The sequence below is a fragment of the Peromyscus maniculatus genome, chromosome 10, assembly GCF_049852395.1.
Source record: "Peromyscus maniculatus bairdii isolate BWxNUB_F1_BW_parent chromosome 10, HU_Pman_BW_mat_3.1, whole genome shotgun sequence".
Classification (NCBI taxonomy): Eukaryota; Metazoa; Chordata; class Mammalia; order Rodentia; family Cricetidae; genus Peromyscus; species Peromyscus maniculatus.
The window spans coordinates 7,304,515-7,411,452 of record NC_134861.1 but is presented as its reverse complement, the minus strand read 5'-3'; the positions used below and the strand labels follow the sequence as shown (position 1 = coordinate 7,411,452).

At 49.7% G+C, this 106,938-nt stretch overlaps 4 protein-coding genes and 1 long non-coding RNA gene across 7 annotated transcripts; 3 read left to right on the top strand and 2 right to left on the bottom strand.

The window, feature by feature from the left end:
* The first annotated feature begins 10,253 nt into the window (after positions 1-10,253).
* On the top strand, positions 10,254-31,892 carry Sec14l2 (SEC14 like lipid binding 2). 3 transcript variants are annotated; one of them, XM_076545820.1, is made up of 12 exons: positions 10,254-10,475; positions 12,947-13,022; positions 17,704-17,747; positions 18,105-18,164; positions 18,410-18,598; positions 20,748-20,843; positions 20,960-21,020; positions 21,406-21,489; positions 25,037-25,143; positions 25,225-25,364; positions 25,482-25,651; positions 30,467-31,892. In XM_076545820.1, exons 1-12 carry the CDS (start codon positions 10,461-10,463, stop codon positions 30,595-30,597), a joined length of 1,173 nt encoding a protein of 390 aa, XP_076401935.1. In that variant the 5' UTR covers positions 10,254-10,460; the 3' UTR covers positions 30,598-31,892. The 3 variants fall into 3 exon arrangements, with proteins under 3 accessions (XP_076401935.1, XP_015847202.1, XP_076401937.1); XM_015991716.3 differs by having other exon boundaries at positions 10,344-11,075; XM_076545822.1 differs by lacking the exon at positions 10,254-10,475 and adding an exon at positions 12,194-12,527.
* A 1,801-nt stretch (positions 31,893-33,693) lies between these two features.
* Positions 33,694-37,770, top strand: Mtfp1 (mitochondrial fission process 1). Its single transcript, XM_006972938.4, has 4 exons — positions 33,694-33,893; positions 34,540-34,667; positions 35,003-35,235; positions 36,959-37,770. The coding sequence occupies exons 1-4, from the start codon at positions 33,827-33,829 to the stop codon at positions 37,029-37,031; spliced, it is 501 nt and encodes a 166-aa protein (XP_006973000.1). The 5' UTR covers positions 33,694-33,826; the 3' UTR covers positions 37,032-37,770.
* A 7,401-nt stretch (positions 37,771-45,171) lies between these two features.
* On the bottom strand, positions 45,172-58,389 carry Sec14l3 (SEC14 like lipid binding 3). Its single transcript, XM_006972937.4, has 12 exons — positions 57,450-58,389; positions 56,403-56,478; positions 56,113-56,156; positions 55,922-55,981; positions 54,574-54,762; positions 53,462-53,557; positions 52,757-52,817; positions 51,303-51,386; positions 48,626-48,732; positions 48,139-48,278; positions 47,883-48,052; positions 45,172-47,148 (listed from the first exon to the last, which is right to left on the bottom strand). The coding sequence occupies exons 1-12, from the start codon at positions 57,501-57,503 to the stop codon at positions 47,027-47,029; spliced, it is 1,203 nt and encodes a 400-aa protein (XP_006972999.1). The 5' UTR covers positions 57,504-58,389; the 3' UTR covers positions 45,172-47,026.
* Positions 58,390-68,639: 10,250 nt separating this feature from the next.
* Positions 68,640-84,033, bottom strand: LOC102918940 (SEC14-like protein 4). The gene is made up of 12 exons (XM_006973047.4): positions 83,878-84,033; positions 80,880-80,955; positions 77,288-77,331; positions 76,984-77,043; positions 76,690-76,878; positions 75,024-75,119; positions 74,682-74,742; positions 73,766-73,849; positions 73,378-73,484; positions 73,162-73,301; positions 72,909-73,078; positions 68,640-71,864 (listed from the first exon to the last, which is right to left on the bottom strand). The coding sequence occupies exons 1-12, from the start codon at positions 83,929-83,931 to the stop codon at positions 71,707-71,709; spliced, it is 1,239 nt and encodes a 412-aa protein (XP_006973109.1). The 5' UTR covers positions 83,932-84,033; the 3' UTR covers positions 68,640-71,706.
* A 269-nt stretch (positions 84,034-84,302) lies between these two features.
* LOC143267549 (uncharacterized) lies at positions 84,303-86,235 on the top strand. The gene is made up of 2 exons (XR_013042735.1): positions 84,303-84,439; positions 86,045-86,235. It is a non-coding gene; the product is annotated as an uncharacterized LOC143267549 (long non-coding RNA).
* The last annotated feature ends 20,703 nt before the right edge of the window (positions 86,236-106,938 follow it).

The window sequence follows — 106,938 nt, the reverse complement described above, 5'->3', positions numbered from 1 at the left end:
TAGAGATCTGGACAGATCTCTGCCGCCCGAGTGCTAGGATTAAAGGTGTGTGCCACCCCTGCCTGGCCTCTATGTTTAATCTAGTGGCTTGTTCTGTCCTCTGATCATCAAAGTTTATTAGGGTGCACCATATATCACCACATTAGATGGCTCAGCCGGTGAAGCCTGATGACCTGGTGGCCTGAGTCTGATCCCTGGGACTCACATCATAGATGGAGAGAACCAACCCCTGCAATGTCCTTTGATCTCCATATGTCTCGTCATTCCCACACCCACAACCACATTTTCACACCCATTTCCACACCTGTGCCATGACACAGTGCTCCCCTTACACACAAAATAAACGTCAAAGTGTGCTGGATAGTTTTATGTCAACTTGACACAAGCTGGAGTCATCTAAGAGGAGGGGACCTCAATTAAGAGAATGCCTCCATGAGATCGGGCTGTAAGCAAGCCTATAGGATATTTCCTTTTTCTTAATTAGTGATTTATGAGGGAGGGCCCAGTCTGTTGTTGAGCAGTGCTATCCCAGGAGTGCTGGTCCTGGGTTCTATAAGAAAGCAGGCTGAGCAAGCCACAGGGAATAAGTCGGTAAGCGGAACTTCTCCATAGCCTCTGCATCAGCTCCTGCCCTGACTTCCTTCAGTGATGGACTGTGATGTGGATGGAAGTGTAAGCCAAATAAACACTTTCCTCCTCAAGTTGCTTTTGGTCATAGTGGGGTTTGTTTTGGTTTTGTTTGTTTGTTTTGGTTTTTCGAGACAGGGTTTCTCAGTATAGTTTTGGTGCCTGTCCTGGCTTGCTTTGTAGACCAGGCTGGCCTCCACTCACAGAGATCCACCTGACTCTGCCTCCCAAGTGCTGGGATTAAGGTCGTGCACCATCACTGCCCAGCCTGGTCATGGTGTTTATCACAGCAGCAGTAAACCTAACTAGGCAAAAAGTATTAATAAAATAAGTTATATTTTATTTAAGTTTATATGTCTATATAAAGAGACAATGTATCCATGACAAAATGAAAATACCAAACTAAAGTGAGAAAAGAGCTGAGGAGATACAGTGCAGGCATAAGGACTCATGCAAATGTCAGGTGGCCAACTGGAACTTGCCTACAATCCCAGCCCGTGGGAGGCAAAGTCAGAGAACCCCTTGAGCTAGCTAGCTATGATTCAAGTGAAAGACCTACCTCAATATATAAGCAGAGATCCAGCTAGGAAGACATCAACTTCAGCCTATGGCCTCTACACATGCATGCAAATATGTTCCCCCAACACTCTCATGTACCTACATACATGAACAAGAAAACCCCTCCATGAGTATGCATGTAAATAAAGTGATAGAAACATGAGCTCCAAACTGGAAGAAGATATTTGTAACTAAATGACTCATCCTAGAATATGTAATGCACACATAAGAGAACAAGATACCAGTAAGGACTGGACAGACGAGGAAACAAGAATGGTCAATGTGGAAGAGTGTGTGTTTGGGAGAGTGTGTGTTTAACATGCATGAGGCCATGCATTCAGTTCTCAGCTCTGGGAGGGATGTTAAACATTAAACTGAATTATTTGGAGGCGGATTCAAGACAGGGTTTCTCTGTGTCACCCTGGCTGTCCTCGAACTCTGTAGACCAGGCTGGCCTCAAACTCAGAGATCCCCTGCCTCTGCCACTGGAGCGCTGGGATTAAAGATGTGTGCCACCACCACCCAGCAAAATTAATTATTGAGCAGGAAAATACAAATTTAAAATCCTGTGAAAGATAAACTGGAGTCTGACAATGTCAGGTGCTGCTAGGGATGTGGCATCTCCACACAGCTGGAGGGCAGGGTGTGTGTGTGTGTGTGTGTGTGTGTGTGTGTGTGTGTGTGTGCGCGTGTGCAGCTTTGCTGTACTAGCAAGGTGCAGTCACACTAGAAAACTATCAAAGAAAACTGGAAGTAAACATTTTTAGGTATTCTAGTACTAAGTATATAGTCTAGAATAATGATTCTCCACACAGACAGAATATTAGTGGTGTTTTTTTTTTTGTTTTTTTTTTTTTTTGTCTTAAAAATAAGTCTAACAAAGCCCAAGATAGATGGGGGCTGGAGAGATGCCTCAGCAGTTAGGAGCACAGTTTGCTTTTCCAGAGGACTCTGGTTCAATTCCCAGCACCCACATGGCAGGCAGCTCACAGCTGTCTGGAGCTCCAGCTCCAGGGGATCTGACACCCTCACACAGACATACATGCAGGCAAAACACCAATGCACAGGAAAAAAAAAAAAAAGCTCTCGATGGTGGCACACACCTGTACACTCAACATTTGGGAGGTAGAAGCAAGCAGATAGTGGGTTCAAGGCCAGCCTGAGCCACAAAGTGAGACCCCTGTTGACAAACAAACAAATAAAACAGGATGCTGTGGCAAGTAATCCAGATACTTAGACTGTGGCAGAGGGGTCAGGTGAGCCAGGAGTTGAAGCCAGCCTTGAAAACACAGTGAGACCTGTCTCCAATAAATAACCCACTCCCCCAAAGCCCTGACCTCAGACTTTAAATCAGCACCAGCACCCCTGGAGGTAGGTTTGTTTTTGTTAGTTGAAAAGGTTTCCCAGAGAGATAATTCCTATGTACAGTCTCAGCAGAGAACCAGCCCACTGTGATATACAAAACGACAAGGTTGCATTGGGAAAGACTAAAAATAGCTCAGCTCTCCATCACTAGGACAAGAGAAATAATGGATTCTTCATATGTAGACAATCATACAACAGAAATAAATGTTTTGCAGCATGAATGATTCTTACAGGATGCTGAATGCAAAAAGCAACTTAACGCCTTTAATTCCAGCATGGGGTGGGGGAAGGTGGGGGAAAAGGCAGGTAGATCTCTGAGTTTGAAGCCAGCCTGGTCTCCAGAGTGAGTTCCAGGACAGCCAGGGCTACATAGAGAAACCCTGTCTCGGAAAACAAAACAAAACAAAACAAAACAAAACAAAAAAAAAAGCCAACAATAAGCTCATTGGGCTATCTAAGATCAACTCACATAGGTCAGTCTGCAATGTCTTTTCATAAACCAGCAAGGAACAATTTAAAAAAGAAACGAAAGCAATAACCTCACTTACAATAATAATAGCATACAAAATAATGAAATACTTTTGGATAAATACAAACAAGGAAGTAAAAGACACATGCATGAAACTACAGAAATGCACAAGAAGACCTTAACAAACAAAACCAGAAAGGCACCAGTGGTTAGCGGAATTAATATTGTTAAGGTACCAGTGCTGCCCAGAGCAACTGAAAGATCCAGTGCAATCCCAGCACAACAGTGATGGTCTTCAGTGAAGGAAGAACCCAGCCCCCTAACAGCCAGAACATATTGAAACAGAAGGATCAAGTCGGAAGATCCATGCTCACTTAAAAGTCCAGGGCTACACAGAGGTGGGGGTGAGGGGTGGGGGTGGGAGGTGGGAAGGATGAACCTTGAAAACATGATGCTAAGAAGCCAGACTTAAATTTCACACTTATATGAAATATCCAGAAAAATGAACCCCATAGATACAGAAAGTTTACTGGTGGCTGGAGGATGAAAAATGACTGCTAAATGGATAACGAACATTTCAGAACTAGAAACAGGTGATGATTGGACAACACTATGAATTACTAAATGTCACTGAATTTCCCATTTTAAATAGGCTAGTCTTATGTTCTGTGAATTTAATTTCTCAATTAAAAAGAAAACAATCCACCACACCAGCTGAACTATACTTTATAGGGATGTGGTCATTATAGTAAAGCTATGAAGAAAATCAGGGAGACATTTGGTCATCAGAATGGGGTACAGTGGTGCTGGGATCCAGCCGAGGGCCTAATGCATGCCAAGTAAGCACTTAGCCCTAACCACACTCTGCTTTTAAATAATATGAGTACTCTTATGTAATTTATTATTATTATTATTATTACTACTACTGCTACTTTTGAAACAGAGTGTTGCTGTGTGGGCCAGGTTAGACTTGAACCTGTGATCCTCTTGCTTTAGGCTCACTAGTGCCCAGCTAGTCTATTCTTTGTATATGTCATTAACATGCATGTGTAAAATAACGCATCCTAAGTTGTAAGATATACTCTAAAGGATCTCCGTGCTCTTTGAGACAGGCTCTCACTCTAGTACAGGCTGCAGCCCCCTAAGAGCTCCCTGCTGATCACTCACTTTACTGTGTTCCTCCACCGGCTCTTAGGCTGTGTAAAAGCCACTCGGGTGGGTGAGGCCTGCAACTCACTGTGTGGCCCAGGGTGGCTTTGAACTCTTGATAATCCTTCTGCCTCTGCCTCCAAGTGCTGGGTTACACGCATGAGCCACCACACCCAGCTTCCACTAAGAGTCTTTCTTCTTTCGTTTTGTGACTGTTTCAGCCCATTTGTATGCCCCAGTGACAGGGCTGCAGAGATCCACTCTGCCATCAACAGAGCTGCTGGCTCTCCCTGTTTCTGTTTCTTGCTCTCTGCCCTACCCTGAGGCCTGAGCAGAGCATCTTCATTGGCTTCCCCCTCTCCCCAAACAAACGACCCAGAAAGACATAGAGCCTTGTTCATCCTTGACCCCTGGGGGCACATTTTGCATCCCAGTAAATATCCACATCCCAGCCTTCCATCAGTGGCAGCCAGAGCTCCCTGAGAAAGCACAGTGGGTGATTAAAGGCACCCTGCGCTCTGTCTTCCCCTGGAGTGGCCCCTCTTATCATAGTGGCAAAGATTAAGAGCATCATTGTAATGTGGGTCAGACCCCCTGCTGCTGTGGGTGTGGTGTGGTGTGGTGTGGGTATATAAAAGAGCAGTGTTTCAGAGGACAGCGAGCCCAGGGAATGGGGCAGCTAAGTCTAGGACACTGGCTGCAAAGAGCCTAGGACATTGGCCCAGCCTGGAGTAGACTGGAGTGGACTGGAGTGAGGCAGACCACCTGGCCCCAGGAATGGATAGACAGGATGCTCAACTCTTTCAACCTCTTTGAAGAAGTCAGGCCTGCAGCCCCCAGCTTGCTTGACTTCTAGGACAGGATGGGGAGCAAGTGGGGACAGGACAGCCATGCTCTTAGCATGTGCCTCCAAGCAGGCCATCCCCCCCTTTGCCAGCTCTTATGGATCTTTGATGAAAAGATTTGGGCCTTTTCACCACACATGCTCCAATTCCAACTGCCTTGTTTCCGGTCATACCAGGTTTCCTAGCCCTGGCCTGAGCTGACTTGCACAGAGAGGCTCCCAGCTCCTGTCTTATCTTAAGCCCTAAAGCTGTAGGAAGATCCAGGGTGAGGCGAGAGATGCCCCCAATGGCAGATGGAAGGATGGGTACCAGTAATGGGGAGCACAGTGAGGCCGGTGAGGTCCCTAAGAGCTCCCTTCTGATCGCTCACTTTACTGTGAAGTGAATTCCTCCACTGGCTGTTAGGCTGTGTAAATGCCACTGGGGTGGGGAAGGCCGGCCATGGACCGTGGTGCTGGCCAGGGAGGAAGAGTAAGGAGTGCAAATCCACTTGGAGGTTATGCACTCTTAGGATCAGGAAGGGCCACTGCCAGCACGCTGCCACCAGGTGGCATCCCGGTCCCAGGGGAAAGCTTACCACCTTGGAATGCATGGTTTGGTGTGCTGTTTAACACAAAAAGGGCCTGGAGGGAAGAAATGCCCAGCTCACAGGATCAAATCCCCGGCCAGGGGGCCTGAGATTCAGTGCCAGCAAGAGACAGCTGGGGTGGGGTGGAGGATGGGGAGGTAATTTTAGAATTCAGAAGTCTCTTCACCTTGCAGACATGAGACCCAAAACAAAACAGGTGTCATCACACAGCTCCCTCGACTCACCTGGATGCCCAGAGAGGATCTCAGAGGTCAGGTGGAGGGTAGCAGCAGCCACTTGTCACACGGTGGGAGAAGAGACCCCCTCCTCCCTTTGTCAGTCCACCTGAGGTCCAGACACTGGGCACACAGTGGTGGCCCTGCCCCACAGCGGCTCCTGCCCTTGCGAGCAGAGAGCAAGCCAGCCACATACACTGTAACATCATTTCAGACCACAGTTAAGTGCCACGAGGAGGAGAATAAACAGAATGAGACAGGCGTGAGGATCAGGGGTCACTTCAGTCTCAAGACAGGGGCAGGAAAGGCACTCCAGGAGTGTGGGTGGACGCCTACAGAGTGTCTGGGGCAGGAAACAGGAAGTGCGAGCAGACAGAAACTGCTCCAGGTTCTAGGCACTTTTCAGAAACTGGTTCACTTACTTCATCCCAGCCGACGAGGTAGTAAGATTGTCAGGCCGTTTTCTCAATAGGACACTGAGGATGGGGACCGCTAACTTTGTTCTTTATTAGATGACACAACCAGGTGGTCTGGTTCCAGAGTTGACAGGCCACCATTCTGTTTCCGAAGTCTCTGGTGTAGAGCGAACAGGCCTGGGGGTGTGGGGTGATCTGGCCTCCATCTTGGATGCAGGGTCGGGGCAGAAGGGGTGGCCCACCTCCCCTCAGGGAAGTCTCTGGCCTCGTGCCAGCTAGTGCCAGAACTGAAGTCAGGCCCTTGAGACCCTTCCCATCCTCCAGTCTCCTCTGAGGTAGTACAGAGGTCCCAGCTCCCTGCCCCCAGCCTCTCCCTTGGCAGCTAACTGGGCCACCTCATTCTAAAGGGATTTGACTCTCCCCGAGACTACTGGAGACTGGTGAGAAAGGACTTAGGGATTAAACAGTGATACCCCGGGAAGGTGAAGGACTTAATCAGGGGAGTTCAGGTGCAGGAAGTGAGGCTGGGAGAGGATTTGTACCTCTCGACAAAGCCAGGGTGGACTGCGGAAGCAAGAAGGAAGTGGGGCCCAGGGGAGGCGAGGGATGGATCCGGGTTCTCATTTTCTCTTGTGACTTCACAAATAACCCAGGGAGGCACTAATAACAACAAGCTGCACCCTGTGCACCCACAGCGTTCCCAGCAGGCACTTGGAATCATCGCGGTGCCCCCTGGGAGAAAGGCAAGGGATTAGATTTCACTCCAGGCTACTGGCATTCAGAGAGCAGAGGTAGCCCGAGGCACCTGCAGCCCCACAAGGCAGGGTGAAGAGGAGGGAACCTTCCTAGGGGGCTGCCCTCTGGGTTCAAGGGCTTTTAGAATGGCCCTGGCGTTGTAGAAGTAGAGTGTTCCACAAATATTTGTCCCAAGTCACCGTGCCAATCTTAGTGGCACTTTACCTGCCACGGGCATCAGGAGATCTGAGGTCAGGGCACCAGGGGAGGGACTCTGATTCTGAGGTCAATGTTCTCCGTTTGACGAGGAAGCCACGGAGGCCCTGGAGGTCCGAGCCAGCAGCCATGAAGGGAACACGGTGCCTCCGCTCTCACTCCCACCCCTGTGCGTGATGGTGTGGACAGTCCCTGCAGCACATTAGTTCTGGGACACAGAGCAAGCCTGCCGCTCGGGACTCCCAGTCCAGAGCTCTCCCTGGGCCAGCGTTGCCCCCTGGAAGAGTCTAAACTCCAGGGCCCTGACTTCCAAAACTAAGACTCCCAAGTTCCTCTTCTGCTAGTCCCCACTTCCTCCGTTCCCAGCATGGTGCCCTTGGAGCCAGGCACACTCATGTTCCCAAAGCTTACCTCCAGGCTGTCTGACCCTGGAGGCCAGGTCCTTCCTGTCAGTCCAGGTGACAGTCACAATGCAGAAGAGTCCTTATTAAGGTCAGGGGGAAAGGGCTTCTGGTTGGCAGAGGTCCCATTTCAGTGGCAGATAAGAGAGAAGTTTCTGGAAACAGCTTTGGGTCAGGGCTTTGAGGGCCAAGGAGGCATTGGCTGGAAGAAATAAGAGAGGATAACTCTGACAGAGGCAGGAGGTGGAAGTGTGTTTAGGGAACAGCAGGGACATCTCTGACCGATAAGAAAGTGTATGGAAAGGGGGACTCTGGCAGTTGAAGCCACAGGGGATGCTGGGAAGAGCTGGAGTAGGTCTTGAAGCCAGTCAATGGGACTGGGGTGACTTCTGAAGGAACTAGGGAGCCAGTGATGGTTCTTGAGCAGAGGGAAGCAATATACCTTGCAGGGAGGGAGAAGTGTGGGATAGGGGGTGGGAAGTAGAGGAAAGGTAAGTGTAGGAAGGAGCATCGCAGGAACCAGGTTGGAGGAGTTTACCGGACTATTTAGCCAGGATTATATTATCAGATTAACCAGTGGCTTCCCGGTGGACGGGACACAGTAAATCTCAGTGGAAGCAGTGAGTAGCCAGGGAACTGGAAAGGGACAGACAAGAGGGAGAATTCTTTGCGTAGACAGCTATAGACTCGGGCTTGGGGGGCGACTCCAGGAACTTCATCCTTTGGGATGAACATGTCCCTTGCGGTTTTCTGAGCGGGCCCTGCAGCAGAGGGTACAGCCAGGTTTGTCCTGACTGAAAGCGCTCTTCTGTAACCTCCCCCTCCTCAGGTGCCTCCATACAGCAAGTGACTTGCCACTTTGGAGGACTGGCCAGCCCTTCTAAGAGAAGCCATCTTGAAGGGCGTTATAAACTGTGAGGGGCTCCATAAGCTCTGTCCTGGGCTAAGTCAGAAGCCAAGAAGCCATAGCCAGGGCAGGGACCCCCCGCCCCCCGCCCCGCACTGCCTGGAAACCCTGCTGAGGTCAGGCTGGGGGGGTCTCTTCATCACCCTTCATCAGGTCTCTTAGGAGGAGGCCACACCAGGGGCACAGCACCGTCCTTTCTTATGCCATGGACAGGCCTGTTGCCGCCTGCCTTGACTCTGGGTGAGGAGAGACATGAAGGACACTCTGCTCCCTACAGTCCTGGAGACCTGCATTTGAGGTAGCCGAGGGTTACTTCTGCATTAATTCCAGGCAAGAGGGAGTGGGTCCAACCGGTACTCCCCGTTGACCAGCCACTGGGCACCCTACATCTGTTGTGTTCCTAATGACTTTGGGCAAGCCATGGCCTCTCTGAGCCTCAGTTTCCCCCACTGTTAAGTGAGGCCACACGAACTCTGGGAAGCTGTTTGTTTCACCTTCCTTCCAGGCCATTCCCAGCACTGAGCTCTGGTTTGAAGCTCACCACATCCTCTTCTTCCTCCCCCCACACCCCGCCCCCTGCTTTCCCCTCCAGTTTTTTGGAGGCCAGGCGGGCCTTAAATTTGTGATTTCCTGCCTCAGCCCTGAGTGCTGTATTGCATATACATGCCACCACACTCCACCCCTGTCTACAGGAGCCTAGGCTGGGGGATACAGGATTTGTGGGGACTCTGGTAATTGAAGCAAGGAAGTGTGGTCTAGAAGGTAGATGTTCCTAAGCAAGGTCACACCAAGGCTTTAAGCCCCTCCCCCCCATGCTGCCTCTGCATCCCTGGTTGTAGCCACACTTTGCACCCACCACCAGAACTTTGCTCATGCTACTGTGCTGATATAGGCTGAGAGGACCTTCTTCCATGTCCCCCACATCTTAAGGTGCAGGGTCAGAGTCTCTTCTCTCCACGGAGCCTTCTAGGGTCCCTTCATCCAAAGCAAACGGTGTCCTTTCCAATCTCTGGCTGTTTGATCCTCTCCTTGGCCACCTGCCTGGCTTTTGTGTTCTCTTTAGGATGTTTGGGACCAAAGGGTGGTGTGCGAACATGGCTGGATTCCAGAACAGTGCCTGCTGCTTGGCATACAGCAGGAAGAAAAAGTGGCCCTGGACTTGTGACCAGGTGCCAGATGCCTGGAAATAAGATCAGAGTAGCAGGGGGTTCCAGCAGAAGGAGGGGGCCGCTGGACTCTGAGAAGAGGAAGTTGTTTTACTGTGTAAGGCAGAGGCAGTAACTGGGGTTGAGGGGGGCAGTCTGGCGGCACAGGCTAGACGTGAAGCTGCTAGGCTGTGGCTTTCAGAGTCCACCCACAAGTCACATCTGTCACCAGTGGGGAGCCCACAGGCCCTTGGCCAGTGCTGGGAAGCAGATAAGGCACAGTAGGGCTGCTGTGGTTCTCCTCTTTGTCTAGCCTATGGCTGAGCTCTGACCAGGGAGCCAGCAGAGCATGACTGTGCAGGGCCAGCTAGGAAGTGGCCACCAGAAGTCAAGCCTAAGAATTATGCCTATTAACTCTTTCTAGCCTCCTGCTGACTTATAGGCCCCAAATCACCCCCGATGAGTGAAGGAGCAACAATGTAGAGGCAAAGGGACTTGTAGAAAGTTGTGGAACGTGGGCACTCAGACTCAAGCCTCCAGATTTCCAGAGAGGAAGCAGCGCATGCTGAGACGTGCGAACTTTGGGAGTAGGCGGCTCCCAGAATGCAGGGCAGGTGAGACACAGAGAACTGGGTCCTAGGTGGGGAGGCTGTTCTTTCTTGCCCCTCACCCAGATACCATGTTCTCCACCATGCCTGTTCTGCAGGGAGAGGCAAAAGGATACCAGTTCTGGTTTGTTTGTTCGTAGTCCAGGCTAGCCTCAAACTCAATAAGTAACTAAGGGTGATCGTGAACTTGTGATTCTTCAGCCTCCACCTCCCCAATGCTGGGATCACAGGTAAGTGTAGAAATGTACCATCCTGACCACGCAGTGCTGGGGATCCAACTCAAGACTGTGCATGCTAGGCCACCAACTGAGTTACATCGGAACCCTGAGTGTCAACTCTGAATGTCCCCCAAGCGGAGCTGGTAGTAGTGATCATAAGCGGATGGCAATCAGCACCACAGTTTCTAGAAGCAAAACGACGCCGCATAGGGGCAGACCATCCCCGTGCGCACGAGGAGAGCTGTCAACATTTTGGGGTAAGGAAAGCCAGCCCTGTGGAGTCGCTCCTTAGAAGAGGTCATTAGCCAGCTCTTTTCAGCCTCCTTTTGGATCGGATGAGGAGTACGCCCAAGTCGCTCAGGTGTGGCATCCTGGCTCGCCTCCAGGGCCTCTGCGCGTCTGGCCCCGCCTCTCGGGCTCCTTTAAGAGGCGGGTCTTGGCCGCCAGCCCCGGGGCCTCCGCCAAAGACTGGGACTTTACTCCAGCGGCTGCGGCGGCGGCAAACCAGTTAGAGCTCCATCAGCTGCCGCAGGCGCCGCGCCCCGAGGCTGAGACGCGATGAGCGGCAGAGTGGGTGACCTGAGTCCCAAACAGGAGGAGGCATTGGCCAAGGTGAGCCTGATCCTGGCGCAGCTGTGGCCCTCGCCCTCCTGCTGGAAGCGGCTGCGAGGGACGGTCCCCGCGGGCGAGCGACCGAGGGAGAGCCGGCCGGTCGCCCCCCTGCTTGGACAGTGCCCAGAGGGCCGCTTCTCGCTCAGTGTGAGGACCTCGGGAAGTTTGGTCGTCGCCGTCTCCAGCACGGGCAGCCCTGGCGGTGCCCCGTGGGAAGAAGTGGTTGCTTGGAAGCCCTCAGAAGCAGCTGAGGGCACAAAGGCAACATTCATCCTCGGGGCTGGCAGGGACTGGCAGCAGGGCCGTGGGACAGGGGCAGGGCCCCAGGTTTCCTCCCATTTCCGGGAGGTTTTCCTCTTGCGTGGGCAGTGGCATATGGAAGGGTCCTGGACAGCTCCCTGGCAAACTCCCCATAGCCTTTGCGAGGCACCAAGTTACTGTGCGACCTTGGGCCAAGCCCTGTCCTGTGTGCTCTTTGATGAAATTAGAAGGGGCTGGCCGCGGGGCACCTCTGTGCGTGAAGTCGAAGATGCCGGCACTAACTAGTTTGGCTTACTTTCCGAGAAAAGAGCCCCCCTCCCTCTGGCAACCCAGACCCTTGCCACTCAGAAGGAAAGGGCATGACCAGGCTTTGCCTTGGCACCCGGGCAGGGAGGGACCTATCTACTCCATTCGAGTTCAGGGGCTGGCCCTTCTGCCCCAAAGACTTAATCTCCTCAGTTGCGCTGGATCAGAACTGGTTGAGGTCCAGCCCCAATGTTCGGAGACTCCACAGCCAGGCAGTTTCTTATGTATTCTCGAGTGTAGCAGCAGATGTGGCTGCTGTGGGTGTTTTTTTTTTTTTTTTTCCCATGTCAAGTGTACTGCTGACCTGCAGGAGAAGTCTGGTGGACATGGGTTTGGTGGTGCTTAAGGCAGGGGCTAGGTTAGGTGACCTCCCTTGCTGTTTAGATGACCATTGCCCCAACGCTGGGAGCTGCTTTTGGGGGATGGGAGGGTCTGGCCAGACCTACCTGACCTAAGGCAAAGGGCAGAGGTGGCCAGTCCTCATTGGTCCCCTCTGGGGGTGTCCTACAGTTCAGTGACCAGATAAAGGTCACTGCTGGCGCAGGAGGCTTGGGGAGAGCCGCAGGGGGCCCTGACCACTCCTGGGTAGTGAGCGGTTGGAGTTAGGTGTGGCTGCCCCTTGGGGTCACTTGTCCACCTCACAGGGTGGCTCTCGTAGTACAGTTTCCTTCTGTGGCTACCTGCTGGAGCTGTTCCCTCCATCTGGGTTGTCCGTCTCCCTCCTCCCTCCGCCTGCTGCTTTTGTGGTCTTTCAGACTCAGCTCAGTCATTTGAGACGACCCCCTTCCCTCCCTCTGCTCCCCACTCCGTTATTACCGAGGGGGCGGGAAGACTGCCCAGGGAAGAGCCCGGGATCTGGACTCTGATTCGTATCCCAGCTGTTGGGTGTGTTGCCGAGCCTCCGTGCTTTCATGTCTTGTCTGTAAAATGGGACAGCGACGCCTCTAGGGCCTCTGGGTGACATGGAAGAGACAGAGTCCAGATGAGTGCCGTGCACAGAGCAGGTGCTAGGTATACAGACGGCACACTGTGGCTTGGCCAGAGCGCCTGCCGGTCTATCACTGTTAGCTGGGGACACACCCACTTGCCCACCAGAGGAGTGTGGAGACATGCTCAGAAGTGAGGCGTGGCAGGGTCCTAGTCACTTTCTGTGCCCCCTCTCCTCCCCAGCACTCATGGCCACACAGCCCGCGACCTCACTCAGCCAGCGGCTACATCAGTATGTAAAGGAGGGCTCTGGCAAAGGCCCCCAATGGAGGGCCACTCCGGGGAGCTCCTACTCATCCAGCTGTCTCTCCCTGTAGTTTCGTGAAAATGTCCAGGACGTGCTGCCCACCCTGCCCAATCCAGATGACTACTTTCTCCTTCGATGGCTCCGAGGTGAGGGAAGAGGGGCTGTGGGGGGCTGGGGCAGGGGCATGTTCATGTCCTCTGGAAACCCTGGCAAGCTGAGACAAAAAAAAAGGGGGGGGGGGGCTCCTCTTCCAGCCCTTCTACAGGATATGGAAGCTCAGAGAGGTGAAGGGCCTTGCTGGGTGAGCTGCAGTCAGAAAGAAGACTCAAACCTCAGGTTATGGACTGTTGGCGTCCTTTTCATCTACCTGTCAATCTGCTCTGCAGACAGATGAAGGAAAATCCAGGCCCAGAAAGGCCACACTATGTAGGAAGTTGGAGGCAGAGCTGAGATTAGAACCAGGGTCCTAGTCCTGTCAGCTTAAATGAAGGGCACTGTGCATGGGGACTGAGGAGGGTGCCCCCTCCCCTCCACAGGCCAGGGTCTGGAGTTCTAGTCCCAGCCATGTGCTAGCTTGGCTGTGACACCTGGGCTAAGGTCACAGTTATCTAGGCTCCTCCTATGAGATGTGGATTAGATACGGTGCCCAGATTTTTTGCAAGCTATGGCAAGACAAGGTCTGTTTGTGTTATAATGGGAACATGTTGCTGCTAGTGTCAAGATCAGACTCAACCTCCACTCCTTGTACCTTTTTGTCCTCTTCCCTCTCCTTACCGTCATCCAAGGCTTGTGCCATCTTCTGGGCTCTTCTGACGCATGTTCATTTTTCTCTGTAGAATCTTTATTACCAGAGAGAGAGAGAGAGAGAGAGAGAGAGAGAGAGAGAGAGAGAGAGAGAGAGTCAGGAGGTGGTGGCGCATGCCTTTGATCCCAGCACTTGGGAGGCAGACCCAGGCAGATCTCTGTGAGTTCGAGGACAGCCTGGTCTACAGAGTGAGATCCAGAACACAGGACAAGCACCAAAACTACACAGAGAAACCCTGTCTTGAAAAACCAGAGAGAGAGAGAGAGAGCGCTTGACTAGCTGTGCTCCAGTTGTGATGTAGAATTCTGTTGTAATCTTAGAGTACAGGGCCTGCCTTGAGACTTCTCTGCTCTCTGCAGACACACTCACACATCTCCCAGCTCGGGAAGACTTGCAATAGATAAAAAGATGTAATTTTTGCTTTCCAGAAATGTAATGAAGCTGGCATATCCTTGAAGGCCCGCTAGCAACACCGCAGGACAGGTGTACCCAGGAGAGCCATGTGGGGCTCGTGGTCCCCTGGAAGTATCACCTGCTCACCCTTACCCCACCTCCCTGTAATCTGACCCTCTCCCAGCCCACCTGGAGAGGGGAGAGGGTAGTGTGGGGGTGGCAATGAAGTCTGTCTCTGCTGGAGGAAATTTTGGCCTAACATTTGCTGAAAGGCTACAGCTAGAAGCAGGTGGGTGGAGAGAGTGGGAAGTAGTAGCCTCCTTAAAGGGCCAGCTGCAAGATGATCCAACCAACTCTGGAGCTGCTGCTAGAAGGAAGGGACGCGTGAGCGGCCCATTGAACAGCTCCACAGCTCTACTTTATTTAGGCACGGGCCAATGTGAGGTCTTGGCGGCTGGTCTCCCAGACACTAAACTTTTATCATCAGAGTTCTGGGATGGGAGAAACCATTTGCTTGATAGTTTAGTCAGGGCCCACATCGGGCACCAGCCCCACCCTCATAGGATGGTAATTCTCATTTTCCAGAGGAGAAAACTTAGGCTCCTATAGGGCGAGGGACTTACTGAAGGCACGAGGAAACGGAAAGCCCAATTAGAGTGGAGCCCAGGGCTCTGGTTTCCTAGCCAGCACCTTTTCCAGTAAGCCGCGGACTCCTTCCCAGTGAACTGCTCCTGAGGCCAAGCATTGCTTCGTAATTGGTTTTGAGCTGCTGAGGATCGAACCCGGAGTCTGGGGCATGCCAGGCAAGCATTTTACCGCTGAGTTACACTCCCAGTTTCAAACTCTGCTTCTGAGAGCAGAGAAGTTTCCCTCTGCAGTTCATTTGTGCCTCACATTTTCTGGGCAGGAGCTCTGGCCTGCTCACACCCTATTACGAATTTGAATTGGGGTTTTGTTGCCTTAAGAAAAAAAAGCATTCCCCCATCCCATTGATTCTAAAGGAGTCCTTTGCAGTAGAATGTGGTGTGAGTTTGGGGTTCAGTTCTCTGCTGACCCTCCCCAGCAGGCACACAAGTGCCCACTGCCTCTCTCTGGCTGAAAGTGAGATCTGGGTACCCCAGCGAGGAAGGCCAGTGAGCAAGACAGAGTAGAGGTGGGAGGGGCCCTGGGAGAGAGGTGAGCATAAATGAGAGGTGAGCTGCAGTTTATAGGGCTATGGTATGAGTAAACCAGAGCCCACCCTGGCTGTTCCTGGGCCAGGTTATTGTGCAATGCTCCATGCCAGGCTTTCAGCTGCTTCTGAGCAGGGCGTCAGGAGCCTAGAAAGACCTGACTCAACAGACATGGGGGGGGGGGACCCTGAATGTTGGACCTTGGCAGTTAGGGTTAACTGGAGAGGTTGTCCCAGATAAGGGCACTCAGTTTACTACTCCTGGATCCCTGTTATTATGGAGATAAGGGCTCTCCTCTCTAGAGGGTTGTCCTTTCTGTGAGAAACTCTCATTTTCGTGGTCTGGCTCCTCTGTTCCAAAGGACATTCTCCTTCAGTGGTACGGTCGGGCACCGCAGTATCTTGTAAACACACAAGAAGGAAGAGCTAGGACGAAGACCCACATTAAATTCCCCTAACAGCTGCCCTGGGCTGCTGGTGGCACAGGAAGGGTGGCAGTGAGGGAACGCCTAAGCCCAACTTGCCAGAGTGGCTGTTCAGATCTGCCAGAAAGGATCTGGCATGCATAGTGGCGGCGGCCTGGCCAACCCTTTCTCTTGTTTTTAAGAAGTATTTTAAAATGTGTAGTGGTCGGGGGGAGGATGGGGGGGAGAGAGTGGGGTGGCCAGTGCATGCCACCATGCACACATGGGGTGAGAGGATGGCTGTGGGGTTATCTGCCTTTGCACAGGTTCTGGGGAGCAAACTCAAGTTGTCAGGCTGCCAGGCTGGCACAGCAACTCCTCTACCCGCTGAACCGTCTTTTTTAATGTATTTTTTTAGGTATGAGTGCTCTCGGCATATTTGCCTGCAGGCCAGAAGAGGCAAAGAGGGCATCAGATCACATTATAGATGGTTGTGAGCCAACATGTGGTTGCTGGGAATTGAACTCAGGACCTCTGGAAGAGCAGGCAGTGCTCTTAACCATTAAGCCATCTCTCCAGCCCACCGACTAAACCATCTTACTGACCATTTTGTTTTCTTTCTTAAGATAATATTTCAATATGTAGCCCAAGTTAGCATGAACTTCCTATGCGGCCCAGGCTGACTTCAAACTTGAGACCCTGGTGTCTCAGCCTACCAAGGAACCACAGCCAGGCCTGGTTACCCAGGCACCGCACCTAGGCTTGGTCAGACCTTTAGACAAACCATCCTGACTCAGATGGAGGACGGGACTTCATGAATGCAGAATCAGGGAGTATGCTCCCCTACTTCCAGAGAGCAATGATGAAGGGACAGCTGACAGACAGCCCAAAGGGCAGCCTGGATGTTCAGTTCCAGGGCTATCAGCAGATCTAGATGCCAATTAAATCCATGGAGGATGTACAATCAGGAGAGATATATGACCTATGAACATAGCTCAGAGGCCAAACCTATCAGAATCTCAGTAACTCTTTAAATGGTGGAAGTAAACTCCAGAGGTGAAATGTGAGAAGGATGCCGTGAAGGGCCTGCCTCTCTCTCTATGGGGGGATTGGAGGCTTAGCCAGAGCACAGGTGTGAGGGATTTGGGGTTTCAGTTGACTCTAAGTGCCACCTGAACCAAAGGTGTGACTGTTGCCAAGAGAGTTCTGAGGACTTATTGGAGAAGGGGCAAACAACACCCAGGCTTAGCTTAAAGTTCACCTAGGAGGGGCCCCGACCCGGGGAACAACATCCAAAGGGAAGTGATTAGGATGTGTTGTGGAGCTGAGTGTGAGAAACGGAGGCTCGAAGGACGGACAGCACAATGGGAGGGCAGGCCCAGGGGGGCAGCAGAGAATTCATGTTTGGGAGGACTGCTGTATGATGGGGGATAACCCTGTTCTTGGGGTGCCTCTGGAGTAGGCTGCTGCCTACAACAAATGAGTGCAGATGGCAGCTCTGGGGACAGTGAAATCTTGGGTCCAGATTTGAGCAGGACAACTTGATGGGGTGGGTCCAGGTAGACGGACTCAAGACCCCACTGTGCTTCTTTCAGGAATGTGTGGGTCTTTTCGGGAAATGTCAGGGTTGCCTAGAGGCGTACTGACTCTTCTACCTCTCCAGGATGTTTGGCCAGCTCTGCCCAGCTCCTGGGGCAGCTATGTTCATCTTTGAACTGTGGGTCAGTTTCTCAGGGATGGATGCTATACTGTGGAGGAGATATATTTTGTCCTTGTGGGAAATGGCTGATTGATAAGAGGATCCAGGGTTCATTTTCTCTGAGATAAGACCCTTCACCTGATTATCTATCAGAATACTCTGACCCCAGGGTTGCAATACTGCCTACTCCCAACTCCTTTGAACTTGACCTGTCTACCCCACAAACCCAGGGCTATGGTGTTTTACGAATCTGACTGTTGGATGGGGGAACCCACGAGGGGACTTGGCCCCAGCCTGGGAACAGGTCCTTAGACATGCAGTCTGATGGCCAACCCCGGTCATGCTTTTGTTACAGCCCGAAACTTTGACCTGCAGAAGTCAGAGGCCATGCTCCGGAAGGTGAGTTTCTGCCGCTACGGTTCCTCCTGTCAGAGCCACTTTTTGCCTGGACTTCTGCCTACCCGTCACCCACCCCATCATAGGTTTTGGTTTGTGTTACGTAGCTATTAGCCAACAATTGTTGCTTTATCCCTGAGGGACAAAGTGCATTTCCTTCCCTGGAAACATTGGGCTTTCCTACGTCCTGACCAGCCGGGAATGATATTTTGCTGAGATACCGGAAGAAACTGGGGCCTCCTTTTCCACTTCTGTGGGGGTCATCTGTGGCGATCACCTATTCATTCCTATCCAATAACCCCCTACCACCACATACCTGTTCTTGCACCTTGTGCTTCCTACATCTTTGTGTATTTGCAGCATGTGGAATTCCGGAAACAAAAGGACATTGACAACATCATCAGCTGGCAGCCACCAGAGGTGAGGACAAATTATCCCACTCCATCCCTGTGTAAGGATGCTTATTAGACTCACAGTCTGTACCCTGGTCCACTGGACTGGGAGCCTCAGAGGACAGGTCTGACAATGCCAGAGGAGTCACTATAATTCCAAAACAGGTATCTCTTGGCACCCAGGGGAGGATGTGAGGGAGAGACTTGTGAACCAGAGGAAGGGATGGATGTCTTAGGCCTGTCCACGAGGTGCTTTTACTATGTCTTGGCCAGGTGATCCAACAGTATCTGGCAGGCGGCAGGTGTGGCTACGACCTGGATGGCTGCCCAGTCTGGTACGACATCATTGGGCCTCTGGATGCCAAGGGTCTGCTATTCTCCGCCTCCAAGCAGGACCTGCTCAGGACCAAGATGAGAGACTGTGAGCTGCTTCTGCAGGAGTGTGCCAACCAGACCACAAAGGTGGGTGGTCTGTCTGCCATAGAGAGCGATTTGATCATGGTGGAGACATTCAAGGAGAAGCAGGAATGTCACGCAGGGAGAGAAACACCAGTTTACCAGTCTCGGGGGTTGGGTTCCATAGACCTGAAATCTCCAGGTTTTAGATGAACATCATGTCACCAATCCATCTGTTTTCCTCTTCTCTTCTTCCCTCTCTCCTTCTCTCCTTTCCTCCCTCTCTCCATTCCTTGGACTGGAGTTTGATCCCAGGGCCTTGTGCATGTAGGCAAGTGATCTCTACTCTACCACTCAACTCTATCCCCACCTTGTCACACTTTCATTTTGCTGAGTAAAAACTTAAAATAGCCATCTATTATTGCCATGATGAATCCCCCAAACTACAGGAATGGTATATATAGGAAAGATCTGAGAATCAAAAGCAGTTCTTTACACCGAAGACGCTTGGCTTAATAAAAACTTCACCAGGGCGAGGGCCGGAGCTCAGTGGGTACAACACTCACCCTGCACACCCAGGGCCCCCACCCGATGCGGTGGAGTTGGGTGGTATACACCTGTAATCCCACGATTCACAAGGCTGAGGCAGGAGGGCCTTGAATTTGAAACTAACCTGGGCTATACAGTGAGACCTTAAAAACAAACAAAAGAAAGCAAAGAACTAGCTGGGCGGTGGTGGCGCACACCTTCAATCCCGGCAGAGGCAGAGGCAGGCAGATCTCTGTGAGTTGGAGGCCAGCTTGGTCTACAGAGTGAGTTCCAGGACAGCCGGGGCTGTTACACAAAGAAACCCTGCCTTGAAAAAGCAAGACAGGGCTGGAGAGATGGCTCAGAGGTTAAGAGCACTGTCTGCTCTTCCAGAGGTCCTGAGTTCAATTCCCAGCAACCACATGTTGGCTCACGACCATCTATAATGAGATATGATGCCCCCTTCTGGCATATGGCAAACTTGCAGAAAGAACACTGTTTACATAATAAATAAAATAAATCTTTAAAAAAGAAAAACAAAAAACTATAAATGACTACAGCTGGAGATGTCACTCAGTGACATGCAGTCACCTATCACAGGCAAAGTGCCTAGGTTTTAATTCTCAGTACCACAAAAACCCAGAAAGACTAAGAAAACCGCCTCACTACATTGTTGCTACTTCTCTTGTTTCTGTGGGGACCAGTGAGATCTTGTCTTGCACTAAACTACCCTTGGGCAGCTATGGGGGACCGGGGGTAGTCCTGGTGTAGATGAACCCAGAATCCCTGCTCCTCCAAGTTTATTTCAAGACAATTCCCTGCTAAGAAAGAGACTGAGGGGCTGGAGGGATGGCTCAGCAGGTAAATGGACTTGCCAGCAAGCCTGAGAACCTACATGGTGGAAGGTGAGAAGCAACTTCCCCAAGTTATCTTTGGAGCTACACACTCCCACTGTGCCATGTGTACACACACACACACACACACACACACACACACACACACACACACACACACACACACGAGAGAGAGAGAGAGAGAGAGAGAGAGAGAGAGAGAGAGAGAGAGAGAGAGAGAGATGTATTTTTTAAAAAAGAGAAGAAGGACTGAGGACCAAGCTGGAGCCATCCCTTGCCCTGCACACACACACACACACACACACACACACACACACACACACACACACACACACACGCAGTTGATGTGTTAAAGCATGGGACATCTCAGTACTGTTATCTGCAAAAGTTCACAATAGAGCCCACTCAGTACAGAACCTCTGAGAGGCTGGGGACACAAAAGGGGTTCAACCTGATGCTTCCTTAGAGCTTAGGTAGAATGGGGCATCTATGTCTGCGGGAGGGGTGGTTTAGACTCAGGCGCCCGCCACATGAAGGCTGTCCAGGAAGCCCACCATGATTGACAGCAAGACAGAGACCATCGGGAGAACCCGCAGGACAGTGAGGACCTCAGATGTGATCTTGAGCCACCCCGGTGATTTGCCAAATGAGAACAGTTTGTCTAGGTCACAATTCCACCCTAGATGACATCTGCATCTGAAAAGCTGCATCTGGGCCCAGCCTGGCCCTCTGCTGCGTGCTCTGTTTGTAAGAGGTGTAGTCAGCACTGGCCCCGAATTCAGTGAGTTCTACAGCAGGCCAGTGATCCGTCTTCCGCTGTCTGTTCCCTGTAGCTGGGGAAGAAGATCGAGACCATCACCATGATTTACGACTGTGAGGGACTGGGCCTCAAGCACCTCTGGAAGCCAGCAGTGGAGGCCTATGGAGAGGTAAGAGGCAGGAAGTGGAGGCGGGAGGGACCGCTCAGCTGGGCTGACTCAGGAAACAAGGGCGCCGTGGCCTGGAGGCCTGAGCTACTGAAACGAGACCCGTTTTGCTTCCACAGTTTCTCTCCATGTTCGAAGAAAATTATCCGGAAACACTAAAGCGTCTGTTTGTGGTTAAAGGTAAGCTGGGAATTTCTGGTGATGAACCAAATGAGAGCAAGAGGCCCAAACCATTGCCTGGGGGCAGACTGAGTGAACAGTGAGCCAAAGGAGAGACCCAAGGACCTGTCCAGGAGCCTGACCTTGACCTTAACCTTGACCTGTACAGATGCTTTACAGTTCCCAGAGCATTTGAGCCACCTGGCCCAATAGCATTCAGGTTGGTGATGTCACAGGAGGAGACTGGTTGGCCACAGCCCTTGTACAGATTGGGGGCTACACTTCAGACCTGCCTGGCTGAGCCCCAGGCTCAGCTGCCCCGTGTGCAGAGGCGGGTGGTGGATGATGCTATCGGCACCTGAGTTACCCTCACTCTCTGCTTCACGTGGCCTTGTCTCTCTTCCAGCCCCCAAGCTGTTTCCTGTGGCCTATAACCTCATCAAGCCCTTCCTAAGTGAGGACACTCGTAAGAAGATTATGGTCTTGGGGGGTAAGTGGCCCAAATGCTCCACCTTGGTGTGTGGTTCAAATTGGGTCTGGCTCTGGTGGTATGGTCACGCCTGCAGGGCAAAGGCCTGTCTTCTACTTTGGGAGTGGTTGGGACACAGGGGCAAGTGGAGACAGGTCTGTGTCTTCTTGTGTTTCCATCAAGACACCTTTTCTCACATACTCTGGAAGCAAGCACTGGGCTCCCCATGCAAATTCCAAGATGAATGGAATTCCAGCGCTTATCCTTAAGGGGCTTACAGTGTTACAGGGAGACACCCGTGCAGAGAGAAGGCTATGGTAGGAACCAGAAGGCACTAGAAAGGGCGTCAAGAGGGTGCGTGGAGATCATCTGGGGGCGAGCAGGAGCAGATCCACTTTTACAAATACCTTTTCTGTGCCAGATCCAGGACTAGGTGCCAGGCTGCCAGGATTATTAAAACAGTCCTTAGGCTAGCTCTCGGGGGAGGGAGGCACAAACATGCTCATCATCGTGATGAGATACAAGGAAGAAAGGTAAACCACAGTGTACAGTCACACCTAGCAGCAACATTCATCCCCACCAGAGTTGAGGGGAGAGCCGCGGCTACCTAAGCCACATGGAACAAAGCAGAAAGAGGAGAACTGAGCGGTGAAGACCTCCCTTAGGATGATGCAGGCAGTCGTCATGGAATGTGAGGCAGAGGGCATCAAGAGATGAGGCTGCAGAAGGAGCCAGGAGCCAGGTCACACAGACACCAGGACACCATGTTGAGAGGCTGGGGCATGACTCTTCAGGCCCCTAGGAAGCAGAGAAGTGCTTGGCGGGGAGAGCCATGGTCAGATTTTCAATGGACTTGTACTTAGCAGCGAGGGTCAACAGAAGCCAGATACCAGTCTGCACGCCATGCTCTTGCCCATGCAAGGGCTGGTGTAAGCCGAGGCAGCGGCGTCAGGGGAAAGGAGGAAAGGCTGGACTTAAAACCTGCCTAGGAAGCCGAGCAGCAGAGTTCAACTGGCTGCAGAGAGGAGGTTAAAATGCGAGACCTCTCTATGTTGAGGATCCAAGTTCAAATACAGGCAGAATAAGAGGAGCCCCTGAAGACAGTGAGGAGTGATTAGTGAGGCTGGCAGAGAGGTGGGGAGAGGGCCAGGGCACAGGGAACGCACGACCCCATACCAGCCAGACACGCAGGAACCAGTCCTACCCCATACCAGCCGGACATGCAGAAACCAGGCCCACCCCAGACCAGCCGGACACGCAGGAACCAGGCCTACCCCAGACCAGCCAGGGCATAGGGAATTCATGACCCTAGACTAGCCAGACACTCAGGAACCAGCCTACTGGAGACAGGGAGTGGATTGACGGGCTACAGAGGTGGACCAGGACAGGCTCTGGAGTTGAACTGGCAGTCATAATAGTGATTCCAACGGTGTCTGCGGGGCTGCCTTTACGTAACACATTGCATGGGGCAATTTTGGTTTGCTTCTTTACCTTTGGGCTAAGACAAAGTGAGAGTGGCAACTTTGGACTGGGAAGGTGGTGAATGTCTATTTCCCCAGCACTTTGGAGGGGGAGGATCTCCAGTTCCAGGTCTGTATGGGCTACATTCTAAGTTCAAGGCCAACCCAGGTTACATAGTGAGACCCTGTCTCAAAACGAGTGTGGGCTGGCTCCACAGGTGAAACATACTTGTTATACAAGGCTGATGACCTGAGTTTGATCCCTGATCCCACAGTGGAAGGAGAGAAACAATCTCCAAAAGTTGTTCTTTAGCTTCCACAAATGCATCACCCAACACACATACATCATACACACACACACACACACACACACACACACACACACACACACACACACACAAATCATACACACATGTAATAGCTATAAAAATTTTAAAAGACCAAAAATGCATTTTAAGACACCTCAGGACTAGGGAGGCAGAAGAAGGTTGAAACTACACAGTGAATTCCAGGCCAGCCTGGGTTGCACAGTGAGACCCTATTTCAAACAAAAGGATGTCCGGACTTCTGTACTGAAGCCCAGCTTTGGCTGTGGCCAATGCTGCTCTGTGCAGGATGGGAAGACCTCTCTTGATTTTCTCCCAGCTCTCCGGCTCAGCTGGGAGAAGAAACAGCAAAATGAGAGCAGTAGGTTTTTTTGGTTTTTGGTTTTTCTGCTGCTACCACCCACCAAGTGTGTGAGGCAGGTTTGGTTCCCTGGCAGCAGAGCTATGTAGGAGGTTCGGTCTGTTCTCCTTCCCACACTCAAAATTCTTTCAACCAAATGTGCCTTGGGCAGACTGGGTAGGAACAAGATCTCCAACAGAGGAGGGATCAAAGTTACTCCAGGGTGGTCACTGGAGTTCAGCAGTGCCGATGAAATCACCCCAAGGCTCAGGCACTGTGTTCTCAAGAGTCACATGGTTTGGGAATCCTTAACCACCTGAGGGTTGGCAGACACAGGACAGTCAGTGTCCCAGGCTTCTATGCAGAGGATACTCGGCTAGTCCCTGGCCTGGAGCTGCTGGGTATAGACGGTCTATACAGTCAGCGTGGTTTCCGGTACTAAAGCATTGCACTAGGTTGGTATTTCTTGGGGAAATGGTTCTTGGCACCAGACACTCAAGAGTTAGTTGCTCCAACCAGGAGAAGATTTGGTTAGAAAACAAACAAACAAGCTGATTGGCGGCACACACCTTTAATCCCAGCACTGGGGGAGCAGAGCCAGGCAGATCTCTGTGAGTTCAAAGTCAGCCTGGGCTACAGAGAGAGTTCCAGGACAGGCACGAAAGCTACACAGAGAAACCCTGTTTCAGAAAAACCAACCAACTAACCAACCAAACAACAACAATAAAAAACAGTCAGCCAGCCCAAAACAACAAGAACAGAAGTGAGGTTGGCTGGGTCAAGCCATGCCAGCCCATTTGAGGGGTCACTCTCCAGCGGGGTACTCATTCAGCCAGTGTAGGAGAAGACAGGAGTTCAGTGTAACTGGATAAGAACATGTGATTTAAGACTTCTCTGGCCCTGCAGCATGCTCCTCTCCATGACCCCTCCATCCCCCATCCCCATCCGGCTTTTATTTGAATGTTTGTATCGTTTCCTGGGTGTGGTAATATAGTAATTTACAAAGTCCTCCCGTGCATCCTCAGTTCATTTAGCTGCCTTCACAGTTGCACGCAGTAGGCAGCTCAGGATGAAGCGGGTCCCTAAGGTTGCTGAGCTGGTGGTCGGTCACCATGACAGCAGCCCAGGATTCTGAATCCTGGACCAGGTAGCGTTGTTCTCTGGGTAATGGCTCTTTCTAACTCTGTGTAGTGCTGTGTATGCACCACGTGCTCATGAAGTACTCCATTTTCCTCCGAGACACAGTCTCACTATGGAGCCAAGGCTGGCCTCAAACTAACGGTTCTCCTGCCTGCAGCCCCTTGAGCGCCCAACTGTACACCATGACCAACCCATGATGCTTCCTTTGAAGGCAGGGCCAGCCTTTTCTGCCTCTTCAGGGCTGACCACCGGGTATGAAGTCCTGCCTAGTGACACCTTTCTGTCCTTCCCTCTCCTGCCAGCGAACTGGAAGGAGGTTTTACTCAAACATGTCAGCCCTGAACAGTTGCCCGTGGAGTATGGAGGCACTATGACCGACCCTGATGGAAACCCCAAGTGTAAATCCAAGGTATGGGCCACCAGCTGGAGGTCAACGGGGAGAGTCTTTGCTCAGGTGGGCACCCCAACTCACCCTGTGCTCTGCTTCTAGATCAACTATGGGGGTGACATCCCCAAGCAGTATTACGTGCGGGACCAGGTGAACCAGCAGTATGAGCACAGCGTGCAGATCTCCCGAGGCTCCTCCCACCAGGTGGAGTACGAGATCCTTTTCCCGGGCTGTGTGCTCAGGTAAGGCTGGGTGCTTCCAGGGACCTGAGCTTTTGTCAGTGCCAGTGGCTGGTCTGGGATGCAAGAAACCCAGTCGCCATGGGCACGGACACACACACAGGTGGATGTCCTCTGCAGGTGGCAGTTTATGTCGGAGGGATCAGACGTGGGTTTTGGGATTTTCCTGAAGACCAAGATGGGGGAACGGCAGCGGGCAGGGGAGATGACAGAGGTGCTGCCCAGCCAGAGGTACAATTCCCACATGGTTCCTGAGGACGGGACCCTCACCTGCAGTGAGCCAGGCATCTGTAAGTATCCGGGTCCTGGCAACACGTGAACGCCATCACCTTTCTGCTTACACCACACCTCTTCCTCAGCGCACGGGTCACCTCAGTGTCAGAACAGGAAGGGGCACTCTATGAGGTCACCTCTCCTGACACAGAGGAGGAAAACTAGATCTGGAGAGATGCAGTGACTTCCTTAAGGGGGGCCAGATAGTTCACAGCAGGGCGGGACTCTCCTCTGATATTCCCAAGTAGAGGTGATTGCCATAACAGGTAAGTACCGGGCTCAGAACTCCTGCTTTTGGAAGCTGGGCATGGTGGAGCACACTTGTAATCCCAACACTTAGGAGGCTGAAGCAGGCCTGAAGTTGAGGCCAGCCTGGGCCGCACAGGCTTTGTCCAAGGCTAACTAGGCCTGAGACAGCAGACAGACATTTTTAAGGGATGCTTGTCCCCTAGAAGCCCGAGAGGCAGAACTGACTGTGGGGGTGTAAGGATCTCACAAGGCACAGCATGCCCCCCCCCCCCCCCGCAAATGCCAGCCTTGAACACCCTGAGAACCACCCACCTCCAGGTTGACTAAAGAGCAGGTACAGGACACAAGACGGCAGCTTACACACAACGAAAGCACTTAGAGGAGCTCATTTGGCATTGGTTAAAACCCCTTTAGACCCAGAATCCTACTTCTGAAATGTGTCCTACAGAAACCATTACAAACACATAAAGCCAGGGGTACCAAGAAGCTCCTAGCAGCCCAGAAAGCCAGCCACACAGCACATGGCCATAGGAAGGTCCATCCATACAACAGAACACCATGTAGTCATTAAAGAGAACACACTGACAGTTAAGAGGTTAATTCATGTTAAGCAGGTAAACACGAAACACAGCATGTGTGGCACATATTCACTGAGGTTGAGGGGGACAGTGCATAAACAGAAAGGAATTCTGGGAAATCCACACTAATGAGGGTACGAGGGCTTACAGAGGGATTTCATTTGCCTCTGTTTCTGCAAATATGTTTTACAGTGTTATGTAGTACAGTGAAAAAAGCACCAACACACTAGCTACACACAAGCCAGGCAATTTCTAGTTTTCTTCCTGACAGAGCCAGGAGACCATGGGCAGAAAAGCGACAAGCAAGGGAATTACGCTCAGATCTGAGCTGGACTTGACCATGGGCTAGTGCGTGAACTTGGGCAAAGGACTCAGCCTTCCTAAGTGTGTCTCCCGATTGCTGCAACTGGGATCTTACAGAGGTGCCAGCTCACACCTGATGAGATCTGTGAGGCGAGGGGTATGATGCCAGAGACAGAGCATGTAACTCGGCACCGGCCACCATCATTATTGCTATTGTTAGGGCAACTAGGAGAGCAGGACTGTCCCCAGGGACCATGGGGCAAGACGGGAGACTCCTTGGGCTCCGCTGCTGAGGGGTCAGCACTAACTCCCCAGTTATCTGCTTCTTCCCTCCCATCCAGCACCCTGCAGTGCTGGTACTCCCTCCCCACGGCTACAATGGGCGCAATCCGGCTCCCTGAGGAGCAGGATCACCCGTGATAGTGAGCAGCCAAGTCGCAGGGGCGAGCATACTCTGTGCTGCACCCAGAACAAGGGTTGGCACAGCCCAGGCACTGTCATCCACAAAGGAGAAAGCACTTTACACTCACACGGTAGATTTTTCTTTAGCAGCTGAGGCACAGATAAGAGATGTTTTCTCTCCTATCAAGTAGTTAGCATGGATGCCAAGAGAAGGTACTAGAGGCTCCTAGTCACAGAGTGTCTGAGAGAAAAGGCATTTATCCTTGCTGTGACAAAGGTCAAGGAAGTACTTCCTCAAAGGCCAGGGAGGTAGCAGGAGGGCCCCAGCACTGTTTATCTGAAGGATAAACAGCCTTTTAACATAACCAGGATGGGAACTAAGTCTTCAATTTATTTTAATGCTTCCTGGATCTGTTCCCCACAAGAACCCTTACCTGCCTGGGATCTGCTTATTCGATGGAGGAGCAGAGTCAGGCCACAGGATGAAATTCCCCTCCCCAGATGGAAAGGCAGTGAGGTAGGGTCAGAAGTCATTAGGAGGCAGGGTTGTTGAGACCAGGGCCTGGAGATCTGAGGATTAGGTAAAAGCTCACCTGTGGGAGGGCAATGCCTCTGAGGACCAGGTAACCCCTGCAAGGAGCATGACCACTGCTAGAGAATTAAACCTTGGGGTACATCCACTTCCAATGGTAGGAACACAGCCTTGCCTGGGCTTCTCTGCCCCTTGTTCAGGTGTACTGAGGGGAGGCCAACATTTTGGTGGGGTTCACCTTCTCCCAATTACTTTCTGAGCGCCTACTGTGTGGAACGCTCACCGAAGGATGGAAAGAAGGGAGAAAAGAATGAAATGGACTTTGAGCAGGATACAATGTGGACAGGAAGATCTGAGACACTGTAGGAAGGGGCCAGACGGTGCTGGGAGAAGAGACCCGCTGGGCACCGCTGCCTGCTAGCTGAGAATGTCTAGCTTTCCACAACCTCTCCCAGAGTGTTCCCAGCAAGTAGCTCTAAAGAATAGACTTGGCTTTCCCTCGCTGTGAAATGAGGGAGTAGGCTAGTGCGGATTTCCTTCTGGGGCCTAGGAACTCCCCAGAGAAGTGCTTCTGAATCCTTCTTATAAATAATGTCTATTGTTCCCATGACTCACAGATAATGTAACCCACCTACACATATAATTTTAAAACCAATGTACTCTATCTGTAATATAAAAGAGAAACAAAAGGAAGTCAATTTGAATATAATAATTATGAGGCACCAAGGATTCAACCCAGGGCTTCCTGCATGCTAGGCAAGTGCTCTAACCCCAAGCCCCAGACCTAGAATTTATATTCACTAACACATGGGAGGGCAAGATGACACCCATCCCCCTGCTTCCCTAAAGAACAGCATCTTTCCCTTTGGGACACGGCCCTTGATACCTGAAGGTTCTCAAAGGGGCCAATTACCCAACACGTGTTGAGAAGCCCTTGACTGGAGGGCCCCCACGGACTCCATGAGCCTGTGAATACATGACTAATGTCACACTGAGCCGTGCGTGCGGGCCCTGGAGCCTCAGTGATTGCACTTCCCCTGTGCCTGTGCCTCCTACAAAGCCCTTCCTTGTGTCCGAGGGCAGATATTTTGCTGAGCAAAGCATCTCAATCCTGGTCTAAGGAGATCAATGTACGGTGAACTCTGGATGCCCAGAGGAAGGGAGTGTGTGATCTGCAGGTTCTCTGGTAGAGGTGGGAAACAGAAAACTGACACTTGACACCAGGAGAAAGGAGTAGGCGCGTTGCTGACTGCTGGCCCAAAGCAGTTCATCCCGGGGTGAGGGAAGGGACAGGCCCCGAGAAAGCGAGAGAAGAGCAGCGCAGAAGGGCAATGCTGGAGCTTCCGTGTTCATGCTTAGCTGTCTTGAAGGGGCATTTGAGCGGGACAGAACAAGCTTGCAAAGAAACCGGGTGAGGGTGAAAGCAAGCCTGTTCAGTTGCCAAGGCCGAGAAGCTGTCCCTGCCAACTGTGCCCTTGCCCCCGCCTAGAGGAAACTGTCCTTGCCAACAGCATTCTCACCTGCCAGCCTACCAAACGCTGTGCTGTCCGTCCCTTTAGAGGCGCACTTCTGCAACAAGCCTGGCAAGGACCTGCACAGTCCCACTCGCAAGGACCATGCCTCTTATTCGGTGACTGTTTGCAGAAAGTCTGGCAGTGTGAAGCTCACCCCAGGGTGTGAGAAAACCTTCCCTTTAGAACAGTGTCGCTCCCAGGTGCTAGCACAGAGAACCTCAAAGTGGAGACAAATAAAAAAGCTTTCCCCCCAAAAGATTATTTTTACACATAAATTAACAAAAATGTTACAAACTGTTCTGCAGTTTTTTTTTGTCTTCTGCATGTATCTTAGACACTCTCCCCTACGCCCCCTCCGTTGTCGACGTAGCTGGACTCAAACAGTACATAGCCAAGGCTGGTCTCAAACCTCCTTACCTTCCTAAGTGTTGGATTACAGGTGTGTGCCCCCATGTCCAGCTAAGCTCTTTCTTTTTATATCAGAACAGTGTTCCAGTATATGGATCACAACACTTTATATCAGAACAGTGTTCCAGTCTATGGATCACAACACTTTATATCAGAACAGTGTTCCAGTACATGGATTACAGCACAGATTGCTTGGGCAACTCTCCTTTGGTGAACAGCCCATCCTTTTATCATTATGGGCAGGCATGCAGGGAGCACCCTTTCCTTACCCCAGTACTCTTCCTAGAGGGTAAGCACCTGGTTCATACATTCTGCAGAGAAATGGAATGGGCCGGGCTTCCCTGGGTTGAAATCAGGCAGGACTATGGGCAGGGATGCAAACCAGAGGGAAAGTCCAACCCCGCCATTGCCTCACTGTGTGACATCAAACCCTTTTAGCGGATGCCAAGCGGGACTACTGCTGAATTCAGAGTTGTTGTGAGGAAGAGTGTGATCACACATATAGACTACAAAGCCTGTGCCTTCACACATAGACAGCATCATCACAAACACTGTGGCTCCTAACATTATTCTGCTGGTCTGAAGAAGCCATGACTTTGGGTCTTGAAGGCCTTTTTCTTCCAAGCTGTTACAGATGTGAGTCTCTCTGTGACTCATCTCACTAGGCCTGTGCTGTGTCACACATTTTTTTTTTCTACTTTATGAACACATTGTCAACCCAGTGAGACTGAGTTCCAGAAGGCCGAGGACTATTATTCTACCTTCACCTCCATCTCCCACCACACGGTCTTGCTCGGTCACCTCCCGGTGGGAACTGCCTGAATGTTTCTTTTTCTGCTCCCTCAGATGTCCTGCGGTTTGACAACACCTACAGCTTCATCCATGCCAAGAAAGTCAGTTTCACTGTGGAGGTCCTGCTTCCAGACAAAGCAGCAGAGGAGAAGATGAACCAGCAGGGGGCGCCCGCCCCCAAATAACAGCTCCTCCGGCAGCGGCAGGCCTGCCCCGCTCAGTTTCTTGTAGTAGTCACTTTTCCTACAATCTAGTAGCCCGAAGAAACTGGGCTGGAGGGAAGACTTCAGACCGCACAGGAGACTCCCAAAGAGGACGAACAGCTAGAGTGGGTCCTTGTCACCAGACTGCTAAGGGGTCTCCAGAGACTGTCTGAAATGTCTACCCTTGGAGACTTGCCAACTTCACCCGTCCAGCGACAGCTGAGACAGGGAGGGGAAGGGTACCCAGGATGGCAGCAGGGAAGAAATTAGAAAGAAGGGAAGAGATTGGCATGTCACACTCAGGGAAGCCAGCTGCTGGGGCGACACTTGCTCCGAAATGAACATGGAACAAACCTCCATGATCGTAATGATGGCTGCAAGGGAGCCGGCTGCTAAACACGTGATGGGAATCCAGAGCTCTTCCAAACTTTTTGTAAAAGGCTTGAGTATCTTCTCCCGCCCCCCAAGTCTCAGGGGTGACCCAAATCAGCACTGGAAGGCAAATGGAGAGCTTCTCTCTTCCCTTGAGAACCTCACCGACTCCTGGGCCCCACTGGCTGCCAGGGGCCCGGAGTTTTGTGGGACTCGGGTACCTAGCCACTGTTGTCCAGTGGAAAAGTGAAACCTTCCAAAAGCACAAGGGTAATTACCCTCAGGGATCACAGATCTGAAAGGGCCAAGGAGGCTGTGGGTGGGTCCTAAGCCTCTCACGAAGGAAGCCACTACCTGAGCAGCCCTACCCAAGAATGAGAAGTGGGCACTTCCCAGTCTGAGGCTCCCACAGTGCCTGAGAACCAGTCTCCTGCCTGACCTGAGCGAGGGCTTGGCAGGCCCTTCTCTGGGGCGGCGTGTAAGGGCAGCAGTGGGTTCCTCTTGCCTGTGAACACAAGCACCCAGGGAGGGAGGCTGCCCGGGAAGGTGGCCACACGTCAGGCAAGCATGTGAGCCAGGGGCGCGGGGCGGCCACAAGCGACCTTGCAATAGCAGCTCTTGACCCTACACAACTTGCGAGCGAACGCCAGGTTACAGACCGCCCAGAATGCCTGGAACGCGGCCCCAGGCCCTTGCGGGGACCCCCCTTCTCCTCGGAACGAGGCCCCGGCCCAGCCTGAGGACTCATTCACTAAGCAGAGGGAGCACTGAGCAGGTGCAGCGCTCGCGACCGGAGAGCCGACGCTACCCAGGATCTAGGCACATATCTCAGGCGCATTTCCTGGCCTTGGTTTACAATGCTGTTAGGTACATTAACCAATGAATAAAACAATTTTCAAAGCGAAGGCTGCAGAATTCACTGCCCGTCGCCGGCTTCCGAGCGGTCTCTTGACACTAGATGCAAACTTCCCCATCTCAGAAGCCAAGCAGCGGACTCGGGCTGAGATGACGCGCGTGCGCACACAGAGGCGGTCTGTTCCTCTCCTCTCGCGTGAACTTTCCCCGAAGTCCCCTACCAGGTTGTCTTCTGATTGGTTCAGCTAGTGAGGTTCGTCCGCCATCTTTGTTCATGGCATGAAGATGCTCCCGACAGCCTTCACGGTGAGGGCGGAGGCTCCGCCCCATTCGGTGGTTCCAGACGTGCTGGGTGGTTCGTCCGCGCGGACCGGCTGCGGCTAGCGTGTGCTGCGTCTGCAACGGGTACTAAGTGGGAGGGAGGCAGGGGATTAGCGTCACGTGGTTTTAGGGACCGTCTCCTAATTCCACTCCAGCACTGCCGGTGTTTCAGGGCCTGCAGACTGATCCACCTTCCCCACCCGCGCTGGGCCCTGTTCCCCCTGACCCTCAAGATCCGATGAGGACGCAGGCTGAAAACGGTGACCTCCAAAGGGAGTCGGTATCAACCTTTCGGATCTTTAGTCACTGGGCAAAAAAAAAAAAAAAAAAAAGAAATGCTAAAAGAGCTGTACAGAAGAAACTCTGTTCTTAACCACCTGGAATTGTTGCAAAGATTTAAAAAAAAAACAACAAACAAACTATGTAGCCCTGGCCAGGCCTGGAACTCCCTATGTAGACAATCTGGTCTCGAACTCATGTAATGCCGCCTGTTTCTGCCTCCTAAATTTTGGGATTAAAAGCATTCACCACCGTGTCTGACTTTTGAAAAGCTGTAAGACAATTTGTATTTATGTGTGTGTGTGTCTCTATGTGAGTGTATATCACGCGTGTGGATGCCTGTGGAGGCCAGACGTGTCAGATCCCCTGAAGGTGGAGTTACAGGTGACTGTGAGTCACCTGTGTAGTTCTGGGAAGCGCTGTTAGCCACTGAGCGATCTCTCCAGCCTCATACGTTTTGTTTTACTAACATGGACCCTGGGATTTGGAGAGGGGGAGCCTAACATCTCCAAGGTGACACACTAGAATTTGTCTCCAGGGAACACACCATTGCCTCTCTGCTATCCCAGAGTGCTTTTCCCTAACTCCCTCCTTTTTATTCTGCTCATTTCCCTGGAGTTCTGTTTGCCAAACCTTGACTTCTTGCCTGATTAATTTGGTCATTCATTTGATGACTGGCCCCAAGAAGATCCAGTTAGCTCAGAGCGTATCAACGATAAGCATGCACTGCAGGGGAGGGCCTGAGGTCTTGGCCCCCACCTCTCTAGAGCATTCACCATTGACTCTGCCTGCCTCGGTTGCTGAATCCGCTTTCAGAGCATGGGACCTGAAAACACCTAGTCTAGATCCATATCCCAGTGTGAGTCAGGAGAGTGACCTTCCTCTCTGGGCCTCTATTTTCCCTCTGTAAAATGGGACCCGATGCTAGTGCAAGAGCTTAAGGAAGCAAACCCGAGTTGGCTGAATACATGATGCCTGTCACAATTAGTCCTTGTGACTGTCTAAAGTAGCGAATACTGGCGTGCCTCGCGTTTATACACCAGGTGAGGCTTAGAGAAATACACCTTTGCAACAACTCCCACGCCTAAGATACCATCCTCAGATTGGAACCCCGACCTGTTTCGCTCCAAAAACTAATCACGCCTGGGGGAGTTTTGCATTAACTGCTCGGAGAAAACACGACTATCTGCAAGATCCAAGCCTCGGAGAGGGGCTTGGGTGTACAAGGCAATTTTCAGACACTCCCTGCAGTGGCGATAGACCGACCTGTCCTTCAGCGTCGGACTTCTGGCGGGTCCTTGACTGGTGTTAGCGCAGTGCTGGTGGGGACGGAGGTGGTGGCGAGGCTCTACCTTGCAGTGACTCGGACCGTGCTGGGGAAGTCATGTCGGAGCAGCAGCGGCAGGGCGCCGAGCGCGACCTCTACCGGGACACGTGGGTGCGCTACCTGGGTGAGCGTGGGAGTGAGGGTCGCGGCGACCCCACCAACTCTGGGAAACACTGGTCATGGGATGCGGAGCTGGGGTCTGAAGGAAAGGGTTTAGTTCTTATTCGGCTTGGGCAGGAGACTGGGCTCAGGAGAGGGCTAGGGACTTGTCCAAAGTCACACAACACTGTGGGGGGGGGGGCTGCTGGGGGCACAAGCCAAGTGCATGGTTAGCCGTCTGCCATGACGGCGGCGCACTAGCCACGGGGTCAGAGGATCTGGACTCCTACAGCCTGCCATTCCCTGGCTCTTCCGGAGCCTCAGTTTCCTCTTCTGCAAAAAGGGTTGAACACAGGCACTCTTGTCGGGTGCTGATAATAAGGGTGGACTGAGGCCTTGACACGTAAGCGTCAGTGGAGACCAAGGTCAGTCATTCGCTGGCCGCCCGTCGCTTCATTGGTGCAGATCCCCAGAACCACAGCTAGGGACTGATCAATGAGCCATGGACTTCATTGTCGGCGTCAGTCCACAGCCCAGAAACCAAAAGTCACTTGACTTAGGTCACCTGCCCCACTGTCGTTTAGCAGACTAGGATTAGAAGCAGCTCTCGGTGTGGCGCCCCCTTGTGGAACAGCCCGCGGGCCCGAGAATTAAATGCCTTTTCCCTCCAGGCTACGCTAATGAGGTGGGGGAGGCTTTCCGCTCCCTGGTGCCTACAGCGGTGGTGTGGCTGAGCTATGGCGTGTCCAGCTCCTACGTCCTGGCTGATGCGGTAGACAAAGGCAAGAAGGCAGGAGAGGTGAGTGTGAGTTTGCCCTTCCAACCCCATTCTGGTGTGGATCAGTGTGCAGCCTTGCATGTGGGACAGTCCTATCCGTATCAACATCGCGCAGTCCATAAGCTAATCCTGTTTGTAGGATAGTGCATCCCAGGTTGGAAGTGACAGTCATTCTTCTGGATGTAGGCAGGCCACCCCCAACCCTGACTGCAGTACAGCCCAGAGTCCGCCTCCGAGCTTCCTTCTGCCCTGCTACCCCCTCACCCTCCGTCCTCCCCCCTGCTTGGCCCTCATGCTTCTGTCTACAGGTTTCCTGCTTCTGCTCCAGCTGGGTTAAATGTCTTTGTACCTACCAGGTGCCAAGCCCTGAAGCAGGCCGCAGCACCAGAATGGCCCTGGCTGTGGTCGACACCTTTGTGTGGCAGTCTCTGGCCTCTGTAGCCATCCCAGGCTTCACTATCAACCGTCTGTGTGCTGCCTCTCTCTACGTCCTGGGTACTATGACCCGCTGGCCCCTGGCTGTCCGCAAATGGACCACCACCACACTTGGGCTCCTGGCCATCCCGGTCATCGTCCACCCCATTGACAGGTAGGTGCCCTTCTGGCCTCAGGGACCAGTCATTCTGCAGGTAGAGTGGGCTTTGAGAGCTGTGGGCACAGAACCATGGCAGCAGAGGCAGGACTGAAGTAGAGAGGGCATCTGTACCCTTGTCATATGATGTGGCAGATACTTTGGCAGAAAAGGAAGCAGAGAGCCTCGAGGGCACTGAACAAAAGAAAGATTGTTGTGAAACAGCCAGAGGCAGTCAGTAGCTGGTGCCCAGAATGGTGGCCTTCAGGGCTGTGATAGTGGTGTGAGCCAAACTCCGTTTGTTAAGTAAATGAAAAATCAAAGTCTTGGGAGGGATGTGTTCAGGCATGACTGGATCCAGGCATCCAAGTGATGCTGGCAGGGATCTCCCCATCCTCAAGCTTGTCTCCTCGTTGGTCTTATTCACTCTCCTGCTATGTTCCCCGGTGACTTACAGCATCTGTCTCTTCTAACGTCTTAAGCCCCATGAAAACTTCTCCATCGTGATAACAAAAATCCCAAGGAAGATTTTCATGATAACAAAAATCCCAAGGAATAGCCGGGCGTCGGTGGCGCACGCCTTTAATCCCAGCACTCGGGAGGCAGAGCCAGGCGGATCTCTGTGAGTTCGAGGCCAGCCTGGGCTACCAAGTGAGCTCCAGGAAAGGCGCAAAGCTACACAGAGAAACCCTGTCTCGAAAAACCAAAAAGGAAAAAAAAAAAATCCCAAGGAAGATTTTCATTGGTTCGTTCAGGCAGGGTACCTGTGTCTGAGCCATTGTCCTTCTGCTTAGTCAACCCTGGGTCATGTGCTTGCTCTTAGAACTAGAGGTAGGACTTGGCTGGAGAGATGGTTCAGTGGTTAAGAGCACTGGCTGCTCTTCCAGAGGTCCTGAGTTTCAGCAACCACATGGTGGCTCACAACCATCTGTAATGGGATCTAATGCCCTCTTTTGGCATGCAGGCATATATGCAAATAGAATACTTAAACATACATAAAAAATACAGAAATATATTTTTAAAAATCTTAAGCTGGGCAGTGATGCACACGCCTTTAATCCCAGTACCCGGGAGGCAGAGGCAGGCAGATCTCTGTGAGTTTGAGGCCAGCCTGGTCTACAGAGCGAGTTACAGGACAGGCTCCAAAGCTACACAGAAAAACTCTGTCTTGGGCTGGAGAGATGGCTCAGAGGTTAAGAGCACTGACTGCTGCTCTTCCAGAGGTCCTGAGTTCAATTCCCAGCAACCACATGGTGGTTCACAACCATCTGAAATGAGATCTGGTGCCCTCTTCTGGTCTGCAGTCATACATGCTGTATACATAAAAAATAAATCTTAAAAAAAAAAAGAAAAAGAAAAAAGAAAAACCCTGTCTTGAAAAACAAAAAGGAAAACAAAAAACAAACAAACAAAAAGAACCAGAGGGAGGTATCAATCCAAATTGACCAATGTGTAGCATGAGGAGGGGTCTGGAGGTGGGTGGGGCATAACTGGCCCTGAGTGTCACAGTGATCACTTTACCCCCTGGGCCTCGGCTTCCCCCAATTGTAGAAAGAGAAGGAAATGGTTGTTATTCTTGGGAGTTAAGTTTGACTTTCCTAAGTAGCTCAAGCAGGAGGAGAGTGATAAAATGGGTGCCACCCTGGTTGCTGTTGGTACCCCACATCTGGGAGTTCTTCCCCAAGTCCAGTGCGTTTCCTTACTCTTGGCTGCCTGCTCACCATGCCTTCTCTCCTTGTAGGTCAGTAGACTTCCTCCTGGATTCCAGCCTGCGCAAACTGTACCCATCAGTGGGGAAGCCCAGCTCCTCCTGACCCTCTCCTGTGCGCTGCCCATGGCTGGCCCACTCACACCAGAGAATGTGGATGCTTGGCTGTTTGGGGTCCATGGCACCCGAGTGGGTTCAAACTCATGGATGCTTAGAGACAAAGGCCTTGAGGAGTGGTGACTTCACTGAGTCCCAGAGGTGGGACCCGACCCTGTCTGCATTAGCGGCAGCAGTTGTACTGAGTGGGAGCGGACGCTGGCTGGGCATGTCTTTTGAAATATTTTCTTAGGTATTTTATGTGTATCAGTGTTTTACCTGCATGTGTGTATGTTTGTGTACCACCCTTGGAGGTTTAAAGAGGTCATTGGACCCCCTGAAACTGGAATTAGGGATGGTTGTGAGCCACCATGTGGGTGCTGAGAACTGAACCTGGTTTCTCTGCAAGGGCAGCCAGTGTTCCTAAGCACTGAAGTACCTCTCAGCCTCTGGGCCTATCTTCTGGTGGAAACGTTAAACCCTCCCATGGAGGAGAAGGACACTAAAGCCCAGAGAGGGCAAGGGATGCTCCTAAGGTCACGTGACAAGCCAAGGACCAGGCTGTCCAGCTGCTCTAAGTCACTGTGGTGTGGCTGAGTGACTTAGGGCAAAACGCAGAGGTGCCGCATTTGGGACACTCAGGACAGAGTCTCTGGCCAGCCATCCCTGCTGCAGCAGCTGTTGGGGCCTGGCTGGGAGGCAGGACAATCACACACCAAGTGCTAGCCCAATAAACCCTTAAAAAATGGTGTCTTCTTTTCTTCATGGGGAAAAGTAGGGATGCAGCCACACGAGCGACACTTCTGGAGCAGGTAAACTGAGGGAGAGGTGGGCTGCTTTCCTGCCTCTACAGGAAGAGGTGTAGGGAGAACAAGGCAGGAATGTCCCCAAGCCTAAAGAGAGGGAGGGAGGGAGGGAGGGAGGGAGGGAGGGAAGGAAGGGAGAGTTTGAAATGAAGGTTTAGGTGGGGAGAAATGGGAGGGTGTTTTGTGTTGAAAGGTGGTGTGGTATCGTCCAGGTGATTGGGGCGGCGGCAGCGGCGGGTGTGTGTGTGTGTGCGCGCACGAGCGCTCAAGAGTGGTGGCAGGGAATCGGGACTGTATTCTACACCTTGTAAGAAGTGGTTGGAAGCCCGGTGGCAGTGGCACACACCTGTAATCCTGGCACTGGGGAGGCAGAGGCAGGTGGATCTCTGTGAGTTGGAGACCAGCCTGGTCTACAGAGCGAGATCCAGGACAGGCACCAAAACTATACAGAGAAACCCTGTCTCCAAAAACAAAAACAAAACCAAACAAACAAAAAAAGGTGGTTGCAAGGCCCTGGGTTCGGTCCCCAGCTCCGGGGGGGGGGGGGGGGGGGGGGGAAGGTGGTTGGAAAATCCTGGAGAAGATGTGGAGGAAGAGGAACCCATATTTGTTGTTGGTGAAATAGAAACTAGTGTAGCCATTATGGAAGTCAGTATGGAGGCTCCTCAAAAAAATTAAAAATAGAATGATTATGTGACCCAGCCATACCACTCCTGGGTTTATGCCCAAAGAACTCTGTACTGGACAGAGACGCTTGCACATCCATGTTCATTGCCACTCCATTCACGATAGCTAGGAAATGGAACCAGCCCACCAACAGATGAATGGGTAATAAAAATGTAGTACACAATGGACTTTTATTTAGCCATAAAAATGAAATGAAAATGTAAGGGAAATGGATAGAAGAGCGTGTCTGAATCTTATAACTGTTTATGCTGTGAGACCTCTGCTAGGTTGCTTGCCTTCTCTGATCCTTAGAATTTAGATCTGGAAAGGAGAGTCCTGCCATCCTCCCTCCTCCTGGGTTGGTGGGAAGGCCAGAGCAATATGCTGCTAGTCTGTGTTTAACCACTGGCTTCTCTAGGATAGAAGGACTCTGTCATTCATTTCCATGGTGAAAATGCTCCCATCATGTCCCCTCGAAAGCCACCCGAGTGAAGCCCCTGAACCAAGCTGGGAGCATCACATTATATAGGTGGCTGCCAGAGCAATTCCTCTGAAGGATGCCTCAAACTACAGATGCCATCAGCCCCTCTGTACTGTGTCTTATCCGGCAATACACGTCTGTGATCAAGTTTAATTTATAAATTAGGACCAAGAAAGATTACCTATAACAGCTATGTCCTGGAAGCCACCCTCTAGTGGTGGGGGTGGGGGTGGCACTAGGCAACATCTACTCAGCTCATAAGATCCTGGTGACAAACCAAAGCTTGTTTCCACCGAGGTTCTCCCTGGGGAGCCAATGAGCTCCTTAGGCCGACTTACAGAGCATGTGTGAGGAGTTGCAAACAGGAGCATGGGTGACCCTCAAGCTGCCACACAGGAAGGCTCGCACCCAGCATGGGTGATGGCTTCCCATGGCTGTATAGATGAAGCCCCTCCCTACTCCTGCCCAACCTAGGTATCTCTAGCTCTTACCTGAGGACTCGTGCCCTTAGAACGGACTTGCATGCTGAGAGGAGGGGGGGACACTGCCCTATGAAAAAAGCCAACTGTCAACAAAGGCCAGCTGTGATGATCTGTAAGCAGCCACAGCTGAACTCATGAGCACGGTGGCAGTTTGGCTCTTAGGAGAGTCCTGTGCAACAAACTACAAGGACAATACTAAGCGAGAACAATTGTAAGCACATACTGTAGTGAGAGCTATTCAAAACTTACAAACTGATTGTTTCTGGAATTTTCCATTTAGTTCTCAGATTGCAGCGGACCGCAGGTAATGCTGCATAGAAATGAAAACATGAGGCTGATGACCGTAGATATAAATAATCTCGACGGGCCGACGAGGTGGCTCAGTGGGTAAAAGCATTTGGAACCTTGGAGGCGCTACTGAGATCCACCAGTGCCCAAATCTGAGATAATGGCTTCTGGAAGCTTGGCCTTAATGTACCACGGGAGACAGGAGTGTGTAATAAAGTGTAATAAAGTCAAGGGTAATGGCTTCACACTCTGGTGTAATGGAAAACGAAAGGGCAAATTGAGAAGAAAGGGGTCATAAGAAAGAATCCTCTAACCAGGCATGGTGATGTGGTGCATGCCTTTATCTGAGCACTTGGGAGACAGAGATAGGTGGATCTCTGAGTTCAAGATCACCTGATCTACACAGAATCCTGGCTAGCCAGGAGGTGCAAAGAATTACGTCTCAAACAAAACAAAAACAACCAACCAGCTTCTAGAATTCTGCTATCCTCAGGTCCTCCAGATTGGTACAACTGGTGGCAATCTCAGGACCACCTGCAATGGCATCCAAGTGTGATAGAGAAGGATGCCCATAGGATGGCATTGCTGGGCTTGAGGATTGTCTAACACTTCAGAGGAGCTTCGATCTGCTCGTGGCTGGTCTGCTTGGGCCCCTGTGTGAAGGCTGAGCTTTCACAGTGGCCCGAGCTCTTGCCCTGTCCTGTTCTATCTAACACACCACCATCGTGACTGATAACAGCTAATGAAAATGCGTATAGGAATCATAGCATTCACCTCCCCCACTTGCAGCCTAGGAACTCCGACCTCCAGTGACTTCTAGAAACCTCTGGATACAGCTGTCAATGAAGCAGGTCTGTCCCTCCCTGGCCTCTGGGCTGGAGAACATGGGTTTTCTGGTGCTCCAGAAGTCTGGGAAAGGCCACAGGGAGCCTGCTCCTGCATCAAGGAACGGCCAGTCTTTTTTATATTCTGTGTGATCAGTAATCACACGATGGAAAGTGCGTGGGTGTGCAGGCTGCACGATCCTGTCACACCTGGACTAGTTGCTTCTGCATTGGTGTGACCACAGCACCGGACAGAAACATAAGAAAGGTTCATGCTTCCAGACGGTTTTAGCCTATCATGGCAGAGGAGGCTGTGGGAACATGAGAGACTCCTCACACTACGGTGGATCAAAAAGCAGAGAGAACGTGGGACAAGAAGCAGGGCTCAGGTATAACTATCAAAGACGGGCCCAGGCAGGCCCCGCCTCCTAAAGGTACCAGTATAGGACTGGGGACCAAGTATTCAAATGTGAGCCTGTGGGGACACTTGAGATTCAAACCATCACAATGCCACTCTCTATAAGGGACTTGAGTGTCCTCTGATTTTAATATCATTGGGATGGTGTTGTCCTAAAGCCAATCCTCTGTGGATAACCAAGGGATGGCATTACTAGGTTTCAACCTATGTGACCTAAAGTCTCAATTTCTTCATCTCTGAAGTGGGTCTGCTTGTGGCTGCTGTGGAGGACCTTAGGAAAGGATTATTAGGAGGGTTAAACAATAGACAGGCAGGCAGTATTTAAGACAAGCATTTCTTAACAGCATAGTGGGCAGCAGTTGATTACTCTCCTTGAGTGTAAGGAGGTGCAAAGAATTACATGTCTTCCAAACTTTTGGGTTTAAAAACTTTAGCCAGGCCAGGCGGTGGTGGTGCACACCTTTGATCCCAGCACTTGGGAGGCAGAGCCAGGTGGATCTCTGTGAGTTCAAGGCCAGCCTGGTCTACACAGCAAGATCCAGGACAGGCACCAAAACTACACAGAAAAACCCTATCTAAAAAAACAAACAAACAAAACCCACCAAAAATAAAAACAAACAAAAAACCAAACCAAACCAAACCAAACAAAAAAAAAAACAAAAACCTTGAGCCAGGCATGGTAGCTCAAGCCTTTAATCCCAGCACATGGGAGGCAGAGACAGAGGCAGATGGATCTCTGAGTTTGAGGCTAGCCCAGTCTACAGAGCAAGAAGAAGAAGGAGAAAATAAATTTAAAATTTATAATTAGCTTGACCGGGCTTCCAGGGTTCCTCTCTAGCCTTACCAGTGGTCATGGGACCCCTAAAGGTCCCTGATAATCCAGACTTGGGTACAAGTTTCCCATAATGAGGTTGCATCCCTGGGAGAACTAGGCTGTGAGGGCCCAGGCCAGGGTCTTAGTGGCACCTGACTTGTGCTTCAGGCAGAGCCAAGGAGAGGAGATAACGTCTGCCTCAGATCTTTGCTCCCACCTCAGCACTTTTGAGGTGTTTTCTGCCAAAATGGGCTGGGAAGTCACCTAACAGTCCAGATGATGCCATATGGCAAACAAGCTGTTCCCTTATCTACTTGGTAAGAGCTTGGTAGTCACTATTTCTCTGCAAGACTGCAAATGGACATTGCCTATTTCAACTGCCTATTCCCAATACCTGGTAGCCACTTTCCAAATTATCACACAGAGGCTGAATATTACTCATAAATGCTTGGTCGATAGCTCAGACTTGTTACTAACTAGCTCTTACATTTTAAGTTAACCCATATTCCTTATTTATGCTCTGCCCCGTGGCAGTACCTTTATAAGCATGGCACATTCATCTCCTGCTCTCTCTGCATCTGGCTGGTGACCTCTGACTCTGCCCTTCTCCTTCCTATCATCCTTAGTTTGGTTGCCCTGCCTGGCTACTGGCCAATCAGCATTTTATTAAATCAATTTGAGTGACAAATCTTTACAGCATTCAAGAGGGTTATTCCACAGCACAAGCCTTTGTTTGTTTGTTTGTTTGTTTGTTTGTCTGTGTAGTCTTGGCTGTCCTGAAACTTGCTCCATTGGCCAGTGCAGCCTCGAACTCATAGACAGCTGCCTGCCTCTGCCTCTGCCTCTGCCTCTGCTAGGATTAAAGGTGGGCGCCACCATCGCCCAGCTCTCTCTGCAAGACTCTTAATTTCTTCTCATGGCAGGATCCTTGTTTGATTCAGGGCAGTCCACTGGGCTCCTTGAGGCTCACATGGAATATGCCCAGAAGGGTCCCCTCCCAAAGAAATTGGTACAACAGGAAGAGGGTAAGGTCTACCCCAAAGGAGGCTAGCAGGGCTTACGTTGGACACATGCATCTTCAGGGGAGAGTGATGGCAGGTGGCCATGGTGAGTTGGTATGGCTGTCAGCCCCCAGGCCTTATGGTTTTTGTCCTAGAACATCTTGGCCTGGGTCCCCAGGCAAGCCCTGGCTAGTTTGAGGGAACATTCAAAATGTCCACCAGGGGGCAGCATGCACCAACATGCCCTTATTGGTTGATCCAACTGGTCCCTGATAGCATCTCTTAGTGAACTGCTCCTCGTGGCCCCAGAGACACAGCACTTCATGTGGTAAGGCTCTTGATAGGATTTTGCCATGTAGTCCAGGATGGCCTGAGACTTATTTTGTAGCCCAGACTGGCTTCAGACCGGCTATCCTTGTGTCTCAGCCACACTGTGTTCTTTGGATGAACTTACTCCTTTTTTCCGCTCTCTCTACTCAATTCTTTTTATCCTTCTCACTTCTTTTAAAAAATATTTTTAATCTGTGCGAGCACATAGGTGCAGTGCTGACAGAGGCCAAAAGAGGGCACTGGATCCCCTGGAGTCGAAGTAAGAGGTGTTTGTGAGCTGGGAGCCAAGCTCCGGTTTCCTGGGAAATCAGGAAGTGCTCTTGACCTCTGAGCCATCTCTCCAGCCCCCCTTACACCTCTCTCCCTCATTCTTCATGATAGGCTTGCCAGATAAAATACAGGATGCTGTAGGGAGAGGGATGTTTGAAAAAGCAATATGAAAAAAAAGGAAAAGCTATATAAAAACTACTGTTTTACAAACTCCCTAAAAAATACATGTATTCAAAAAGTTTCATTAACATTTCCTTACACAGAATGTTCCTCCCAGAAGCTGTAGATAATTAAAAAGCCAGTGCCAGGTGTGGGACACCTTTTGTCATGGTTGGTGTGGGGTCCACTGACACCCTTCCCCCACCCCTCAGACCTTACTAGAATAGGTAAGCCTCAGCTGCTGAAGACACCACACACTTTGATCACAGGACATGGAGAGATCAAGCTGGCATTGGCCTGGAAACATCCTCCCTGATGGCTAGATTCCACAGTGCCAGGAGGTGCTGTGCAGGCTGACGGCATAGAAAAGTCATCAAGAATCTTATTACCCAGATGTGAATGGTGTGAGCTACAATAATGAGCAGCCTGGAAAGATATGGTGCAATAATGGCATGGATCTTATTGGGGTGACCAACAGCGTTCTAATTGGAATTAAGGCGTATTCTGCAGGAGTCAACTGTGCCTGGTACTGTAAACCCGACCAAGGATCCGTGGCTGGAGAGGTCATAGAATTGTTATTTTGCTAAAGGAGGAATATAGTATCACAATACCTTTTTTTTTTTTTTTTTTTTTTTTTTTTTTTTTTTTTTGGTTTTTTCAAGACAGGGTTTCTCTGTGTAGCTTTGCGCCTTTCCTGGAACTCACTTGGTAGCCCAGGCTGGCCTCGAACTCACAAAGATCCGCCTGCCTCTGCCTCCCGAGTGCTGGGATTAAAGGCGTGCGCCACCACCGCCCGGCCCACAATACCTTTTATACTTAACCTTTTCGCCATATGCAGCTCTCACCCTCCCCAGAGAAACTTCTTTACACGGCACATGGTGGTGAATACGGAGACTCACACTCATCAAAGTGCAGAGAGTAAGTGACTGTGGACATTTGTGTCACTCCCTCCTCTGCAAGGCACAGAAGAGGGCACAGGAAGTGTGTAAGAGCCAGAGGCTGGGCAAGCTTGCTGGGAAATGATGTCAGCGCACTCATAAACCCACAGTAGCGGTGGCTGCCAGCACACCATCAGACGACACTCCAGAATGTAAAGGGAGGGGCTCACGAGGCCCGCCTCTGGGCTGAAGAGCCATTGGTAGTTGACGGCCTCTGGAAGAAAGAGGTTATCTTCTTGGACGGTGTGACCCATGGCAGTCACCCATGCTGCAGTGGGTGAAGTCCTGTCCGCGAGCACTGGGCATATGGACGGCACTAATTGGACTCAGTGGGTTAGAGAAACAAAGGGAGACGTGAAGTTGAGAGGATGTGTATGTGGGGGGTTCTGGGCGGAGCTGGGATGGGAGAAGGAGGAGGGAATATGATCTAAACACACTGTATTTCTGTGTGAGATTACCAAGGAACAAGTCAAAAGTTTCGAAAAGGTATGGGATGTTCAGTTAGACTTTAATGTTAGGTAATGAATACATTCTAATCACCATCCGATATCACCCTTTTACTCTTTCAAAGTCTGACAGCTTTCTCTTCCTCCCCTTTCCTCCCCTCTTTTGTGATTCCAGTTACTTTGCCCTCCCCCTGCCTACTCAGGAGGGAGGAGTCGTATCCTGTTTGGAAAGTCACTCAGGAACCTAGAGGTCAAAGCACTTTGGCTCTGGTCCAATTCTACCATCCACAGGCTGAAGAAAGTGGGGCCAGTGCTGTTGGAAGCTCCGTTCCTGTCCTGGCTAGTCTTATGTCAGCATGACACAATCCAGAGTCATCTGAGAGGAGGGAGCCTCGATTGAGAAAATGCCGTCACAAGATCTGGCTGTAGGGCATTTTCTCAATTAGTGATCAATAGGGGAGGGTCCAGCCCATGGTGGGAGGTGCCAATCCTGGTATGGTGGTTCTGGGTTCTGTAAGAAAGCAGGCTGAGCAAGCCATGAGGAGCAAGCCAGTAAGCAGCACCCCTCCATGGCCTCTGCATCAGCTCCTGCCTCCAGGATCCTGCTCTGTGTGAGCTCCTGTCCTCACTGCTTTTGATGATGAACTGTTATGTGGAACTGTGAGTGAATTAAACCCTTTTTCCCCCAAGTTGCTTTTGGTCATGGTGTTTCATCACAGCAATGGAAACCCTAAGATGGTTCCCATCTAGAAGATGGGTGTAAGAGCCTGTGCCCTTAAGTGTGTGCACGACTCTGCTCCCCTCCACAGAATAACAATGGCTTGGTGAGAGTCAGGCTTCACACTCAGTGTTCAGCCAATTCCCACGGTGCATCTCCTGGTACCAGAAGGGCCCCTGGGTTCTGGCCCATTCTCATCCTCTGGACTGATCATTTCTTGGCAAGATTTGTGTCAGGAGCCAGGGATTCAAGCCAGTGTCTATGTATCATGCATGGGGCAGGAAGTCTATAAAAAAGGGACTGGAGGGCTGGGATACCCAGTACACTCTGCTGAAACATGCAGGACAATCAATCCATTCCTTATCTCCTTATTATCATGGTGCACTTTAGAGCAAAGTGCACCTTCTGACTAAATAAAGAAAAAAAACAAAAACAACAACAACAAAAAAAACCTCAGGTCCTAGATTTGCCGCTTAAGACTATGTGACATTGAATGCCTAGTTTAGCCTCTCTGAGCCCAGTTTCTTGATTCATAAAGCGGCTTTAATCAGGTATATTGGGGTGGTGTGAAGACGGTGTGAGCTAAACTTGTAAAGTGCTTGAAACAGAGACGATCCTCACCAAACAACAGCTGCTGTTATTGTTTTGCCCAGCAGCAGAGAGAGTAGGATGTGACTTCTTTTGCTTCGGGGAAAATTATTTTAATTGCTTAAAATGTGAGCTGTGAGCTCAAAAGGAAGGAGGTATCTAAGGGAATGATGGGTCAGACAAAGTCAGGAGCAGGTGCCTCCTGCCAGAGGTGTGGAGCCTGTGTGTCTGAAACTCCCAAAGGGACAAACCGCTGTCAGGTTGGAAGGCCTGGGTCTTCACCAAGTGTGGCTCTGTCCGGGGTGCTGAAATCTGCGGTCTGGTTTCTTCCTTACGGCTCCTGTGAGCCATGTGCTCCCTGCCTTCTGGTCCTCTGTTTAACTTACAGGAATACACTTATCATCTACTATATGGTGAGTGGAAGTAAAAGGGATTCATCTAATCTTCAGCTCAAGTTGCTCGCAGCTCACAGGGAGGGAGCCAAGCATAAATGTCTTAGGGTAGATGAGGTCAAGCAGAGTCATTTCCCTATTCTTGGGCCTCAGTGACACCCATATCTCATCCTCCTTCTTGCTTCGTTCTCTTTTGCAGCCTTTACACCCTCCAACCTTTCGTACTTTTAAAATTTGATTACAGCAGATAAATCTTCTCCTCACTATCTCTTTCTCTACTCACTGGTATCACATAGTCAGCCGGACTAATGATCGATTTTAGGAATGAAAGGGGGAGTAGAGAGGAAACTGAGGTTCGGGGTCTCCGAGAAGTGGAGGACCCGCCTAGACAGGGGTGAGCTCCTCGTCGTATTTCTGCATGCCCTCGTCTGGGAGAAGCACTTCAACTGTGAAGCTGACCTTCTTGGCGTGGACGAAGCTGTAGGTATTGTCAAAGCGCAGGACATCTAGGAGACAAATGGGAGATTAGTTCTCACTGGTTGTGCTTGCCAGCCTGGTGTAACTCCCCACTGTACCTTTTACCTCCCCGTGGGACCTGTCACCCTGAGCAGAGCCTGTGAACTGACATTACCTCCTCCTGGCATTCACCCAAGCCAGGCTTTAGTTGCATCAACAGACAGTGAGAACAATGGGTGTTAATTACATCCCATTGTTTTCACATCTGCGTGCCCACATGATGAGACAGACCTTGAGAGCAACAGAAGCTCCCTAGACCTCTTGGACAAAGTGGGGGCTGGGCAAAGCCTGAGGTAATGGTCTTCACCCTCAGACCACGGGTGACCCAGCAGACAGTCCTTCCCAGATAGGGCAGAATTCTGCCCTTGTGCAGCTGTACAGAGGCTGGCATGCAGCTGAGACAGCATGGCATTCAGCTTTGAAGCTGTGCATAAGTTGGCTTACTTCGCATGGCCTCACGGGGGAAAAAAACCTGCCCTATTATCCTTTGCTTATGTCCTGTGGCCCAAGCACTCTCAATCCTTCAGGGCTCGAGTGTTTCTGATCCGTGGCGCATACTAGGTGTTCTTGAATGTGGCTTGGGAGTGAATGAAAGCTCTAACCTGGACTGTAGGTCCTGGCATATGTCTGGGGAAAGGGGCCACTGCCCATGTTCATCCTTTAAACCACATGGAAGGTGGCTCCTGTCTTCAGAGCCCATGCACAGCAGGGGGTGTGGACTTACAGACACCAGCCTCTGCACAGGTGAGGCTCCCGTCCTCAGGTACCATGTGGGCATTGTAGCGCTGGCTGGTTAGCACCTCAGTCATCTCCCCGGCTTTCTGCCTCTCCCCCATCTTGGTCTTGAGGAAAATTCCGAAGCCAATGTCTGCACCATCAGATGAGAACTGCCACCTGGGAGAGGTCGGGTTGCTGCTCAGTGTGATTGGTCCCTGAGGGGTCAGAGCCCAGCCATGGGAGGAGCGATGGTCTGTCCCTACCTGAGGACACAGCCTGGAAACAGGATCTCATATTCCACCTGGTGTGAGGAGCCACGGCTGATCTGCACTGAGTGCTCATACTGAGTCTTCACCTGGTCCCGCACGTACATGGACTTGGGGATCTCCCCACCATAGTTGATCTATAACAGAATCTAGGGTCATTTTTCTTGCCAGAGACACTCTTATCATCACTGGGAAGATTTCTGCTCCCCCTCCCCGAATTCTTTCCTGGCTCTCTAGGCTGGGCCAGCACTTCCCCTGGAAGCTCCTTCTTCCGGCTTATTTCCAAATCAAAACTCCATTTCATCTTTCTCTGTGTATCTTCTCAGGAGCTCCCATAAGTCCCAATAAGCTGGACCCACCCAGCTCAATACCTGGTCTCTATACCCAGAGGTCTATCTGGATATGTTTGTGGAATGAATAGGTGGATGGGAAAGGAACCCATCTCTACTCCTCCAGCTCCTTCCTATCCTCAGGCTCTGTATACCTTGGTCACACATTTGGGGTTCCCATCTGGGTCAGTCAGAGTTCCCCCAAAATGAGCAGGCAGTTCCTCAGGACTGATGAGTTTCAGCAAACCTTCCTTCCAGCTGTCTGGGAGCAGGGAGATTGAACGGCGGTTATCACATGTGGAAAGGACCAAACATCCCCCACACCAGCCAGGATCCCCTGAACGTGTGTCTGCTAGCTCTCTGGGAGTTAGGCTGCCGGGGATAACTTCCAGGTCTCCTAGACCTCGGGCTATAGGAAATGGCTTTCATAGCATCCAGTTGCTATGGAAACGTGTATCCTTGGCTTTTGGGCTTGGACATTCTTGAAGGTCTCCCAGTCATGAGCAGTAAAGCTGAAAGTTGCTTCATTGTCTCAAGGGGACTGTAAAGCCCTGTGAGTTCAGGACCTTGTTGAGATTACCTAGTCAGTAAGTCAGATCTTGTGGTGAGAGCAGCTCTGTCTAGAGAGACCTCTGTCCCTTTCATCACCACAGCTGTCAGATATAAGGCTCACTACTGTTATTCATATGTGAACCTCTAGGGGTTCTGGGTCCTGGGGTTTTCTGTAATCCTAGCCCTGTGGCTAACCTAATTAACCCTTATAGCTGTGGGATATTTCTTCTCTCCAGTTGGAAATATCACAGTGTCTGGAATGCTGGGGCCAAATGTACTGAGCCTTGTGGGGCACCAAGGGGAGTAGAGGGCATAGACTTGGGTTCATACTGTGTTAGGATTTGGTGCCTCCCCACAATGAGGCTATCTTGTCATCCATCAAGCTCTCCTTCATAGTGAAACTGGGTAGAGGTAGGAGCTGGGGTATTGGGAAGAAGAGAAATTGAGGAATATAAGACTCCCACCCCATTTCTAGATCACATAATTAGATGATCTGAACATTCTGCATGGGAGATGGTTTTCCTCTAAGCTCAGGCTCCCTGATTTATACTTGAGAATGAGTTTTCTTCATTTTATCCTATCTATCTATCTATCTATCTATCTATCTATCTATCTATCTATCATCAATCTATCTATCAATCTATCTATCAATCTATCTATCTATCTATCAATCAATCAATCAATCTATCTATCTATCTATCTATCTATCTATCAATCAATCTATCTATCTATCTATCTACTTATTTAACCTTGCCATGGATAGAACCCAGGGCCTCCTATGTGCTGGGAAAGTGCTTGGCTGAGCTATACCCACAACCCACTTCTGCTACTATTAAAAGCAATTCTTGTCAGGGCAATGGAATACAATTGTAGTCTCGGCACTCGTGAGACTGCGGCAGGAAGATGGTGAGTTTGAGGCCACTCTGTCTCAAAAAACAAAACAAAAAATAAAAGTAAGTTGTTTTTCTTACTTATGGTAATATGCAAAATTGAGAAAACAGGAAAAGACAAACAATACCTTTAAAAACATCATCTATTCTGTTTGTATTTCCTTCTAAACACCTGTTTGTTTTGTACATATTTATTTTGTGTGTGGAGGGGTCACACATCACAGCACACATGTAGAAGTCAGAGGATAACTTGTGGGAGTCAGTTTTCTCCTTCTCCTGTGTGGGTTCCGGGTGGCACTCAGGTCACCAGCCTGCTGGCGGCTGAACCACTCTGACCCCGTACACTTAGTTTTAGAAAAACAAATCATTTTTTCTATGGCTGGTGTGTAGGTGCACATGTGTGTGCATATCAACATGCATGCACATATGTGCACCTTTATGGAGGTCAGAGGGCAATCTATAGCAGCATTCTTCAGGGCCTATCTACTTTGATTTTTTTTTTCCTCTGAGATGAGTCTCTCATTGGCCTGGGATCACCAATCAGGCCAGGCTTCTGGCCAGTGAGCCCTGGGGATCTTCCTATCTCCACATCCTCAGTGCTGGGATTACAAAGTGTGTGCTGGCACACTCAGGTTTTTCTTTTCACCATGAATTCTGAGGTGAGAACCGTGTCTGCCATGCTTCAAGGTAGGCCATCACTAACTGAACCTTCCCCGCGCACCATATGGCTTTCTGATCTACTTCCATTTTTTTCCCACTTGGCAACATTTCTTTTGCCATTATTCAGTTGTGAATTTCTGGGTAGGATGGTGCACTCTTGTAATCAGCTAGAGGAAGAGGGATCAGGAGTTCAAGGTTCTCTTTGGCTACTTAGTGAGTTTGAAGCCAGCATGAGCTCCATGATAGCCTGCCTCAAAGAACAAAACAAAACAGCAAAAAGCAACATCCAGCCACAGCACAGCTTCTGCAGCTGCCCAGAATTCACTGAGTGGATGCATCATTCTGCACTTATCCAGACCCTTTGTGTCCGACTGCCTTCTTTGAATCTTGGCTACTTCTCCTGCTTTTCCTCCTCAGCCTGAGTTGCCATTAGAAGCACTGGGTGTCCAAGTGCAGAAGGGAAGCCAGGGCACATAGAGAGCCAAGGCTGAGGAGCAACAGAGCAGAAACCTACAGGGGTAGGGAGCATGGATACCTTACTCCCAGCTCACCCAAGGACCAAGGCAGAGAATAAGGCTTAGGAGATGACTTGGCCCTACATGATGAGCCCCATCTTACTGTGGGAAGAAGGAGCCTGTGACTGCAAGTACATGCTGAGTGCTGGAAGGGACCAACATCACTCTAAAGCTGATGTGTGAGGCACAGAGCCAGGGCCACTGGAACAACTTACTTCCCAACACCACAATTTTCCTCCGTGTGTCCTCACTCAGGAATGGCTTCATGAGGTTGTAGCCCACAGGGAACAGTTTGGTGGCTGTAAGGACACAAGAAGAATAACAGGAAGAAGTCAAGCCACAGGCCACTTTTCTACAACAGACACAGCCCGTGATACAGAATCATGACGGACTCGGCCAGCCCAGACCCTGACCCAGTCACCCAAGAAATAGCCAATTAACCAGTCATCAGCCACCTACCCACCCCACAAATGAGCTGGTCACCAGCCTCCTCCTTATCCAGCCAGTAAGCTAACAAGCCTTCCAAACTGGTCAGCCTGCTAACAAATAATCTCCCAGTTCACCAACCCACCGAAGTCAAACTTACCAAGTCAGCCAAACAGAAGATCAATCAGCCCGCTGACCAACCAGCTAGACAGCTAATCAACTGCTCTCTCCAAACATTCACACAAAGAGCCAGTGATCTAGATAACCAGCTGACCATGCAAATTCAGCTGAAGAACAAATCAGACAGTCGACCAATATGCCAGGCAACCACCCAAACATCCATTACCAAAATGCTAGCCAGACACTCAATCAACCAAGTCCAACACCAGTCAACTAGTCAGCCAGCCCAGTCAACTCTCTAACACATCACTAGCTACTTGGCTAGTCAGACAACTAATTAGCTAATCATCTGGACAACTAGCCAAGCAATGAGTTAACCAACTATCAAACAAGCCGTTCTTCTATCTACCTACCTACCCAGGGAACCGCCACCTGAGTGGCTAGTGAGCACCCAGAATGGCGCCAGGCCTGGAATGTGCACCATGGGCATAGGCTTAGAGTCCTTCATAGAGCAAGCAGATAACTTGCTCAGAAAAACACAATGAGCTGGGTGGTGGTGGTACATGCCTTTAGTCTCAGCACTCAGGAGGCAGAGACAGGAGGATCACTGTGAGCTCAAGGTCAGCCTGGTCTACAGAATGAGTTCCAGGAAAGCAGAGCTACACAGTCAGACCCTCCCTCAACAAACAAACAAATAAACAAACACAAAATGACCCCCCCCCAAAAAAAAAAGAAAGAAAGAAAAACAGAATGAATAGTAGTATAGGCCTGGTGGTGCAGGACTGCAATCTCATACATTCTGAAGGCTGAGGCAGGAGGATTGCAAGTGCAAGGCCTATGTGGGCTATGGAGTGAGTTCACAGCCAGCCTGGGCAGCTTAGGGCCAGAGACAGTCCAAGAAGGAAATGTTGGTCATGGCTGGAAGAGGGGAAAGGCTTTTCTAGAGAAGCTAGGGAAGCTAGCTGTTAGCATTTCCTGGGCACTTCCTCTGTGCCAGAGCCAAGTGGTTTGCATGTAGTCAGCAAGCAAACCTCCCCACAACAGCCCTGGGAGAAGGCACTGAGCCCTGAGGGTGGATGATGAGGGCATGGAAACCCAGGCAGGGGAATCACTTCTCACTTACCTTTCACAATGAGCATGTACTTCAGGGTCTCTGGGTAGTTCGCTTCAAGGAGGGCAAAGAACTGTGGAACCAAGAAAGCCTCCTGAGAGCCCACACCTTCTCCCCTCCCCCTCCTTTGCCGTCTCCTGCCTGGAGATTTTAGACAAGTTTTCCTTTTTGGTATCACCTCCATTGCCCTCTGAAGGGAACCTCCTCACCTCGGACTATTAGCACCAATGCTCATAGTAACTCATAGTAACCAATAATCATTTTAACAGCAGATGATAGTCATGTGACTACACATGGGTCAGCTGTTCAGTATCAGCCCAGCACTGTGCACATGCTTTATGGACTGACTCATCAAACCTTCCGGTCTCACTGTTCCCGTTCTGGAGGTGAGGAACCGGAAGAATGGTGGGGTCACAGGGCAGATGGGGGTGGGGTGGGGGTGGGGGGCAGATGACTTGCCCAGGGTTCAGAGCATGGGAATGACAGGGCTGGGACCGTTTGTGGGAACAGGCCCTGTGCTCTCCTGGGACTCTCTCTGTGGACTTTCTAGGAGCCCTAGTAAGGTTTCCTTTGGGGGCCGGGGCTTGGAAGGAAACCACCTTTTATTAATTTGTATTCTAAGTGAACATAAGGGTCAAAGCAGGCCAAGCTTGTCACCCAAGAGTGTGTGTGTGTGTGTGTGTGTCTGTCTGTCTGTCCATCCCTGGGCCTCCTTACCTCCTGGTACACTTCCACCAGAGGTTTCCAGAAGTGCTTCAGTCCCAGACCTTCGCAGTCAAATATCATCACAATGGTTTCAATCTTCCTCCCCAGCTGTGAGGATGAGCAAGGGGCAGTGCCGGGGTCAAAGTGTAGTCTTGGGAGTTGGTGACCCAAGTACATGACCCCTTAGGATGCTTCCAAGCCTCCATTATGTCCTCAGAGTAGCAAGAGGACAAGAATGAATGCATCTCCCCACTCATTCATCCATTCACCTATCTACCCACCCATTCACTCATCCATCTATCTATCCATCCATCCATCCATCCATCCATGCATCCATCCATCCACTCATCCACCAATCCACCCAACCATCCATCCACCTACCCATCCATCATCTATCTATCCATCCATCCACCCATCCACCCACCCATCCATCTACCCACTCATCCATCCACCCACCCATCCATCATCTATCTATCCATCCATCATCTATCCACCCATCCACCCATCCATCCATCCATCCACCCATCTATCGATCTAACCATCCATCCATCTGCCCATTCATCTATTCGTCCATCCACCCTCCTTTCACTGACAATAGCTAGACTTAATTTTTTTTAAAAAAATTTATGATGGTGTGAAGCAACACAAATTCAGTCAAATCCTTAGTCTGAATGTTGAATTTTGATTTGTTTTTATGGGCTAGGAATATTCAGGACGATGTCATCTTTTGATGTCCAACTGTGGTTTAATAAAAGTACTCTGTACATGTTTGAGGCAGGCTAGGCTAAGCTATGATGCTGAGTGGGTTAGGCATTTGTGTATCTCCAACTAATGGTATTTTAAACTTAGAGTGGGTTTATTAGGATGTAACCCCATCATAAGTTGGGGAACATCCTCACTGTCACCAACTTTTTGCTCTTTGCAGACTGTCCTGCCAAGGGTGAGGAGATAGGCTCAGAGAGTTAAGAAACTTTCCAAGTTCACACAGCTGATAAGCAGTGGCACTATGTGACCTGAGAGCCCTCTGACCATGGCAGTAGAGAGAACACTGGTGCATTCTTGGGACCATGCCCCCAACAGCTTCTCCTGCATCCAATCACTCACCCATCCGGCCAGAACCTCACCCGCTCTGTCTGCAGGTCACATTCATGCAGGATACGCTCACAGTCCCTCATCTTGGTCTTCAACAGGTCCTGCTTGGTTACTGAGAAAAGCAACCCTTTGGGGTCCAGTGGCCCGATGATGTCATACCATACGGGGCATCCGTCACGGTCATAGCCACACAGGCCACCAGGCATGTACTTCTGGATCACCTAGGCATGGAAAGATACATGACACCCGGCATCACACACCTCTCTGGGGGCCCCCAGACCTGACTAACCTATCAGATCCAAGTCTATACCCTGCCATGGGACAAAACATTGGCCTACTCTGTCCCAAGTGAGAAAATTGAGGGTCTTGCAAGGGAGGGCCTTGTTCACAGCAATGAATACGAAAGCCCAGTACCAGCCAGGCCTGGCTTCAGGCTTCTGGGTTCACTGGTCCTGCCTGCAATGTCTTCTCTGTCTTCTTCAGTGATAGAGAAGGTCAATACTGAAGGTCAGCAGATCTGGTTCAAATACAGACACTGCTGTTTCCCTGTTCTTGAGCAAGCGATGCCACCTCTCTGGGCTCCATCTCACCTCCTCTTGCATAAGATGGCTCAGATTCTCACTCTCTAATAAATGCTGGGAAACATGGTATACTGTCCACATTGTGACCATCATGTTACTGTGACCCCAGCATGGGTACCACCCTTACCAGTCCCTTGATAGGTTGTTGCTTTCTAACCTGGACAGGATGTTTTGAAACTCTGGAGTGGGGGCACAGAGGAACTGGGGACTGATGGGCCACAGTGGCTCAGATACAAGTTTGGGAGGCCAGACAGGACTAAGCTCAGACCCCAGCCTCATCATGGGACTTTGGCAAGTTGCTGGACTTTTGCTGAATGGAAAGAGTGACAATACTTGCCTCACAGTGTTCAGGTGATTAAATGAACTCATGCTGGGACCATTTCTTTTCTCTCTCTCTCTCTCTCTCTCTCTCTCTCTCTCTCTCTCTCTCTCTCTCTCTCTCTATCTATCTATCTATCTATCTCTCTTCCTTCCTTTCTTTTTGGTTTTTCAAGACAGGGTTTCTCTATGTAGCCCAGGATGTCCTGGAACTCACTCTGTAGATCAGGCTGGCCTTGAACTCAGAAATCCACCTGTCTCTGCCTCCCAAGTGCTGGACTTAAAGGTGTCTGCCACCATGCCCAGCCAATGCTAGAATTCTTGACACAGAAATTATGCATTACTCTTACAGAAAAGGCCCTGTGAGGCTAATGGCTTCCAAGGGCTCTGCTTGCTGTCCTTTCCTCATGGTGTCCAGTGACCAGAGGCTGCTTGGGTGATATGTCCACAGAGATTGAAGTGTTTAGGGTTGGGGGCTCACCTCTGGGGGCTGCCAATCAAAGATGTGGTCAATGTCCATGGTCTTCCGGAACTCCATGTACTGAAAATGAAAGGGGTGGTTAGGCCCCATGGGGCTCCCAGCACTCTGAAAAGGGCATAGAGGTAGGGGTATGAGACACTGATTGCCCCCCACCCATGAATACCATCTCCAAATCCTGGGTGATGCTTTACCTTGCGGAGCATGGCCTCCGATTTCTGCAGGTCAAAGTTCCGAGCTGAGGAAAGATGGGGGAAGGGGAAGGTGGGACAGGGCTGTCTTGCCTTGCCCCTAACTTATGAAAGCAATGGGGGACCCTGGGAATTTGAGTAGGACCCTGCCTCTTCCTCCCCTCTCCTAGACCTGAGCATGGGAAGCAAGATGATGTGGTCAGATCCTGAGAGCCACAGATTGCCGTGGAGCTGCGGGGACCCGGGTCTTCTTTCTGTCCCCCCATCTTCAACTTCCCCACCTCTTCCCTCACCTCGGAGCCAGCGGAGAAGGAAATAATCATCAGGGTTTGGCAGGGCGGGCAGCACGTCCTGGACATTTTCTCGGAACTGGAAAGAAAGATGCCTGTTGATGTGCTTCTCACACTGAGCCTTGGCCTCTCAACTTGAAGACTTGATCATCACCTCTCCCTCCCTCCCTCCCTCCCTCCCTCCCTCCCTCCCTCCCTCCCTCCCTCCCTCCCTCCCTCAGCCTGACAGTGGCATAGGTGGGCGAGTGGAAGAATGGAGAGTTGTGAGATCAAAGGCAGAACGGAGGGATGAATGCATGGGTGGAAGAATGGAGAGTTGTGAGATCAAAGGCAGAACGGAGGGATGAATGCATTGGTGGGTGGAAAGAAAAAGTGAAGGATCAGTTGATCAATGGATGGATGGACAGATGGATCTATGCATAGGTAGGCAAGAGGAGAGATGGGCAGGTGAACAGGACAGTGAGTGAGTGGAAAGAGGAATAGATAAATGGGCGGTGGGTGAGTAGAGAGGACGGTGGGTGTTTTCCTAGTTCCCTTCCTGCGTTCGCTCATCTTCCCATCTTTTACAAAAAACGTGATTCTGAAGGAAAGAAAGAGAGAGAGAGAGAGAGAGAGAGAGAGAGAGAGAGAGAGAGAGAGAGACTCATGATCAAGGGTCCTCTTCCCCTTCAGCTGTGGGCACACCGATACTGTTCTGTCTCTCCCATCTGGATCCCACAGACTAGCTTTCCTTTCAGTCCCAGGAAAGAAGAATCCATCAGAGGACAGACATCTGCATCCTCCAACTCCCACCCAGGGGGCAGAGAGGTGGGCCACTGCCAAGTAGAGTCCCCTGGGTCCGGCTCCTGGCTAAGTGCAAGTCTACTGCACATGTAACACCTGTTCTGGTCAGGACTGATGTCACTGAGCTGTGTAGGATGTCCCTTTAGAGGGACAGCAAAGAAACAATGTCAAGGATGACATGCAGATGGAGGTAGGGGCCCGGCGATCCCTTCCACCCCACCCCCCAGTCATTCCCTCCTGAGGACCTACAGGAGGGGCGTCTCTTACCTTGGCCAGGGTCTCTGCCTGCTTGGGGCTCAGGTCTCCGACTCGGCCACTCATGGTGATGGCTGAGACTGAAGAGCAGTGACCACTGCAGGCAGAGGCCCAGCCTCCTCTGTCTGTCCAGACCCAGCTGGAGCCTTTTGCCCCCACCTCTGGGTGTGGCTCAGGTGCCTCCTCCAGGCCAGTTCTTTAGATTGGACATTACATAACTGGGATTAGGTAAGGTCCCGTGCTTGGCCCTGGGACAGGTCTGGAGGAAACGGCAGACCCGAGGGTGTGTCAGGACCTCTGCCAGATGAGGCCGCTGTAAAGGAGGGAGGCTGGCCTTCCCTGCGAGTGACCACTGTCCTGGAGAAGGGGGAGTCCCATGCGGATGAGCCCCACTCCTCAGAGGTACAGCCTTTCCCTAAGCCTCGGTCTCCTTGTTCTTCTGATGGAGGAGCTCCCCAAAGTCTCCCCCGGCTCCTACAGGCAGGGTGCTTGGCCTCCTGAGCAGCCCTGCGCTATGTTCAGAGTCAGGAGAGGCTCACACGCTTCAGCTGCAGCGAACATTCACAGTCAGGAGGTAGACAGGCTGTGGGATGAGATGCCGTTTTGGGTAGAGCTTGCCTAGTGTACCCACAGTCCTGGGTTCAAGTCCCAGTATTGCAAAAAGAGCTGAAGATGGAACTCAAAGGTCCATAGTGAAGGTTGTCTCTTCACAGGGCCAAAGCTATCTTTCCTAATGTCTTTCAAACTACATTGTGAGGAACTGGCCCTATACACTTGAACATAGGGAAAGGCCAGACATCCCCCCCCATGTCTACCTAGAACCCTATGTGGGGGGCCTCTGGTTATGTACAGCTCCCATTAGTATTGAGGGTTCAGGCTGGACAGGAGCATAGTCTTGGAGGCAAGGATGTCTTTGGGGGATTTCCATATATGGCCAGCAAGAAGCATCCACCTGGGGGTGAAGAAGCTGGTAGGTCATTCACAGCAGGTGCTCAGGGAAGGCCAGAAGGTTCCTGGGTCATTTGCTCTCTGTCCCATTCTGACATCCTACCACCAGATGGGCCTGAGGCCTATCCCTGCTCTGGATTTCCTTGTAAAGCCTTTCAGCCTGATGTTTGCTGGGGCCACTCATTCCTAACAGAGGGCTGCCAGCTCTGCCCGCTTACAAGGACGAGAACACTGACTGCCTGGGTTTTTGTGCACTGCTAGGGGATTGTTCCTTTCCCCTTCTCTGGAGCTCTGATAAGGGAAAAAAAAAAACATCCTGTCAATTACGTTCTCTATTAAAACCTTCAACCCGGCACTCAGGAGGATGAGGCAGGAGGGTTGTAAAGTTCAAGGACAGTCTGGTCTACACACCAAGACCCTGTCTCAGAACCAACCAACCAACCAACCAACCAACCAACCAATCAATCAACAAGCAAGCAACCAACCAACAAGCAAAGCTGTCTCAAGAGAATTTGCATGGGCAGAAACTATCCTGGGCTAGCCTTAGTTAACATAACTAGGCTAGCCCAAGCCACTCTGCTCAAGACTGTCCCAGGTCCACTATTCCTAACCTTCAGCATCCTAGATGTCCAATTTTGGGGCAATCCTGGGCCTCTTTTCTGGGCTATCTCAGGGTTCTTTAAGGAGATGGATGTGGGGCTCCAGACGCCGCCTGCTGGTACCTTGCCTGACTTGTGCCCCTGATCCAGTTGGGTCCACAGGAGAAGGGGCTACCTTTGTCCATTCCCCTCTGTCCGGGGCCCTGTGTGTCACTCTGGAGCAGTTAGGTAACTCTCCACGCCCAACCCCACCCCACTTCACATTCCAGCTCCCCACTTCCCCCCGGCTGGAGACCTGTGGAGATTGAGTTCCACAGCTGCTCTGTCATTAGCTCCTAATCCTGCCCGTTTCTCACCAGTCTCCGTTCTCTCCCTAATCCTTCTAATGGGAGGGGCCCTGACACCCCAGGCTGGGAAGGCGGGTCAGGAGGAGAGGTGAGCGTCCTTCCAGGAGCTGTGGATCTTTGTAGGAGCTCTGAACCCTTCTGACTGGACCACAAACGTGCCTAGCAGTTTACTGTGCATGAGCCGTCAACAGAACTTCCTGTGATGGTGGGCACCGGCCGTACCTAACCTGTCCTGGTTAACGCATTTAGTGGCCACGCCTCCTGTGTGAAATAACAGAATAACCAAAGTCTGGGTTTTTGTTGTTGTTGTTGTTGTTGTTGTGAGTCTGTGTTTCCCAGTGTAACCCAGGCTGGCCTCAAAACTCGAGAACCTTCTGATTTATCTCCCAAGTACTGGGATTACAGGTGTGCACTGTAGCACATAAAACTGTAGCCAGGGCAGATGCTGACGCTTGCTGATTACCAGTGTGCACCATGACTGGTAGACCTGTGGTTTTTAACTGAATCCTTCTCCAACCTCCTTTCTTTCTCTCTGGTATTGGAGAATGAGCCCAGGGCCTTAGACTAGGCTATGCAGGTGTCTTACCACTGAACTACACTACCTCCTTTTAACTTTTTATATTGAAACAGGGTCTCACTAAATTGCCCAGGATGGCCTTGTATTCACTCTGTAGCCCAGCCAAACCTTAAACTTGTGATCTTCCTGATCAGTGTCCCGAGTAGCTGAGATCACAGGTCTGTACCACTGGGCCTGGCGTTTATTTGAACTTTAATTCCCCCATGTGGCTTATAGCTAGAATGATCACATTTAGTGAAGTCTTGTCGAATGCCAAGCCCAATTCTGAGCACAGCATCTCTACCAGACTTAAGAACCTCCCTAGAAGGGATGGGTACCATTGCTTAGTGTATTCTACAGATGAGTAAATCAAGGCATGACATGGGGCAGCTAAATAGCTCATCCAGGGACTTGACTGTCCCACAGCCTCAGCTCCAGGAGCTTCACACTGGTAAAGGACTATAGGAACAGAGGGGTCAAGGACACAGGAGAACACAGCCCACAGAATCAACTGAGCAGGGTCATAGGGGTTCACAGAGACTGGTGACGATCATGGAGCCTGCATGGGTCTGTGCTAGGTCCTCTGCATACATGCTGTGGTTGTTTAGCTTGGGGTTTTGTGAGACTCATAGCAGTGAGTGAGTATGGTGTCTGACTCTTTTGCCTGCTCTTGGAACCCCTTTCCTCCTATTGGGTTGCCCCATCTGGCCTCCATAAGAGGGTTTCTGTCTGGTCTTGTTGCATCTTGTTATGCCATGTCTGGTTGATATCCCTGGGAGAGCTGCTATTTTCTGAAAGGAAACAGAAGAGCATGGATCTTGAGGGGGTGTGTGTGAGGAGGAACTGGGAGGAGTGGAGGGAGGGGAGGCAGCAGCTGGGATATACTGTACAAGAAAAGAATAAATAGAAAGAAAAGAAAAAAAAAAAAAGGGACCCAGTATAGAGTTCACTCGATGTGAAGTAGCATATGGCTGCCTGTCTCCTAGTGGCCAGGAAGTTGAAGAGGGAGGGGGTGACAGGGACAAGATATGCCCTTCAAAGGCATATCCTCCATGAACACACCTCCTCCAAGTAGGCCCTGACCACCAGACATTCAGTATGGACTCACTAGTCTATTAGCCACTGCTGAAGTTCATACCTGGATGGTCCAACCATCTCTCAATAGCATCAGCTGGAGCCAAGGCCTTCCACACATTAGCCTTTGGAGGGGGACTGCATATCTAAATAGTAAAGATTGTGAGCTGTTTTTGGGGGAAGCGGCAGGGATTCTTCAGAGCACTTGGCTTCCCGGTTGCTGACCACTTCCTCATTAGTCCTCATGGAAGCAGTGGCCCTCTTTCCTAGCCAAAGCAATGGGTATTCGCAGAGGTCAAGGGACCTTCGGCAGTGGTGCAGCTGGAACTGGAGCCCAGCCTGTCTGATTCTGCTACCTACAGGGGAACCGGAGCAAGCCCCACCCTTGCCCCCCATCTCCCACCTCACCCCAAGCCTTAACCCCAGGCCTGGCGACATCTCGAGAGTGAGAGTTCGGTAAACAGGCAGAAGTACGTTGGTCTGCCCCACCTCCACACACACTCTGGACTGCAGAGTACGTGGAGCCAACTGAAGTTTAACGTTCCCTTCTTTGAAACAAAGGAGCCGAGAAAGGAGACCACCGGTACACACCCAGAGCTACCCTCCCAGGTAAACACCCCCAGGCTGTGTGGAACAACTCATTTGTCAAGGATTCAGGAGACCAAGGCGACAACCACAACACACACAAGTAAACACAGGTGGGGGAGTTGACAGAACCGCCTCACCTCACCCGAGAATCTTCCTAGGTTTCTAGGCAATGGGAAAGGGCTGCTCCCCACCAGCTCCAGTGTCCACACATTCCTGCCCACCTTCCCTAAGTAGATCACGCTGGAACCAGCTAAGAGAGCCTGCGGGGAGTGCAGAGGCCTCCCTGTGAGCAAACATTGCTAGGAAGAAGGCAGGAGAGAGCTCTGACCACAGGAAAGGGAGGCTGGGGGGGGAGGGGGAGGATGCACATGCACCCAGCGGTGTTCTGTCATACCTTCTGGCAGGGTACTTGCCAGGCTTTATTACCCTGGGGCAGGTTTGTTTGTTTGTTTGTTTGTTTGTTTGTTTGTTTGTTTCTTTCTTTCTTTCTTTCTTTCTTTCTTTCTTCCTCCCTCCCTTTCTTCCTTCCTTTCTTTTTTTTTTTTTCAAGACAGAGTTTCTCTGTGTAGCTTTGGAGCCTGTCCTGGAACTCACTTTGTAGACCAGGCTGGCCTCGAACTCACAGAGATCCGCCTGCCTCTGCCTCTCAAGTGCTGGGATTAAAGGCGTGTGCCACCGCCACCCTATTTATTTCTTTATAATCTTTTTCCAAAGCTAGGGATCAAACCCAGGACTAGTGCATGCTGGTGGGGAGCACCACTACTGAGCTTTTGTCAAAGAAAACGGGAGAAAATTTTAATGAACTATGATCCGCACACACAATAGAAACGCTTCATTATTCATCTACAGCTCGGTGGTTTTCAGCATATTCACGGGGTTGTGTGCAAACATCTGAACTAACTGCAACAAAGGTGCAGAGGCCGCTTCGGCTAAAAACCATGAAGTTTTCACTCAGGCCTTTGCTTCCCAATGAATAGCTAAAAGGATTAACACGTGGCATCTCCACCTTCATTTTGCAGCTGTCTTCTTGGCTGCATTAAATGTCGGGTCAGATTCCAGTTCATCTCTCTCCATAGCTATGTTTGTTTGGAGTGTCTGTCTGGGGACAGAAGAGAAGGCTCTGTCAGGAAACTTAAATTTAGCTCCCAGCATCCATTCTGGGCTGCTCACAAGAGCCCATTACTCCAGCTCCAGGGGAAATCTGACCCCAGTGGTCTCCAAGGACACCTGCACTCATGTGCACATACCCCCACACAGACACGCACACATTAAAAAAAAAAATCTTGGAGAGTCTGTCTAAAAATTGGCAACACAAAGTTAATCTGCCTTAAATAAAGATGGTTCCAGCCCTCATCCAGAGTGCGGGTAAGTAGCCTGAGTTAGAAACTGAAGCTACCTGGTCAAGGAAGAACAATCATATCTTAGGAAACTAATTGTCCCTTCAAGAAATGAGAGTTTTTAAAGCCAGAAGACCCTTGCAGGAGTTAAAACTAAAACAATGGCCAAGCAGACCACAGTTTAACCAAGAATGCCTAACTATGCACATTTAATTTTTTTTTTTCAGATAGGGTCTCATGTAGCCCAGGTTCTCCAAAACTGGCTCTGTAGCCAAAGGTGACCCTGATCCTCCCTCCCAGACCTCCCATGTGCCAGGGTTATGGGTTTGTGACATGCCCAGATGATACACATACTTCTTCCCCTCCTCCAAGTTTGTTATTGCCTTGTATGGCCTCAAGCTCTTGATAGCTCCTAGAAGATAGGCTGGTGGTCATCCAGTTTCCAGTGTGCTCACACTAAATAATAAAATCCTTCCTGTGGGAGCCCACAAAGGTTTGCTAGTGAGCTTGCTTTACCCAGTAGAGCTGCATTAAAGGATTGCTTGATCATGGGCGTGGTTACTAGATGTTTGGAAGGGTCTGCACTTGGCTGTGCAGTGTGCTTTGATCTAGCAAGGGGAGGTCTTTTGCCCTGCCCCTTGACATTCCTTTAAAATGCCCTTTAGAAAAGACAGAAGGGGCCAGTGGATAAAGGATCCAGGCCCTCAGAGCTATCCTGTGTTTCTGTCTGTCTCTCTCCCCTCTGTATGTCTATCTAAATATTTCTCACTTCTCCCTCCTCAAGAGTACCCTGGGGTAAAAGTGGGAGCAGGTCTCCCACATTTCCCCTGTCTTACTAGTACTGGTATGTGTGTGTGTGTGTGTGTGTGTGTGTGTGTGTGTGTGTGTGTGTGTGTATATGTGTGTGTATTAAAGGCGTGTGCCACCACTGCCTGGCTTCTCCCCATTATTCTTTGGGGCAATGTCTCTCACTGAACTGGAGCTCACTGTTTTTTCAGTCTGGCTGGCCAGGATCTCCCAGGATCCTGCTCTGCTCCCTCAGTGCTAGGATGACCGATGAGGGTCCCCATTTCAGGCTTCTTATACGGGTGTTAGTAATCCAAACTCATACTTGCAGAGCCAGCAATTTATCTACCGAATTAGCCTCCTAGGCCCCTACATTTGATTTTTGTAGAAATGTTCAAATCCGATCTGTTAGGACCTTCTGGTCTAGGACTCCAGTAATGGCATGTAATTTACATCATCTGTTTCCCCACCCCAAATTCCCAAGCCCATCATCAACCATTCCGCACCCCTGCTGCCCTGTCCCAGGCCTGAAAACCAAACATCCTAGCTCTGTAGATTTCCCACCTCCAGATATTTCCCATGAATGGAATCCAGAATGTACCTGACCTTCAGTGACTGGCTTCTTTCATTTAACATGATGTTTGTGAGGCTCCCCCGAGTTACATTGTGTATCAATTCAGTCAGTGTTTCTTAACAGCGTTCAGTCAACAGTCTGCTGCACAGGCCATCATAGTCCCAGGAGGGTGTAATGGAGCTGAAAACTTACAAAGTCCTAGAATTTTTAAGAAATTATTTAGCCAGGCTGTGGTGGTGCACGCCTTTAATCCCAGCATTCGGGAGGCAGAGGCAGGCAGATCTCTGTGAGTTCGAGGCCAGCCTGGTCTACAGAGCGAGTTTCAGGAAAGGCTCCAAAGCTACACAGAGAAACCCTGTCTCAAAAAACCAATATATATACATATTGTTGTTTTGTCTGCGTGTATATCTGTGTGAGGGTGTCAGATCTTAGAGTTACAGACAGTTATAAGTGGCTATGTGAGTACTAGGAGTTGAACCCAGATCCTCTGGAAGAGCAGTCAATGCTCTTAGCCACTGAGCCACCTCTCCAGTCCCCAAATCCTAGCATTTTACATACTTTCCTATACTTAGATATAGTCATACTTAGCTGTATATTACACCTGCTTGTAGTGTTCATTCAGTAAACCTGTTTGTGACCTGGGAACAATGGGCTGTGCCGTCTGCATTTGTATAAATCCCCTGTCAAGTTCACACAGCCTAGCATTGCATCCCTCTGCAATGTGACTCTGCTTTGTTACTTTTCTTTTCATTGTTTGTTTTTCAAGACAGAGTCTCACTATGTAGCTCTGGCTGTCCTGGAACTTGCTCTGTAGACCAGGCTGGCCTCCAAACCACAGAGATCCACCTGGCTCTGCCTCCCGAGTGCTGGGATTAAAGGCCTGTGCCACCAAGTTTGGCTCCAATTCAATAATTTTCAGTGTACAACTCAGTACCATTACTCAAGGGCTCTAGCAGGCCCGAGCATGGCAAACACGGCTCTCCCCCATTCCTTTGTCCTTGCTGAACAGTGAGATTGCATTCCTGAAGCTAGGCACCAAGGTCTATTGCCTTATTTGGCCACTTCCTCCTCCTGAAGCTGACCACCAAGGTCCAGTATCAAAGTATTGAAGTCCAGCAGTCAAAAGCCCTCTTCTGACTACCCTAATTAACATGTCTAATCAACACAAACCAACTCGTTCCAACCTGGGTTTCCCCTTTCCCTTTATAAACTGTCATTGGCCTTCGGGCTGCATCTGTCTCCCCTCTACCCAGAGGCAGTCCTTTGTCCCTCTGGGGCAAATATGCTCTCCCCAGCCCCCCCACCCCTCCTTTGCCCCCTCACTCCCCTCTCCTTTATCTCCTATCCACCCCCCACTTTGTCCCTCTAGGGCAAATAATCTTTGTGCAGAGAACTGGTCTTGGTGTGTCCTGGGTCGGCTCAGTCCTTTGAGTTACCTACATTCCAATTGCCATGCAATTATTATCAACAGCCGAAACTCTGCCCACTAAACAATTAGTGACATGTGTCAGAATTGCATGTGTGTTGTTTTTTCAGTGGCCATCCACCTTGTTTTATGGATGCAGAGTCTCTCGCTGGCCGGTAGCTCACCAATTAGGCTAGGCTGGCTGACTGGCCAGCCCCAGGGATCCACCTGTCTCCTCCATGTTGGGATTACAGGCCTGTGTCACCATGTGCAGCTTTTGAACATGTATCCTACTGATTCAGCACTGTCCTCATGCTCCCAAGGTAAACAGTAAATGGACCAGCCACAGGGCACCTCAAATAGAGCTAAGCCCAAGACAAGCCTTGATACACTAATGAACTAACTTGCATTTCCCTTAGCAGGAGCCCCCAAAAGCAAGGGGGCACCTGATTTTAGAATGGAACTTCCAGAACCATGGACCAAGGGAAAACTTGTCTCTTTATCAGTCAATTGTTTCAGATATTTCGGCACTGCGGTGGAAAGTTAACAGAGGCCCATGGCTATGGAGTCAGATGTCCCTACTTGCAGTCTGAGTATGACCTCTGAACCAGTCACTGTCTCTGAGGCCCTAGTGGGAGATGGCCACTAGGCCGGGCAGGACTCAGTAAATGGTGACTATTATCTATGGCCAGATGTACAGGACATATAGCCCGGGGTTGGTTGCTAGGATGAGTAGGAGAGGAGAGTTGAGGCAGATGATGGTGCTGTCTTGTGCTGAAAACTGATCCTGATGCTCTACAGTATGGGAAAGAGACCTGCACTCTGCTGGGTGAAGGTGGAGGTGGGATTCCTGAGGCCCGGGGGCTCCACAGATCCTCGCTGGGAGAGTGAGTCCTGGGCTGAGGGCATAGCTCAAGCAGGCTGGGTAATCAGGGCTTGGTAGATTCAGGTTAACAGGTGCAGCTGGGGCAGGAAGGAGGGTTGTGGCCGGCCACAGAGGGCCTCATAAGACACACACAGGGGCACTTGAGGACTTACACAGAGAGATGCAATCCAGCTGTCATTTCAGGGACACTTACGGCTTCTGCAGTCTGGGAGGGAAGGTAGCAATGGCCAATCATCTAAGCTGGGGGTGTAGGTGACAGAGCAGGGCCTGTGGGAGGAAGACGCGGTCCAGTCAGAACAAGCAACCGAGGCAGGGTCTGAAGTGGGGTCGGACCGCCTCTTCCCACCACTTTGAGCAGCCTCAAACAGCTAGGGCTGGTGAGCTTGGCCTCCAGGACCTCATCCTGTGAGGTAAAGTGGTCCCTCAGGAGGCAAATGGACTCTTATTTGAGTCCCTGGTGAGCAGAGGGATGTCTGGCCCAACACTGCCCCCTGGTGGAGGAAGATGGAGGTCACAAGGCCACAGGAGCACAGGAGCAGTCTCAGTGCCTGGCTGGCCAGGCTGTTTGTAAGGAACATGTAAGGCCTAGGGTGAACAAGCCTGGTCAGGAGTGATAAGCAACAGAATGACCTAAGTAAACCACAAATGGAGTAGTGATACGCTATGTGTGGAAGTAGGGATAAGACTAGAAACCTAGCCAAAAAGGGATAGAAAAGATGAAGCCTCAGACCCGACCAACCGAGCTCATCAGGCCCTCGCGTGAGACGACTCTCCTCTGCCAGAGACGTGAGATCCTGTCCCCAGTGCAGACGTGGCTGACCTGAGGAAGGCTGACCCAAGATCCAGAGGAACAGATGTGGCGAGTCCAGACCTGTACACCCGGAGAGGTACCCCTGCTTCCGTTTGGAAGACAGGATGAAGAGTGCTTGTAATCTTACTGTGTGAATAAATGAGTGGTATACCAAGTCTGAATCAAGAGTGATTATTCCTCCCCCATCACCAGGGTATGTGCTCGCTACACTGTTCTTCCTGTGAAGTCACCACGCCTATGCCCTCCCACTTCCACAGGTAGATGGACTTCAGTCTGTGGGATTTTGTTGTTGTTTTGGTGGTCCAAGGGATCGAACCTAGGGCCTTGCACATGCTAAGTAAGTGCTCTACCACCAAACTGTATCCCTGCCCTTGCCCATTTCCTCAAGTTCATATCTTACCTTCTCATTTTTTTTTAAGTTTTTTTTTAAAAGACAGTGTTTCTCTGTGTATCCCTGATTGGCCTCGAACTCACAGAGATCCACCTGCCTCTGCCTCCTGAGTGCTGGGATTAAAGTGTGCGCCCCCACCTGGCTGTACTTTCTCTTACGTTGTATCTCAGGACAAGTCACTTCCTACCTCAAGCCTGGATCTCTGCACCTATAATGGTACATAAACCTTCCTGCCACAGACTGTCCTGGGCACAGAGTAAGTTCGGAGTGAGCTGGACTTTTTCTAGCCCCTGGAACTCCATGCCTCCCTCTGGCTCACACTGAAGCCCCACCCCACACAGCCCTCCTTCATAGAGGCCCACGTGTTCAAGTCAACCCTCTCCTCTCAGAGGGCAATGAGGGCACGGGGGGGGGGGGCTGGCCTGGGTACCTGCCCCAGTTTGCTATTAGACAGGCTTTGTTCAAAGAGTACCCCCACTTTGCTAAGCCTCAGTGTCCTGGCCTGTAAAATGGGACTTCATCTCTGTCTGCTTCAGGGCGGCCCACGAGAAGCTGTGTAAACTGTGGAGGGCTGGGCCCTAGAACATAGCTGAAAACCTGCCCTGGACACCAGTGAGTGTTGTGTCCCTTTCAGCTTCGTGAGCTTGGCTGGGGTGGGAATCTGGGGGCGGGTGCTGCCCCCAGGGGAACTGCCAGGAAAGCACCCTACAAATGCCGCATGTGCCTTCTTCCAAAGGCTGTGAGGACTTTCTCTAGGAGGTGGTCTGGGAAGCCTTGTCTCCATGCCCTAGATAGAGGAGGCCTCAGGGTTCCCAGCACCTTATTTGAAGGGCTTGGATCTACAAACCCCTTGTCAAAAATGCCACCCCACCCCTGGCACACCACACACTCTTACAGCCATTTTGTAACTTACGTCAAAGCGTGATTTATTGATATCTATTAACTTTCCTCTGGCCCCAAACACCTTATGGCCACCCATTTCCCATTCCTCACCCTGGAGGCGTGCCCCCATCTAACCCCCTTTCCCCCAAGCCCTTCCATGGTCACTTCCTTGAGCCAAAGCTTCTTTCCTGGGTGTGCCCCACAAACTTGGTTCCTGCCCTCACAAGACTCCAGAAGACTCCAGCATGCACATTTGATTTCTGATTGTCCAGGTCATTTCTGGTTTCCTCAGTGTGGGCAAGCTTCCTGTGGGTGGAGTTAGATCAGTGGAGCCTCCTCACTGCCCTCAGGGCTTGCAAGGCCTGGTGCTGGACAGATGCTCAACAAATGCTAAAGAATGATGAGTAAATAAGTGAAGACACAAACTTTTTTTTTTTTTGTAAGAAATCATCAGTTTTTTGGCGGTGGATGCAGCCCACAAGCAGAGTGCTTGTCTAGCATGTCCAAGGATGTGACTTCTAGCTCCAGAACCACAAAAAGGAAAAAAAAAAAACAAAAAAACCTGGCACTCTATAGGGGTTTCCAACCTGGCTGTATAGGCTGTATGAGGCCTGGGGTCTCTACAAACCTGGCCACAAACAAAACCCATAAAATTGCATGAAATGTTATGTGGGTGTTTCCTGTGGCTTTTTGGATTGTTTTGTAACTCAGTTGGCACGGTTCTCACTTATGAAGTTTATAGATGACAGCATCATGTTGCAATGCCAGAGGGTTGGACGTGCCTGCAAGAGCGAGGTTTGCTGAGGACACAGGACTTCCCGAGCTCTCGATGCCCTGTCCACTTGCCACGCAGGTTCGGCATCACCTCCTCAGGTGACCTCAGGTGGTCATTGCTTAAGCAGGAGGCATGTTGTGCCAGCTCTGGGATCCAGAGCCGCTGGTACCTGCAGCTTCTCCTTGGTGCCTGCCGCTCTGCTCCTAGCAACGCTGTGTGTCTGTTCTCTGTGATGGGAGCATCAGCTGTCCTTGTACACAGGCCAGGTCCTTCTGTTACCAGCAAGGAAATACTGGTGAGGCTGTACTAACAGGGAAAATTGGCTGTGGGTGGTTAGAAGGGCAAGGGTCAGGGTTCAAGTTTGAAAGCCTTTTATTTTAAGGCCACGTTGAGTCGTTTTGAGTACTCATCATGACATGAAGTGAGATGAATGAACTCACGATAATCCTAACCAGACTTAGTGACAGCCCTTTCAGTCTGCCAAAGGATGTGGGGAAATGACCCCAAGAAGCTGGAACGCCTCGGGGAGACAAGAGGGGCGTCGTGCTTGCCATACCATGAGTGCAGGAGCAGCCCTGGACTTGGAAATGCCTTGCGACTCCTGTCTGACGGTTCCAGGCTCTCTTTGGATCCAGCAAAACCAGAGATTTTTTTCCCCTCTTGCCAACCTGCTTAAGCTGATCTTTGGCAAGAATTTCTCATGGCACTGTCCTTTGGCATTTGTCCTCCATCCAGACTCTAAACCTTGACGGTAAATGGTCCAGATACAGTGGCTAGGAGCTACCCTGAAGAGCCCCTCCCTCATCTTCAAGGTTTATTGTTTTCTCCATTAAAATGTCTTCGATAATGACGACATCTAGCAAGCAGAGAAAATCAAATGGTATCTGGAAGCAGGAGAGGGGCCGGGGCATGGCCCTGTGCTTGCAAGATTCCTAGACAAGGTGGCATCTGCTAAGGCTTCTAGGATGACAGGCACTTTGAAATAAGGACTCCCTTTCCAGGAGCATCTCATCATTCACTTCCAGGGACATTTGGCCTAGCAGCACAGAAGGACAAAGAAGGCAATATCAGTGATCCTGAGCCACCCTGCTTGGGACACAGGTCTTCTGTCCCAGCCAGAGGTCCAGGAGGAAGCAGTACAGCACAGCCCAGGCTACTAGGCTCCAGGTAATGCTTGCATGAGCCATCCACACTGGATCAAGCTTGGCAGTGTCTGCTGTTAGGTTCAGTCCACCCAACAGAGCAGTGGTGGGCTGGCTGACTGCCTGTGGATGCTAGGAGGACCAGCCTGTGAGATATTACATCCAGAAGCTGTCACTGGCCAGTTCCTGGGTCACATGGGGAAGGGATGTTGGCAGCTGCCTTTCACCTCTCTCCTTAGAGACATGCAGACGTATAGAAGGCTGGAAGGTTCTCCAAGAAGCATGTTAGAAGTCAGGATGAACCCCCAGAGTGATTCACCCTACACTCCAGTACCAATATCTCCCTGTAGCTTGGCTTTGACTGTGAGCTCCACTCAGGCCAGAAAGAACTAAAGATAGCCAGGCACAGTGGCACACATCTGCAATCCCAGCACACAGGACATCGAAGAAGGCAGGCTAAAGCAAGGCCAGCCTGGGCTACATGGTGAATTTGGAGATGGCTTGGCAGGGGGAAGCGCCTTAAGAAAAAAGAAATAGTCAAAGTTGAGGATCAGCAGGATCCCAGCAGATGTGCGTGGGGGGGGGTGCATGTGCATATGTGCGCATGTGCATATCTCTTCATTAGACTCAACAACCTGCTCAACCTTGTAAAGCTGAGTGCGGCTTTCCCTCCAATGGCTCCCCTGCCGCACCCTGCCTCTCCACTTCTGCTATTCCTTCCAAAGGCGGCGGAATTTAGAGAGGCCTTGATGCTATGCTGGAGCTGGGGCCTCACCCCTCCTTCACGGGCTGCCCAGCTGCCTCCAGCTGGCCCTTCCATCCTTGCTGACCTCCAGTTGGATAGAAACCATGCAGCTGTGCTCCGTGTGAGGGACAGGATTCATGGACTGGACCCCAGCTGGGATACGAGGCCTGACTGAGTCCTGGGTGGGTGGGTGTCTTCAAGAGGACAAGAACAAGGGCAGGGTCCTTTCCTAGTGGATGTGTGGTGTCACCCCCCTCGGCCCCATTCTCTAGGTACAGGAATGAAAGTGCTGGTCTGTGTCTAAGTGGTCCCAAGGGAGGCTCGGATGGAGATGGGGGTTGGAGATCTCTGAAGCCACCTTCAGCACCACCCTGCCTAGGGGGCCAGGGGCAGGGGTGTGTGAAGGAGTTGGATGGAGCAGGGTCAGAGGCGGCCAGAGTCTTCACTGTCCTGAGGAGGGCTCCCTGCCCTGAGGCCCTGCAACTTCTCCTCACAGGCCTTGTCCGGAAGCAGCACCTCTGCAGTGTAGCCGACTTTCTTGGTGTGCAGCAGGCTGTAGGTGTTGTCAAAGCGCAGGACATCTGCAGGGACAGGGCGGTGACAGACAGCGTGAGCCCAGCTCGTGTGCACTCCTGGTGATGTGGGGAACACGCTGACCAGGCCCGTGGGTGAGACCTGAGTGTCAGCCACTGCCCTGCCCCCCAAGCTCGTGACCCATTGCTCGTGACCACCTCCTGGGACTGTGGTGACCACCGTAAGGGCATGGTCCCTTCTGGCACCCCAGCATTACACCAGCACTTTACAGCCCCAGGATAAAGGGTGTCATCCCTGTTGCTATGGTTGGGGTAAGCGCTCCTAGAAGAGCCGTGTGGTGAAGGCATGCTTCCCTGGCAGCACTGTCAGAAGGTAGTGGGCACCTTGGAGGGGGAGAGACACGCTCTCCATGCTGGCCTTGAGCTCCTGGCCCTCTTGACTCAGCTTCTCAAGCCTGGGATTACAGGTGTGTGCCAGGACGCTTGGCTTCTCCCTTCCCTCCCCTTTGGCATCCTTGGCTTGTGACGTAGGTGTTTTTGCTCTGAGTGCTGTTGCCATGGTGTGCACCCTTGTCAGAGCCTCGGAGCAATAAGCTCACTGGATCTTGAGCTAGAATCTCCAGAACTGTGCAGTATGGTAAATAACCCTCCCATTTTTTTTCTAAGCTAATTGCCTTGGGTATTTTGTTATAGTATGAGAAGCTAGCTAAGACACTAGACCATTTTGTTTCTGGTGGAACTGACGCCAGTTCTAGCCAGCTCTTTGGGGTATTTGGAGTTCAGACAACTGGGCAGGCCCTTTATGGAGACCTCTGACAAAAGTCCATGGCGACTTAGTTAGCTGTCTCTTAGACTGCTCTGCTTCTGGGCTCTGAGTCTCAGGACTTTGTGCAATGCCCCTCTTCCCTTACATCCACCCATCAGATCCAAGACCCTGAAGACTGCACCCCTGGAGCCCTTAGGTACAGTCCTTGTACTTTCCCTGAGAGCTGGACATAGAAGCCAGAGAAGCCGGACTGGCCCGAGGTGGCCCGAGGTGACTGGCTTCCCTTCTATTGCAAAGGGCACTGCCGGAAAACCCAAAGCTCTTACAGACTCCGGCCTTGAGGCAGGTGAGGCTCCCGTCCTCAGGCACTAGGTGGGCATTGTAGCGCTGGCTGGGCAGCACCTCTGCCATCTCTCCAGCCTTCTGCCGCTCCCCCATCCTGGTCTTCAGGAAAATTCCAAAGCCAATGTCTCCACCATCTGATGCAAATTGCCACCTGCAGCAGAGAGAGCCCACTGACCGACCACCTCCTGTGTGGACTGGGAGGCCCCTCCAGGTGTGCCCAGCCCCTGTTCCTACCTGAGCACACAGCCTGGGAACAGGATCTCATTCTCCACCTGGTGGGAGGAGCCTCGGCCCACGACCACTGTGTGCTCATACTGCAGCCTCTCCTGTCTGCACATGTAATAGCTCTTGGGCACGTCACCCCCATAGTTGATCTGTGAGTCAGGGGTGGGTAAGTTGACAGTGGACCACAGTGGTCTCCTCCCTCCCCATCCTCTGGGCACTCTGTACCTTGGTCAGGCACTTGGGGTTACCATCAGGATCAGTCATGGTCCCCCCAAATTCCACAGGCAGCTGGTCAGGGCTCATGAACTTGAGAAGCTCCTGTTTCCAGTTTTCTGTGTGAGAAACAGAGGGCTCTGGGGGGCTCTAGGAGATCAACAGAGAGCCCCCGTAGAGGACCCCTTGCTCACTGCGAGTCTACTCCTCAGAGCACTCATGAGCTTGCTTTCTGGCTCTTAGGCCATGATCCAGAATTGGAAGCCCGGCTCTATGCGCTGATGAGCCCAAGTCAAAGGGAAGAGGATATCCCAGGAGAAGGGGCCTCTGGCTGCATCCCCTGCTTTCCAGACATCCCCAGAGCCAGCCCCAGCTGGGGGCCAAGGGTCAAGTCACTCACCTCCCAGAATCACAATCTTCTTCTGCGTCACCTCGCCCATGAAGGACTTGACCAGGTTGAAGGCCACCGGGAAAAGCCTGGGAGCTGAAAGACACAGAACCCCACTGGGAAGCTGGGCCAGAGACCAGTGCCGGGCCCGAAGCCACAGGCAAGGTCCTGTGCTGGGTGGGAGTTGTGTGGATCTGCAATCTGCCGTGCCCTGCTGCATGAGCGTTAGTTAAGGACTTACACCTCCGAGCCTTAGCGCTGTCAGCTGTAAAGTGACAACAGCATGGTGTTCGGGTCTCAACAATCAGTGGTGTCCTGTAATCTAGTTGTAGAGTGTTGGGCTCAAGCTGGGCCCAGGGTCAGCAACCATGATTCCTTGAGGACACCCCTTCCTTTCCCCACTCGGTTTTGCTAGGTGACCTCAGAATCCTTTGGGGTGATAGTAGTTGGGGACCTGCTTTAAATATTCTGTCCCACCCCAAAGATACCTGCTTGCTCACTGAGCACTTCCTGTGGGCCAGGTTTTGTGTGCAATCTTCTCATTTGGCAGACTCGCCTTTAATATCCTAACTTTCTGGTAAGGGGGGGACGTGAGTCCAGGCCATCTGAACCAAGGGACTATAGGATGGCCGTGGAAGACAGGGACCGCTCTTGCTGACAGTGTGGCTCATGGCCCAATCTACACTAAAGTGAGTAAGAAAACAGCAGCAAACATCTAGAAACCTAATACGGCTGCAACATACCAGGGCAGGAGTTTGCATATTACAAAAATGTCAGTCTGCGAAGGAATGGAGTGAAAAACAAACGAAAACCTTACTCTTCCCAGAAGATGCTTTTGAGAAGCAGCTCTAACCCAAAGGCTTCTTTACTGTCATCCCCACCCCAGCCTTCCTCCCCCAGGCAGGGGTCATCTCGGCCACAAACTCACCTCGAATAACAACTAAATTTTTCACCGTCTCAGGATAATTTGCTTCCAAGATGGCAAAAAACTGTGAAGTCAAACGACATCGGTCATGGCTGGACCCAGCACCTTGGATGTCCAGACTTCTGTAGCTCTGATGCTGCTGAAGCAAGAGGCCCAACCCAGCCTTCCCCACGACGTGTGCATCCTCCTCTGGGAGTCCTTGCTCCTCATCCTCCTTGGGTGGCCCCAAGGCCAGCATCTCAAGGCCCCCGGAGGGTATCTCTACTTGTCCATGGATGGGAAGCTGGTGTGGGCTGTGGGTCCCTCTTGGCCTGGAGCCATTACTAATCTTGTCTCCTGCCTTACCTGCTGGTAGACCTCCACAGCTGGCTTCCAGAGGTGCCTCAGGCTCAACCCTTCCATATCAAACACCATCACCATCCTCTCGATCTTCCTGCCCAACTGCGGTATCAGAGCAGGCACACTGGTTAGATCATTGATTTACGCAGGGGATCCTGGCCACCTCTCTCTGTCTTCCTGTCATCCAATAAGCCCTGGTAGGGAGGCCTGGCAAACCCATGGCATCCCAAGCAAATGGTATTTATCTAGGGTGTGAGGAGACGTTGAGTCTGAGTCCTAGCAGAGGCTGTAGGTTCTTAGAGTATCAATCATGGTGTGCTCAACACTATTGCCTAGAGCATCAGTAAAGCTTGACTCGGGCGGGCAAGATGGCTCACAAGTAAAGGCACTTGCTGCCAAGACCGAGGACCTGAGTTCAATTCCTGGGACCCACATGGTGGAAAGAGAGCTGATTCCCACAAGTTGTCCTCTATTTCTGCATGTGTACTGTAGCATGTGCTGGGCTCATAGTTCGGATTCACAAAACCAACAAGGCTGCCTTCTACACTGGATTTACTCTGAAGGACACAGAGGTCAGAGGGCAGTTCCGGGGCAGGAGATGACACCTGTCTAAGCAAATCTGAAGGCCTTCTTGGAGTACAAGCCTCACTCTTGAGGGCTCCATATATAAAGTTTATTTGGTTTTCAAGACAGGTTCTCTGTATGTATCCCTGTCTGTCCTGGAACTCTCTCTATAGGCCAGGCTGGCCTCGAACTCACAGAGATATATCTGTCTCTGTCTCCCAAATACTGGGATTAAGGGGAGGCACTACCACATCCGACTTTCCATATATTTTTTATGTCTAAATATCTATCATCTTTCTTTCTATTATATATCTATCTGTAATCTATCTGTCTGTCTATCTGTCTATCTATCTATCTATCTATCTATCTATCTATCTATCTATCTGTAATCTGTCTGTTTATCTATCTGTCTGTCTGTCTATCTCTATATACCTACCTACCTACCTATCTATCATGTGTGGCCGGTGTGTGTGTGCAGGTGCACACCATGGTGCCTGTCTGGAAGTGAGAAGACAACTCCCGGGAGTCAGTTCTCTCCTCCCACCATGTTAGTTCCAGGAAGGACTCAGGTTGTTTGGCATGGTTGCACGTGCCTTTACCCTCTGAACCATCTCACTGGGCCTAGGATCCCATATATTTATTTTAGTAACTCTGTAGTATCTCCTTGAGTCCCATGGAGGATGCACAGAGTCATGGCTTGGCTATCAGTTTTCATAGTTAGAGAATTTTAGTGGCGACTATCTTTTCTGTGGGTAAAGCTGGCTGGCTGTTCCAAGAAATTCACTACACCCATCGTCAACATCAGGGCCTGGCTTTTTGTGTGGGGGTTGGGAATCTGAACGTGGTCTTTATGCTTGCTCAGCAAGCACTTTATGAACTCAGCCAGAAGAGAAGGCATTGGTGACCTTACTTCACGCCAGCAGAGAGTCTCACTCACACACACACACACACACACACACTGATGCTCACAGAGGGATCAAAGTGGCAGAAAAATCATACTGAGAGCTGGTGAGAGTTAGAGAGACAAGGTGCTGTCCTTCCCTAGGCCTAGTGTCTCCACTTGGACACCTAAGGTCACCAAGCACGCGGCCTGAAGCCCGATGCTCACCTTCTGACTCTGCTGCTCACACTCATGCTGAAGCAGCTCACAGACTTTGATACGCTTGCGGATCATGTCCTGCTTAGAGGCCGACATCAGCAGCCCCTTGGGGTCCATTGTCCCGATGATGTCGAACCACACAGGGCAGCCTTCATAGTCATAGCCAGACAGACCACCCGAGTCATAGAGTTGGATCACCTGGACAAACGGACAAAGTCCTGATTCAAGCCCACACTGCGCCATCAGGTGGCCAGATGGGGGAGAGGGCATCAGGAGACCTAAGAGATCCTGCAAGGGGCTCACCTCTGGTGGCTGCCACATGAGGATGTGGTCCAGGTCCTGCTGATTCCGGAACTCCACATGCTGCAGAAACATGCAGAAGCTGCAGAAGCTGCCTGTCTCCAAAAGCCTTTGCAGGTATTGGCAGCACAAAGCCAGGTCTCCCTGCCCACAGCTCCAAGACTGCCAGAGCACCCTTAGGCTCCACAGAACTGGGGATGGAGGTGGGGGAAGGGCACAAGGCGGAGGGACTCAGGCCTTGTTCAAAAAGGATCCGGGAGGATGGAAAAAGAAACATGAGAAGAGACGCAGAGAGGCAGGGTCCTACCTTCCGGAGCATGTCCTCAGATTTCTTAACGTCAAAGTTCCGAGCTGCAAAAACATGGGAAGGAGAGGTCAGATCTGGAATGAGCTGGCCTTGGGGGTTCAGCAAGATGGCTCAGCAGGTAAAGGTGGGGCACTTGCCACTGTTAGTCCCAAACCCGGGACAAATGGCTAACTGCGGTGGTTTGAAGGAAAATGCCCCCCCCCCACCCAAGGGAGTAGTACTATTAGGAGATGTGGCCATGTTGGAGTAGGTGTGGTCTTGTTGGAGGAAGTGTGTCACTGTGGAGGCGGGCTTTGAGGTATCATATATGATCAAGCCAGCTCAGTGAGACAGACCACTTCCTGTTGCCTGTGCAAGATGTAGAAATCTCAGTTACTTCTCCAGCACCATGCCTGCCTGCACGCCACCATGTCCCACCATGGACTGAACCTCTGAAAATAGAAGCCACCCAATTCAATGTTTTCCTTTATAAGAGTTGTCATGGTCATGGTGTCTCTTCACAGCAACAGAAACCATAACTAAGACACTAACTGAGGTGCCTATTTAACATACCAAAGTGGACCCGTCTTCCAGGTTCTCTCAGCATCCTTCAGTCCCTACCAGTTACAGGGTTTATGGCTGATATACCCTACCCCCAATCCCTAAATTTCTCCAGCCTAGGGGCTGTGTTGCCCTCCCCTGATGTAGATATCACTCTGTATAAATAAAATGCTGATTGGTCAGTGGCCAGGCAGGAAGTATAGGCGGGACAAGCAGAGAAGAGAATTCTGGGATGTGGAAGGCTGAGGGGAGAGACACTGCCAGCTGCCACCATGACAAACAGCATGTGAAGATGCCATGGGCTGTTGGACTGTCGGGACTTGGTGGGACCCAGAGAGGAAATTCTCCAGCTACACTCCCCCATCTCCCCTTCCCTGTATAATCCAGCCATTTTGATTACTCGGTTTTCTTCATCTACCCTGTACCCTCCTGACCTCTTGGTCTGGTTCTCCCCTCTTCCCATCCCCCTCTGCTCACATGGCTCAGGGTCATGTCCACTCTGGACTCTCCCAGATGACTCTGCCTCTGGCTATGCTCTCCCTTTTATCTACAATAAACCTTCTCTTCCACCATAGCTAGGAGCAGTCATGTCCTTCCTTTTTTATTTATTTATTTTAATTATTATTCAGCCACCATGCCTGATGACCTGAATTTGATCTCTGGAACCCACATACAGAGAGAAATCAATCAGCAAACTTCTATTGCCTCCATGTGCATTGGCTGCATAAGTACTCCCCCTCTCAATAAACAAACAAACAGATATAAAAATAATTTAAAAGTGTTAGGATAAGCTGGTCCCTAGAGACTTAAGAGGACAAACTAAATTAGGGTGTCCTTACTTTTCCTTATATCCTTAAAATACACTTGGGGCTTAGAAATCTATATGTGTGTCTATTCGTGCACATGTGTGCACATGAGTGTGGAGGACAGGGGTTGATATTGGGTGTCCTCAATCACTTTCTCACTAAGCATAGAGCTCATCAATTGGCCAGAATAATGGCTGACCAGAAGGCCTGATCTCCTCCAGTTCTGAGGTTACACACAGACCATGCTGGCTCTTGCTCTTCATATGGGTGCTGGGAGAAGGAACTTGGTCCTCACATTAGCTCAGCAAGTACCTTAATGAACACAGCTGGGACTACAAGCATGCCTCCAGCCCACGGGTACAGTCTATTTTAGACACGCCTTGGCAGCTTCTTTTTATGGCGACTAGCTCGTTATCCAATTTTCCACTGTTGGAGCTGAAGTGAAATGTGACATCAGAGATGTTCAAGTGAAAGGTGACTTTCCTGCCAGACAGCCTTTGCCCTGTTCATTAATCAGCGCAAGAAAGAACCGTGAAGGCCACTAGCTCAGCCTCCACCATCTCCTGCGACAAGTCGTTCCCTGCATACACAGGCAGTCCACCCCACTCCTCAGCAGCTTCGACTGAGCCCAAACCTGTCTCACAAGGGCTCCAGTCCTATAGTCACAGGCTAAACAAACATACACAGCTGCTTGTCGGTGTGGGCATCACCACCCACAAGCCCCTGCGGTTACAGTCTGCCCTGTCCTATGTGTTAACTAGCGCCACCTGCATTGGGTGCCGGCCCGTTGAATGGTCTGTGATGACAGGACCAGCCATGTCTCAACTGCTCAATGTGGCAGTCACTAGCTGCATGTGGCTACTGAGCAACTGACATGGAGCCAGTGAGTCCAGGACCTGCAGTCTTAATTTAATATAATTTGAATAGTTAAACATGTCCAGAGACTACCAAACTGAATAATAGAGCAGTTCTAAATATATTGGCATTTAAAGGTTTGTCTGTTTGGTGTGTCTAGATCTTTTCTGTTCTAATTCTAGGAGTTTTACAGGCTTAGCTGAGATTTCACCATATTTTATAATTGGGTATTGCTTCAGATAAGAACTCTACTAGTTTTTTGTGGACCCTTTTGGCTGTGGTTTTTTTTTTCCCCCTGAAAACCCAAAACTGTTTTAAAAATAAAACTTAAAAACACAGAAAGAACAAAAAGACAGGGAAGAGTGGCCCTTGGGTGGAGGCTTCCTTCATGTGAGCCTGGTGACCTCCTATTGGACTCAGCACCTTGAAGACAGGGCTCACTACCATGCCTAGGACGGCACAGAAGAAAGCCAGGCTGGGAGACGGGCTTCTCATGATGCTCTGCTAACACAGTGTGGATCACAGTTACAAGCCTGTCATGTCAGCAACTGCTTAAACCACGCCCCTGTGTCCACTTCCTGCGATGAGTCTTGACTCTCTCCTACCTCGAGTGCAAACTCTATCCCATGCAAACTAGTGAGTTAAAAGCAGTCCCCACCCATCCCCCAGCCTCAGTGCCAGTTCTGGTGTTACTTTTCCAGACTGCCATGACTTCCAGAAGAAGCCCTCCTCTGCTGTTACTTCAATTCACTGTTCCCAGGGGACCGACGGCAGACCCAAGCCCTAAAGGTAGGGTCACTGATACTTGACTCAAGGCCAGCTGGGGAGGCCATTTAATCTGTAGAAGCCAAAGGCACTGGGGTGGAAGTATTAGGAGATCAGGACAGACATAGAACAAAGAGACAGAGGATCCCCTGGGGCAAGCTGTCCAATCAGGCTAGCTAATCAGCAAGCTCTAGTTCAGCAGGAGATCCTGCTCAATAATAAAGTGGAGAGTGATTAAGGAAGGCACCTGGCCTCCAGGTGCCCCCCCCATCTCCCACCCCTCTCCTCTCACGGTCATGGCCTGCTTCAGTCTGGACCCTTCCAGATGCCTCCAGCTGTTCTCTCCCCACATCTACAATAAACCTCCTCCTCATCCATACCTAGGAGCAACCATGTCTTCAGTTCTTTTTCATACAAGCGACTCATGTCCACTCCGTAGACAGGAGAGACTAAGGCTCAGATGAGTCTGCACTGTGCATGTAGTGGCAATGGAGCTGGGATTCCAGCCTAGAGCAGGCCAATTGGAAGCGTGTCTCAGCAGGGTGGTCCCCTGAAGTGCCCGCCTCACTTTCCTGCCATCTCTCTCTTTCCCTTGCTCTCTGCCTCCCTGGTCCCCATGACCTCACCTCGGAGCCAGCGCAGAAGGAAGTAGTCATCAGCCTTGGGCAGGGTGGGCAGCACGTCCTGGAGGGTCTCCCGGAACTAAGAGGAAAAGGATGGGCAGGCCAGAGGGTTACTGGAGTCCTCTGGATCAGAGCCTGCGCCCTGACAGCTCAAACAAGGGAGGCGTGGCCAACTGTCCTCAGTCGGCCAATCAGGAGACAAGCAACAATGAAAAGCTGAGAGTTATTTGATGGGGCCACAAATAAAAAACAAATAAGGAGGCCCAGTGATCCCTACCCACAAGTGGTCCAGGAACGAGGCTTAAGTTTAAACAAAGGGCAAGAGGTATGCATAACTAAGCAGTCCTGACGGGGTGGTTCGATCCACCACTGACCCATCGTGTTTGGACTTCAGTCTGTCTGAGAAGCTCTTAGAACTGTGAGAATCTCTCCTTGGGAGACAAGTTCCTCTTTTGGCTAGTGCCAGAGTCTTTTCCAAATAAGCTCCAGAACTCCAGCCTTTTCTCCCTTAATTTCTGGGTGATTCTGATGAAGGGTAGCCTGACAGTTCTAGAGACATTACCCCAGAAATTGCACCCTGATGGGCTGGATCAGAGAGGGGTACTCTCTTTCAGTTCCCTCACTGGTGAAATGAAGGTAATATCAAATCTGTCCCATCAAACACACTTGAATGTGTTTAAAATAAATATGTAAAACAGGTTTGGTCATACGTATCTTAACCCCAGCACTCAGGAAGCTGAGGAAGGAGGATTGGGAGTTTGAGACTAGCCTGTGCTACATATGGAGAACATATCTAAAAAAAGAACCTACAGGGCTGAAAAGATGACTCAACAGTTAAAGATAACTGGATGTTCTTCCAGAGGACCCAAGTTTGATTCCTAGCACCCACATGGCACCAGGCATGCATGTGGTATACAGATACACATGTAGGTAAAACACCCATAAAACACACACACACACATACACACACACACACACACACACACACACACACACACACACACACACACACCTCTGTAAGCCTGGGCCTAGTACCTAAGAAGCAGAGGTAGGTAGATCTTGTGAGTTTGAAGCTAGTCAGGGCTAGGTACCTCCAAACCCCTGAAAAGTAGCAATAATAATTGCTTTATTTTGAGATGGGGTCTTACTATGTAGACCAGGCTTCCCTCTGCTTCCCAAGCATTGGGATTAAATACCTTTATTTATGTGCCGCCATGCCTGGCCAATAGTAATAATCCAAAAAAAGAATAAAACTCGAATACATCTTGCTGTGCTAACATAATTAAAAAGGAATATGTGAAGACAAATGACCAAGCGTGAAGGTAGACAGTCCCACACTGTAACAACCAGACCACGAGCCCTTGGGGCTGAGGGCCCACAATGCTGTATGCAAACAAATACAGCCTAACTCCTAATGGCTAGTCTGGAAACAAGTGGTGCTCTAGAATTTCCTCACGTCAGCCTCAGGGGCAGCTCCCAGTCCTTCACAAACAGCTTATTCGATGACTAACCAAACTTCTAGTCAGCTGCCGTGACAGACCAACCCACAGCACCTCCTCCGTCACCTTCTCCGGGAGCTTGCAGGTGTCACTGTGTGGCTGAGCGTTGAACAGAGTCTCCTCTTCGCGTTTTCCTTTTGGTAAATTCGTAGCCTTTGTGTACCTAGCCTGCTGCTGTCATTCGGTGTGACAGTCTCTGGTGCTAGCAAGGGACAGGTAAAGCATGACTCCCAGCAGGCAATGGGATTGTCACACCTGAAGACAGCGGCAGCCTCTGGGACCAGAGGAAATGTTGGAGGTGGGGGGGGCATGAAGAGGGACAGTTAGCCTTAAGAAACATTAACGCTACACTCCTTATCACCTCTGGGTGACTATTCACTCAGCCTGGAGAAAAGCCACCGAATGGTATCGTATGAATCTGGAAGTGTGACCACAGTGGTCCACGCTAAACTCAGGAAGACTCTAGAAGGAAATGACCCTGGTGCAGTTGTGTGGATCTCTGGGCCATCCTCAGCTTTTCCCCTTCTTCCTCCTTTCCTTTCTTATAGTTTAAAAAATGGTAAGCTTTTGTTATTTTTAAATAATGGGGAACATAAGACTGCCTAGCTGGGTTCTCTGTCACAATCAGTCCACTCCCAGAGGCCAGGGGTCTAGTTCCGAAAGAACCTTGTGCCTGATGCTTCCTGAGACCATCAGCACTGGGAGGCTTGTCAGAGGATCCCCCCTGTTTCACTAAGGACCCCTTTCACTCGGAGAGCCTTGGCTGAATTCCCAGGACCCTCATTTCTCCCTGTAGGGTCCTTCCCCATGGGAGACACTTCAAAACAAGCCATTCATCTCTTGTTCTTTGAGACCATGTTACTAGGTTCAGCTGGTCTTGAACTTGACAACCTTCTGGTCTTTGCCCCCTCAAGGCTGGGATTCTAGAGTCATGCCACCAGTGCCTAGCTTTCTGTCACAGATCTTAAACTTCCCTTTCAAACAAGGGGGAGTGTGAGCTTGGGCTGGACTCCTAAGGCCTGGGCCTTCCCTTCCTGATAGCCCTACCTTTCTCCAGGTACAGCCTGCAGGATGCTCTCAGAATCAGACCCCCAAGCCTTCTATTTCTCTGTAATAATTAAAAGTAAACAAATACATCTGATAAGAAGACTGGGAACCTGGGCAACAGAAACCTAAGCAAACCAAGTACTGTTGCAATCTGGGCAGCGATCTCCGGATCTGCCTGGCAGTAGCCACAGGCTGGGAACAGAGGGCAGCGGGTGGGCACGCTGCTCTGGAAGGCACACACACACACACACACACACACACACACACACACACACACACACACACCAGAGGGAGAGAGAGGAGGGAGTGCAGCCTGCAGAGGCTTAGGAGGCTCCCGGAACAGTGCTCAGGAGGCACTGGGCTTCACCATCCAGTCCCCATGCAGAGCTACAGCCAATGTGGGCCGCGTGGGTTCAGCTTGGCTCTCGCACCTTCCCGCCCGCCGCACCCCTCACCCTGGCCAGTGCCTCCTCCTGCTGCGGGCTCAGATCCCCGACGTGTCCGCTCATGGTGCTCTCCGCCTGGCCTCAGCTGCCACCACCCTCACCGGGTTTTGCCTGGCCGGTCTGATGCTGGTCCCGCCCCAAGGGAGAGTCGCTGTTTGGGCCCCGCCCTAGCCAGTGCTCCCTGGTCTTTGTTTTTGTTTCGTCTGCCCAGGTCATCAGGCCTAGCCTAAGGGGCAGAGGGGTGGCTTGACCTCAGGAGGTGTCTTGAGAGTCTGAGGGAGCAAGTGGCCCCCATCTCCAGGACTTCTCATGATCAGGGCTCTGACGCTCAGGTCGTGGTGGGATGCAGGTGTGTGGGGGATTCGCCAAAGGACACATGCATGGGGCCAGGCTCTTCAGAGTCAAGTGGGAGTTGAGGATGTCACCACCTCTGAGTCCTTTTGCCTAAGGAGAGCCCAGCCGCCTTCCCCTGACCTTGAACACAAGCTGGACTTCATGAATGTTCACTGGCCAGGAGGAGAGCCCTTACGTGCCAAATGGCTCCAGCCCACTAGCCGTTGAGAAGGATTAGGTAAGAGGTTCCTCCTGTGCTAGCAGAATGCCTGGCATGTCACACTCGCTGTTAGGGACACAGTTTCAAAACGGTTAGGAAGGCTCAGGAGCTACAGGATGGCCCAGGTGGTGAGTCAGTCCCGGGGACCTTTGACAGCTAGAGGGCCAAGGAGTGGGTCGGGGTGGCTGGCCCTGAGTAAGCTGATCTTTCTGGGGAGGGTGAGAAAACACTGGGCGGGCAGCGGCCTTGGCATGAATTTTCTGGACAGCGGGTGGCGAGGGAGGGGGAAGAGGCAGTGAAAACAGGCCACTGAGACCTTTCCCCTCTGTCCTCCCATGGGTCAAATCAAGTTCCAGATATGAGATGACCAAGCATGGGCTCATGTGAGACTGTTGCCCACTGAAGGTGTGATTGGTCACTGGCAAGTATGGGCTGTGCGGGGTAGAAACCACAAACCAGATTTCAATGACGTAGTACCAGAAACAGTTAATATTTTATTCATTATTTTTGCTATTGATTATATGTTGATAGGATAATTTCAGATATACTGAAATATATAAAATACATTTTTTAAAAAAGACAGGGTTCTTATGTAGTCCAAGATGGTTTCAAACAATCTATGTAATCAAGGCGAATATTGAACTCTTCATCTTGCAGCTTTCTGACCCCAGTGCTGGGATGACAGGCAGGTGCCGCCCTGCCTGGTGTGCTACCTAAGTTTATAACAACCTGACATTCGCTAGTCACCATAAAGAAGGCAGCATCAGTTGAGAAAATGCCTCCATCAGATTGGGCTATAGGCAAACCTCTAGGGCATTTCTTAATTAGTGATTGATGGGAAGGGCCCAGTCTATTGTGGGTGGGGCCATCTCTGGGCTGGTGGTCCTGGGTCTATAAGAAAGCAGGCTGAGCAAGCCATGGGGAGCAAGCCAGTAAGCAGCACCCCTCCATGGTCTCTGCATCAGCTCTTGCCTCCAAGTTCCTGTCCTGACTTCCTTCAATAATGAACAGCAATGTGGAAGTGTAAGCCAAATAAACCCTTTCCTCCCCAAGTTGCTTTGGACACACTGTTTCACCGAAGCAATAGTCTCGCTAACTAGGACATCTGGTCTATGTGGTTCTGGAGATGGAACACGGGACAATCACTCTACAAAATGAGCTATTCCTTGGGCGAGAGGACTCAGGGTGAACCAGCACAAAATGCATTGACTTTATTATTTTTGTTCCTAGTTTTTGTTTTTCCAGACAAAGTGTCACTAACTTGGAACTCACTCTGTAGACCAGGCTGACCTCAAACTCATAGAGATCCTCCTGCCTCTGCCTCCTGAGTGCTGGCCTGTTTTGAATTTTGTAATTGATAAGAGTTTATTCTTTAGGGCAGTTTTAGGATTTCCTCTGGCAAATCACAAAGCAGAGTTTTCATACGTCCCCTGTCGTACCCACCACTCCTGGAACCGGGTGGGACACTTCTGTTTTCAGTCTGTGATTTCCACCAGTGAAGAGTCAGCGAAGGTTCGGGACTGTCTAATGGCATGTCCCCAGCAGGGCTTTCAGAGATAATACTCTCACTGCCCTACAAACTCTTGATGCTCTGTTTTTTCTTTTTCTTTTTTGAAAATGCAGGTACTTGGGCCTGGAGAGATGGCTCAGCAGTTAAGAGCACTGGCTGCTCTTCCAGGAGACCCAGTTTCAATTCCCAGCAACCACATGGCAGCTGACAACAGTCTTTAACCCCAGTTCCAGGGGATCCAATACCCTAACACAGACAAATATGCATATAAAATATAAATAAAGTATTTTTAAAAAGAGAGAAACCATTATACAGAGGCTCATACCTGTAATACTAGAATCTGAGAGGTAGGGACAGAAATTCAAGGTCATCTTTGGCTATGCAGCCAATTGGAGGCCAGCCTGGGCTACGTGAGATTATGTTTAAAAGAAACTGATTTTAAGATACTGTTGGGACAGGGAGGTGGTGGTGCATGTCTTTAATCCCGGCACTCAGGAGGCAGAGCCAGGCGGATCTCTATGAGTTTGAGGCCAGCCTGGGCTACAGAGTGAGTTCCAAGACAGGCTCCAAAGCTACACAGTGAAACTCTGTCTCGAAAAACAAACAAACAAACAAACAAAAGTAAAAAGAAAAAAAAAGCTACTGTTGGTATCTGCTGGTGTGAGTTTAGAGAAAGCAGATGTACAAAAATTGGTTTCTTCATAAAGAACAAATGCAAGTTTATGAGGAAAATAAGGAAAGTGGGTCCCAAGCACCAGTTCTCAGAGAAGCAAATGTGGACACTTCTGTCAGGTGGATCAGCGCTCCCTCCCCAGGTCCTGATATTCACAGATGTTCAAGTGAGGTGCCTTACACCCCTGAGAAATCAGAGAGAAAGAGAGAGAAAAAGCAACACACGCTGTGTAAAAAATGATGATAATGTTAGGGGGAGTTGGTGAAATGAAGACCTTCATATATATTGATATTACATATATAATTTAATTTTAACTTTATGTGTATGGGTGTTTTGCCTGCATATATGTCTGTGCATCCCCTGCATGCACTGTCTAGAAGAGGGTGCCATATCCCTGGAAATGGAGCTTTAGATGGTTGTGAGCTGCCATGTGGGTGCTGAGAATCAAACCCTGATCCTCTGAAAGAGCAGCCAGTACTCCTAACCACTGAACCACCTCTCCAGCCCCAAGACTTTCATATATTACTGGTAGGAGCAGCAGCTGTTTCTCTAGAAATTACTTGACAACACCCAAACATTTTACCACTTTGCTCAGTGATAATCCTATGGAAAATAGTTCAGGTTTACACTTATATTGAAAAGAAGTTGTATATAGTTCTGGGGAGATGGCTCAGCATGTAAAGATGCTTTCTATAAAGCTGATAACTGAGTTCCATCCCTGGGACCCACATAGTGGAGAAGAGTGCTAACTCCAGAGAGATCTCCTCTAACCTCCACATTCACATCACGGGATACACACACACACACACACACACACACACACACACACACACACCAGTGAGAAAAATTAAAACCCAGAATATGTATATATTGTTCAAGCATTGTTAACAAGAATCTGAAACAAGTTTAAGTAAACTATGGTCTTTGATGTAGTTGGTGAAGAATTTATAACACATGGGAAAAAATAACCATGAATCAACTTGAAAAAGATGGGACCAGATGGCGTGTGCCTCACACTTCTGGGAGGTGAGACAAACCCACTCAGTGAAGAAGGCTTGAACATGGAAAGAAACGTGCTTAACTTTCCCATCTCCAGGGAGAGGAAAAGGCAGCAGTGACGGGCCTCCAGCAAAGCCAAGCCTGTGTTCACCAGTTCCGCTCTAAGGGCTTGTCAATATTAGTTCAGTGTGACTAACAGAAGAACAACAGAGGCATACAGTGACCTGAAGTTCTCAGGCCACTGGAGGTGGGGAAATTCATTTAAAAGCACTTTGAATTCCCAGTGTCTCTATTCAGCGAGGAGGTGGTGGCTCCACACATTGGAGCCCCAGTCAGGATGATCAAGTGTTTGCTGTGACCACTAGGAGAAGAAATTACCTATTAGGAAAAAAAAAAATCTGGGTAGTGATAGCACACGCCTTTAATCCCAGCCCACAGGAGGCAGAGCCAGGAGGATCTCTGTGAGTTCGAGGCCAGCCTGGTCTACAGAGCGAGATCCAGGACAGGCACCAAAACTACACAGAGAAACCCTGTCTTGATAAACTAATAATAATAATAATAATAATAATAATAACAGAGTGGATAGTGATTGATGAACACACCGGGTAGCCAACTTTGACTTCTATGTGCGCACACACACACACACACACACACACACACACACACACACACACTCTCACACAGCTGGATGTGGTTTCACTTGGAAGGCTGAAGGGCAGTGGAGAGTATGAATCCATCCTTGCCTTGGCTATGTGGCAAGTCCTTGACTCAAAAACCTAAAAGCAATCCCCACAAACAATAACAAAACAACAGCAGCAAAACTTACACTAATAAAAACTGAGAAGCAGAAAACATACTCTGGGTTTTAAGTTTTCCACCGATTGATTGATTGATTGATTGATTTTGTGTGTGTGTGTGTGTGTGTGTGTGTGTGTGTGTGTATCCCACCACGTGAATGTGGAGGTCAGAGGAGAACTCTCTGAGTTAGCACTCTTCTTCTACTATGTGGGTCCCAGGGACGGAACTTAGTCAATCAGCTTGATGGAAAGCATCTTTACCCACTGAGTTATCTCTCCAGAACCATATATATTCATTTCTTTTCTTTCTTTCTTTCTTTCTTTCTTTCTTTCTTTCTTTCTTTCTTTCTTTCTTTCTTTCTTTCTTTCTTTCTTTCTTTCTTTCTTTCTTTCTTTCTTTTTTTTCTGAAACAGGGTTTCTCCATGTAGTTTAGGTGCCTGTCCTGGATCTCGCTCTGTAGACCAGGCTGGCCTCGAACTCACAGAGACCCGCTTTGCTCTGCCTCCCGAGTGCTGGGATTAAAGGCGTGCAACACCACTGCCCGGCATATATTCATTTCTATAACCAAGCACAGTTGTGCCAGTAGTGCAAGCCTCTAATCCCAGATTCTCAGGAGTCAGAGGCAGGAGGATTGAAAATTCCAGATGCCAGGAGATGCTGTCTCAAAAACTAGAAACAAACAAAGCAACAAAACCCTTCACATCAGTGAAACCATAGATGGCACAAAAAACTTTAAATTTGTGTCTGCAGCCAGAGGCAATGTTACCTGTTTGTTATCTCAGCTCACAGAAGGCTGAGGCAGGAGGATAGAAAAATCAAGCCCAGCCTGGGCTACACAGTGACACTTTGTCATAAAATAAAACAGGGGAAGCTGAAGAAACGGCTCAGTGGTTAAGAGCACTGGTTGCTCTTCCAGAGGACCCGGGTTCAGTTCTCAGCACCTACGTGGCAGCTCACAACTGTCTGTAACTCCAGTTCCACAGCTTCTGACACTTTTACACAGATACATGCAGACAAAACACCAGTGCACATAAAATAAATAAATAAATCATTTTTTTTTTTGCAACTTAGTGGTAGCATGATAGCACCCGAGGCCCTGTGTTCAACCCCTAGAAATACTCCCAAAGGATAAATCGACAATATTATCGCTTCAGCATATGACCAATACGATTAAGAGATGGGGCAAACAATATCATTTATATTTAAGTTATATTGAGATGTCTTATATTTTGTAAGGGGGTTCTAAATCTTCTAACCCCAGTATATATTTAACACTGCACATGTCAAGACCCCTAGACTCATTCTGAGTGTTCAGTAGCCCACAAGTGGTGTTATGGATAAATTATACTTTCACCACACCAATACTCAGTCATTCCAAAGTGACCTTAGTCATCACAGATGTAATTAGTTACAGTGGAGTGGGAGCCCACTAGTAGGTCTCTATTAGAAGCTGAGTGTAGAGTGGACCTCCAATCTAGTACGACCTTATAAAAAGGAACAATTTGTCCAGGGGTGGAGCTGCATGGGGGTGTTTGCCTATCATACACGAGGCCCTGGGCTCTGTGTCTAGCACTGCAGAAAGGGGACAATCTGGACACAGGGGGAGCCACCACCCCATGAAGATGTAGGCTGAAGTTGGGATGACGCCTCCACAAACAGATTACAGTAAACTGTCGGCAGCTGGGGAAAGGTGGAGGCTGGGTCCTCCCTTCTAGTCCTTCAAGGAACTAACTGTTGACTTCTTGATCTTCGACTTCCAGGCTCTAGAGCCTCGAGAGGATAAACTCATGTTGTTTGAGCCACTCAAGTTGGGAACTTCGTCCCACAGCCTTGGTGCAGGGATGAGTGGCTGCCACATTGACTCCTGCAGGTTGCCTCTTGACTCTTCCCGCCTAGGAATCAAGAAAAGAGCTCAGGTCTCCCATTTCTCAGGGCCACCCAGCAGCAAAAACAGGACTGGAACCCAGGCAGGTGGAACAGGGCCAGGCCGTTTTCTACCACGCTGTCTTTCTGCCTGCCTGAGTCCCGTGTTGCAGGTGGCCCTCCAGTCCTTCCCTGAGCCTATAGTAGGTCATGACACCGCACACATTAGCTGCTGTTGGCATGGAGGGCATTTCACCATCTGGGCCAGTGGTTTGGAGAGCAGATGATTCCCTGTCCTGCTTGTTTTTGTTTTTTGTTTTTGTCAACTTAACACAAACCTAGATATATCTATAAAGAAGGAATCTCAATTGAGAAAATGCATCAAATAGATTAGGTGTAGGTAAGTCTGTGGAGACTTTACTTTTTTTCCTTCTTTCCTTTCCTTTCCATTTTTTTAAAGCTCAGCTTTACTTGGATCCAAAGTGTCAAAATGGGGGGCACTTTTAAAAATTTATTTATTTTTAGTGTATGTACATTGATGTTTTGCCTGCATGTATGTCTGTGTGAGGGTGTCAGATCTTGGAGTTATAGACAGTTGTGAGCTACCATGTGGTACAGGGAATTGAATCCGGGTCCTCCAGAAGAGCAGTCAGTGCTCTTAACCGCTGAGCCATCTCTCTAGCCACTTGGGGGGCAATTTCTTGATTGATGATTGACATAGGAAGGCACAGATCACTGTGGGCAGTGCTGCCCTGGGCTGGTGGTCCTGGGTTCTATAAGAAAGCAGGCTGAGCAAGAAGCCATGGGTAACGAGCCAGTAAGCAGTACCCCTCCATGGCCTCTGCTTCTGTTCTAGTCATCACGTTCCTGCCTTGAGTTCCTGCCCTGACTTCCCTCAGTGATGGACTGTGACCTGAGAGTTGTATGATGAAATAAACACTTTCCTCTCAAGTTGCTTTGGTCATGGTGTCTATCACAGTAACAGAAACCTGACTACAGCACTTCATCCTCCATTATGTCCTTGTCTCTCCCTGCCTTGTGCCTGGAGTTCAGCCTGCCCCAGGAGCCGAGAAGCTAGATACTGGTGTGGTCATGATGTGACCCACATCCCACACCCATGGCAGGCTCGCAGGTGTTCCTGAAGTTACTGCCTCTTTCATGGGTCACAGGTGTTCCTCTGGCAGCTTCAGCTAAAGCAGGTGACCTGCCAAGAGAAGGAAATGCTTTGGGATACAGGGTCCTGGCATCATGACGAGTGACAAGGGGCTTCCCAGGACCTCCTTTGCTCCACCCCTACACCATAATTATTTTGGTCTTGACCCTCAGACTCCTGGCTAGACAGATGTCACTGGATGTCCTTCCGGACATGTAGGCCTTAGTTTGTTGATGCTGGAAGACTAGTTTGGACAGAGACTCACCTGGCACAGAACCTAGTAAGTGGCCTCATATCTTGGCCTACCTGGGAAGTAGAAATTTGGCTCCCAGGTTGCTAGGGATCAACCCCTATCCATTCAAGAGTGACCCCAAAGAAAGGTATGGCCTGGTGCACCCCTCACATCCTACTCTTCAGGAAGGAAGATGACGGTAGAGGTGGGGCAGGGAGGTGGAGAAGGGTGAGCAAGGGTTACCTGACTAACTGCTCTTGAGACCCAGGATCAGAAAAGGAGTGGGTTAGTCGGGGCCCTGAGGCCACCTTTGGACTTCTGTCTCATTTCTTCAACAAGCTAAGAGGTCTCCAGCCCTTCCCATGATGCAGTGTTGGGTGAGGAGAATATGGGGCTATAGATCATTCCTATTGCTTCCGCCTAGCTGAGGGCCTTTGCACATGCTCTTCTCTCTACTTGAATGCTCCTCTCACCTCTTTCCACACAACGCCAAGGTATGCCTCTTTGGACAGAGGTTGCTGTGTCTTTTGCAGAAATTGTTCCCATTGCACATTTCTTTCCATGACTGTTTCTCTGTCTTAAGGTCTGGCTCAGGAAGCATGGGCATCTCTGAACTAATCTCCTGGTGTTACACACGTGCGGGCTGAGCTTCAGAAGTTAGGAGCGATGAGTCAAGGTATGAACTCTTGCCTTGTCTGTAACCTAAATCCTACATCCTTGACTGCCACCTACCTAGGCTGTTGAAAGATAAACTCCTTAGTTGAGATCCAAGCATGACCACTAAACTAGGGAGTTCCAGACTGGTTCTTGGATGAGATGGTGTTGAGTTGAGCCTCTTGGGTGGAAATGGTAAGAGCACATTCTAGGTGAGGGAGAGCAGCCAAAGAAAGTCACAAAGATGATAAAGAAGTGGGGAGCTGTGAGGTCATAGGGCTCAAAGAGATTGAGGTCAGGTCACCAAGGAACTTCAGGTCCTGACATTGGGCCATCTCTTCTGAGCTGGCTAGTTTTATGTCAGCTTGACACAAGCTAGAGTTATCAGATGGGAGGGAACCTCAATTGAGAAAGTGCTTCTATAAGATTGGGCTGTAGGCAAGCCTGTAGGCATTTTCTTAATTAGTGATTGATGTGGGAGGGCCCAACCCTTTGAGTCCTAATTGTCCTGGGTTCTAAAAGAAAGCAAGCTGAGCAAGCTATGGGGAGCAAGTCAACAAGCAGCACCCCTCCATGGCCTCTGCATTAGCTCCTGCCTTCAGGTTCCTGCCCTGTTTGAGTTCCTGTCCTGACTTCCTTCACTAATGGACTACAATGTGCAAGTGTAAGCCAAATCAATAAACCCTTTCCTCCCCAACTTGTTTTTAGTCATGGTGTTTTGTCACAGCAGTGCTAGCCATAACTAAGACACCTTCTCAGAGGAAGAGACCAATACTATTCTAACTGTGCCAGGAAGATAACCAAATGCGGAAAATGACCTGGAGGTGATGGATGTTGAGAGTAGAGAACCAAGTTGGGAGGTTGTTGTAAAAATTCACGGTGCAGGGGTGTGGGAGAGAACCTCATAGAAGCCATTAGGAATCAGAGAGACATTGCATCTCACTTCTACCCTATACTGGAGCTCTGTTGGTGGCCAGTTTAATTATGGACTATCAAAGGCCAGCAATTGCCTGTATCTTGATCAAAGGGAATGATATATTTAATTACCAACTCATTCTAGATGATTCTTTTGAGCATGTCTGTCTTAGAGTTTCTATTACTGTGATGAAACACCATGACCAAAAAGCAAGATGGGGAGAAAAGGGTTTATTTGGCTTACATTTCCACATCACTGTTCATCACTGAAGGAAATCAGGGCAGGAACTCACACAAGGCAGGAACCTGGAGGCAGGAACTGTAGATGTAACCAACTGTCTCATTAAATAAGAAACACAGAACCAATGTAAAGAAGAAAGCCAAGAGGTCAGAGCTCAGAGCTAAAACCTTACCCTTCCTCCTGCGATGGTCCTATCTCTCTGAAAGAGACCTACTTCCTGTGTGTTTGCCTTTATATAGTCTTTCTGTTCTGCCTGTTCATTAGTTGTAAACCCAAACACATGACTGCCTCGTCACTGCCTGTATGTACAGCCCTCCAGGTCTTCTATGGTATTGAGATTAAAGTCATGTGTCTCCAATGCTGGCTGTATCTTTGACCACACAGAGATCTACCTAGCTCTTCTACCAAGTGCTGGGATTAAAGGCATGTGCCAAGAATGCCCAGCTCTGCTATGGTTTGCTATTAGCTCTGACCTCCAAGCAACTTTATTTAGTAACATACAATTAAAATCACATTTCAGTACAAATAAAATACCACCATAAGGAACTGATGCAGAAGCCATGGAAGAATGCTGCTTACTGGCTTGCTCCTCATGGCTTTCTCAACCTGCTTTTTTGTAGAACCCAAGACTGCAGACCCAGGGTTGGCACCACTCACCATCAATCAATGGGCTGTGCCATCCCCATCAATCACTAAGAAAATGCCCTACAGCTGAATCTTATGGAGGGATTTTCTTAATTGAGGTTACCTCCTCTCAGATGACTCCATCTTGTTCAAGTTGACATAAAACACAATGACAAATACATAGTGCATAATAACACTCCAAAGCAGGAGGATTTTAAGCCCTAGAGTAGCCTGTGCTACACAGGGAGACTTTGCCTAAAAAAAAATAAATTTATTACATATACAAGGACAGTACCATTGATGATATCACAGTAACACTGTATTGTTACTTAATTACACTCTGTGCTGCCCACTCAAGGGAATCACTGAAGGACACATTTCTCAGGGTGAGTCTATCTTGTTATCAGAAATCCCACACCCCCATTGTCAACTTGACTGGATTTGGAATCCCTGAAATGCCACATCTCTGGTGTTATCTGTGAAGAGGTTTCGTGTGTGTGTGTGTGTGTGTGTGTGTGTGTGTGTGTGTATGTGTGTGTGGGTTCAAGTGTGTGTGGGTTCAAGTGTATTGTGTGCCCATGTGTGTGGAGGCTGGAGACTAGTGTTGAGTGTCTTCCTCAATCACTCCACCTTATTTTTGGAGACAGGGTCTCTCACTGAACCTGAAGCTCTCCAATTCAGCTAGACTGATTGGCCAGCAAACCTCAACAACCCTCCTGTCTCTGTCAGGTTTGCACTGTGCTTGGCTTTTATGTGGGTGCTGGGGATTCTCACACAGGTCCTCGTGCGTGTGCAGCAAGCATCTTCACCCACTGAGCCGTCCCCCCAGTCCTGGGAACACTAGTCTTGATTGTGAATACATAGGGAGGGTAAATAAAAGGTCACTTCCCACTGCGCATGCTGCACACCTCTAATCCCAGCACTCGGTAACTAGCGACAGGTGGATCATGAGCTGAAGGCCATTCTTGGCCACATAGTGAGTGTTGTGGGATCTTTGATTGAACTGTGACATTCCTAGACTGTTAATAAAGTTTACCTTGAATCAGGGGGTGGAGCCAATGACTAGCTGACTAGAATTAGCCATAGAGAAGCCAGGAATTTGAGTAGAGAATACACACAGGAAGGAAAGGGCAGGACTAGTCTGGCCCTTCTTTTGGTTTGGGGATGAGTGAAGAGAAATGTTCTCTTGCTGTGTCTCTGACCAAAAAGTCAAGTCAGCTGATTGCTTCTTGGCTTCCCTGATCTAGCAGGTTTTCACCCCCACATCTGACTTCTGAGTCTTTCTTGGTAATCGGAACAATAGAGACTTAGTTTAAACCTATATATCTCTGGGGCCATGTGTTGCTGGAGGGCTTCTCTCCAGGTTCCCCAAGACCCGCAGTCCCACAATCCATTTATAAAATAATCACTCAGACGCTTATATCACTTATAAACTGTATGGCCGTGGCAGGCTTCTTACTAACTGTTCTTTTATTTTATTTTATTTTTTTTTTTTTTTTTTTTTTTTTTTTTTTTTTTTTTTTGGTTTTTCGAGACAGGGTTTCTCTGTGTAGCTTTGCGCCTTTCCTGGAACTCACTTGGTAGCCCAGGCTGGCCTCGAACTCACAGAGATCCACCTGGCTCTGCCTCCCGAGTGCTGGGATTAAAGGCGTGCGCCACCACCGCCCGGCTCTGTTCTTTTATTTTAAATTAACCCATTTTTATAAATCTATACCTTGCCACGTGGCTGGTGGCTTACCAGAGTCTTTACATGCTGCTTGTCATGGCAGTGGCTGCAGTGTCTCCCTCCTCAGCCTTCCACTTCCCAGAATTCTCCTCTCTCCTTGTCCCACCTACTTCCTGCCTGGCCACTGGCCAATCAGTATTTTATTTATTGACCAATCAGAGCAATTTGACATACAAACCATCCCACAGCACTTTCCCTTTTCTTTTTTTAAAAAGGAAGGTTTTAACTTTTATACATCTCCAAAGCCAGCTTGGTATATTTGGGAATTTGGGCGTAGCTTCTCTTACTACTTCCTGCTGGAGGGGGGCACTGTATCCTTATGGGGATACAAAGAAAATTTTAGGATCATGGAGTAGTCCGTGAGACTGTATCATCTGAGCCAGTTGCCTTGAAACGATTCCGGATGTTGGATCATCTGGGCCATGGTGTCATTGGAGACCTTTCAGGTGGTCTTGGCTGGTCAAACCTGATGTATCTTAATCTGGAACAAATCCATAGCCTCTGGCTTTCTGTAGAAACAAAAACAGAGCCTCCTTTCCAAAGCAACATATCCTTACATCCAAATTTTGAAGTCAAGGTACCTTTAAAATATACATTTTGGCGTAACTCAACAGCTTTTGTAATCAAATGTTTTTCTTCAGTTACGAATATCAAAGAGAACATAATCCAGATTTTCTGTGTGGTAGCCATCTTTACGTGGCTTATTACCTTTACTGTTTTTTTTAAACACTTTATTTTTAGATACTATTGTCTATATAACGGTATTTTTTTTTCTTTTAAGCCTACGTACATTTTTACATGCATTATAAACTATTTCATCTGAATCAGTCTTATTGCGAACTTATTGCTTTAAACTGTAGCCTTCTAAGCCTGAAACGGCGCTGTGGCTGCTGGCTCCGCCCACTTCAGCTTCCCAACATGGCAGTGGTACTTTTTCCACCAGCTCTGGGAGCCATCGTGGGTCTATGCTTTTATCCAAGCAGCGTGTAGCCCAGAAACCTCTTTTTTTGTTTTATACTAGCAAAGGCTAAATCCACCACGCAGCTTAATGTGCCACTTGCAGAGGCCTCATTCCCGCCATACTGCAGGTCAATCTCGCAAGCCGGGAACCCACAAGTAGCTCAAACCGACAGGCTGCCGCTCATTTGAGAGAGACAATTAGGAAGCTGTTTTTAGCTCCATTTTAGAATCTTTTCTCAGGTTTTAGGTAGAAACTCTTGCCAACACGTAGGGCGCCATTTGTAGCTAGAGTTTTCCTGCCTGGCCCACAGTTAGGACAAATCTCTGTCACCCGCCAGTCCCACAGCCGCTCAGACCCAACCAAGTAAACACGGAGACTTATATTGCTTACAAATAGATTTATGGAAATGGATTAATTTAAGCTATAAGAACAGTTAGCAAGAAGCCTGCCACGGCCATACAGTTTGTAAGCAATATAAGTCTCTGTGTTTACTTGGTTGGGTCTGAGCGGCTGTGGGACTGGCGGGTGACAGAGATTTGTCCTGACTGTGGGCAAGGCTGGAAAACTCAAGCTACAGCCATGGGATCAGAAGGCCCTCCAAGCCACAGCCTGAGTGGCCAGTGGGGCACTGACCTGGGAGCCATAGGGCTTCAGACAATAATTAAAATATCAGCAGATTCATGTGCAGCCGCTAAGACAATAGAAAAATATCATTTGGTACCCCATGTGGTGCACGACCATGAGGACAAAGAAGTCATGCCAGCCATCACAGCAGTCTCTCTGTGAGCAGTCAGCTACCACTCATGGGACTCCAAAAAGTGGGCTCATACTTGGAAATTACAGGAGGGGCTTGAGACTTCCACTGAGGGTGCTGTTGCTGCGGACAAACTGAAAAGTCAGCATATTTGGTGAGAAAACTGGGAAGTCCTTAAGGAGAGACTTAAATAATACTAAAAAGAAATTCTTTCCTGTGTTAAGAATTGGGAATATCGGGCTGGAGAGATGGCTCAGAGGTTAAGAACACTGGCTGTTCTTCCAGAGGTCCTGAGTTCAATTCCCAGCACCCACATGGTGGCTGAAAACCATCTGTAATGAGATCGGGCTCCCTCTTCTGGCCTGCGGGGATACATACAAACAGAACACTGTATACATAATAAATAAATAAATCTTAAAAAAAAAAAAAAAGAATTGGGAATATCACAATTCAGGGAGTTAGGACTCTGTATAATGCTACTATGGATGGCTTGCAAATGGAAAAAATAAATGAAGGGATAAACCACTTAGCTGGGATTAACATAATGACAATTGTAATTACTATTTGTTTGGCAATTCATATTTTATCCTTAACAAAGTGGTTTGATAACTGTGCCAAATATGAAAATTTGACTGATAAGATACAAGACTTAAAAAGACTTACTATTAATAAGATACAAGCTTTAAAAAGACTTACTACTGCTAAGATACAAGTCTTAGAAAGATCTACTAATGAAAATAAGAAAAATACTCAGACACAAAGGACTTTAGACAAGAACCTACCTCACCACTGCATGATGAAACTGAAGAGGGGTGGCCAAAGGTTATTAGAAAACCAACCTTAGCTTATCCAGTTACTATACAAGAATGACCATCAGACAATAGGCATCCCAAGGTTATGTAGAAGTTAAATGGAATCCTATAGAAATGTTAGATTTGAGGAGATTTAAAGAAGCAGTCTTTTCATATGGTATACATTCACCCTTTGTGAAGTAGATGTTAAATTCATGGGCAACTTAGAACAGAATTATCCCTCAAGACTGGAAAGATTTAGCTATAAGGGAAGCTGGTCCTCAGTTACAATGGAAAACATGGTTGAAAGAGGAAGCTAAGGTCATAAAACAATGAAACAGCGCTAGAGGTATTGATATTTCCCAAGATCAGCTTTATGGTGAAAGCCAATATGCTGAATTGCAAAGACAGTTTATATATATCATACCTTGGCTGTATGTCATTTAGAAGCTTTAAATGGAATGCTTGGTACAGAGCTGAAGAATCAGGAAAGAGGACTGAGTGATTTACTAAAATTATATAAGGCCTAAAAGAAGGCTTCACTGATTTTTTTTTTAAACAAAGATTAACATTGGGGGACAAAGAGATGGCTTATTGGTCGAGAGTACTGACTGATCTTCCAAAGAACCCAGGTTCAATTCCCAGCACCCACATGGTAGCTTATAACTATCTGTAACTCCAGGATCCAACACTCTCACACAGATATACATACAGCCAAAACACCAATTAAAAAAAAGATTGACTTCAGCTCTAAATAGAACAGTATCAGATCCAGAAGTCAGACAAATATTAATTGGATCTTTGGCTTTTGAAAGTGCTAATTCAGAATATAAATTTTCTAATCCATTCATCTCACAATATGATACTGCTTTGATAAAAGTAATTTCTAGAAATTTTAAGAAAAATCAACATGTCAGATGTTTTAATTGTGGCAAACAAGGTCATTTGAAAAGGGATTGTATGGACGGGCAGTGGTGGCGCACGCCTTTAATCCCAGCACTCAGGAGGCAGAGCCAGGTGGATCTCTGTGAGTTCGAGGCCAGCCTGGGCTACCAAGTGAGTCCCAGGAAAGGCGCAAAGCTACACAGAGAAACCCTGTCTCGAAAAACCAAAAAAAAAAAAAAAAAAAAAAAAAAAAAAAAAAAAAAAAAAAAAAGGGATTGTAGGCAAAGTATCCCTAGAAACAATGTTTGGATTATCAAGAGATAATCTAAACAGAAGGCCCCAGCTTTTTGGAGTATACAGAAGATGTGGCAAAGGCCAGCATTAGACTTATGAATGTAGATCAATAAGGGACAGGCAAGGTAACCCTTTGCCATCAGGAAACACTCTAAGGGGCCTCCTGCAAGCCCCAATATAAAATCTAGTTCAATCATTCCCTATCAGTATCAGAAAAAACTCATTCACAGAACAATTAAGACTTAATAGCTGTTGTTAAAAACCACACTACTCTGGATGTGATCAAGGACAGAACAGCTTCAACAGATAAAAAGTTCAGGAGAGACCAGGAAACAAGCATTTTGGAAAACTTCTATAAATGATCAGAGATCAAAGCTAAAAATACAAATAAATGGCCCCAAAATTGAGGGATTGGTAGACACAGGAGCATATGTAACAATAATTTCATCAAAATTTGGGCATCCTGATTGACCTCTTCAGGAGGTAAATATTCAGCTTCTTGGGATTAGAACTTTATCTCAGGTAAAACAAAGTACAAGATGAGTTGAGTATATGACCAGAAGGACAACTAGGAAAATTAAAACCATATGTGGCTAACAGCAATGAATTTATGGGGATGTGATTTGTTGCAACAATGGAAAACACAATTGGGTTAAGAACTCAGAACTGGGCTGGAGAGATGGCTCAGCAGTTAAGAGCACAGGCTGCTCTTCCAGAGGTCCTGAGTTCAATTCCCAGCACCCACATAGTGGCTCACAGCCATCTGTAATGAGATCTGGCTCTGGATTTCCTGTTTACTCAGGTAATATTTTATCCTCCTTGGGTCTCTGATGGAGTTAAGACTAGATAGTTGAGTTTTATCATTTTCTTTTGTTACCAGATTCAAAAAGGAAACTTACAAAAAAGATGTAAAGTTTATAAAAGTTGAGAGACATAAAAGCTTAAGCTGTTTATTTAATAAAATGTTTTAAGGTCTAAAAGGATAATTTTAGCCTGATAATAGAAATTATAATAGAAAGTGGTTTAGGAAAATAACAACAAAAACAAAAAACAAACAAACAAACAAACCCCCAAACCAACCAAACCAAAAAACCCCAATAACTTTGGATTCATCAAGATAGGCTAAAAAATAGTATTTTCTCTGAATTTGCCAAATACAAATGGATTGAATATTGTGAATGTAATTCTTACCTGATAATTGTTCTTGTCATATATAGTTTTATTATGTTAGAATAAAACCTTTCCTTTTTATTTAGACAAAAGGGGGAAATGCTGCAGGATATTTGATTACACTGTGACACTCTGAGACTGTTAATAAAGTTAATCTTGAATCAGGGGCAGAGCTAGTGACTAGCTAACCAGCATTAGTCATAGAGAAGCCAGGAATTTGGATAGAGAAGACAAAAAGGAAGGAAAGTGTGGGACTAGAGTTTGGCACTTCTTTTGGTTTTGGATTGAGTGAAAAGATACATTTCTTGCTAGGTCTCTGACCCAAAAGCAAGGTCAGCTGGTTGTTTCTCAGCTTCTCTGATCTAGCAGGTTTTCATGCCCCACATCTGACTTCCAAGTCTTTGTTGGTAAATAGAACAATAGAGGCTTGGTTTAAACTTACATATTGACAGGAAAGTGGGTCCAGAAGGCCCTCCAGGCTGCAGTTCAAGATGTATGCTCTCACTTCTTCTTCTTCTTCTTAGGGAAAAACACCACCAAATGGCAGGTGACACCAGTGTATCAGGAGGACTCAGTGGCTTCCATGGAGGATTTGGCAGCAGTCTTAGGGGCCTAAGACAAGGAATGGATCCCCATCACCAAACTGGACTGCCTATAGACATAAAGATCAAGTCCCTGGAGGAGATCTACCTGTTCCCCCTGCCCATTAAGGAAGCCAAGATTATTGATTTCTTTTCCTGGGTGCACCCCTAAAGGATGAGGTTCTAAATATCATGCCAGTGCAGAAGCAGACTCGGGCTGGCCAGCAGACCAGGTTCAAGGATTTTGTTGCTATTGGGGACTACAACAGTCACAGCAGTTGAAAAGTAGACACACTCAAATTGGGAAGGGAGGTTTTACCATTTTCCCGAGCCTGGCCTGGGGAAGGTTTTGCCATTTTCCTATGGGTCTGAGGCTTTGATCCTTGACGTGGCCAGCTCATATCAACAACATATATCCACTCAGGACTTGACTTGCTCTTCTACAGTCACATGCATCAGTGTGGCTGGACCTTGAGGGCACTGGTGTAATGAGCACACACAGACAGATCACACCGTTACATGATTCCAGAGGGAAAACGGGGCTTAGATTTCAACAGGGACAGAGATTCTCTTTTAAGAGAGGAAAGGATTCTAGGGACAGGGGAATAGCTTAGTCAGTGAAGGGCCTACTGTGCAAGCATGAAGACCTGGGTTTGAACTCTCAACACCCGATCTGTAAGTTCAGTGCTGGGACCATGGAAACAGGAGGGTCCCTGGGGCTCAATGTCCAGTTATATGGTCAAAATAGCAAGACACACTGCTTTGAAGATAAGGTGCAGCAATTGAGGAAGACACTCATTGTCACCTCTGGGCTCCACACTGGTACATGTGTGCGCACGCACGCACACACACACACACACACACACACACACACACACACACACACACAACTAGTTCATGATCTGGGTGGACCTGTTGCTTTTCATCTTTCGGGAGCAGGCAGCCCACCACAGCAGAGCGGGTGCTGGGCAAAACCTTTCACCACAACCAAAAAAACGAAAGAGAGAAAAGGCCAGGGTTCCACAATCCCTGTTGTGAGGGTTTGGATGTGAAAAGTCGCCAAAGGCTCACGCTTTTGAACACTTGGTACCCAGCTGGTGGCACTCTTTGGAGGCCCAGCTAGCTGAAATCTGATGCTGGGCTTGCCTTAAATGTGCTGTCTGCCTCTAGTTCTTGTCCGGCTCTGTGTCCTGATCAGCTGGGACCTTCCAGGGCACTCAGCAAGCTCCTGCTGCCGTGGCTGGAACCCCAAAGCCATGCCTTCCCTGCCATGATGGACAAGGGCCCCTAACACAGAGCCCAGCTAAACCCCTTTTCCCTGAAGTCATCGCCATCAGGCATTTTGTCACAGCTACAAGGAAAAGCAACCAATACATTTACCAAGAACTCCCCTAGGTCAGTCCTACCTCTTAAGTCCCTGTGGGCTCCCCACCCTGCCACACTAAGGGCTTTGGAAGTCATTCCAGACCCAATTTCCTTATCTGTTTGCGAGGAAAGCATCTGGTTTCTGCTCTGATGGTTAATTCTGGTTGTAGGGTTAACAGGATTTGGAAGCACCTAAATTAGTAAAGTGTGTGTGTGTGTGTGTGTGTGTGTGTCAATTTCCAGAGAGGCTGCCATGGCAGGGAGACCTGCCCTGAGTATCTGGCTCTATCCCACAGACCGGGTGCATCAACAGAGAAGTGGGGTGAAGAGAGAGCCCCCACCACAGGCATTCTTTCGTTCTGCCTCTGGACCACCATGATGTGAAGGACTCTGCTCCAGATCCTTACACACACATGAGCATAGATAGAAATTTCCAAAACCATAAGTCAAGCCAATCCTCTATTTCTCATTACACTTATCTATTTCCTGGGAGTGGCCACAGCGCCTATCTGGAAGGCAAAGGACAACTCGTGAGTTTTGCTTCTCTCCTTTCATCACGTGGGTCCTGGCAATCAAACTTAGGTGCTCAGGCCTGATGACAGGTGTCTTTACCTGTTACGGCATTCCTTTGGTCCCTAAACATCTTCTTAATAAATCATCTAGCTTCCAGTATTTTGTTAAAGCAACTGGGAGGGGACCCATATGAATTGGACCTTCTAGGTGGTTGGCTGAACAAAGACCGTGATCCGGGAAATCCTGTTAGCTGATATCATAACTCATATGAACTCTGCATGGCTCAGAAGCAAGCTGCCTCCACATGTCCAGTGAAGACTGTTTATCACATAGTAGATATTCTAGGGTTTCTTTGCCATCAGGGATTTGAATTCCTGTATCCTTTGCATGCTAATTAACAGGACTTCATAGAGTTCCATCATAGCATTGAAACAATCCCATTGAAACAATCACCCTAACCTGATCCACATCCCATCCTCACCCTAACCCGATCCACATCCCATCCTCACCCTAACCCAATCCACATCCTAGCCTCACCCTAACCTGATCCACATCCCACCCTCACCCTAACCCGATCCACATCCCACCCTCACCCTAACCCGATCCACATCCCAGCCTCACCCTAACCTGATCCACATCCCAGCCTCACCCTAACCTGATCCACAGCCCAGCCTCACCCTAACCCGATCCACATCCCAGCCTCACCCTAACCCGATCCACATCCCATCCTCACCCTAACCCGATCCACATCCCAGCCTCACCCTAACCCGATCCACATCCCAGCCTCACCCTAACCTGATCCACATCCCAGCCTCACCCTAACCTGATCCACATCCCACCCTCACCCTAACCTGATCCACATCCCACCCTCACCCTAACCTGATCCACATCCCACCCTCACCCTAACCTGATCCACATCCTATCCTCACCCTAACCTGATCCACATGCCATCCTCACCCTAACCCAATTCACAGCCTACCCTCACCCTAACCTGATCCACATCCCATCCTCACCCTAACCTGATCCACATCCCAGCCTCACCCTTACCCAATCCACATCCCATCCTCACCCTTACCCGATCCACAGCCTCAAGTCTACAGAGAAAGACAGGGTCTCCTGCTTTCACACTGGGATCTCAGAATGTCAACATGAATCTCCAAAACCCTCCTCTTCCCTCTCCCTGTGCCTCAGCTTTTCACCTGGGAAGATGTTAAGGAATCGGCCCCTCTGCAGTTGGACTGACCTGGCTCTGCCACCTATGAGTTTCATCATCTTGGTCAAGCGGCCTAAGCTTTCTAAGCGACAGTTTCCTCCAGGGGAGAAATGGGACATTTGGCAGCACTAATCTGATTGGGTGACTATGGAGAAAGGAGAAGGAGGAGGAAAAGTGGCAAGTGACGAGGGAGGGAGAATGACCAGCTTTCTCTCTACATACTTCCTGGAACACATTACTGTTCAGAATCCAGCCACATCCACTACAGCCCTTGGCAGTAGCCACCTTTAAGATGGCCATCAGTGCCCTTACCCCTGGCATGTGCACACCTGTTCAGTCCCTCTCACACAGAGAATGTCTGGGTTGTGCGGTCAGTGGAATAAGGGATGGATGTGCCTCATGAGATGTTAGGGTTCGTTTCCTAAATGTGTCCCCTGAGACCCATATACTGAAGACTTGTTCCCAGCCTGTAGTGCCATTGGCAGGTGGTGGGACTTTCAGAAGGTGGGGCCTGGCAGGAGGAAATTAGATCATGGGCAATGGGCCCTGGAAGGGGATATCGGGATCCCTCCACTCTCCCAGTGCAAAAATGAGGCTAACAGCAATACTAACCTCACTGGGGTTCTGTTACCACAGAGTGAGCTCCGTTCAGCCACTATGTTCTCCTCAGCATGGGCTCTAACGCAAACAGAGCCAAGCGACCATGGACTATGCTTCTGAAATGATCAGCCAGGATAAATCTTTGCTTCTCTGAGCCCTAGCGTCTGGTATTGGTGCTGCAAACCCGTATGGGGTGTGTGTGTGTGTGTGTGTGTGTGTGTGTGTGTGTGTGTGTGTGTGTGTGTGTGTGCTGTCACACAGCTGTGTGTCAGGGCTGTGAGCTATTTGCTAATGGTAAAAGGTTTCTGAATTCACAACGACAAAATTAATTGAAAATCAAATTCGCAATCTCGCTGTAGTTCATGCCTGTAATCGTAGCACTTGTGAAGGCAGGAAGATCAGAAAATTGAGGCCAGTTTCAAGTTCATAGCAAGTAGAAGGTTAACCTGGGTGATTAGAGATCCTGTTGTCTCCAAAAAACAGTCACAGCATCAATCCCCACAGCCGAACGTGTAATTAGCCTGAAGTGTTTCTGGCGGTGTTCATCTGTGTTGCGTCTCGAAACTTCGCTGCGGCCCTGGTTCTGACCATTCAATGCATGCACTTTGCAGTTTGCATACCGTCCCACTGCAACAAATGCTGCTCAAACAGCCCTGCGAGACTGGAGAGTCACGTGACTCGAAGTGCTTCCACTGTGCACACAGCACTTTCTGTTGTTTGTCTGAGACAAGGTCTCATCCTTCACTGTGGCTCGACTGGAACTCTATACGCAGACCAGGCTGGCCTCAAACTCGCAGGGATCCCCCTGCCTCTGCCTGGGATTGAAGGTGTGTACTACCACACTTGGCTACGTTTTCTGCTCCTGTAGAAATGTAATGGTTCAGTTACAGTAAACAAAGCCTTAATGTGTTCCTATTGGAATCTCTCACCATGGAATTATCAAATCAGTCTATTTTGGGATTCCACTATAGTACATAGAGTAGAATGTTCGATTTTCAAAATTATTGGAGTTGCTGACTTGACTTTCATTTTTAAAAAAAGTCATTAAATGGGTTTGGGATTTGGGTTTGGGATTAGGAGAGAATTTGCAACAAAACAAGCAGAAATGTCAGCTAACTTCCAACAGTGTTGATGCGCTCTGTCCTGCTGTGCTGGCCACTCAGCGAGAATTCCTTATGTAAAAGGAAACAAGCACGCTGACTTTTTGTAAACTCTAGAGTGCAGTTTTGGTTTGTCTTTTTTTTTTATTTTATTTTATTTATTTATTTTTTTTTTTTTTTGGTTTTTTGAGACAGGGTTTCTCTGTGTAGCTTTGCGCCTTTCCTGGAGCTCAATTGGTAGCCCAGGCTGGCCTCCAACTCACAGAGATCCGCCTGGCTCTGCCTCCCGAGTGCTGGGATTAAAGGCGTGCGCCACCAACGCCCGGCTGGTTTGTCTTTAATACATGATAAAATTATAAATGCCAAAGACTTTTTATTTGAGACAGGGTCTCATCTTGTAGCCCTAGCTGGTCTGGAACTTGCTATGTAAACCAGGCTGGCTTTAAGCTCACAGAGGTCCTCCTGCCTCCTGAGTGCTGGAATTAAACCCATGTACCGTTACACAAGGCTCAGTCTTTTGGGATTTATAACCAGGTAACATTTGATTTACATACCTATTTTATACGTCCGTATACACAGGGTTTTGTCAAAGTATTCACACAGGTTGGAGAAATGGCTCAATGATGAAGTGCTTGCTCACTCCACAAGTGTGAGGGCCTGAGGATGGAGCCACGGAACTCCTGACGGCGGCAGCTGGAGCGCCAGGACTCTTGCAGTGAGATGGCAAGGAGAGATGGGAGCATCCCCAGCAGTGCATGGGCCGGCAAGTGCAGCATGCTACAGAACTTTGAGAGACCCTGCCTCAAACAAAGGCAAAGATGAAGCCCGAGACGCAGGTTGTCTCCCGAACTTCACAACACTATGGCATGTATGCACCTGAATGCTCACAGCACTAAGCTGGG

What these genes read in the sequence shown, in the direction of transcription:
- Sec14l3 (XM_006972937.4), bottom strand. Translation starts at nt 57,503, where the DNA reads ATGAGTGGCCGAGTCGGAGACCTGAGCCCCAAGCAGGCAGAGACCCTG. An exon ending in TGGTGGAAGTGTACCAGGAG is followed by an intron (nt 52,818 to 53,461) that starts GTAAGGAGGCCC and finishes TTGGTTCCACAG; the next exon opens with TTCTTTGCCCTCCTTGAAGC. An exon ending in ACCCCAAATGTGTGACCAAG is followed by an intron (nt 48,279 to 48,625) that starts GTATACAGAGCC and finishes ATTCTGTTATAG; the next exon opens with ATCAACTATGGTGGGGAGAT.
- Sec14l2 (XM_015991716.3), top strand. Translation starts at nt 11,022, where the DNA reads ATGAGCGGCAGAGTGGGTGACCTGAGTCCCAAACAGGAGGAGGCATTG. An exon ending in CAGTGGAGGCCTATGGAGAG is followed by an intron (nt 20,844 to 20,959) that starts GTAAGAGGCAGG and finishes TTGCTTCCACAG; the next exon opens with TTTCTCTCCATGTTCGAAGA. An exon ending in GAAGATTATGGTCTTGGGGG is followed by an intron (nt 21,490 to 25,036) that starts GTAAGTGGCCCA and finishes CTCTCCTGCCAG; the next exon opens with CGAACTGGAAGGAGGTTTTA.
- LOC102918940 (XM_006973047.4), bottom strand. Translation starts at nt 83,931, where the DNA reads ATGAGCGGACACGTCGGGGATCTGAGCCCGCAGCAGGAGGAGGCACTG. An exon ending in CCTTCTGCGCTGGCTCCGAG is followed by an intron (nt 77,332 to 80,879) that starts GTGAGGTCATGG and finishes ATGTTTTTGCAG; the next exon opens with CTCGGAACTTTGACGTTAAG. An exon ending in CTGAGGACATGCTCCGGAAG is followed by an intron (nt 77,044 to 77,287) that starts GTAGGACCCTGC and finishes ATGTTTCTGCAG; the next exon opens with CATGTGGAGTTCCGGAATCA.
- Mtfp1 (XM_006972938.4), top strand. Translation starts at nt 33,827, where the DNA reads ATGTCGGAGCAGCAGCGGCAGGGCGCCGAGCGCGACCTCTACCGGGAC. An exon ending in CACGTGGGTGCGCTACCTGG is followed by an intron (nt 33,894 to 34,539) that starts GTGAGCGTGGGA and finishes TTTTCCCTCCAG; the next exon opens with GCTACGCTAATGAGGTGGGG. An exon ending in AAGGCAAGAAGGCAGGAGAG is followed by an intron (nt 34,668 to 35,002) that starts GTGAGTGTGAGT and finishes TGTACCTACCAG; the next exon opens with GTGCCAAGCCCTGAAGCAGG.